Source organism: Crotalus tigris, unplaced genomic scaffold (assembly GCF_016545835.1).
Source record: "Crotalus tigris isolate CLP2741 ecotype Arizona unplaced genomic scaffold, ASM1654583v1 scf7180000017666.379230911805:20528666, whole genome shotgun sequence".
Taxonomy (NCBI): domain Eukaryota; kingdom Metazoa; phylum Chordata; class Lepidosauria; order Squamata; family Viperidae; genus Crotalus; species Crotalus tigris.
Window position 1 is genome coordinate 10,533,529 of NW_024096552.1, and position 144,179 is coordinate 10,677,707.

Consider the following 144,179-nt stretch of genomic DNA (forward strand, 5'->3'; position numbering starts at 1 on the left):
TGCCACCTGTGGCACATGTGCCATAGGTTCGCCACCACAGATATAGGTTCTCCTGCTTGAGCAGGGGGCTGGACTAGAAGACCTCCAAAGTCCTTCCAGCTCTATTCTATTCTGTTCTGTTCTAACTGAAAATTGTACAACTGCAGATTCTAATTTTACAGATTTAGTAGCTTCAGTTTAATTGTTGTTTCCTCAACAGAGAAATCTTATTTTACACTGAAAAAAATCTGGAGCCTGATCAATGGATCATGATCTGGTAAAGGGAAAAGGCTCAATATGTGATCATTTCTCCTCTTGATAACCTTAGGACTTAATTTTGCAAGATAATAGCTAAAGTTCCTATTAACTCAATTTATGCTAATGACTTTTCACAGTTTATGGTTGGCTACTTAGTGTTCTTAAACCAGTGAATTTCAGAAAGAATTTAACTGAAGTTTATTCTGCGGCAAAGCCACTCCATTTATAATAGTTGCTTTCTCAAATATTGAATAAAAATACAATAAAAATATTTTTTCAAGAACTGGGGCATCAATTATTTTTTCAGACTTCATGTCTTCTTTATAGTTCAGTAGTTGTTACTTTCCTACATTCAATATATATTTTCACTATAACTTGACAAATACTATTTCACCATGAATGAAAGTTCTGTAGGCTGAACAGTGTGCTTTCTGTTTTCAGATATCCTCAGTTGATATTACATTATATATGTTATTATATTTTCTTTGTTCCTGCCAAAGTTTCTAACTTAGCACAACAATTGCCCCTTGTAATTAAAACTAAAAGTAACATTCAGGGAATAATACATAAAACAGTTATTTCAGATTAAAGGCTAAAGTTGAGATGTATAATTTAAAAGTTGTTCAAAACTTTGACTACATCCGAAACTAAAGAATGAAATTGGCTCACCATTGCAGCCCAGTTTAAATACTCATGGGATGCTAATAAAGTAAACCTGAAATTCATGAAATGCAAATTATCTAGAATTTAATAATTTACTGCACTTGACTCAGAAGCAAGACACTGAAATTGTATAGCAATAATTTCTTTCTTACTATCTTTAAGGATTATAACCTCAGGGAAGTTTCATATATTACAGATGGCCAGGGAGAAAAAAACAATCCAGCAGTCTTGCTTCTTTAAAAAAAATTGCCCATATATGTTTGCATTAGAGCTGTGATGCAAATTCCTTTGCATACTGTACAGAAACATTTAAAATAGCTTAGGTATGTGTCTAAAATGTAAATGCACAGAATTTCTCACTTATTTCAAAATATATTCATTTGACCAATACACAATAAAATTTGACATAATTCATTCAAGGTACTAAATTAATTAAAAGCAAAGTCTCACTTGAATACTTTCTCCAAAGGTGTCCATGTGCTGAATGGAGGTGCCTCTCAGATACTACTTTAGGTTCTACAGATTGCCTAGAGATTTTCCATTATTTTTAAGACTGGGAACCCCAATGTTATGGATGAATTGATGGATACATATAGCATCATCTGGTTTTCCCTGCTGTACATCATTTATAGATTAAAGGGAAGAATTTATAATTTCCCAGTTTAACTGCAGCGATCTAGCTAAAAGAAAAACTGCCTAGATACATCCTAGTAATCTCTTAAGTTTCATTTATTTTTAGTGAGAACAGATCTAGGAGCTGAGCTCCTAAATATTTTTAATGCCAATAAAGATAAAGGTTTCCCATGCAGTCATGTCCGATTCTAGCCAAGGGAACAGGCATTGTCTGAAAACATTTTCTACGATCATGCGGCCAACAGGATTATATGCCAAAGCACTTGGAATACTGTTACATTCTCACCAAGGTGGTATCTTGCATTTACATGCTTTCAAACTGCTAGTTGGCCAGGAGTTGGGGCAAGTAATAGACGCTTACTCTGTTGTGCAGTGCTCAGGTCTTGAACCTGAGCTGTCAGCAGCCAAATGTAGGACATTTCTAATGAGTGAAATCTATGGAAACAGAGACTTATAGTTTTGATTGATGAGATTTATACCTGTGGAATTCTACATGATGCATTTATCACATCCTGGAGAACCTGCAATCATTTCTCAGTATCTGACAAATTTCAATTTCAATAAGATTTTCACTTTGAATAAACAACTCACCATGTAAAACCCCCCAGGAAAAAATCATGTGGAAATAAGTCTCCAATGTCAAAAAAAGAGAGTATACAACTGAAAACAAAATGGAAATACAAGTAGTCCCCGAGCTACAAGCGTTTACGTAATACTCATTTGAAGTTACATGGCAAGCACCCCTATTGTTTACGAGTAAATCCCAAAATTACAAATATTGCAGCACCATGGCAGTCCTTCACCTTTACGAATGACTGGAGATGCTCTGCAACATTCACCCTACTCCCCCCCCCATTCCTCACAACTGTTTTCCCCTCCCTTTCTGCCACCCCGGACTCACTTACCTTGCAAAATCTGTCTCCTTTCTGCCGCAGTTTCTTTCCCTTTGAGGGAGAGGAGAAAAGCTTTGAAATGCTTTTTGCGCTGGCAATGGAAGCTCTTGGGTGCTATAATATCGTGCAAGTTCAAACACCCATTCTCTGCAAAAGAGATCATGGCCCCCGGAAGCTTCCATTCTCTGTGGGGGAAAGTGTTTGCTTTGTTTGCATGCCTATGGGGCAAAGTGTGGAATCAGAGTTGTCAGGGCACAGGAACCAATGCTGTCTGTGGCCCAGGTGAGTGGCTCGCTTGCATGAGTAGGCATTAGTTTGAGGATAGGAACAATGGTGAGGCATCTTGGGGCTAGGTCCCTTGCACCCACATCCAAGCTGGCAGCAGTGGCAACCACTTGAGCGGCCATGATCCCCCCTCCCCAGCAAGCTATCCACCCCAACCGACCTATTCCTTCCCTGGCCAGCCAGCTGGCACAAATCCTTGCCGCTCTTCTCCTCCTTGCCCTTCCCACTCAAGCAGCAGCAGCTGCCTGGGTTTCTTGGCTTTGTCCAAGTGGAAGAAAGCAGAGGTGCAGCAGCAGAATTGCTCACAAACAATAAGACCCAGGTGTGCTGCTTGCTCTCATACGTTGGCCTTATTGAGAGCAATCCCGCTGCTGCACCTCCGCTTTCTTCTACTCAGATGGAGCCGAGAAACCCAAGCCACTGCCAATCATAAACTTTTTATCTGAAGGGAGACCTTGGGGAAACTGGATTCTCCATCTGTGAGCAAAAGGGGTAGTTCAAAATGAAGCAAGTTGCTTTGTTTTGAATTGCTCCATTTGCTCACAGACGGAGAATCCAGTTTCCCCAAGGTCTCCCTTCGGATAAAAAGTTTATGAGTGCCTATCTGGCATTTGAAAACGATTTGCACACAAGCAAGCAGTGCATCCGGGCCTTATTGTCTGAGAGCAATCCTACTGCTGCACCTCTGCTTTCTTCCACTTGGATGGAGCTAAGCAACCCAAGCTGCTGCCCCCACTTGAGTGGGAAGGATGAGGAGGAGAAGAGCAGTGAGAATTTGTGCCAGCCGGCCGACCAGGCAAGAAGTAAGTTGGGTATGATGAAGGGCTGGCTGGGGGGGGGGGGATCATGGCTGCTCAGGTAGTTGCCTCCACTGCCGGCTTGGACGCAGGTTCAAGGGACCTGGCCCGTGATGTCTCACCATTCAGTTGAAGGCTTCATTCCTGTCTTCAAACTAAGGCCTGCGCACACAAGCAAGCCACTCATCCGGGCAGTATTGGTTCCTGCGCCCAGCTAACTCCGATTCCACGCTTTGCTCCATAGGCATGCAAACGAAGCAAATACTTCCCTCTCAGAGAATGGAAGTTTCCAGAGGCCATGATCTCTTTTGCAGAGAATGGGTGTGTGGACATGTGATATCATGGCACCCAGGAGTTTCCACTGTCAGCGTGAAAAGCATTTCAAAGCTTTTCTCCTCTCCCTCAAGAAGAAACTGCAGCAAAGAGGAGACAGATTTTGCAAGATAAGTGAGTCCAGCGCATCAGGAAGAGAGGGGGAAGCATGAAGGATTTTAGTGGATCGGGGAGGCCTTGGGGGCCTTTTCCATCACTAGGCCCTCCATGGCCTTGCCTACCCTGAGATACCTCATGTGCACTTAACAAACTGCGCATTCGCCCACATATTTGATTAGCAAATGGATGGACGAAAGTAGGAAGTGAATCACTTTCAAAGATTCACTCCTACAAATTTTTGTGTTACAAATGTAATGGACAGGCTCCATTACATTTGTAACTCGAGGACTACTTGTTTAACAGTCAATTCTCATATTCTCATATATAAAAGCAAGTCCACGTTTGTAATCAGGCCACCAACCAGGACTCCTTATTGAGTTCTCCTATTTGAGATGCTTCTTTCACACCTAATTAATTAGGAATACCTATAAAAACAACATATGCCAAAACAGGGTTGTAAAAAGATCCCCAGAATCAATATTAAAACTTCAAAGCTTTTCTTTACATAAGCAGTATTTTCTAGACATATTTCTTTTTATTACTTTATTTTTGGCAAATTATTGTTGACCCTCAATAGCGTTTTCCTTTCCATTCCAAATCAGCAATTTGCTGATTTGCACTCCCAAAAGGAAAAATGCATGTTCTTATTTTTGGCAGCCCATCTTCCACAAACTGTTAACACAAGAGATTTTGTAATCTTCTTCCCTCCAATGTTGGTGCTAGTGAAACAAAGGGATTTTATTCTGACATGAAAGGTTTTCCACATATTGTACTACAGTTCCTCCAAAGTTTCCTTTATCAACTATTTGTCTAAGCTTTATTAATAAGTTCATTTGCTTCAATTAATTCAACTGTTTTCAGTCCATCGTTTTTTTTTCTTTTTTCATCTATAAAATGATAGAATATCTTCCTAGAGGTTTAAATTATTTTGTGCTTGCTACCATACTTTCCCTCAAACATGTGTTACGATATGCATCAAAATCACAAAGAGAATAAATTAAAAAGGTCAGCAAAGGGAATTTAAATATAGGTTTGGGAAGGGAAGCATACAAAAATCTCTTATTTTGAATACGTCAAAACTTAATTTGTCCTGTGCTGCAAGTCCATCATTATTGTCCAAATTATTCTATAGTTGGAACAATAGCAAAGGATAGTAGAGTTCTGAGAAATCTTTAGTTAGCTCACAATTGATCTTCTTTTTGACCAAGGTCCTGCTGGTTTCAATAAAGAGATTATGTGGAAGATTTCACAGCCTGCTCATATGATGGGGGTGGGGTGTTGCAGTAAGAAGGTGGAGGGGGATAAACTTGGTTCATTTGTGGAGACTTAGGTTGGACATGGTAACTCATGGCCATAGGATTCATCATAATTTCTTCTGAATCTGCATAATAGGCCATTCCTGGCTGCTGGGCTCCTGAAAAAGAGACATAATAGAAAATATCAGAAATTGATTAATGTGACCATGTCTAAACAAATAATTCTGGATGATTTTCAAGCTATTCACAAGACTTTTTATATTGTATATTTTAGAGAATGTTAAATATAAAAAAATACCCCATCAAGAAAATCAGATTTCGCAATCTGAAATAAGAGGATCCTTTTTCTTGATAACTTGGAAATGAGACAATATTTCTTTTCTTTTTGAACTACTAATTTCATATTCAGATTGCTGCACTTGCCATATTATATATACAAGCTTTGTTTCTATTCGTTCCTGTATCACCATTTTTTGAATCAGCCATCCAACTTAGTATTTAATGAATTATCATACATATGCTGTGACAAAGACTATGTAATAGGATGTGAAACCGAACCAAGTTCAGTTCACAGAATGTCTAAAGTAAATAAAACAGAAACTAGAATATTGTGCAGAAAGGCTGCCTTCATTTTGAAATTCAAATGGATTTCTCAGAAACTCTTCAGAACTCATTGGAAAATTATCTGGCACTTACATGGTAATATGGCTCTATCCAGAGAACATTGCTGCAATGATACCCCTCAGAAAAAGTGAGTGCTGACCAATGAAGTTTTTATTGTACAGTTTTATTGTTTTTCTTTGCTATGGTCTCAGATTTTATTGGGACAATATAATTCTCTAATAATTTCATACTCTTTATCCTATATATTTAAATTCTAATAAAGAAGTGAGTAATGTTACAAAAGATACCTTTTGACTGGTAGGGCTCAGAGTCTCCTCTCTGAAAGTACACACCATCCTATATGATGTGACATGATGACTCACTTCAAATCATTGATGGTATCAATTCACCACTCTCCTCTCATGATTTACAGATATTCATTTAATTCTGAATTATATTCCACAAATCTAAAATCTGTCATAGATAACATAACTGGGACCTGGTATTTCTGGTGGCTTATTCAACAGTAGAAAGATATATCTTCTATCAGAGTAATGCATGGACAAAATAACAGTCTATGTTTGAATTTGAAGCATATAGTATATATTACACTGTATATGCTTAAAGATCTCTTCTTGTTCAAGGTATGGCCTCTTCAATTATATTTAGTTTAGTACATGCTTACTTTTAAGCTATATTTAAATTTATTTTCCCTTTTCTTCTATTCAAATTGTTTTTACCCTGATTAAAAGAAAATTTATGTACAGGTAGTCCTCGAGTTATGAGTGTAATGGAGCCTGCCATTCCACTCGTAATTTGAAAACTCATAGAGTGAATCTCATATCTCGAACAAGATCACTCCCTTGCTCATTAAAATGCATGCAGGTGGAAAAGATGACTAAAATACAGATAGAATTTAAGCCAGAACTGTTTTTGTTAGGAATATTAGGATTTAATTATGGAAAAGAGAATGAATATTTAATATTACATGTATTGAAAGCTGTGAGAATAGCATTTGTCCAATTCTGGAAAAATGAAAATCTACCACCTGACCAGATTATAATCATGAAAATCTTAAAATGTGCAGAAATGGATAGACTAACTCTAGAGATTAAAGAGAAAGAAGACTCAGTTTATTTTAAAACATGGGAAAATTTTTTATCAATGGTTAGCAATACGATCTAGCAAGAAAGGATTGTGAAATTTAATAGGATGAATGATATTTACTGATTAACTATTACTTTCATGATTATTGTTATTCTTAGTGACTATAACTGTTTAGCATTATATTAATTAATCTTACTTAATATTTGTATCCGGACAACAGTCTGCTTGCTAAAGCGTAGAATTGTTTTGGGAGTAACCCCACTACTGTATCTACCCTCACTCTAACCCCATTCCTGAACCCTACCCAATACCTATATCGACCTTTTCCCTTCCCTATCCTTATAAAACCTAATAAAATATCTTTAAAACAAACACATGCAGCTCATTAAGCAAACATGAAATATCTTGGGGTGGGGAAGGCCATGGAGGGCCTAGTGATGAAACCCACTAAGATACTGTATGCTTCCCCATCTCTTCCTGCTGCGCTGGACTCACCTGGAAAAGATCTGTCTCCTCTCTGCCATGGTTCCTGCTGCTGCCTGGATCTGAGGCCAGGGGATGCTTCTGCGCTTGCCACCGCCGCGGCCCGATCTGGGCTCTGGAGGTCTTTTCCAGCTGTTGCCACCTGGATTTGAGGCCGGGGAATGCTTCTGTGGCCTCCCTGCGGCCTGGAAAAGGCCTCCGGAATCCAGATCCAGCCTCCAGAGGCATGAGGAAGTGTCATGCTTTAGTTCCATTCTTTGTTGCAGAGAACAGCTTTAGTTCCATTCTCTGTTGCAGAGAACAGAGGCCTAAAGTACCATGAGATCTCGCGAGGTCAGTAGAGAGAAATCTCGCCCAACTGATCTCACGTGATCTTGCATTACCTTTGGCCTCCGTTCTCTGCAAATGCACCAAAGGCCTGGAGCAGCCAAGAAAATGAAGGATATCAATCTTCGTAGGGTGGGTATTGAAGGACTGGTGCCTAGGGAGACCCAGGGCAGGAGCGGGGTGGAAGGGAATAACCAGGGTGAATGTTGCAGGACCACTGTGGTCGCTCGTAAGAGTGAACGACTGCCGTGGTGCTGCAATATTCATAATTTCGGGACTTGCTCGTAAGCACTAAAGGGTGCTCATCACATAACTTTAAAAAAGCATTAAGTGAGCGCTCGTAAGTCGGGGATTACCTGTATTCAACAATATGCAATGAAGCATTTTAATATGTGAATAACTACAAGGAGAAAAATAGATAATTTCCTGTGTGCCATTTTAATCCTATGTGTGAGTTTGTGTAAAATATAATAGAACAAGAATGTATTTACATTTTGAGGGGGCTGGCTTGATAACTATTTGATGTGTTTGGGTTTCTTAGACGTTAGTGTTATTTCTTTGATTACAAAAATAATAATAATTTTATTCCATGGGAAAAGTAATTTAAAACAGTTGTGCTTTTATCTTCTTTTTCATTAAACACCCACCCCAACTATGAAATTTCAATTTAAAAGTCTCAAAACAATTTAGCTTCTTCGTTTTTTATTATTTTGCCTATTTTGTGGCCCCAGCAGTTCTTGTTTGCAGGCAAATGCTTTTTCTTGCATATATTCCAATGCAGTATTGTTGCTACTTTGTCGTGCTGTTGTTTTTGTGATCTTGCAATAGCTAATTACATGGCCCACTGTTTCTTCAGTTTTATTACATTCTGGTGATATATTGGGAAAAAAAATTTAATAGCAAATTTTAAATAGCAAATCTGTTTGCTTTGGATGGACTCTGTTGGAGATATGTAAGTTGAACATCTATGGCTTTAACTTGCATTGAGATAGCCAGATGGCCTTCAATCTGTTTTTTAACTTATTACTTGTACGATCCTTTGTAGTCACACCATTCATTCATGGTACAAACTTTGCCTTGAAATTAAGGTGTCTGGCAGATTGCTTAAGGTAATGCATTATATTACCTTACGATCAAATCAGTGAGGACATGACAGTAATTATTGAGATAAATAATTACTATATTATTGAGCAATAGAGGTAAACCTGATAAGACAATTGTAATCTCTAACCTGGTGTACTGGAGTTAGGCGGTCGAGTGAATGACACATTGTAAGTTGTTTCATCAACCAGTGGTGGAGGATACATCCGTCTTCGGATAAAGAAACCAGCCCCACAGCAAAATAAAACTCCCATCATCAGAAGGAACCTGAGCAAAACAAAGAGAGAGAAAGAAAGAAACAGGTTAAAAAAAATTGGTTACTTACAAAATTTAATGCATAGTTAATTACTGACCCCAGTACAAGTAATTAATCCAATGGTCAATAAATCTAAATGGCTCAGAGGAAATGGAAAGATTTTTTTGAATATGCTTCAATACTGTTTAGGTAGAGTATATAAATTTCAACTTGCTTAGCATTAGTTTTTTGGTCCCTAGAGCTTCCCCCAGTTGGCCAAATATTTGAGCATTTTGGACATGAAAATACATTAAGAGTTTTTTCCACAACCTTTCCACATCTCAATGAAACTAATAGTTGTTGCATATTCACATAATAGCCATCTAGTCTAAACTTTGAGGATTGCTCAATCCCAGGTTGGTCAGAGGGAGAGAAAGATCTTCTGATCTTTAGGGAGTTAGAGACTGCATCCAGAAGGAAGAAGGGATGACCAGAGAGAGCCTTCATGATGTGAAAGAGATGCTTACCTTGATGCTATTCACTCCTTCTAAGCTTGTACATGCCCAAAGAGAACTATGACTCTTGTTCCAGATTTAATCTTCTATTCTTGTTATACCCATATACTTTATTGGATTCTATAGCCCATTGAAATGAATGAAGCTTACTTACATGAAGGTAGGTATCAGATTGTATTAATTACTTGAATCTATCTGTCATAGTTAGTAATACAGGAATTTTTCTTTAACTGATACAGAAAGCATCAGATGTGGAGTGCTGCCTTAGGCTCTTAAGTTCATTTTCATAGCAAATTAACTGCAAAAGAAGCTTCATGGATATCATATTAACCTTGCTAGTTGCTTACCAACTTACCAAAAATACCATAGTCGCTGGATCGACAAACTTCTCACGCAGCATCTTGAACCACAACAATCTTCATAGGATCGACATCTGTATAATGGGGATAAAAATTTTAAGATTTCTTAGATTTAAGAAATTTAAGATTTAAGAAAGTAGAATTTCAGAATGCTAGAGTTCTGTTTCCTTGCTTTAACTGTGAACATGATTGCTAGATAACAAATTCTGGAAGGTCCACAGTTCTGCTTTAAAGAAATTTACTTTCAGTGTTAATCTGGACTTGTCAAGAAGTCAGAGCTACTCATCATCAACTATCACAAATTCAAGGATAGAAAATTATTTAGCTGTTGATACAACTGATTTTTTTCTTCATTCATATTCATGGGGTTATACTTTGGATACACTAGGAAAGAAGAAAACAAAACTATCTGCAATTTCACATGAATATAAATAATATATTTTCAAAACTGGATATTTATATTGATGAAGCCAAGCCACAAAACATGGATTAAGAGATCATTTGTATCTAGGCATACCTATGAAAAAAAGCAAAACTGAAAGTTTTCCTAGAAAAATGTGAAAAAAAACCAAAATAAATTAAAATAATTCATTATTTCATTACTTAATTAACAGCATTATGCTTGGGCACTCAGTCATCCAGATATTTATACTGGATTTGGCACTTTTGTTCACCTATCAAGTCCTTACCAAAACCCAAGACAGACAGATGTTACTGTTTAATAACATAAGAAATAACATTGCAGTTCCAACTAAAGCTGCCTTTTGCAATTATTACTATTACGATTAGTCACACAATTTTTTTCTGTTCTCAAATTATTAGCATATTCCCAAACTGCATACATAAGTTGTTAGATGCTGGCTTAGCACTACAGAATTTCACTGTAAATATTCCCAGGTGGAATCTCTTCTTTTGGCCTTATGCCATCAGTGGAGAGATCTCAAAATCACCTTCCACTGGTCTTGTAACGGGAAGGGGCGTTGACTTACCTGAACGCCTTTTCTCAGCACGGAGATGGATAATCCACGCAGTGGGTTGAGACTGTATTCCTGGCCAATCAGATCAGTCAGCCAAAGTTGCCACGCCCCGTCTTGGACCATGATCCTTTAGTCTTGACTCGAGCGCAGCCATTGACTGACAGTAAGACGTTTTGGCTCCACTAAATATACCCTATTATTCTAGTCTATAAGGGTGGGTGTGGATTATCCATCTCCGTGCTGAGAAAAGGCGTTCAGGTAAGTCAACGCCCCTTCTCCAGCACTGGAGATGGATAATCCACGCAGTGGGACATACCAAAGCCTATTGTCCCTTGGGTTGGGGAATAGACTGGTCCCGTGTGCAACTTTGGTCTAGCACCTGCTGGAGAACCCTCCTACCGAAGGAGGCCTCTGCAGAGGAGTACCTGTCGATTTTGTAATGACGAATGAATGGAGAGGGCGAGGCCCAAGTGGCTGCCCTGCATACCTCTTCAATAGAAGCCTGCATGGCCCATGCTGCTGAGGTGGCAGCACTCCTTGTGGAATGGGCTGTGATATGCTTGGGGACTTGCAAGGACTCCGCCTGGTATGCCCCCGTGATGCATGCCCTAATCCACCTACCGATGGTAGAGGACGAGACCTTCCGGCCCCTAGTAGCAGGGTGGAAGGATATGAAAAGCGCTTCCGAGCGTCGGAATTCCGCTGTGCGTGAAATGTAATGTCTTAGTGCCCTGCGTACGTCCAAGGTGTGCCATTGTTGTTCCAGGGGATGAGCTGGGTTTGGACAGAAGTCTGGTAGGACTATTTCCTGTGATCTGTGAAAAAGGGAGTTGACCTTTGGAATGAATGAAGGGTCTATTCTTAGGACTACCTTGTCCCTGTGAAAATGGCACAGGTCCTTCCTCATTGAGAGAGAAGCTAACTCGGATATCCGCCGAGCTGACGTGATGGCTACCAAGAATGCTACCTTATGGGTCAGATAGCGAATGTCACATGTTTTGAGTGGTTCGAAGGGCGCTCTGGTAAGAGCTTGTAGTACTCGTGGTAGTTCCCACGATGGATACCTGTGCACGGTTGGCGGTCTGATGTTTGCAGCCCCCTTGAGGAAGGATCGTATTAAGGGATGCTTGCCCAAGGATTCACCGGGGCTGGCAGAAAGTATAGTTGAGAGGGCGGCGATTTGCCTGCGCAGTGTGTTTGGCGAGAGGTCCCTCTCTAGGCCATCTAGTAAAAATTCTAGGATCTTGGGAATTGTGATCCCTTCGAGTAACAATTCCTGTTTAGAGCACCATGATTGGAAGCTTCTCCACGTGGCCTCGTAGATACGGTTCGTGGAGGGGCGCCTTGATGCCTGTATGACCCTAATTACACCCTGTGAGCAAGCCCCCTTGGCTAAAATTGACCGTTCAAGAGCCAGACGGCTAGTTGTAGCCATTGTGGCTCTGGGTGGGAGATCTCCCCCTGCTTGAGGGAGATCCTCTCCGGAGGAATCCGCCATGGATTCGTGCGGGAGAGACTCCTCAAGTCTGCGAACCAAGGTCTCCTTGGCCAATAAGGGGCCACAAGGATTACCTCGGCCCTTTCCCGCAGAATCTTGCGTACTACCGCCGGAAGGAGAGGTAAGGGTGGAAACGCGTACAGGAGCCCCCTTGGCCATGGGCTCCGTAACGCGTCCGTCTGCTCTGCTCCCTTGGATGGGAATCGGGAGAAGAAGCGAGTTAGGTGGGCATTGGAAGGAGAGGCAAAAAGGTCCACCTGGGGAAGCCCGAAGCGGTGACAGACCTCCCTGAAGATCCTCGGGTGTAGTTGCCACTCCGAGTGATCTATTGTTGATCTGCTCAACAGATCTGCTTGGATGTTTGCCTCCCCCGATATGTGGTCGGCCTTTATGGAGGCCAGATTTTGTTCCGCCCAGGCCCCCAGTAGGAGGGCCTCGGCCGAGAGCGAGCGAGAGTGTGTGCCCCCCTGACGGTTTATGTGGGCCTTGGCTGTCACGTTGTCCGTCAGGACCAGTACGTGCCTGCCTTTTATGCTGCTGTGAAAATGCCTTAACGCTAGGTGAATAGCCCGCAGCTCGAGCCAGTTTATGTTGTGTCGGAGATCCACCGCTGACCAGCGGCCCTGTGTCCACTTGGTCCCCAAGTGGCCTCCCCAGCCGAATAAGCTCGCATCTGTTGTGACTACTACTCTGTCTGGTTCCCTGAAGGGGGACCCCCTGAGGAGAGCTGGAGATAGCCACCACCTGAGGGAGTGTCGTACTCTCAGAGGTATGCCTACCCTCTTCCGGGATGCACTGATTTGTTGTCTCTGAAACGGGAGCATGAACCATTGCAGTTCTCTTGAGTGCAGCCTTGCCCAAGGAACTATTGCTATGGTCGATATCATCTTCCCTAGCAGCTGGGAGAGGCAGACCAGCGTCACTGACTGACCGCGGCTTACCTGTTTTACGGCTTTCTTTATGCTGCTGAGGCGTTCCTGTGATAGGTACACCTTGCATTCCTTTGTGTCTATGACCGCTCCCAGGTGGAGTATTCTCGTAGTTGGGGTTAGATGGCTCTTTGGAAAGTTCACCGAGAAGCCGTGGTCCTGCAGCATTTTTATCACTAACTTTAGGTCCGCCCGAGACTGCTGGGCGGACGATGACTGGATTAGAATATCGTCCAGGTAGCACTGGACTCTGACTGGTACGTTTCTTAGTTGTGCTGCCAGAACCGCCAGAATCTTGGTGAACACCCTGGGCGCTGATGACAGGCCGAATGGAAGTGCCCTGTATTGAAAATGGTGCCCCCTGTAGGCAAACCGTAGAAAGCGGCGGTGAGCCAGAGAGATAGGGATGTGCAAGTATGCCTCCGTGAGGTCGATCGATGCCAGAAAATCCCCTTTCCTTACGCTTCCAAGGATGGAGCGTAGTGTCTGCATTTTGAATTTGCGGTATTTTATGTAGAAATTTAGCCTTTTCAAATCCAAAACGGCTCTCCAACCCCCCGAGGGTTTTGGGACCACGAAGAGGATAGAATAAAACCCCTGGTCTCTCTGGTTCATAGGCACCGGCTCTACGGCCCGTATGTTTAGAAGGTGCTGAACGGCCTCGTTCATGAGCCTTCTCTTTGTTGGGTTTGTGGGACAGGGGCACGGGCGGAAGCGGTTCGGGGGCTTTGAGAGAAATTCTAGAGATAGACCATGACGTATGGTGTTCCTGACCCATACGTCCGTGGTGGTCTCTTCCCACTGGGGAGCAAACCCTGCTAGTCTGCCCCCTATGGGAAGGTCTGGGCGGGAGTCATCTGGTACGGCGGAAGGGGCGGTTGTTCCCCCGAAAGGGCCGTCTTCCCTGTGTTTGCCTATGTCTTGTGTTCTGTCTGTCCCCCTGTCTTTCCCTATCCTGTCTAGCTTGGAAGGGTTGGGAATTTTGAAAGTAGTTGACCCTGGCTTCCGTACGAAAGGATTGTTTCCTTCCCCAGGAGCCGGGTCTCTTGTCCTGCCTTTTAAGCATGTGTTTAAGGACCTTGCGCTTGTCCTTGTTCTCTGTCAGGTATGGCGTTAGTGCCTCACCAAACAGCTTTGCCCCTTGGTACGGAGCCGAAGCCAATTTCCACTTGGATTTGGTATCCGCCTGCCAGTTCTTTAGCCAGAGGATGCGCCTGCTCGTGTTGTTTGCCGCCATTGCCTTGGCTGAAAACTTGGTCGCTAAAAGTGTTGCGTCCGACGCATATTCCGTGGCCGCTACCATTTTGCTGAGTTCCTGATGAGTGCGTATATCTTCCATGGGAACCCGGCCCTGTAGCTCACGGAGCCAACAAAGTGTGGCTCTGGTGAAAAAGGACGCGGAGGTAGACGCCCTGGTAGCCCAAGCTATTGCCTGGTGCGTTCTCCTGTAGTTGGACTCACTCTTTCGGTCCTCGGCTTTAAGAGCCTCAGCAAAATCTCCTGATATGGCCGTGTCCGATATCAGGGGACCTATGGGTTCGTCCACCACCGGCACCTCCAATGTTCCCTCTAGCTCCCTTGCTACGTTAAATAGCTTCCTCTCCGCATTGCTAGGAAGTGGTAGGGAGGTTGGCGCTGCCCACTGTTTCCTTATTGTGTTTAGGAACATGGTCGGGCATGGTATGCGGTGTTGAGTGGTTACCTTTTCGGCGAACGTCGGCTCAGCCTCCGTGTCAACTGTGACAGGCTCCGCTGGTGTCCCATGCCCCAGATGGGCTGTGGCCTCAGCCTTGCGCAGAATAGTAACAAAAAGAGAAGGGTTAAACAGGCCGCTGAAGGACGGCCCTTGAGGTGAGGTGTCCTCCTCCTCCTCAGACATTTGAATCCCTTGTGTCGTACCTGGCTGGTCCAGGTAAGCTTCCTCAGAGACCGACGAGTCTGAGATGGAGGAGAGGTCCTGATGGTCCTCCGTTTCCTCCCGATGCCTCGTTCTAAGTCCTAGAGACTTGGCTTTTGAAGTTTGAGCCCTGGCCTCAAATGCACGGTCCACTGCCTGTGCTATTAGGGTAGCTAGCAGATCCCCCGTCAATGCAGGAGGAGTGACCATTGCCTGCGACCCTGCAGGTGCTGTGGTTAGCATGGTCCTCGGGGTTTCCTGTAACCTCCGTGGGGAGGGGGATCGGGAGAGCGATGAGAATTCGCCTATCCCACCCTCTGTTTGGGACTGTGATGAGCTCCCTAATGACCAAATGGCCCGTGGGGATGAAGGGAGACCCAGCGGTAGATCAGGACCTATTCCCCCATTCTGCCTATTTTCAATTCTGGCCCTTTTCTGGGCTCTGTCAAACTCTTTTTCTAGGGCTTGGTGTCTTCTGATTGCCTGTTTGTCAGCCTTCTTTGATGACTTCCTTGCAGCCTTTCTAGGGGCTGCAGAGGATTCTGAATCCTCTGAAGCAGGTGCTCCAGAGGATGAAGGCGGGGCTCCAGTGGAGGGAATGATTGCTTCCTCCATTCTCCACTAACGCTGGGCCGCGATAGGGGGGACCCAGGTAGTAGGAGAGCTCCAACTTTGAGTAAGGACAGGCGCACTACTGGGGGCGTCTGGAACTCAGGAGCAGACTCTGCCAAATTGTCAGAGTTAGTCACTGTGCACGGATAAGAACAGGCACGCTAATGGGAATGCCTGGAACCCGGCTTGACTATGGTGGGTAAGGACAGGCACGCGACTGGGGATGCCTGGGACCCACCACTAAATCCAGAGGCGTACGGGCCACTAATGGGGGACCCGAAGTCTGGAAGGAGCCAAAGGCAACTAAACACAGTTAGTTATGAAAGGTTCTTATTTACTTTAGGTAGAAGACACCAAGTCCTGGAACCAGTAGCTATGTGTCTGATTTGAATGTCTCTGAATGAATAATAGATGCTTTAGTACCCCAGTACTGCTTGCCTATTAATTCACTCCAGCGGCTGAACCTAGCTTTCTTAAGGAACTTTAACTCCCCTGTTTGGACAAAAAATATGGCCGCCGCTGCCAGGAAACTACTGCGCATGTGTTAACAAGGCTGCCTATGCCACGTGCGGTTGTAACAAAGAGCTGCGCGTGCTTCCAGCTGTGCAGACAATGGCGCCTCGTTTAAAAAATCCTGAGCAGCCTGGAGTGAAAAGACTGCTCCTTCGCACGCCAGCTGTTTCCCTTAATCAATCTCCCTCCCAGCATGCGTCCCCTTTGTCCTCCGCTTCCCTCGCTAACTGCTTGCCTTTCTGTCTTTTTTTTTTGTTTAAAAACGCGAGGGGTTGCCCGAGCCTCCCCGTTTGTTTAAGGCGGCTGCCGGCTGCTGGAAGGTGGCTGGGGTTGGTTAGGGAGGGGAGTTAGGGATTTCCCCCTTTTAAGTGGGGGTGGTTTCCCCTGTAGGAATCTGACTTCCTGAGTTTTACAATTTAGCAAGGAAATTTTTGAGTGGTCAATTAAATTGAATTAAATTATCTCTAATTAACTTTTAAACTAAGCAATTTCAGCTACTAGAAAAAATCCCCCCTAATGGAAAGGAACTATACCTGCCCAGGAGCCAAAAGTTGTAGATGTCTCTGCATGGCCAGATCAGTCAAGACTAAAGGATCATGGTCCAAGACGGGGCATGGCAACTTTGGCTGACTGATCTGATTGGCCAGGAATACAGTCTCAACCCACTGCGTGAATTATCCATCTCCAGTGCTGGAGAATGTTTTTCTGTTCATGACATGGACAGTGAAGTCTCAGGGTGGATAGAAGAAGCACTGCATCCCAAAAGTATTTAATTACAACAAAAACTCTTCAACAAGAAATATAGATTTATTATGAAGCAACTATATTAAGAGCTGTAAGCTGTTTAATGTTAAGGGAGATGTTATGTTCCTGAGATATTTATATTTTCATCACCACTGCTCTGATTTTCCCAACTTGCAACTGAGAGGCTGCAACTTGCTACATAAGACCTGCGTGGGAGGAAAAGATCTTCTTTATCTTTACTCCTTGCAGGAAGCCCTCTCTCCCCCCAGAATAAAATAGTCTTTATTCTTAAGATTAAAAAAAAGGCAGAATAGAATATTTCCCCTCAAGGAGAAGAGGAAAAGCGGAAAGCAGCCCCAAACTTCCTGCTACAGAAAAACAGACTCAAGCAGAAACCTGAAGAGGCTAGTCTTTAGGAATGGAGATTTTGTAATCCTTTCAGAAAGACTGGGCCACTATTTGTAAACAAAGAGCAGCCAGAAACTCCAAATAAGCAATACAAAAGGCAATGAGCCCAAAGTGAAAAGATTGGCTCAAACAAAACACCAGGGTCTACATTTCCCCTCTTCCCTGTAGAGCCAGCCATGACCAATACATGACCCACAGGAATCTGGCAACAGACATTAAAATATTAAATGTTGTATTAAATATTAATAAATAAATATTAAAATATTAAAGCACACATTCTTACACAGGAACAGGTATCTCAATCGCAAAGCCCCAAAGAAGGTATAAAAACCTACCTACATCTTAACTCCCAGAAAAATGCTGCTGTCATTGAAGTTTCTGGCTATCAAATAAACAAAGACCTTCTTTCCTGCAGCCTGTCTCCATTTTATTTCCAGTCCATTAGGGCTGCATGTGCTGACTCTTGCACTCCGGTTTTGGCTTGGGCCCCACCGGGGCTTCACAAGAGGAGGTTTCCTCTGGTCTTACCATTCCATCTGTTCCTCTATCAATTGCTGACATCTCAAAACCGCCAACCTCCTGGTGGGGTCCAGGTAGGCTGTTACACTGGAGAGCTGTTTTATTGTCAACTCTCCAGCTGACATTTCCAGAAAAAGAAACTCCTGGGACATGATTTCACCAAGAGTATAATGCTTTCCTGAAAATGTACACTGGCACAGAAGAAGTGAAAACGGTTCTAATTTTCCCACTAGAAAGCTTAGTCAATTAAATAAATGAGGCTCTGCTGCCCTCTAGTGCTCATCTAGTGCTCAAAGAAGATGCGTGGATAGCAGTCAGTGTTGAATTCAGTGAAAAGAAATTCATACACACATTGGCATAAAATAAAAAATAAAATAAGAGAAAAATAAGAGGAAGGAGAGATGTTGGATATGTTTGTCACCATGAATTATTTGTAAAGATAACAAAGGGAGGATATAAACAACAAAACAAAGACAATTAGTTTTTCAATATTAAGTCACCTTTAAATAAGACCAAAAAGATGATTCCTGTTTTTGCCATTCCTAGCTAGAATATATTCATTTGCTTATTTAGTTGTTACCAATATTATATCCTGTCCCATTCAGAAGCTCTGTGAGACATACACATTATGAAATTATAATCTTCAATAATCCACTATCATAAAACTTTATCATATACACATAATCAATTATTGTCTTCCATAAGGTTTAGTTCTTTTCCTCCTTGTTATTTAACCTCTGTGAAGCAGCAAGCTTTTCCCATGGCACTCGTCTCCAAAGAACATTCTTCTACATTAGTTGCTTGTAGGAGTACATAGAACTGAAAGCACTACTTGGCTAGGCTATTGTTTTCATCTTTGCTTAAACTATAGTTTAATTTTTGTTTAATTTAAAGATTGTTAACAAAAATTAAACTAAGGTTTAAGTAAGGATGAAAATAGCCTAGCCTAGCCAAGTAGTGCTTTCAGTTCTATGCACTAGAGTAATCTGTACAGGCAAAGTGGTAGGGCTACAAAAGAGGGAGACATCAATGAATAGGAAAGATGGTATTCTAGGTATAATAATAATAGTAGTAGTAGTAGTAGTAATGATAATAATAATAATAATAATAATAATAATAATAATAATAATAATAATAATAATAATAATAAGAGAGAGACCAAACTGGCCTACAAGAAAGACCAAATGAAGAACAGAATAGAGGCATGGAAAGACAAAGCACTACATGGCGAATATGTTAAAAAAATAGCTGGGAAAGCAGATAATAACAAGACCTGGCAATGGCTAAGAGCAGGAAAATTGAAGAAAGAGACCGAGGGACTAATTGTGGCTGCACAAGACCAAGCCTTAAGGACAAATGCATATAAAGTCAAAATTGAGAAGACAGCAATTTTTTCAATTTCTCAATTTTTTGCTGCGATGATCCATAACAATAATAATAATAATAATAATAATAATAACAACAACAACAACAACAACAACAACAACAACAACAACAAGGTCCGCGCTAGATATCAGAGTTCCTGGATATCTGGTGAAAAATGGGTTACAGGACTCAGGACTGTTGGCTGAGCAACCAGGGCCAGCAGCTGCAGAACTACTGGAAGAAAAGATGTTTACCCGTCGCAGATACACAGTGACTGAAAACAAAGAAATAATGATCTGTTACTACAGATCAAGTCCAACAAGAAGAGGATATCGAAAACGAATGCACCAATTCTGGAAAGAACAACATCCAGAATCAGAAATAACAGAACAGAGACTAGCAGATCAACGCCGATTTATAACACGAAATAAAGTATTCACAGAAACAGAATTGGACGAACTGCAAAGGTTTACCCAGGGCAAAGAAATCAAAGCCTTACCAGAAGTAATTCAGAATGTAGAGGCCAACCAGGGGGAGTTGGCAGTGAAGGAATCAGCAAAGATATACAACTGTTCTCATTTGGAAACCAGGCACCTCTCTCAGGATGAACAAAACCCTCTAACTAAAGAAATAAAAGAATTGAAACAAAGAATAACTGAGCATCTAGAACAGCACAAAAACAACAGAATAAGGCTACCTGCATTGAAGCTTGTTCCAAAGAAACAGCTAGCACAAGCATTAAAAGATGCAAATACTGCAATATCAAGTATAAGCACCAATTCACTGCAAGAAACAAACCAACTAATGTACAGCACAGCTGCAGTTATAACAGAATACCTGGGATGCAAAATCAACAAAGAAGAAAAACAAACAAACAGTGCACCACAAAAAATGGAAGGTTAGACTAGAAAATAAGATCAGCAAGTTAAGATCACATGCAAGCAAGCTAGAACAGATGAAAGAAAAGAAGCTGAAGAACAAGAAGACCAAAGAATACCTAATCAAGAAATACCACTTAGAAACAAGGAAGATCAAGGAAGCACTGGAAATAATAAAGCAACAAATAACAGCTATAGCCAGGAAAATCAGTAGAGATGAAGCTCGAATTGCAAACTATAGGCAGAACCTCCAATTTCAATCCAATCAGAAACGTTTCTACCAATCCATCAATGGAGAAACTGCAAGGAATCAGTCAGTACCTGACAAGGAAGAAACAGTGCAATTCTGGAAGCAGATATGGATAACCCAAAGAAATACAACACGGATGCAGCTTGGTTAAAAGAGGTGGATGCAAATAAAACAGAAGTTGAAATGAAAGAACTAGTAATAACAACAAACATGGTAGAAAAAAGAGCAAAGAAAATCAAAAATTGGTCAGCACCAGGTGAAGATGAACTGCATGGGTTTTTGCCCTGAAAATCTAACTGTTATACACCAATCATTGCCAAACCACTTAAACAATATACTACAAGGAGGAGAAATTGAAAAGTGGCTAACAACGGGAAAAACTACCACAATAATGAAAAACCAGCAAAAGGGGCAACAACCAGGTAACTAAGGCCATTACTGCTTACCCACAACTTTCACCTTACTAATTGGGTGGGTAGCGATGTTAGTACAACAGCATCTAGTTGAAAACAATCTCTTTCCACCTGAGCAGAAAGGAAACCGCCCCAATAGCAGAGGAACAAAAGATCAACTCCTAATAGACAAAATGATCTTGGAAAACTGCAAGAGAAGGAAGACCAACCTGCATGTGGCATGGATTGACTACAAAAAGGCATTTGACTCTCTGCCACATGATTGGATAATCAAGTGCCTAGAAATAACAGGAGTAAGTAGAAACATCAGAAAATTTGTGCAAAGATCGATGGCACAATGGAAGACACAGTTGCAGATCAATGGTGAGAGACTGGGAGAGGTTAATATCAAGAGAGGAATATTTCAAGAAGATTCATTGTCACCATTACTATTTGTTATTGCACTGTTTCCTCTGTCAACAATACTGAATAACTCAGGACATGGCTATCAAAATCAAAAACATCTGCCAGACTATCCCACCTCCTTTATATGGATGATCTGAAGCTGTATGGAAAAACATCATCTGAAATAGAATCGCTGCTCAACACTGTCCGTATATATAGCCAAGATATTGTTATGGAGTTTGGCTTGGACAAATGTGCCACACTTACATCAAACAAGGAAAAATAATGAAAACTGAAGGAATCAAGATGCCCTACGAAAATAACATTAAGAATCTGGATGAGAAAGAGTACTACAAATACTTGGGTATCCTTCAAGCTGACAACATCAAGCACACTGAAGTCAAGAAAAAGATTGGAGGTGAATACATCAAGAGAGTGAAGAAGATCTTAAAATCCAAACTCAATGGAGGAAATACCATAAAGGCAATCAAACACCTGGGCAATCCCGTTATTAGGTACACAGTGGAAGAGTGGACTGGACTCAAGCAGAACTAAAAGCAATGGATAGGCAGACCAGAAAAATAATGCCAATGAATCATGCCCTTCATCCACGCAGTGACATTGATAGACTTTATCTACCAAGGCAAATAGGTGGGCGTGGAATGCTACAAGTACATCAGATTGTTGAAGAAGAAAAAGTGGCTTTGGAAGAATATCTGAAGAACAATGATGAAGATGCACTGAAATTAGTATATCAGGAAGGCTTACTAACTACTGGAGAGAACAAACTGGCCTACAAGAAAGACCAAATGAAGAACAGAATAGAGGCATGGGAAGACAAAGCACTACATGGCCAATACATTAAAAAATAGCTGGGAAAGCAGATAATAATAAAACCTGGCAATGGCTAAGAGCAGGAAAATTGAAGAAAGAGACCGAGGGACTAATTCTGGCTGCACAAGACCAAGCCTTAAGGACAAATGCATACAAAGTCAAAATTGAGAAGACAGCAACAGACAGTAAGTGCCGCCTATGCAAAGAAGCTGAAGAAACAGTGGATCACTTGGTAAGCTGTTGCAAGAAGATTGCACAAACTGATTACAAGCAGTGGCATGACAAAGTAGCAACAATGGTGCATTGGAAGATCTGCAAAAATATCATTTGCCTGTAAGCAAAAACTGGTGGGATCATAAAATAGAGAAAGTCATAGAAAATGATAAAATTAAACTGCTCTTGGACTTCAGAATTCAAACAGACAAGCACCTGCAACATAACACCCCAGACTTAACAATTGTCGATAAGAAGACAAAAAAGTCTGGATAGTGGATGTGGCAGTGCCTGGAGATAGCAAAATAGAAGAGAAAGAACTGGAGAAGATAACAAAATACAAAGACCTACAAATAGAAATAGAAAGACTGTGGCAAAAGCAAGCAAGGGTAGTACCAATAGTCATAGGCTCCTTGGTGCAATCCCAAAACAACTGGAGCACCACTTGAACACAATTGGCATTGACAAATTCGCTATTAGTCAATTGCAAAAGGCGGCCTTATTAGGAACTGATTCCATCCTGCGACGATATCTGTAATACCATCAAACATCCACATCTGCCTATCCCAGGTCCTGGGTAAGGACTCGATAGGTAGACAAAATGCCAAATCCAGTCTGAACATCTGGCTGACTGTGTGATGATCGATAATAAAATAATAATAATATAGAAATAGAAAGACTGTGGCAAAAGCAAGCAAGGGTAGTGCCAATAGTCTAGGTCCTTGGGTGCATCCCAAAACAACTGGAGCACCATGAACACCATGCATTGACAAAATTCAATATTAGTCATTGCAAAAGGCGGCCTTATTAGGAATGCGTCCATCCTGTGACGATATCTGTAATACCATCAAACACCCAACACTGCCATATCCCAGGGTCTGGGTAAGGACTCGATAGGTAGACAAAATGCCAAATCCAGTCTGAAACATACTGGCTGGACTGTGCGATGATCAACAACAAACAACATAATAATAATAATAGGCTCATCGCAACAGTCAGCCAGATGTTCAGACTGGATTTTGCATGGGACCGGGCTAGGCAGATGTGATGTTTGTGGTATTACAGATATCGTAGCAGCAGGATGGGAAGCAGTTCCTGAGTAAGGCCGCCTTTTGCAATTGACTAATAGCGAATTTGTCAATGCCAATGGTGTTCAAGTGGTGCTCCAGTTGTTTTGGGATTGCACCCAAGGAGTCTATTACTATTGGTACTACCCTTGCTTGCTTTTGCTGCAGTCTTTCTATTTCTATTTGTAGGTCTTTGTATTTTGTTATCTTCTCCAGTTCTTTCTTGTCTATTCTGCTGTCTCCAGGAACTGCCCTGTCCACTATCCAGACTTTTTTGTCTTTCTTATCGACAATTGTTAAGTCTGGGGTGTTATGTTGCAGGTGCTTGTCTGTTTGAATTTTGAAGTCTCAGAGCAGTTTAATTTTATCATTTTCTATGACTTTCTCTATTTTATGATCCCACCAGTTTTTGCTTACAGGCAAATGATATTTTTTAGATCTTCCAATGCACCATTGTTGCTACTTTGTCATGCCGCTGCTTGTAGTCAGTCTGTGCAATCTTCTTGCAACAGCTTACCAAGTGGTCCACTGTTTCTTCAGCTTCTTTGCATAGGCGGCACTTACTGTCTGTTGCTGTCTTCTCATTTTTGACTTTGTATGCATTTGTCCTTAAGGCTTGGTCTTGTGCAGCCAGAATTAGTCCCTCGGTCTCTTTCTTCATTTTTCCTGCTCTTAGCCATTGCCAGGTTTTATTATTATCTGCTTTCCCAGCTATTTTTTTCATGTATTGGCCATGTAGTGCTTTGTCTTCCCATGCCTCTATTCGTCTTCATTTGGTCTTTCTTGTAGGCCACTTTGGTCTCTCCAGTAGTTAGTAAACCTTCCTGATATACTAATTTAAGTGCATCTTCATCATTGTTCTTCAGATATTCTTCCAAAGCCATTTTTTCTTCTTCAACCATCTGATGTACTTGTAGCATTCCATGCCCACCTATTTGCATTGGTAGATAAAGTCTATCAATGTCACTGCGTGGATGAAGGGCATGATTCATTGTCATTATTTTTCTGGTCTGCCTATCCATTGCTTTTAGTTCTGCTTGAGTCCAGTCCACTATTCCAGCTGTGTACCTAATGACTGGGATTGCCCAGGTGTTGATTGCCTTTATGGTATTTCCTCCATTGAGTTTGGACTTTAAGATCTTCTTCACTCTCTTGATGTATTCACCTCTAATCTTTTTCTTGAATTCAGTGTGCTTGATGTTGTCAGCTTGAAGAATACCCAAGTATTTGTAGTACTCTTCCTCATCCAGACTCTTAATGTTATTTTTGTGGGGCATCTTGATTTCTTCAGTTTTCACTATTTTTCCTTGTTTGATAGTAAGTATGGCACATTTGTCCAAGCAAACTCCACAACAATATCGTGGCTATATATACGGACAGTGTTGAGCAGCGATTCTATTTCAGATGATGTTTTTCCATACAGCTTCAGATCATCCATGTAAAGGAGCTGGGATAGTCTGGTAGATGTTTTTGATGTTTGATAGCCATGTCCTGAGTTATTCAGTATTGTTGACAGAGGAAACAGTGCAATAACAAATAGTAATGGTGACAATGAATTTCCTTGAAATATTCCTCTCTTGATATTAACCTCTCCCAGTCTCTCACCATTGATCTGCAACTGTGTCTTCCACTGTGCCATCGATCTTTGCACAAATTTTCTGATGTTTCTACTGACTCCTGTTATTTCTAGGCACTTGATTATCCAGTCATGTGGCAGAGAGTCAAATGCCTTTTTGTAATCAATCCATGCCACATTCAGTTTGGTCTTCCTTTTCTTGCAGTTTTCCAAGATCATTTTGTCTATTAGGAGTTGATCTTTTGTTCCTCTGCTATTGGGGCGGTTTCCTTTCTACTCAGGTGGAAAGAGATTGTTTTCAACTAGATGCTGTTGTACTACATCAGCTACCACACCAATTAGTAATTTGAAAGTTGTTGGTCAGCAGGTAATTATTATTATTATTATTATTATTATTATTATTATTATTATTACTATTATTCAATTTTGTCTTCAGCTGTTCTTTGTCTCTGTCTTCTTTAATAATCAACAGAGAAATAAATCCTAAAGCAAGTGAGAGATCAAACAGATTCTTGATATGCCTAGCTGACATTTTTTTTTAAATAAATTATATTGTTTTTTAAGTTCTTAAAGCAACATATTTAGGACACACCATGGTATTGGGTAATCAAACATCTTAAAACAAGACATATATACATAATATAATCAATATGTCAAATATTCCCTCTCTTTTTCCCTCAAATAGCATAGTATATTTAGAATATCCAATTCTAGCTTATATTCAACCTGAACCTGTTTTTAAGCTTCATCAATTTCTACCATAATCAAATTAACTTTAAATAAAAACATTTTCAATTCAAATATCCCTTCCACATATGTTCTACTTTCTTAATTTTATCAAAATTTGTGTCTTCTTCCGTAACTCTCTTTTATTTAGAGTAAAATATTAATCTATCCTGTACCTATCAAATCTATCAATTGATCTATCTCTTCAAGCTATAAAAATATCATACCTTAAATCATGTCATTCTATTAAACAAAATTCAAATCTCCAATTAATTATCATGACTAGTAACATCCATATCATCAGAAAATCATATCATCTTATTAAATTTCAATTAACTATTAGTTCACTTCAAATCTGAAACATCTCCTCAATTTTCGTCATTCCATTACATCATAATTTTCATAGAAATAAACCTAACATTCTAAAAGGAATATTCCTAACATTCTAAATTGTCTTTAATCCCTTATACAGTATAGAAAGATATCTCATTTTTAAACAAAAATATTAATCTATCCTAGACACATCTAAATGTATGTATTTATCAAACTATTCTATAGATATCTAATCCTTCACTTAATCAATCTCTTTGAATTAACAAATTAATAACAAACCTTAAATCATTTCAATCCTTTAAGTAAAGTTTAAATTTCACGTTACAGCACAAACAAGTCATCTTATTTAATTAACATTCAATTAATTATTGATTCACTCCAACTCTAAGACATCTTTTTACTTCAAACTCAAAATCTCAGTCCTTACATCAGTCCATAGTTCTAGGTTGCCTTTAATCCAATTTAAGAAATTTTAAATTTCATTTTTCAATCTTATTCTAGCTTTCCTCTTTTGCCAAGTAGGTTTCCATAACAGGGCTTCCCTTCCAAATAATAGGTCTCTTTTTGTTGCTTGTAGTGTCACTTGATTCGATACCGACCATCTTGATCTCTGATTTAATCCTCTATTTCTCTTGTCCATAAAGCCCCGTTGCTTCAGAAGTCCAAAGTTCAGTCTTTGCTTTTCCTGGTCTTGCTTGTAAGGCAAAATAAGATTTTCCTTATCCTCAGTTAAAACCTCTTCTTGTATAATCTGTTTTGTAGAGTAGTCAAGTGTAGTCTGGGAGTCAGTCTTAAAGTAGAGATTCTGGCTCTTAGTTCTGTAGTAGCCTCTTTTATTGTAGTACATATTTCTTCTTTAGCCTCCTAGATCTTTTCCAGTATAAGTTTACAGTTTACGTGTGATTGGGGCTTCTCCATTTTAGCAATGAAGAAGAGTCCTTTTCCTTTTTAGTGAAGGTTACAGTTGAACATTATCCACCCCCACAGATCACACATCTAGCTGACAATTTTGTCATCCCTAAAGTGGGGGAGAGAACTAAAGGTCAGCTATACTTAAATCTTACTAATAGAGAAGAAATGGCTAAGGAAGTGAAAGTTGTAGGAACTTTGTGGAAGAGTGACCATATCATACTAGAACTCATCATAGTAACAACAACAACAACAACAATAATAATAATAATAATAATAATAATAATAAAAGTTGGAAGGGACCTTGGAGGTCATCTAGTCCAACCCTCTGCTCAGGCAGGAAACCCTATACCATTTCAGACAAATGGCTGTCCAGTCTCTTCTTAAAAACTTCCAGTGTTGGAGCATTCACCGCTTCTGGGGGCAGGTAGTTCCACTGATTAATTGTTCTAACTGTCAGGAAATTTCTCCTTAGTTCTAGGTTAGTTCTCTAGTTTATTAGTTTTCATCCATTGCTTCTTGTCTTGCCTTCATGGGCTTTGAGGAATAGCTTGATTCCTTCTTCTTTGTGGCAACTCCTGAGATACTGGAACACTGCTATCATGTCATCCCTTGCCCTTCTCATCACTAAACTAGATATACCCAATTCCAGCAACTGTTCCTTATATGTTTTAGCCTCCAGTCCCCCAAAAAAGAGTCTCAACATCTTTTTTACATCATGGTGACCAAAACTGGATGCTGTATTCCAAGTGTGGCCTTACCAAGGCATTATAAAGTGGTATTAACACTTCACGTGATCTTGATTCTGTCTCTCTATTAACGCAGCCTAGCACTCTGTTGGCTTTTTTGGCAGCTGAAACACACTGCTGGCTAATATTTAAGTGATTGTCCACTAGGACTGCGAGATCCCTGTCACAATTACTATTACTGAGCAAGGTACCACCTACACTATACCTGTGCATTTGGTTTTTCTTGCCTAAATGTAGAACCTTACTTTTTTCACCACTGAATTTCATTTTGTTAGATAGTGCCCAAATGTTCAAGTCTGTCAAGATCCTTCTGTATCTTAAGCCTATCTTCTGCAGTGTTGGCTATTCCTGCCAGCTTGATGTCGTCTGCAAATTTCATGAGTTCCCCATCTATCCCCTCCTCCAAATCACTGATGAAGATGTTGAAGAGCACTGAGCCCAGAACAGTCTCCTGGGGCACCCAACTACACACTTCCCTCCATGTAGATGCAATTCCATTGAGGACCATATGCTGAGTATGGCTGGTCAGCCAGCTACGAATCCATGTGGTGGTGATGCAGTCTAACCCACATTTTTCTATCTTATCAAGTAGTAGGTTGTGGTCTACTTTATCAAATGCCTTACTGAAGTCCAAGTAAATTATATCCACAGCATTTGTCTGATCCACTAATTTTGTCACCTGATCAAAGAATGCAATAAGATTTGCCTGACATGATCTGTTTTTGACAAACCCATGTTGGCTTTTGGTAATGACTTTGCTTGTCTCTAGGTGTTCGCTGATTCGTTGCTTGATTATCTTTTCCAGAATCTTCCCAGGTATTGAGGTCAGGCTAATAGGTCTGTAGTTTTCTGGATCCATTTTGTTTTTGAAGATGGGAACTACATCAGCTTTTTTCCAGTCCTCTGGTAGTTCCCCAGGTGCTCCAGGATCTTTGAAAAATATAGTTCAGTGGTTCTGTGATCACATCTGCCAGTTCCTTCAGAACCTTGGGGTGTAGTCCATCTGGTCTGGTGATTTGAACTCGTCTAGGGTGGACAGGTGCTAACTTACCATTTTCTCGCCTGTATTAACTTGTGTTTCTGTTTTATGTTTTTGATAGTTTGGACTGTTTTTTCCTTTGTGTAAAGACGGATGCAATGTATAGTATATATTAATTTCTAATAATTGGCTTTTGTTTATTACATAATTTTAGTTTCCTTTCCATTGATGTACCATTGATACATTTATCCATTGCAGTCATTGCCACTAGGAAAAAGACTTCAAATTTTTATCCCACATTGGCACATTCATACAGACAAATGAACAGAAAGAATAAGGGAGAATCACTTACATATAATGTGTAGGAAACACCCCTTCAAAATACCAGCATTGCTTTTTGGCTTCTGAATCCTGAAAAGAAAGAAAAAATATAGCATTGTTCATCAGATGCCAGCATGAATCATTATAAACATAAAATATATTACAATTTCAATTATATTCTAGGCAGATTTTTCCAATGTGACACCATCTAAATGTGAGCGAAGTATAATTTCCAGAAATTCTTACATTTTGCATGTGGAGTAGAATAAAAATAATTTTAAATAAATCCTAGGATAATAAAAATTACTAGTTTGAAAAAGAATTAAGTGTTCCCTCTGAACCACTGATTTTCTTCGACAATTTTCTTCAGGGCTCTTGCCATTAAAAAGGAAAGAAAGAATTGGCAAGAATCTTTTGTCACTACATCTGCTTTGCCCCCAGGAATCCTAGACAAATTATAACCTTTTCTCTTATCACAAACTGTAAGCATCTGCAAACATTTGCAATGAAATTCTCCACCTTTATTTGAAGGAAAGCTTCCTACTGTGCCAAGTTAGGTTTACCTGCTAGTACGTTGTTTCTGATCAAAACATTAATCTTGAAGTAAATCTGACTGAACCAACTACAGAATTTCTGAAAGTCAAATTTCATCAGACCTCCATCACCTACATAGTTGGCCAACTTAGTTGCAGGCATTAGGGAAAGAATTAGTCCAGTAGAAAGGAGTATGACTCTTCTCTTACTTGAGTACCTTTTTTATTTTTTTGGACATCATTTCTTCCAGTTTTACATAAAAAACTTTTCCAGGAATACTAGACAAGAACTCCCAGCCAGCAAGACCTTTGTAAATTGTTATCTACCGTAAATGCCAGCGTATAAGACGACTTCCGCGAGCGCTGAAATCGGCGCCAAAGACGGGGATTGTCTTATACGCCGAGTCGTCTTATACCCCGGAAATACTGGTAGTTTCCGGCGTATAAGACGACATTCTAGGAATGCGGCCCGGCTATAAAGATGGGGGTCGTCTTATACGCCGGGTCGCCTAATACGGCGGCATATACGGTAACATATCTGAAGGGCCTTAGATTGAGGAAGGGCTAGATTTAAAACAGATGGAATGCTTCCCTTATTCACTGCTGCTTTGAACAGATTCAGAACTTTTTCTATCCTGAATTACTCTACCCAGTATTTCTATGGCAACATCTTCAACTGTATGGTACTGGGATGTCATGTTCTTGTTCAAAATAAGACTTTTTTTTAGTTTGCTCGTTCTGTTGATGTTTGTCTCCTTTCCACACTATGTAAATAGAAACATGCTACATGTTGCACTGTAAAATGGAAGCTATCATTGCAAGTTTGAACAGATTTAATTCTCAACTGGATATCACACTGAACAGTTATTCTAGAACAGGGCTTTTCAACCTTTCCACAGACTGTACCACCTTTAGGACATGACAATATTCAAGTACGACCAGTGGCCTAGCAAGATGTCAAAAACTTAATGACCCCCCAAAAAAATCCACAGGAAAAAAGTGTACCCACTTACCACACTTTTTTATTTTTTTATTTTTTAAAACAAAACATAACACACATATACACACAGTGTATACTCCTCCTTTTTTTTTAAACAGCAATTTTGTAACGGTAATCTTCTATTATTTACATTTTCCCCTCTTATTCTTCTTTAGATATATTTGTTCTTGTTGTCCTGTTGTTTCTTGTTTACATTTTTCTTCTTTCATATTATATCTCATACTAAAAATAATACATATTATTATTATACATTATTATACACACATTTTCCACTTTTGACCTTTCCACATTTATTCTCCTTTATTATTTCTAGTCTCCAACCAATCATACCACTTATTCCATATTAGATAGTACTCTGTATCTTCCTTTTCTTTTATCTCTTTCGTTAATTTGTCCATCTCAGCACAGTCCAGAATTTTTCTTATCACTTCTTCTTCTAATGGTATATTATCATTTTTCCAGAACTGTGCGTATACTATTCTTACTGCCGTTATTATACAGTATGTAGAATTAAGAACCGTATTTCTTTACTATATTTTCTGTTTAAAATACCCAGCAGCAAGATCTCTGGTTTCCAGTCTACAGGTTGGTCTATTATTTCTTTCATCCATCTTCTTATTTTTTCGCAATTGGGCATGTCCACCATAAATGATAATATGTTCCATGTACTTTTTTACATTTCCAACATGTTGGTGAATTGTTCTGGAACATCTCAGCAAGCTTTGCTGGTGGAAGATGCCATCTGTAAAACATCTTCAATTGGTTTTCCTTGAATGCCGCTGACATAGTCAATTTTATGTTTATTTCCCATATTTTTTCCCATTTCTCCAATTCTATATTATATCCGAAATTTTTTGCCCATCTAATCATTGTGTCTCTGACAATCTCGTCTTCTATTTTATATCTCAATAGGTATTTGTATAAACTGCTAATTAATTTTATTTCTGTTCCATGTATAATTTTATCCAATTTTTGCGGCTCTTTTTGTATTTCATATAATTTTTTGTCCTCTGTATATTTAGACTGAATTTGTATAAATGTCCAGCAGTCAATCTCTCTGCCTATATCTTGTTCCAATTCTTGTTTTGTTTTCAGATTTCCCTGTTCATTTACTAATTCCTTGTATCTAATTATCTTATTTATATCCAGTAAGTTTGGGTGTTTCAGAGCTTCTGTTGGGGATAACCACATTGGAATTGTTATATAATGTTTTTGTTTTATTTTTTCCCCAAGTCTGTAGCAATGCATTCCTAACTATGTGTCTTTGAAAGTATCTGTGTATTTTATAGTTTTCGTCCCATAGGAATGCATGCCACCCCATTTGCAAATCATGTCCTTCTATTGTTAAAACTCTGGTATTTTTCAGTTCCATCCATTCTTTTAGCCAAATTAGGCTCGATGCTTGGTAATATATTTCCCACTCTGGTAACGCCAGTCCCCCTTTATCTTTCATACCTTGCAAGAGTTTTAATTTAATCCTGGGTTTTTTTCCTTTGCCATATAAATTTAGTGACCAATTTATTTAATTCTTGAAAAAATGTTTTCCCTAGTTTTATTGGAATAACTTGGAACAGAAATAATATTTTTGGCAATATATTCATTTTGACTGTAGCGGTCCTCCCTAAAAATGAAATTTGTAGATTTGTCCAATTTTCTAATTCTTTTTTAATCTGGTGTAATATTTTATCATAATTATCCTCCTTAATCAAGGAACACTTCACTGTAAGCCAGATCCCTAAATATTTTATTTTCTTAGTTACACTTATCTTTGTTTTATCTTCCAGTTCACTTTCCTGTGCCCTTGTAAGATTTTTGGTTATTAATTTGGATTTATTCTTATTGATCTTAAGTCTGGTTACCTCACCGAATTCTTCTATTTTTTTAATCAATTTAAGGCCGGTTTCTAATGGATCTTCCAAAATGAATACCAAATCATCAGCGAAGGCTTGGACCTTATATTCTTCCTTCTTAATTTTTAAATCCTTTATTTCTTGGTCCTCTCTGATTTTTGTCAGAAGTATTTCTAATGATAAAATAAACAGAAGAGGGGGATAGTGGACATCCTTGTCTTACTCCTTTGGTTATATCATTTTTTTTATGTCATTTCATCATTTATAATTACCCTAGCTGTTTGTTTAGTATATATTTTCTCAACCATCTTTCCAAATTTTGTCCCAAAATCCGTATAGTGCAATTGTGTTATAATAAACTTCCAATTCAGATTATCAAATGCCTTCTGGGCATCAAGAAAAACCAGTGTAGCATGTCTTTCAGGATGGACTTCATAAAATTCTAAAGCAGTGATGGCGAACCTTTTAGAGACTGAGTGCCCAAACTGCAATCCAAAACCCACTTATGCATCGTCAAGTGCCAGGTGGGTGTGGTCCATTGGGTAGGCGTGGCCCATTGGGTGGGCATGGCTATGATAGTAACGGCAGACTGGGTGGGACTAAAAAGTTCAACCAATAAATTCCAGCTTTGCAAGATTTTTTTTCCCCACAAAAAGTTGAAATTGACTGATTGAACCTTTTTTTTTTTTTTGCACATGGTGGTGGAGACCTAAAACAAAAAGGTTTTGTAAAACCCAGCTGAAGGCCTAGGACTGGGGCGATAGCGCGCGTGCCCACAGAGAGGGCTCTGAGTGCCGCCTCTGGCACCCATGCCATAGGTTCGCCACCACTGTTCTAAAGTGTTCATTATTATCCTAATATTATTTTTTATCTGTCATCCTGGTAGAAATCCATTTTGATCTGGGTAGATGTAGTTATTCAAAAATGTTTTAATCCTTTCTGCTATTATTGTTGCAAATGTCTTGTAATCTGTATTCAGTAAAGAAATCAGCCTATAATTTTGAATTTGTTGCAGGTCTGAGTCTTCCTTAGGGATGAGGGTGATGAGTGCTTCAGTCCAAGTTGTCAGTATCTTCGCCTCCTCCAGCACATCTTTATAAATCTCCAACATTATCCATTGTAGTGACTCTTGTGTATTTTTATAAAACTCAACTGGAATTCCTGGGCCTGGTGATTTATTGTTTTTTTGTTTTTTCAATTCTGTTTCTAGTTCTATTGCGGTTATTGGTCTATTCAACATTTCCTTGTGTTCTTCAGTGATTTTGCTCATTTTTGCTGCCTTTATATATTGTTTGACTTTATCATCTGCTATATCTTCCTGGTGGTATAGCTTTGAAAAGAAATGTTGTATTGTATTTTTTTCTTCCCGTCTATATTGTACTGTTCCACTTTCATCTTGTAGTTGATGTATTGTTCTTTTGCCTTTTTCTTTTTTTAATTTATAGGCCAACTATCGACCAGTTTTATTCACATTTTCAAAGTAATTTTGTTTCGCCATCCTAATTTTCTGTGCCATTTATTTTTGTGTTGTCAGGTTAATCTTATGTTTTTTAATAGTTCATTTTTCTTTTATCTTTTTATTTTGTGGATCCTTCTGTAGGTCACCTTCTATTTTTTAAGTTCTTCTTGTAATTTTCCTTGTTGAAGTCTCCTATCTTTATTTTTCTTAAAATTGTATGCAATTGTCAATCCCCGAATGTAAGCTTTTGTAGTATCTCACAAATTTTGTGTTGATGTCTCTTCCTTATTTACCTGAAAAAATAATGTCAACTCCTTTTCTAGCATCTGTAGATATTGTTTATCTTTACACAGTCTTTGATTCATTGACCATCTTTTTCTCTGTACTATCACTCTTATTTGAATAATCACCTTTCTCTATATTTCTTTACTATGCTATAATTACTTTCTCGCTTCTATTTAATTCAATTACTCAATTATGCTTATTTCTATTCATTAATACAATTCATTTGCTTTATTCCTTTTAATACATTGCCTGACGCCCCTTTTCTACTTGTCACTTAGTCACTGCTTGTATTCAGGTGCTACAAGATTGCATCAGACTTTTTTCTCTCTGTCTCAATTTAAAGTATCCACAGATCCACCAAATGTCACCTCTTATTTCTTCTTCTATATATCCAATATTTTCAAAACATCCATTCATCACTTTACCCAGATATATGTCAGTTAAAGTCCAAATTTCAATGCTATTTGCTCTTCAAAAATAAGTTCCAGTAATTAGTATTAAATTTCTCCGTTGTCTCACTTCAACTTTTAATCCTTATGTTAATTTTTTCAAAGTCTCTTAATCACCCTTTGTTACCTCCAGCGGTTCTTTCTCCAGTCCTTTCTTGCAGCTCTTAAATTCCGGTCTTTCACATTTTATAAACTTTACTGTGGGCTCTCTGCTTCTTCTCACTGCTCTCGTTCTGCTCTATTGCTCCCTTCTCCGCTCTATTCCTTTTCAGTTGCCGCTGTGTCTCTCTCCTTATTGCTTTGCTTTTTCCACGCCATCTCTCCGCCAAATATTCCTCACCTCCTTCAGGGGTTTTCCTCGTCTCCCATACGAAACTGTCAGTTCTACTTTTTGCTTCCCTCTCAGACTGCCGCCATCGCTCCAGGCCAGCCTTAGAGACCGGCTTCTTCTCCGCCAATTTTAAAAGTGCTGCTCCTGTCTGCTCGGGTGCTTTCCACCCACCTTCTCTGAAGCTTCCTTTTTAATTTACCAATCTCTCTGCAATCAGTAAAGCCCTTGCCGGGGTCTTAGCGAAGATTTTTCAGGATTTAGGAACAGAGGTCTGTTCCTTCACCTGCTCCACGATGACGTCACAGCCGTAAGTCAACTTACCACACTTTTAATGGGAAACTTGTGCCTGCCTCCCTGCCATTAACCTTCCACTCTTCCCCCCACAAAGGGCCACCAAAAGCCACATTAAATGGAACCCCTCTGTCTCCCAAACAAAAAAAGATTTTCCTATCCCTCCTCAGCCTGATATCTAGGAACAAGGAAGCCCTCCTATTTGAAGCTTTCTAAACTTCTTTCATCCAGATTTGGAAAATAAACTGTGGCTGCCTTAATATTTACCCCAAACTAACCTGAATACCAGAAATGTGGTTTTACAGCTGATCAGAGTGGAGCGGGAAGGGGGGAGGAAAAGGAGGAAAAGGAGGAGATGAGGGAGAAGAAGAAAAAGAGGAAGGAGAGGAGAAAAAAAGAGGAAGAGGAGGAAGAAAAAAAGGAGAAACAAGAGAGGAGGGGGGAGGGGAGGAGGAGAAAGAAGAAGAGGAGAAGAAAGAGGAAAAGGAGAAAAAAGGAAGGAGGAAGAAACAGAGGAGAAATAGGAGAAGGAGTAGGGAAGGAGGAGGAGGAGAAGTAAAGTTTCTTTGAAATTACTGATCTGAATACTTGGCATTTCAATTAACCCATCTTGGCTTTTTTTAGCAAGCTAATCAGGGTCAGTGTTGGTCAATGGTTGGATAGGGAACCACTTGGAGATCTCCAACCTGTAGGCTGGATCAGGAAGTAGAAAAAAAAAGGGAAGGAAAGGAAAGTTGCATTTAACACTTACTTGATTGTGGGGTCATAAGAAGGTGACAGATCTATCCTGCATTTTTTCCCTGGATATGATTATGAATGTGCACAAGAAAATTCAGAGGATATTGAAGCACTAACATTGCCATTACTGAGTGGCTCTCAAGTAAAGTAAGATATTCCTTGGATAGCATTGGTATATAGTTCTAAAAAGCAATGAAGTTTAAATACAATCAAGTGTTAGAGATGACTATTGGTTGTTTTTATAATTAATAGAATAGGATGGAATGTACTACCATGTAATATAATGACAGAGTTAATTTGTGGGGCCTATCTCCTCAATAAATGTAAATAGAGAATAATTATTAACTATACTGAATATTAATTAAAGATAAAAATAGTTAAATGTCATATTTTTTATCTATTTTGGGTTTCACTGTAGCAGAACATTGAGTGACAAAATATATCTTAGTCAGAATCACCTTTCAGGCTCTATAGACAGCAATTACATATTCATCAATCACATTTTAAAAAAAAACTTTGAGACTGGGATGTTGAATTCTGCTTGACACTGCAATAATGGTTAAAAGTTTCTGGGAGGCTGAGCACTCTAATCCTGGGCGGCTGTCCAGCTCACTTGCTTGCACTTCGCCAGAAAACATGCTGCTTGCTAATTTAGCAGAAGCGCCAGGATCAGCACTGGGCTAAGATGATCCGCATTTCTGGGAGGCTCTGTAGAAGCACAGATCAGCTGTAGCTGCTCTCCTGGGCCCCTGCCCAGCTCATTCACTCGCTAACTCAACCTTTGCCTGAAAACACGTACTTGATAAACACGCCACTCGCTTGCTTGCTCTTCCCCCAAAAACACGCTGTTTGCTCACTCACCCTTCCTCCGAAAACAGGCCGCTTGCTCTGTCTCTCCTCACTGCTTCAGTAAGAAAAGCCTCTTCTCAGTCTGCCTCTTTTATACCTTCTCTTCTCTCCGCCCTCCTCCTCCTTTTCTCTTCCAGGTGAACCGGAAGCTCCAATTGCCATGTCACCACATGCGCAGATCCTGGGGATTCTGCCAAGCTCTGCAGCTTCTGATCTTCTCCAGGTCTGTGCAGCTCCAGTTTAACTGGTTCCCTCCCCCACTACAATTAGCTAGGGCTCACGTACCACCAGCCAGGTGTTAAAGTACCACTGGTAGTACACGTACCACTGATTGAAAAGCCCTGCTCTAGAACAGGGGTCGGCAACCTTAAACACTCAAAGAGCCACTCTGACCAGCTCTGACCAGTGAATGGCACAGTCAGCCCCCTTGGATGACTCCCAAAGCTGCTCAGCTGGGCTCCCTTCAGAGCAAAGACCCAGAGCTGAGCAGAATCAGGAAGAGACACCCTGGGGTCTTACAGAAGACCCAATTCCATGCCCAGCTGATCTGGGGACCCCACCGCAGCCCCCTGCAAGATACTTGGGGGAGCCCAGCAACGGGCTATAGGGGTAGTCAGGCTCCCAGGACCCTGTGCCCCATGGAGAGGACCCCCAAACATGCGTCAATCCTTCCAAGCAGCCCTTCTTCCCTCCGGCTCTGGGGCTCCTACAGCACCTGGCTTCCTCCCTCCTCAGCCCCAAGCCAGTCCCCCCAGGAAGCCGTGGGACCCCAGCAGGTATGGGGCTGGGCTGGGGAGGGGTCATCGTGCTCCAATTGGGTCCCCCCTCTTTTCAGAAATAGTGCCCAAAAGGAAAGAAAGGATGAAGCAAGCTTCCCCCGCAGGGAATCCAGTGCTCGTTGCCTTCCTCCCTTTCCAGGGCAGGAGTCTCCCAGCGGATCCACCGGGCTGACAAGAGGTCCCTTGAAAGAGCAGCTGCTGCCTCCTCCCCTCCCATCTTCTGGTAGGCTTCAGAGAAAGTGCGGGACTTTGGGGGCAACTCCGAAGAGAGCCCGACCCTAAATGGGGCAGACTCTTTTCCTGGGGCCGCAGCTTGCGGAAAGGCTGTCCTGATCAGCAGAGGCTTTAGCGGACCACTCCCAGGGGAGATCCTGGGACTGCCCCGTGCAGCTCCCCAGCCATGTGCGCCTCAGACGGGACCAGCATGGGTAAGGGACTTCCTGGCTAAGCTTCTCCCAGGGGGCAGGGCACCCGGGCGCAGGGCCAATCAGGAGCCCCGCAAGGGGGCAAGTCTGCATGAGAGACAGAGAGAGAGAGAGAGGGGGTGGGAGGGAGGGAGGGAGGGAGAGAGAGAGAGGGGGGAGAAGGGAAGCGCAAGTGCCTCTCTCTGTCTCTGCAAATGGCAGAGGAGGACTGGGAGCCACAGGAGCCAACTCGTGCAAATGCAGAGTTACATATACAGTATGAGCATTTTTAATTATAATTATTATGATTTTATTCACTTATAGCATCAAATACAAAAATACAAAAGCAAATAATAGGGAACAAAGGTAGAGGAAAGGGAAAAAGAGAGGTGTAGAAAGGGGGGGGGAGGTGTTGACTTCCAACTCCCTCTATTGCAGTAAAATAAGGCATTAACATTGAATCTCAACTTTTTACATTTCTATAATAGTATGAACTAGCCATCTCTATATCAACAAATCAATCTAATCAGTAAAATCATAGTATCATTTTTCTCCACCTCAAGCCCAAAGTTCAGAAGCAGTCTCCAAGTAGAAACAAAAGTACTTATATTCTTTTATCAAAACAGTCAATTTAGCCATCTCTGCTAATTCCATCAACTTTAGTAGCTATTTGTCCATGGTGGGAATCGAAACCCTAACCCTTCCATTTTTGTCTTGCTGCCATCATACATTTATAAAATTAGAGTTCCGATTTTTTTTCGGAAGTCTTTTTCCATTAGACCCAGAAGGAAAGTTTCTGGTTTAATCTTTATATTCACTTTAAGAATTTTCTGCATTAAGATATGAATCCTACTCCAATATTTCTTTGCTTTATCACATATCTACCATAAATGATAAAAAGTCCCTTCTTTATATTTACATTTCCAACATTTATTTGAGATTCCTCTATACATTCTAGATAACTTATCTGGTGTTAAATAGCAACAATACATTATCTTATTAAAGTTTTCTTTTAAATTGTGAATTTTAAGCCTTTCGTCCCTATATTCTCCCATTATTCAAGCATCACATTATACCCAAAGTTCCTTGCCCACTGAATCATACAGTGTTTTACATCTTCACATTCCAAATTCAATTTTAATAATATTTTATAGACCTTGGCAATAATATGGTCCTCACTACCACACAGTAAAATTTCCAATTCATTTTTAACAAAATGAGACCCATGAATTTTTTAATATAGTTTATATCTTTCTTTCAGTTGTAAGTATGTAAACCAATGGCAGACATGCCCTTCTGATTCTAGCTCTTCCTTAGATTTGAGGGTCACCAAAATTAAAAGATATTATTTTACCATACATCCACCAGTCCAGCTTCACCACCATTTCTTTTCTAAAAAAGGCTTCCTGGGGAGACACCCAAAGAGGCATTTTTGTAGAAAACCTTCTTTTATATTTATTCTAAACTCTTAATATGGCACATCTAATAAAATGATTGTTAAAGTCAACATTTACTTTAACTTTATCATTCCATAAATAACCGTGCCATCCAAACCTTAATTCATGACCTTCCAGATCAAGTAGCCTCTTGTTCTGGAGGTTCACCCACTCTTTTAGCCAGACCAAACAACATGCATCAAAATATAATTTCAAATCTGTTAAACCCAAACTCCCTCTTTCCTTGGCACTTTGCAATAACTTGTATTTAATTATTGATTCTTTCTTTGCCATATAGACTTGGAAATATCTCTCTGCCATTGTTTAAATGGAGTATCCGTTGCAAGTACTGGTATTGTCTGAAACAGAAACAGCATATTTGGTAAAACATTGATCTTAATTATAGAAATTCAACCCAGTAGTGATAAATGTAATTTATTCCATCTTTATAGATCCTTTTTAATGTCATTCCAAAGAGGTACATAATAATTTTGAAACATTTTTTGTGTTTATGTTTGTCAACATAACCCCCAAATTTTTCACCTTTTTCTCAACCTTAAAACCAGACTTTTCAATCAATATATCACAATCCTGAGAAGACATATTCTTAATGAATATGTTGTTTTCTGTTTGTTTATTTTAAAACCAGCTAGAGCCCCAAACTCATTTAATTTTATTTTTTGGGTCTTGCAGGAATATAACCAAATCATCAGCAAATGCCTTGTATTTATAAACTTCTTTCTTGATACTTATACCCATTATTCTCTAAATGATTTCAATGTTCTAAAACAGACATGTCAATCACAAGGCCCGGGGGCCGGATGCAGCCCGCGAAGTGGTTTCATGTGGCCTGCGAAGCCATCCTGGAAACAGTGAGGGAACGGCCCCCTCTGTCTTGGCTCTGCCCAGGCTGACTGAGAGCCAATGTACAATTTTGTGGTGGCCATCTATGCTGAAAAGCATTCAGTCTTAGCTCCACAAGGCTGTCTGGAACCAGCAAGGAATCAGCCCTGCTGCGTGGGCCCCGCTCCCTGGGTGCATGCTGGGGAGGTGTCACCCTTTGTGAGGAATGAAGAAATGCACCATCGCCTGGAAGTGGCCAGCAAATGGCCCTCGCCTACTTCACATATCCGGCTTGATGGGCTCCAGGGAAGGGGTTTAGGCAGGCAACGGGGCACTCTCCTCACAGCGCCAAGAGGCTGAACTGGGTGGCATGAATCTGATGAGAAGTGCAATGCTGCCTAGCCCACAGCCTGCCCAATTTCTCACCGCCCGGCTCAACCTCTCAGCACTGTGAGGAGAGCACCTCACTGCCTGCCGAAACCGAGCAGGCTGGAAGCTGGGCGGCATTGTGCAAGTAATGTTGACTCTCACACTGCTCATGGCATCCCCTCTCCCAGAGCCCAGGCAGGCAGCCCAAGCCAGATATGTGAAGTAGGTGAGGGCCATGTGCTGGCCACTTCCAGGCGATGGTGCATTTCTTCATTCCTCACGAAGGGATTTTTTCTCCCTCCCTCATTTCAAATATTTTCCCACCACTTAGGAAGGAAGGAAAGAAGGAAAGAAGGAGAGGGAGGGTCTGAGGGAAATCCTCCTTAGTCCTGCCCTGCTGCCCTTTCACCATCCCCTTGCCTCCTTCTCCTGGCCTATCCTGGGGGTCTCCATCCTATTGCTAAGGAAGCTTTGGATACAAAGCCGGGTCTCCCCCCCCCCATGGAGAGGGAGTGGGCCTCCCTCTGACTTTGCTCTCATACCCATCATGAGCAACCTGGCTAAGAAGAGAAAGCACAGCAGCAGCAGCTTTGAGGAGGAGGTAACTGCAGCTGGGCGCCCCCTTGGGGAAGTGCAGCTGGGCTTGGTGCTGCAGGTGCTCAAGGGCCAGGCTGGGCATTTGACCTCTGTTGCCCAGGGCTCTGGGCAGCCCGTACCACCATCCAGCCCCCCCCCCGCATGGTCTGAGAGGAACAGTGAGGCTCCTACAGTGGATCATGCCTTGGCACTTGCCCTGGTCCCACCTCCTTTTGCCAGAGACCCTCAGATCTGTCCTACTCTTGCCCAGGCCCCCACAGGCCCCCTTGATGCGAAAGATATAGAACTGGCCATGTCCATCCAGTTGGGCACAACCACTTCATCCATGCCCACCCAGTAGGCCACACCCACCCTGACCACCACCCCCACACCCCACCCCCAGGGCAACTGCAGTTCTGATGCGGCCCTCAATGAAATTGAGTTTGACACCCCTGTTCTAAAACATGCTCTTGCAATACACTTAGAAACTGAATCCAAGTTTGGGTTTAGAACAATAAAATGTTTCGTTGAGTAATATCAAATATCACTGTTAATATTGCTATTATAATTGTTCAGATATTTTACTTTTTAAATCATACTGAATACTCACTTGCAGTAGAAAGATAGTGTACGGTTTGTGTAAGTTAACAAAACTGGTCACCTCACTTAATTAAGTATGTAACCTTAACTATATCTTAGAAATTCTGTTTAAGCACAGAACCATAAGGCTTTCTACATTTAACAAATACATCAAACTAATCAATTACTTTAGCAAGTAATGATAGCCTACTTTAATTTAATGAATAAAAATCTGTATTCTCTTTTCTAAAACTTTCAAATTTATTTGGAATGATCCTTATGCACACTTTTTGTGAAATGAGAAAAAATTATTATTTTCTTCTCAAACAAATTAGAAAACCCAGAGATTGTGGAAAGAAGACAAAATTATCTGTGAAATTAATGTTCAGAGAAATCAATCATTCATGTGGCATTGTAATATAAATAGATAGTGTGTGTGGTGACAACAGAATTCTAACAAATTCAATCAGTATTTCTTAGTCTCCTTCACTGTTCAGATGGCTAATATCAATTATTGTGTTTTAGTAGGAATTAATGTAGATTAATAGGAATTAATGTTGGATAAGATTTTAATAGAATATATTGCAAAGTTTGGGTCTATTAACTTTTTCAGAAAGGAGCACTATCAATTTGAGTTGCAAAAGATGAACACTGACATTAATTGATAGATGGCAAATATATTTCTGTCATAGAGCAACTGTATTATAACTAGCACAATGCCTTTTCACTCTTCCAGAATAAAGAAGAATTTGTATTTACCAGATAAACTAAAAGGTAATGCCTTCTGAATAGGCAATAATTTAAAAAAAGGCAGATATTTCAAAATGAAGGGAAGGGGACGGTGCTCATCTCTGTTTTTTAGTCGAGGGAGCCAGTGTTGTCCGAAGATATTTTCTATGGTTATGTAGCCAGCATGACTATATGCTAAAGTGCATGGAACGCTGTTATCTTCCCACCAAAGTGCTATCTATTTATCTACTTGCATTAGCATGCTTTTAAATTGCTAGATGGGCAGGAGCTGGGGCAAGTAATGGGAGCTCACCCCCTTGTGTGACACTTGCATCTCAAATCCAGCATCTTTAAGCACTGAGCCATTGCACCTCCCTAAAATTATTGTATTTTGTTTTTAATAAGCCATGGTGGTGCAGTGGTTAGAATGCAGTACTGCAGGCTACTTTTGCTGCCTGCAGTCGATTCTTACCAGCTCAAGGTTGGCTCAGCCTTCCATCTTTCTGAGGTTGGTAAAATGAGGAACCAAATTGTTGGGGACAATATGCTCACTCTGCAAACCACTTAGAGAGGGCTGTAAAGCACTGTGAAGTGGTATGTAAGTGCTATTGCTATTTGTCACAATAAGACATCACATTGCCTATTTTCTTAGTCTGCCATATTTAATCTGCCAATCTCTCATTCAATTTGGTGACTGATCTATATGCAAACATTAAACACAATCTCTCCCTACCAAGGATAGATTTGAGTTAAAATAATCCTAATTGATTCTCACATGAAATAATTCTAAATAACTGATTTTTTTTTACATTTGGTAGAATGGTGCTATGTACAGATGGTGTTATATAGAAAATTCTCCAACTTATTTATCAGAGCCATCTCAAAATTGATGATGAGAATGACGATGACGATGATGATGAGGAGGATGGATATTCAAAATAGTTCACCTAATACAGGTGTATCAAATTGCCAACCCAAGGGCCGGATGCCTCATGGCAAAACCACAACACATCACGTGACCTTGCGAGTTTGACACCCCTGACCTAGTACAATGCCTAAATAATTTAAGTATAGATGTGGGGACTCCAAAAGGTATAAAAATGTATGCATGTGCAGACATATATACCAATATTCCTAACAATGTTCTATAACCACAGCTTGAAATCTAACCTTTAGAGTTTGTAATCTATTTTAATAAAGAATGTAAATAATTGTTCTTTTAGGTTCAAGAATATATCCACTGATTTTAATTAAGCTTTAACCAATCTAAGGCCCTCACTAGGGGGATTATGTCATTAATAATTGTGGGACCCAAATCTATTAGTTAACTGCTTTGTCTGCAAATAATGATTGACATACATTTACCTTCTTTAATACTAAAATAACAAGCATAGTTTATCAGTAGTAATTAAACCTTCACGTATCACTCTTTTTTTCTAGAAAATGTATATGGGGAAAATGAAGGAAACTGATTTGGAATGCACTGGCACATTTCCTCATATTTTCCCAATCTACCTGTTCAATGAAAAGCAAATGAGGAGCCTACATTAATGTGGGGAGAGAGGAGAGCAGAACATGGCTATCTACACTGTAATGTTATTTCTTTAATTTTCCTTAGGAATTACATAAGAAAATTACATATGTTTTATTTAGTTCAGTTCAGGATCTCTTTCATCAAGCCCACAGATCTTGCTCCTATCTACTCTAATAATTTCTCTTCTCATCTTTGTTCGACTGAGACAGCAAAAAGAAAGAAGGTATCGTGCTACATAATATTGTCCTATCTTCTTGCTCTTAGCACTGCATATCCTGCTTACATAAAGGGAATTCCTTTAATCCAATAACTAATAGTTAAAGGTGTTTTGAAGTTTCATTGATCTGTTATCACGGAATACAATAGAAGGCACGAATAGCAAGCAAGCAAGCATTTTATCAAGTTGCTTATAGATGCTATTATATTATATCAGCTTCCTGTGCACTTAGGAACAAACACTAATTAATTTAAGGTAAGAGCAACCTTGCCTTGACTACACATAATTATCTCTAACTTGCTTCTTTCTCTGGGAGTTGTGCAAAGACAGCAAATGCCCCAAGACAGCTTGTTTCTACTTCTCATATGGCGTGTGCTCAGCACTTAAGATCTTCTCTGCCAGAATTTTGTGGTCTGCACGTTATCTATTTCATAATGGCTTCTAGCAAGCTTTCTTCCTGGAAGATCCTCTAACTTCTCACTTGTTCAAGATAAACTAAATAGCTTTCAGTATTCTGTTGTTTGCTGATTTGGATTCTGCATATAATTAGTCTTACCCTACCCTTTACTTCTTTCAGACTCAGAAGGGGAATTCTTTCTTTTTGACTCAGAAAAGGAATTCTTTTTTCAAATAAATATCTTCTTATTCTGTTTTTCTGAAAGATTTATTTCAAAACTCAATGAAATCAAAAGTCCTTTTGCCACTTCACAATTCTATTAACAGCTTACAAGTGAAAAATAAAAATCTCATAGATGAAAGAAAGGATGATAGAAAAATAGATTATGATATCCTAATGTCAAGACTATAGATAAGAATCATGTTATTAAAAAAGGAGGAACCAAAATGATAAACCACATACAGTAGTCTTCAACTTAAAACCATTCATTTACTGACTGTTTGAAGTTACAATGGCACTGAAAAAAGTGACTTACAATTGTTTCTCACACTTATGTCTGTCACAGCATCCCCACAGTCACATGATCCAAATTGGGTGCTTGGCAACTGGCATATATTTATGATAGCTGTGGTCATTTGATCACCATTTGCAACCTTCCCAGCCACCTTCTAATAAGCAAAGTCAAGGCAGATTCACTTAACAACTGTATGGTTCATTTAACAACTATGACAAAAAGATCATAAAATTGAGTATGATTCACTTAACCTTGCTTAACAACAGAAATTCTGGTCTTAATTGTGGTCATAAGTTAAGGACTACCTGAATATCCAAATTTGATTTTAATTCTGGTAACCCTTCCAGATTTGATTTCTGCAAATTTAGTTCTGAAACTGCTTCAGAAGCCTACTCTTGCATCAATATGTACTAATACATGTTTTAGTACATATAGGGATTTGCATAAAAAAATACTACTGTACAGATACTGTACTGTACAATTTTTTAAATTTCTGGATTAGAGTGCAGAGAAGAGCAGCAAAGATGATCAGAGGGCTGGAGGCTAAAACATATGAAGAACAATTGCAGAAACTGGGTATGTCTAGTCCAGGGGTAGGCAACTTTGGCTCTTTTATGACTCGTGGACATCAACTCCCAGAATTCCTGAGCCAGCATGGCTCAGCTTGGAAACCTCTCCCTTTCCCCCTCATTCCTGGCTGGCTCAGGAATTCTGGGAGTTGAAGTCCACAAGTCATGAAAGAGGCAAGGTTGCCTACCCCTGGTCTAGTCTAATGAAAAGAAGGACTGGGGTGACTTGACAACAGTGTTACAATACCTAAGGGGCTGCCACAAAGAAGAGGGGGTCAAGCTATTCTTCAAAGCACCAGTGCTCTACTCCAAAGCTCAAAAAGCAATGAATGGAAACTAAGCAAGGAGAAAACCAATCTACAACTAAGGAGAAATTTCCTGACAGTGAGAACAATAAACCAGTAGAATCGCTTGCCTTTAGAAGTTGTAGATACTCCATCATTGGAGGCTTTTAAGAAGGGATTGGATAGATATTTGTCTAAAATGGTACAGGATCTCCTGCTGGGGTGGGCTAGAAGAGTTCCAAGTTCCCTTTCCAACTCTGTTCTGTTCTGGATTTGCCCAAAATCATTAAACAAAACGCAAAGTATCCCAGAGGTATCAGATGAAGTTACTGTAAATACTTCCGCAGTGCAACTAGTCAACCTAAAGGGCCATCAACAGCTAAACACAGTTCTCCATAGTAGAGTCTATGGTTTTGGTTTGGTTAAATTCATCTTCTCCACTGAAAATTATATTATTTTCCTAGGAGCTAGAAATAAAGGTTGGGGAAGCAACACAGCTACATTATTCTCAAATTTGAAGATGGAGGGAATAACCACCATTTTTCATTGTGGGCTCTCTTTCGATTTGTAAACATCTCCTAGTGTTTACTTAGAGTAAGAAATCCATCCAAGAAAGGAGTTTAGACATCAGATATCAAAATGAGACTACCATAATCTCAAACCCATCAAAGAATGAACAGAATACCTTAGGTGGAAACTAGATGGCTGCATTGCGAATGTGATGACCCAGGGCCCCGAACGGAGGCAAAGCAGTCAGCTGGCAAGAGAACAGTCCTTTAATCACTGTCAATGTTCCCCAAAAGTTCCCACATATGCTGGCAAGAATTCAAACAAAGTACATAGACACGTTCCTTTCAGCTGCCTCTGGATAAAGGCAATTGCAATACAGCTGGGGAAGTTTACAATGTTCTCCAGGAAAGACAGATAACACAAAAACAACAAAAACATAAAGAGTCCTTTTAACTCTCAACTTGCCTGCAGTCTCCAAGGAGAGACTCAGAAATGCAGGCTATGGTTGTGAAGCAGGAAATTAACCAGTCCGTCCGGAATTCAAAGAGTGCAGGTTATACAAAGACAAGAGCACAATTCACTATCTCAAGATACCACATTTGTTCCCGGCAAATGCCCCACCCCACAGCGTCTCCTTAAATCTTAATCCCCAGGTGTGCCTTGTGGAGTGGGGCGGGACAGTCTCCTCTTGAACAATTGAGACTGCCTCCGTTGTTCTCTCCTCCTCTCTGCTCTCCTTGCTCTAGGATCAGGTGGGGGGGGGCTTGCTCCTCGCCTGAACTCTGCCTTCTCTGTTCCAAACCGGAAGGCCCTTGCCTGCCTCAGCCTGCTCCTCCCTACAGTCCTCCGAAGCCACAGACACCCCCTCCTGGGCCTCAACAGGGAACTCCATGTCTTCCTCAGAGTCAGGCTCAGACAGAGGCATGACAGCGAGATTTATTTCTTTATTTCAATACAAATTCTTCTTTAGACTCGTTATCAATTCTATACAGGGAATTTAATAAACTCCTTATATTCTGTTGATCCTCAGTTTAGCCATCTGTTTCATATTTCATCTTTTAGATATTGCATTTTTTATAATGACCTTTATCTATTTCTTATCATTGCATGTCTCCATTTGGTCTAAACAACTTCTGTTAGCTATCTAGGTAAAGGAGGGAACTAGAAGTAAAGCTATACTGGACCTAATTCTTATTAATAGAGAAGAAGTGATAGACGGAGTTGAAATTGCCAGAACCTTGGGAAAAAGTTACCTCATCATACAAGAATTCAATATAACGCAAAGCAATAGAAAATAATCCATCTAGTGTCTTAAAGTCCAAAAGAGCTGACTTTAACAAACTCAGAGAGAATCTAGAAAAAATTCTATTGATGAAAATCCTAAATGAGAAAACAACTCAAGAAGCATGGAAAACTCTGAAAAATGCTATCAAAAGCCCACTCTACCACAATACCACTGAAAAAGAAAAACAAGAAAGTCAAGATGAAACCAGCATGGCTGCACAAAGATCTCTCTGACAAATTGAAAGACAAAAAGGACAAGTACAAAAAATGGTAAGAGAGACATATATAGTAAGTAAGGCTGATTATCAGCAGATAGCCATAACATGAAAAGATGAAGTCAGGAAAGCAAAGGCTCAGAATGAACAAAGACTTGCAACAGAAATCAAGGATAATAAAAGAAAGTGTTTTTTTCAATTTCGTCTTCAGCTGATCTTTGTCTCTTTGTCTTCTTTAACAATCAACAGAGAAATAAATCCTAAAGCAAGTGGGAGATCAAACAGGTTCTTGATATGCCTAGCTGACAACTTTGTCATCCCTAAAGTGGGGGAGAGAACTAAAGGATCAGCTATACTTAAATCTTACTAATAGAGAAGGAACGGCTAAGGAAGTGAAAGTTGTAGGAACTTTGCGGGAGAGTGACCATATCATACTAGAACTCACCATAGTAATAATAACAACAACAATAATAATAAAGTTGGAAGGGACCTTGGAGGTCATCTAGTCCAACCCCCTGCTCAGGCAGGAAACCCTATACCATTTCAGACAAATGGATGCCCAGTCTCTTCTTAAAAACTTCCAGTGTTGGAGCATTCACCGCTTCTGGAGGCAAATTGTTCCACTGGTTAATTGTTCTAACGGTCAGGAAGTTTCTCCTTAGTTCCAGGTTGCTTCTCTCCTTGATTAGTTTCCATCCGTTCCTTCTTGTCCTGCCTTCAGGCGCTTTGGAAAATAGCTTGACTCCCTCTTCTTTGTGGCAGCCCCTGAGATATTGAAACACTGCTATCATGTTCCCCCCCTCGTCCTTCTCTTCATTAAACAAGATATACCCAATTCCAGCAACTGTTCCTTATATGGCTTAGCCCCCCCGTCCCCTAATCATTTTTGTTGTTCTTCTCTGTACTCTTTCTAGACTCTCAACATCTTTTTTACATCATGGTGACCAAAACTGGATGCACTATTCCAAGTGTGACCTTACCAAGGCATTGTAAAGTGGTATTAATACTTCACATGATCTTGATTCTATCCCTGTTAATGCAGCCCAGCACTATGTTGGCTTTTTTGGCAGCTGCAGCACACTGCTGGCTCATATTTAAGTGATTGCCCACTAGGACTCCGAGGTCCCTCCCACAGTTACTATTATTGAGCAAGGTATCCCCATACTATACCTGTATATTTGGTTTTTCTTGCCTAAATGTAGAACCTTACTTTTTTCGCCACTGAATTTCATTTTGTTAGATAGCACCCAGTGTTCAAGTCTGTCCACATCCTCCTGTATCCTAAGCCTGTCTTCTGGAGTATTGGCTATTCCTGCCAGCTTGGTGTCGTCTGCAAATTTTATGAGTTTCCCATCTATCCCCTTGTCCAAATTGTTCATGAAGATGTTGAAGAGCACTGGACCGGGAACAGAGCCCTGGGGCACCCCACTACACACTTCCCTCCATGTAGATGCAGTTCCATTGAGGACCACAGGCTGAGTACGGCCGGTCAGCTAGCTACGAATTCATCTGGTGGTGATGCTGTCTAACCCACATTCTTCTATCTTATTGAGTAGTAGGTTGTGATCTACTTTATCAAATGCCTTACTGAAGTCCAAGTAAATTATATCCACCGCATTCCTCTGATCCACTAATTTTGTCACTTGGTCAAAGAATGCAATAAGATTTGTATGCCATGATTTTTTTTTTGATAAACCCATGTTGGCTTTTAGTAATGACTTTGTTTGCCTCTAGGTGTTTGCTGATTCATTGTTTGATTATCTTTTCCAGAATCTTCCCAGGTATTGAGGTCAGGCTGATAGGTCTGTAATTTCCTGGATCCTTTTTTCCCCCTTTTTTGAAGATGGGAACTACATCAGCTCTTTTCCAGTCCTCTGGTAGTTCCCCAGTGCTCTTTGAAAAATATAGTTCAGTGGTTCTGAGATATCATCTGCCAGTTCCTTGAGAACCTTGGGGTGTAATCCATCTGATCCTGGTGATTTGAACTCATCTAAGCGGACAGGTGCTCACTTACTGTTTTCTTGCCTATCTTAACTTGTGTTTCTACTCTGCTTTTTATGGCACTATTTTTGGTAGGTTGGTCTGTTTTTTTCCCTTTGTGTAAAAACAGAAGCAAAAAACAAGTTAAATAGTTCTGCTTTCTCCCTATTGTTTGTCACCTTCTTGTCACTTTCACCTACTAATGGACAAATCATTTCCTTCACTTTTATCTTGTTTTTTACACATTGAAAGAAGCTTTTTTTGTTATTTTTCACTTTGGTCGCAAGGCTTAGTTCATTATGAGCCTTAGCTTTCCTGACTTCATCTTTGCAGGCTCGGACTATTTGCTGATTTCTAACTTAGTTATGTGCTCCTCTTTCCACTTTCTATACTTCTCCTTTTTATGTTTCAATTTATCAGAGAGTTCTTTATGCAGCCATGCTGGTTTGTTTTGAGAGCTGTTATTTTTCCTCTTTGCTGGTATTGTGCTAAACTGGGCTTTTATTATCTCACTTTTCAAACTTTCTCAAGCTTCTTCAGTTGTTTTCCCCTTGAGGATTCTCATCCATGAAATCATTCTCAAGCCCTCTCTAAGTTTATTGAAATTAGCTCTCTTGAAATCGAAGACTCTAGGTTGACTGTGTTCTATTGCTTGTGCTTCCATAATGTTGAATTCCAATATTGCATGATCACTTCCTCCCAAGGTTCCTGTGGCTTCAACACCTTTTATCATTTCATCTCTGTTAGTGAGAATTGGATCCAAAATGGCTAATTCCCTAGTTCCCTTCTCTACTTTTTGGGAGACAAAGTTGTCTGCTAGGTTTGTCAGGAAGCTGTTTGATCTTCCACTTGGTGCAGAGTTTGTCTCCCAGTTGATGTCAGAATAGTTAAAGTCCCCCATTACTATTGTGATGTGCTTCCTATATACCGTAGTTAGCTAACTAGCAAAAAAAATGCATCTATTTCCTCTGTTTGGTTAGGTAGCCTATAGTATACACCTATGGCAATGTCATTTCTCCCCTCCCCTTTTATATTGACCCAAACTGCATTCAACACATTGTTGTGTTCTATTTCTGTAGAGATGTAGTTATTTCTTATATAGAGAGCAATTCCACCTCCTTTTTTATTTGGTCTGTTTCTTTTAAATAAAGCAAGCACAAGCAACTGAACAAATTCCGGCTAGTGTTTTAGACTTTAAGAGAGTTGACTTCAACAGACTAAGAAAGAGAATAGTGTTAAAGGAAAAGTCTTCATCATGGTTCAGTCCAAGCCGGGAATAAACAACATGGTGATTACTTTAGAAAGAAAGTTGGAGTTTACTGAAGAGGAGAACGAGACAAAAAGATGACTCTGGAAGAAAAGAGAGAGCAAGCACATGTAGGGAGTGGATTTTTATACACTCTGGAGCCTTTTGTTTGGAATTGTTCCTGTGGAATGAACCTGAGTCTGAGTGTGCCCTTTGGTATTTGTGGTATCCTATTATGTCCTTTCTTAGAGTTTGAGTGGGATATGTAGATTTTAAGTGTCTTTGTCTTCTCAATCTTCTAGCTGGGGATCTCCAACTTCCTGGATTATTTACATCTGCATTTTTACAGAGCTGGTTTCTGCTTGCGGGAGGGAGACTTGGGGCTATTAAAAAAAGTGGGCATGCTTTTCTGCCTCTTTAATATTTCCTTCTCTGGTGAGGGGGGTGACTTCTCACAATAGGAAGGAGTCCATGGATAAAAAGGGGTGTTGTCTTACCTGAACGCCTTTTCTCAGCAAGGATGGATAATCCACCAATGGGTTTAGACCAGTGGTTCTCAACCTTTCTAATGCCGTGACCCCATAATACAGTTCCCCATGTTGTGGTGACCCCCAAGTGCGGGTGGCCACCAATAAGAGAGAGTAGGACAGCTAGGGAAAAGGGAAAAAAATGGCAGACAGCGTGGTTTGGTGACCCCCGTGAAATGGTCGTTCGACCCCAAATGGGGTCCCGACCCACAGGTTGAGAACCACTGGTTTAGACTGTGTTCCTGCCCAATCAGATCAGTCAGTCAAAGCTGCAACGCCTGTCCTGGGCTAGCGTCTCCCAGTCTCGATGCAGGCGAAGCCCTGACTGACAGCAAGACGTGTTGGCTCATAAATCTAGCTCTAGGCCTAAGCAACATAAAAGGGCGGGAGTGGATTATCCATCCCCGTGCTGAGAAAAGGCGTTCAGGTAAGACAACGCCCCCTTCTCCAGCACTGGAGATGGATAATCCACCAATGGGACATACCAAAGCCTACTGTCCCTGAGGGAGGGGAGCAGGCCAGTCTAGCGTGGCACTTTGAGTTACGACCTGCTGGAGCACCCTCCTACCAAAGGAGGCTTCCGCAGAGGCAAACCTGTCAATCCTGTAATGCCTTATAAAGGGGGATGGTGAAGACCATGTGGCTGCTCTGCAAGCGTCCTCAATGGACGCCTGAGTGGTCCAGGCCACGGAAGTAGCCACCCTACGGGTCGAGTGTGCTGTCATCTGCCGTGGAACCGGCAATGATTCAGCCTGGTGCCCTAATCCACCTACCAATCGTGGAGGAGGACACCTTCCAACCCTTAGAAGAAGGATGGAAGGAAACAAAGAGGGCCTCAGAGTTGCGGAAGGTAGCTGTCCATGAGATGTAATAATGCTCTGCAGACATCCAGAAGGTGCCATTGCTGTTCCAGGGCATGAGATGGGTGAGGACAGAAGTCCGGCAGTACAATTTCTTGAGCCCTGTGGATGAGAGAATTGACTTTCGGGAGGAAGGTAGGATCCAGACGAAGGACCACTCAGTCCTGATGAAAGAGGCATAAGATATCCCTGACTGAGAGCACCGCCAGTTCCAATATTCGTCATGCAGAGGTAATTGCCACTAGGAATGTGACCTTGTGTGATACATACCGTATATCACATGTCTTGAGGGGCTCAAAGGACGGTCTGGTTAGAGCCCGGAGGACTCGCAGTAGGTCCCAAGACAGAAACTTGTGCACTACAGGGGGCTTGGTGTTAGTAGCCCCCTTGATAAAAGATAGGATCAAGGGATGATGACCTAGGGAAACCGCAGAGTCATGGGTAAGTACAGTGGAGAGAGTGGAAACCTGTCTGCGTAATGTGTTTGGGGCCAAGCCCCTCTCAAGGCCCTGTAGAAGGTAATCCAATTATGTGTGGAATTGTCAAGTCTGGAATGGTCAAGTGGTGGGTCGAGCACCACGAACAGAAGTTCCTCCAAGTGGCCTCATAAATCCAGTTGGTAGAGGACCAGCAGGAGGCCTGGATTACAGTAATGACCCCAGGTGAGCAGGACTCCTATGACAGGATCAAGCGTTCAAGTGCCAAACGGCTAACTGGGGGTCTGGATGAAGAAGGGTCCCCTGGCTGAGTGAGACTTGCTCCGGGGGAATCCTCCATGGGGCCCTAGAGAGAGACTTACTGCGTCGGTGAACTATGGTCTCTGTGGCCAATACAGGGCCACTAGAAGAACCTCTGCCTGCTCCTGAAGAAGCTTGCAGACAACCGCCAGAAGAAGAGGAAGAGGCGGGAATGCATAAAGCAGTCCCTTCGGCCATGGGCTCTGAAGAGCATCCGCTCGTTTCACCCCTGGAGACGGAAAGCGGGAAAAGAATCGCCGTAGATGAGCGTTTGTCGGGGAGGCAAAGAGATCTAGAACTGGCAATCTGAAGCGGTAGCAGATCTCAACTGAATATTCTTGGGTGTAGGCGCCATTCCAAATGATCCACCATCGCCTGGCTCAGGAAGTTGGCCTGAGTGTTTGCCTCCCCTGAAATGTGATCTGCCTTGATGGAGGCCAGGTTGGCCTCTGCCCAGGAGCCCAGCAGGAGAGTCTCGGGCAAGAGTGCACAAGATCAGGTGCCCCCTTGCCGGTTCACATGTACCTTGGAGCCACATTGTCCATGAGGACCAATACATGACGCTTTGCTACTGTGCTGCGAAAGTGGCGCAGGGCGAGGTGTACTGCCCTGAGCTCCAGCCAGTTGATATTGTGCCAAAGGTCGGAGTGGGACCAACGGCCCTGGGCCCACTGTGAGCAAAGGTGTGCTCCCCAGCTGAACAGGCTGGCATCGGTCGTAAGGGTGAATTGATTGGGCTCCTTGAAGTAAGACCCCTTGAGCATGGCCGATGAGAGCCACCATGTGAGGGATCATGAGACCTGAAGTGGAAGTCTCACCCTTCGATTGGAGGAACCGATGTTCAGTCTCTGGAAGGGGAGTAGGAACCACTGGAGATTCCTGGAATGGAATTATACAATGTACAATCGCAATGGCCGAGATCATCTTCCCCAATAATTGGGAGGGGCTGACCAATATTACTGTTTGACCCTGTGGAATTGAAGAATCGACTCCCTGATGCTGTCCTGGCATTTCTGGGATAAGTAGACCCGGCATTCCACCGTGTCTATGATGGCCCCTAGGTGCAACACCCTTGTTGTGGGGATCAAATGGCTCTTGGAGAAGTTCACCGAGAACCCGTGATTCTGGAGCAGCATTATCACTAGTTTGAGATCTGCCTGAGCGGCCTGGATCAACAATGACGGGATTAAAATGTCGTCCAGGTAGCACTGGACTCTGACTGCCACCAGTCTCAGGTGAGCTGCTAGAACTGCCAGGATATTGCTAAAGATCATCGGAGTCGAGGATAGGCTGAACGGGAGTGCCCTGTACTAATAATGGTGTCCCCTGTGGGCGAATCTTAGAAACCGGCGGTGGGTGAGAGAGATGGGGATGTGAAGGTATGCCTCTGTGAGGTCGATAGACGTCAGGAAGTCCCCCCTTCTTATGCTTCCCAAGATGGACTGGAGCGTTTGCATCTTGAATTTGCGGTATGCAAGATGATAGTTTAATCCTTTTAGATCCAGGATGGCTCTCCATCCTCCAGATGCCTTGGGGACAACGAAGAGGACCTCTCTGATCCAATGGCACTGGTTCTATGGCCTGTATGTTTAAGAGGTGAACATACAGGCCAGTAGTTTTTTCTTTGCTGGATTTCATAGTTGGGGACAAGAAATGAAGAGATTTGGAGGTTTGGAGATGAACTCCAGGGAAAGTCCATGACGCACAGTGTTTCATCCTTGTGCAGGGGCCATGCTAATCTTCTCTGTATCGTTCCAATTTTAGTATATATGCTGCCAAAGCGAGCACTCTGTCCTGTCTGATAGAGAAAGAATGGTTGGGCTGGGAGTAGTTGGACCTGGCTCCAGTGCAAAAGGGCTGTCTCCATGAATAGGTATTGGGATGTTTGTCTGACCGTTTAAGGAGGTGGTTAAGTACCTTACGTTTATCCTTATTTTCAGTGAGGTAAGGATTCAGAGCTTCACCAAACAATTTCCCTCCCTGATAAGGAGCTTCTGACAAGCGCCATTTGGACTTGGCATCAGCATGCCAGTGTTTCAACCAGAGCATATGGCGGCCGATGATGTTGGCTACCATGGCTCTGGAGGAAAATCTGGCGGCTTGGAGGGTGGTGTCAGACACATATTCCGTAGCCACCATCATCTTACTTAGATCTTGATGTGTGCGGATGTCATCTGCCAGTATCCTGGCCTGAAGCTGTCTAAGCCAGGTGAGAGCAGACCTGTTAAAAAAGGATGCAGAGGTAGCTGCTCTGATAGCTTACGCTGCGGCTTGATGCATTCTACGGATAGTTCATATTTACGGTCCTCAGCCTTGAGGGCCTCCGACACGTTGCCAATAATGACAGTTGGAGACACAAGGGTCTTAAAGGTTCATCTACCGCGGGTACCTCCAGAGCCACCTCCAGGTCCTGGGCCACGTTATAAAGTTTTTTCTCATTACTACTTGGAAGGGGAAGAGAGGCCGGGGATACCCATTGCTTTCGGACTGTGTTGAGAAACATGGGGGGACAGAGAATCCGGTGTTGTGTCGTTACCGGTTCAGTGAAATTCAGATCCGCCTCCGAGTCTGGAGCAATTGAAGTTGTCATTGTGGAAGGTTGAAGATGTGCCGTGGAAGTGGCCTTGCGAAGCCGGGGAACAAAAAAGGCAGGGTTAAAGAGACCACTAAATGATGGTGTCTTGGGGGGGGGTCCTCCTCCTCGGACATCGGAATCTCCAGGTCAGCCTCGTATTCACGAGATGACGAATTCTCTGAGTAAATGGACTGCGACGGGGAAGAAGGCGCATGATAGGACTCAGTAGCCAGCTGGTGAGTGGGTTGAAAGGTGACCGCGGCTGATCTAGTCACTTGCGACCTCAAGAGCGCGCTCTACCGCCTGTGCAATCATCCGAGCCAGGCAGTCCTTCGTGGGGAGGGGAACCGGTTCACTTGGCCTAAGCCCGGCTGCCGTGGGGGTGAAAGTAGCTTTGGGGGCCATACATTCAGCCCATGAAGCAGGGGGGCTGAATGATGGGATAAACCCTGTCTGTATCCCCTGGTGCGGGAGATGGAATGGGTTCCTCTGTTGACCATATCCCCAGTGGAGAAGCAGAGGGCCCCAGGGGCAGATCAAAAGAAGATGCTTTGGCTTGTGAGGTCTCCAGCCTGGCTAGCTTCTGTGCTTTAGAGAATTCCTTCTTTAGGGCTTTGTGTCTCCTGGTGGTCTGTTTTTCGGCTCCCTTGGAGACCTTTGGGGTAGACCGTGCCTGGGCCTTTGCCAAATTCCTACCTGCAGTCTCTTGATTAGCAGATTTATGGCGTCTGGCAGTCGAGGAGGAGGACGGGGTGCCATCCTTTTCAGGGAGCCTAGTATCCTCCATCCTTGGGTAACGCAGGAGCACGATGGGGGCCCCTGATATCCGGAGACTGCTATTGGTTGGATAAGAACAGGCGCACTATAGGGGACGCCTGGTATCCAGACCGAGTTATTTGTTAGATAAGAACAGACGCACGATAGGGAGCACCTGGAATCCAGACAGAGCTGTTTGTGTGGATAAGAACAGGCGCACAATAGGGGACGCCTGGAATCCAGATAGGATTGCCGTGCGGATAAGAACAGGCGCATGACAGGGGATGCCTGGAATCCAATTAGAGCTATTAATATGAGTAGGCCTAGGATCCCAATGGGGAATCCTGGCTTTCAGGAAGACCTGGAGACACCAAAACACCCAGAAATTGAATCCAAGGAAGTTAAGCGCACTTGAAAGAATGAACAAACCATATAGAGACAGACTAGCCAAGGAGGCTGAGAAATGGGTATAGCACAGACCAGAGTAACTGTGGAGGTGAATATTAACTGAGGCCTGGGAGGCCTGAAATGGAGTTTAAGGTAAGAATCTGAAATGTGGTCCTACATAGGGAATAGAAGCCTATCAGCTGTGTGAGTCACAAAATGGCCACCCCTGAGGAAAAAAGGGGAATATAAAATGGCAGCCGCTATAAAAATGGTGACCATACACTCCCTGAAAATCTCTCCTAAATTTCAGCCCCCTGAGTGCTTTAATCTGGAATCTCTTGGGATGCTAGAGAAACGAACTAGAATACTTGGGGAAATGGAGGAAGGAGCCCCTTCCTCCATTGAGTTCGTCTGCAAGCTGTTCAAAATGGCGGCCATGTGAGGGAAATGAGGTAAGGCCCAAGCGCAGGAGTAATTCTGAAACCCTGTGGCCCAGAATGCAGCCGGCAGCGAGCTTGGGGCAATTAGGTGCTAACGATCTCTCCGCGCCGTTCCTTGGCAAAGGAGATTGCAAACCCATTTTTCGGCGTGCCTCTTCAAACAGCCGCCGCACAGCTGATTTGCGGCCGCCTGAGGGAAGCTGCGATCTCGCTTAGGAGACTGTAGCTAGTAACTCCTACCAGTGAGGCAGCAAACAAATGAGCCGTCCCGATCCCCAGAGTTGCAGCCGCAGCTTTGGAAAGCTGAAAAAGAGGAAAAATTTGAAAACGGAGCTTCCGGACGATGCCGGCTCCAAAGGGCTTCCCTCGCCTGTGCGCACGTGTGGGGACCAGAGCTGCAGCCACAGACTCCGGTAGGATTAAGGGAAGCAGAGAGACGAGTAACAAAAGAAAAAAATCTTTTGGGGACCTGGGGCAGCCCTGATCCCAGAGCTGTTCAGGAATGAGCAGGGAATGGGGGGATGGGGGGGGGGAATATCTTTCCTCCATTTCCAAATGGCATAAGAGGGAGGAGAGAGGTTTTCCCTCAACCAGGGTAAATAATAATAATAATGAAATGGGAAAAGAAACGGAAAACTGAATACCAGCACTGATTTCAGCGCTGCTCAGAAAACTGTGTCTATAATGGAAAAATCCACCAATGGAGACTATACCTGCCTAAGAGCAGAGGATATTGTACCTATTTCTGTAAGTGCTATCTCTAGAGATGAAGAGGCAGAACCTGGGGTAGAATCAAGAGAGAAGTCTGGCTAGAATCAATACATGTCCACAAATGTTCCTCCAAGTCCACCCTTGAATTCTGTTAACCTTTATCTAGTGCTGATCGTTATTTAACTAGATTCTTGTGTATAAGATTGAGCAATAAATCTTAACATATGGTTCTGATTCTTCATTCCTGACATTTTCCAAGCAAAGCTGGAACCCAAGAAGCACATACTTTACATGTAACTTTGAAAGAAGATCTAATCTTTGGCATGTTTAGGTAGGTCTAGGAAAAAAATTGTTACAGAAATTTGCTGCCGATCAGAATATATAATGATGAATAATATAAATTTGACTTACCTATGTATTTAACATGTTTGTTGTTATAATAGAAAATAACATACTTTTACTAAAGAGATTCTCCAATTTTACATTATAAACTGTCACTATTATATATTCTAATGAGAAGATTCACAAAACTCTATTATAATCAAGATGTATATAGAGCAGTAGAAATTTTATAGATTCAATATTCCATTGAATGTGCGAATTAATGAAGCTAGTAGATGTGTGCAAATCTTGTCACAAGGATGACTTTATTCTCAGGCATAGACTCTTACATTAAAGAGTTTGGCTATACAAGTAATGAAAAAGGCTGAGTGGTTAGGATCACTCGGGAAGGGATCCATTCTTATATGTGCCCTTTAGTTGGTCTCATACCAGTGTAAGATCATCATTATATAAAACTACAAACCCTACTTTCCATCTTTGAATCTGAATGTTCAAATAAGAGCAGCATCTTCTTCATATTCCTGCCTCCCTACTCTGGTTAACATTTTGCTATTACTATGCTGGATCAATGTAACCCTGACTAGAGCATATAGATCTATATGTTAGAATGTTTGGCATTTATTGGGTTAAGTGCTGTCTCCTTAAGAGATGGCTTATGGATAATGTAGTGTAGCTATTCAGTTAATCCCATGTTAACAGGTCAGTAGGAGGAGCTACTAAGTTTATCACAGGATATCCTGGCTACGTGCCAGTTTGGAATGCTTTTGTCTGAGATAAGCATGGGACCACAGCAGGACACACATGGTTCCATTCCATGCTAGAAGTTGATATGAAGGAATTATTAACTTTTTATCTATAAGGATGAACAGATGTGCAATATCCAGATGAAACTACCAAGAAACATGAGTTCAGCAGTATTCCTGAATAAATGTATGTTTTGAAATTATCTTTATTGAGTCATCTGTCTGACCTTGGATTAAAAAGCATCTTGATTCAGGTTTCAGAACAATTACATAAAACATACTCAGGGAACAACTTAGTCAACAATAAACATGAGAAGTCCAAACATCCATTCTGAGTAAGCACTAGAATTTGCCTGGGAACTAGATCCTTGGCTTTAAAATGGTGACTCCTTAATGATGCCAGATGTGCAGAAAGCTTTGATGACAAGAAATTGTGACAAAAGAAATTAAAAAAGCAACACACATTGATGAAACCTCAGCAACTGGTGCTCAAAACATGTATTTGTAAAATCCCACAAAACTTACTGAAATATTTCAGGGCCTCTCTGAGTTGGATTGTACAATGCAATCTTAATGTTTTATTCTTCAATCAAGTAGTTTGCTCTATAATCCATGGTTGTGTTTTCTGATGGTCTCAGTTTAAAGGCATAGGGAGGAAACGCAATAGTTACCAAGCTCAGAAAAAACAGTAATGTTTCTAGAAGGAGAATTTTTATTGAATTCTGTATTTTATAAATCAGGAGACTTTAACTCACATTACTAGCAAGGTCAGTAGTGAATATATAATGAGAATGAAGAAGATCCTAATGTCCAAACTCAGTGAAGGCAATATCAAGGCAATTAACACCTGGACAACTCCAGTCATATACACACTGGAGTAGTGGACTGGACCCAAGCAGAAGTAGAAACCTTGGATAAAAAGACCAAAAAAATAAAGTCAATGAAATCATGCCCTTCATTCATGCAGTGACACTGACAGACTACTGAGGAGTATAAGAAGATGTGGAATGTTGCAAGTTGAGGAAGAAAAAAGGGCACCAGAAAACTATCTGAAGGATAGTGAAGAAGATACATTGAAGCTACTTTACCATGAAGGCTTAATGAATACCAAAGAGACCAAATTAACTAAAAGACTAAATGAAAAACAGAAAAGACAAGGCAAGATATTAAATAGCCAAATAAACAAAAACTAGCAGGCAAAGCAGATAACAACAAGACCTGGTAATGGCTAAGAGCAGCAAAGTTGAAGAAAGAAACAGAGGGACCAATTCCGGCTATACAAGATGAAGCTTAACAATAAATTCATACAAAGCCAAAACTGCGAAGCAGCAACAGACATCAAATCCCATCTTTGCAAAGAAACAGTGAACTGCCCAACTAATTACTGCAAGAAGAATTCACAGACCAACTGCAAACAATGGCATAACCCAGAAGCAACAATGGTGCTTTGGAATATCTGTAAGAAATACTGTTTGCCTATAAGCAAGAACCAGTGGGACCATACAACAAAGTAATAGAAAATGAAGAAGCTAAAGTACTCTGGGGCTTTAGAATTCAAACAGTCAGGCAATTGCCACATAATACCTCAGACTTAACTATTTATTTTTAAAAAGACATATAGCAGCTCCTGGAGACAGAAGAAGAGAAGAGAAAGAACTGGAGAAAATCACGAAATAGAAAAACCTGCAAACAGAAGTAGAATGACTGTGGCAAAGGACAACAAATATATAGTAATACCAATAATAATAGGTGCCTTGGGTGCAATCCCAAAACACCTCCTAGAGCACCACTTCAATACCATCAGCTTTGACAAAAATCACCATCAGTCAGTTGCAAAAGGCAGTTTTATTTGAAACAGCTTACATCCTGTGTCAATACCTTTAATACAATCAGACAACAATATATCCCTATTCCAGGTTCCTAGGGAAGAATTTAATAGGTGGATAAAAATACCAAAAACAATCTAAATCTTGACCAACTATAATAATATATTAAAAGTATGTGCTGTCCATTTTCCAGTGAAACAGTGATTTCCCAAAGAAGAAAACAGAATTTGGGTTTCTGTATTTGATTCAAATATCCTACTGTGGCATGATCCTTTTGCAGAATGGAAATGCCTTTCAATGCAACTGAAAGGCATTGCGTTAAATCATCATTTGCCATACAATGTAACGTTTCATGTACAAAATAAACATTATGTTTTCCTTCAGTTCATTACAAAGCAACTCTGGGATGTTAATGAAACTAATAGACTATTGTTCAGTCAGGTCTTCTTCCCAACAGGGAGAGGACCTTGCTACAACTAAATTAAACACCCCATGCAGGAATTCAGTGCTAGAGTTTTCTAAAAGAGATGTTTGTAATTCCCTGCTAATGCCTAAATATCAGGAAAGTATTTGAGAATTTATTCAAAACCAAACTGTCATCTCAATTGGAAAGTGGAAGAGGTGGGATTCTCTTACGCAATTATTTTAAATATTTTCCTTTCAAATTAAGTATTAATAATAATTAACAAATGTTTAAGAAAAAGCTAATCTTTGCAAAGATGGCAAAAAATAAAAATAAAGATAGTTACTATTACCCAAAAACTGTCCAATTAAAAAAAATCTAAAGCCAAAATAGAATCATAGTATCACATGGGTTTGTGCACAGGAAATCTTCTCTAATGTTGTATCATTAAAGACAGTGAAATATCATTTTCCTCTCTTTTTTTGCATAATTTTCTCATTTCCTCTAAAAAGTAAAACACATTTACTCTCTAGGGATGAATGACAGTGAAATATCAGATCCATATCTCAATAGCTGGGGGGCCAGAAGCATCCAAAAAAGTCAAAATGCTGATTCCACCTGCAAGATCAAAAGCCCATCTAAGTAGTTTTTTTTATATCATTCTCCACTATATATTTAAAGAGAAATCACTATTTTGTACTCATTTTGTATTCAGAACCTCAACTTAATGAATGTGGCAAGAAAAAATTACTTCCAGGTAACCATACAAATGTGTATGTCAATATGTCAATTTCATGTGTCTATTTAAGTATTTCCTTTTTCACTCTTCCTAAAACATAAAAACAGAGAGGACCATTTAGACAAAAAGTGGTTAAGAAAAACTAGCTGAATCTTCTTCCATTAATTTCTGGAAAGAACAATTTCACAGTAGCATCTAAGTCCAAACCATGCATTTCATTTGCCCCAAAAGTACTAGCTGTGATCTGACTTGACCTATGAATAGTCCTGGTTGTTCAGCTCCATCAGGCCTGAGGGTAGGCCAGATTAACTCAAGAACTTGGCCTTTTGTCATGGCTTCCTGCAACCTAAATATGGTGCCGAGCATAAGCTTATTTGCATAATTTCCACCCATCCTTACTTTTCTGAAATTGCAAATAGAGCTTTTCAGCACATAGAATGTCCAAAATCTAAGGATAATCTGATGAATTTAATTTACATAATTGAGCTTTTGGGAGAAATGTACAAGAATTAAGTACATACCAAAACAAGTACAGCAATCCTGACCATATGTTGCAACTCACAGAAGGGCAGGCATGAGAACAACTCAGTTAACCTCATGCTTAATAAACACAATGGCCACACCCTCACAGCTATGTTTATGGGGGAAAGACACTTCCCTGCCAAATGTGCCTTTCCAGCAGCAGGCTCTTCAGCCACATGGATTATATATACACAGCTTTTAACACAAGGAGGCCTTTGGCCCATTTAGGACTCAACCTCTTTAGTGAGTTTAAAACATACCAATGAGATTGTGACCTTCCCCATAAAAAGTACTTGTTAATAGAGATTCTTTCATAATCAGCACAGCCAATAGAGATTCAAAAGCTTATGTGATATGCCTCCTCAACACCCAGTTACCTTGTGCTCTTTATAAACCAAAGTGTATAATAAGAAAAAGAGGAATAATTGGAGGGGATAAGTTTCTCTATAATTTCATACTGAAATTTAATTTAGTTACAGACAAACCACATAATTAAACTCATTGTTTAAGGTAAAGATGTGCATTTCAGGCAACTTGGAAAAAATAGCAAATCAATCATGCAAGGGAGCCTGGACTCTTAACCAAAGCCTTATTATTCATTTTATGAGAATTTGGTGGAGAAAAATTGCCTCAAAACATTAAATAACGCTTTCTATGCTTCATTAAATTTCCCAAGACTACTTGTCTGGGAGAAAAAGAATTATTCAATGGAAAATAACATACAAATCTGGCCTAAGATGGCAAACCATATGTGAGCTGAATAACTTCAGACTCTACCAAGCATCCCCACTTTCACAACAGAAAACAATGTTGGCACAAAGAACCCTTCTCTTTCGAATCCTGGGTAAAGGTTTGAAAAATGTTTTGATGTCTCCCCTCAACTTGGCTGCCTTATCTTGATTCCAATCTCTGCAAGCTTCAGAGCTCACTCCCACAATGCTTCTATGTAGAACATTTTCAAATGATTAAGAATTGCATTTACAGAGGTCATTTTTGGCCATTTCAACTTACCTCCAGGAATAGGAAAAGCAACACTAATATTCCCTGCTGAAAAGGGCTCATTTCTCCTTTTTTTCTCAGTCGAGATTCCTTCTTTCTGCCTGGTTTTCTCAGAGACACTTGGAAGCTGTTAGTAGGAGCGCCATTCCCTCCAGCATTCCGCCTTCAAAAGGTGCAAAAAAGGAAGAGATGGCTCAAGGACGGGATAGGGAAGAGATGTGGTGATGGCAAAAGACCCCAAGTGATCCGGTGAGCGCGAGAAAGGAGAAGTAAAGATCAAAGAGACAAAGGATCCTCGTTCCTTTGCTTGGCTTTGAACTGGAAAGGATCGCTCACTTTCCAGGAGAGACGAACCTGGTTAGAGTTCCGGATTTCTACAATCGCTGGAAAACGCCTCTTATTTAGTTACCAATTACGGCATGTCCCCAATAATTGATGCCCCCGGACGTTGATCCTGCTACGGGAGCAATCCCCAGTGACCAGCAAGGACGGGAGGACTATGCCTAGAAGCAGCACAAAGAGAGGCCGCAACGCAGTTGGCGGAAATAGAATGAATCGCAGGGCAGGGTTTGTAGGATGGAAAGTGCCCGCCCCGAGACCGCCTCGCAGACTTCGCTAAGCAGTAGCTGCTTCACTCGCCCATCGGGCTGCTTCCCCCTACTTCGGTAGAAAAAGCGGGCGGCAAACAGGGCTCGGGGAGGAGGCGCGCGACCTACCGCCCAGGACGCTGGATTAAAGAGCAGCAAGACGAGGCAGCGGGCGGGTGGATAAGGGGAACTTGTGCAACAGATTAATTCATCCCTACCATTTCTCCTGCGCGGTTATTTACAAAGTGACCGGGAGCGGGAAAATTTCCAGTTACATAGATGTTAATTCTTAACATATATTACAATAATAAAACAAACTCGGATACTTCTTGCTAGCTAGGTAACGGGGTTGCCCTCTCCTTGAGGAAACATGAAGGGACCTTATTGTACTTGTGATTTTATTATGCTTATTGTTTTATTATGTTTAAGTTTGACATTAGTAGTATTAGTTTGTAGCCATACAGGAGATTATTCAGGAGATTGCTTACATGAAAAGAGCAAGGTAAGGTTCAATGGTCCAAGAAATAAGGAGGAGGGAAATGAGTTATGGATGGAACCTGGATTGATGTATATGAGTCATCATTTTGGAATTTGTTTTTGTTTTTTGTGTGTGCTTCTTTGCTCCTGGTACAGGAGACCTGGATCTCTTTGTTCTGAAAAAGTATAAAAGGTAGAAGAAACCTCTTCTGGGTGTGCCTTCGTCCCTCTAAGCAGCCACGAAGAAGGAGAAGGTTACTCAACTCTATCTTGGCCAAAATAAAGTTGTTTTCTTCGCTGGAATCTTGGCTCAGGAGTTTCTTTTGGCTCTTTAAAATTTCTAAGTAGTGCAGAGAAGTTTGTGAGGTTAAGTGGAAAACCTTACAACCATATTCTGAATTTAGAGATCCCCCTGGATTCTGAACTTCTGGTGAAATAAGTAGCAGTCAAGATAGGAACCTTTGCCCAGCTCAGAATGTTCTGCCAATTGTGGCCCCACCTGGATCATGAAATCTGGCTAATATTAACTCCCATTCTCATAACCACACAATAGAATTCCTGTCATATGCTCTATGGAGAGCCACTTTGATATAGTGGTTAAGGCATCAGGCTAGAAATCAGGAGACTATCAGTTTTAGTTCTTCCTTAAGCACAGAATCAGCTGGATGATTTTGGGCCAGTTACTCACTCTACGCCCTAGGAAGCAGACAATGGCAAGCCACTTTTGAAATCAAGTCAAGAAAACTGCAGGGACTTGTCCAGGCAGTTATCAGGTATCAGTGCTAACTTGAAGGCCCCTCCCCCCCCTATTTTTTTCTATATATGCAGCAGTTTTTGAAAATGGCCAAGAAACTGCAGTAAGATAACATGTACCAGCCCAGAAGCAACCTCACATTGCTCACTGCCGCTACAATATAAAACTTACCTCTAATTGCCATGTTCATTATTCCTAGATTTCTACGTCCAATTAAAAGTGCTATTTTGGGGCCCAAAGACCATAATAACATCCATGCTTTGAATCTACTAACTTAGGAGTGATGCCTTGCCTTTTCCCTGCTGGTATTTGAAGATCAGATTATTTAATCATGCTTTGATGGATGATAGTTATAGTTTTTGTTGGTTGATATAGATGGCTGACTTTCATATAAGTTCTTCTGAGACACTATAAATAATGTCAATATTTTATGAGTTTTAGTCTGCAAGAGCCAATTTTGTGTAATAGTTAAAGGCACAAAACTAGAAACCATTCTTTTAAATTTCATGCCTGGCATGAAACCCAGCTAAGTCACTTTGGGACAGTCACTTTTCTGATTCTTAGGTAAGCCATCAAAGGCAAGCCACTTCCAAAAATATTTTACCAAGAAAAGTGCATGTTGCCAGCAATTGAGGTTGACTCTGAGGCACACACAAACACAAGTATACTTAGCATCCCTGAGGTTTCCCATTCAAATGCTAACCAGATACAACCCTGTTGAGCTTTTGGTCTCATCAACATAAGGTAAATGCATCCATTATCTGAAACTGTAAAAGTAGCTATTGATTGTGCAGACACCTTAAGGGCTTGTTTAAATCCACATTTCTAAACATTACATCATACTCACTTCCCTGGATTTCATAAACTAGTTTGCACAGGCAGCAGATGACACATGTAACTTCCCTGTCTGATTCCCTTTGAACAGAGAAACTGGATAAACCAACGATCAATAATATTAAATATTGAATAGTAATCAAATATCAGCAAAATATAAGCAGTATAAGTATCAACAAGAAGTCAATGAGAAAATACTATGTTAAAAGTATTATTTTAACAAGGGTGCATTTTTAAAAAATTAACTTTGCACCTGCAGTCAAAGAGGATTTGGTGCAGGCATATTATACATAGACCAAACCAAACTCAGCAGATCAGTATGGAGGTTCCTAACATCCTGCAGTAGTATTCAGGATTAAATCTACACATGAAAAATTGATAATGGCTTGCATTAAATATGAATAATTTTCCTATTAATTTCAATGGATCTCATGCTCATGACAAATTCTGAATGTGACAAATATAATTTTGAGCATGGATACTCAGCATTGATCCACTAATAAGAAATTAAGCCACTTTGTACTTCAAAATAGTGCTTTTTTTCAGGAGAAAGCAGAGTGGACTGAGCAACTCTGAGTGGCCAAATACTAGAAAATAAAAAAATATTATTTTTCTTTATCTCAGCTCTTACACTACTGTATATTAATAATAATAATAATAATAATAATAATAATACTGCAAGAAACAAACCAATTAATGTACAGCACAGCTGCAGTTATAACAGAATACCTGGGATGTAAAATCAACAAAAAAGAAAAACAAACAAACAGTGCACCACAAAAATGGAAGGTTAGACTAGAAAATAAGATCAGCAAGTTAAGATCACATGCAAGCAAGCTAGAACAGATGAAAGAAAAGAAGCTGAAGAACAAGAAGACCAAAGAATACCTAATCAAGAAATACCACTTAGAAACAAGGAAGATCAAGGAAGCACTGGAAATAATAAAGCAACAAATAACAGCTATAGCCAGGAAAATCAGTAGATATGAAGCTCGAATTGCAAACTATAGGCAGAACCTCCAATTTCAATCCAATCAGAAACGTTTCTACCAATCCATCAATGGAGAAACTGCAAGGAATCAGTCAGTACCTGACAAGGAAGAAACAGTGCAGTTCTGGAAGCAGATATGGGATAACCCAAAGAAATACAACAAGGATGCGGCTTGGTTAAAAGAGGTGGATGCAAATAAAACAGAAGTTGAAATGAAAGAACTAGTAATAACAACAAAAATGGTAGAAAAAAGAGCAAAGAAAATCAAAAATTGGTCAGCACCAGGTGAAGATGAACTGCATGGGTTTTGGTTGAAACATCTAACTGTTATACACCCACTCATTGCCAAGCAGTTCAACAATATACTACAAGGAGGAGAAATTGAAAAGTGGCTAACAACTGGGAAAACCTACCTAATAATGAAAAATCCAGCAAAAGGGGCAACACCAGGTAACTACAGGCCAATTACCTGCTTACCAACAACTTTCAAATTACTAACTGGTGTGGTAGCTGATGCAGTACAACAGCATCTAGTTGAAAACAATCTCTTTCCACCTGAGCAGAAAGGAAACCGCCCCAATAGCAGAGGAACAAAAGATCAACTCCTAATAGACAAAATGATCTTGGAAAACTGCAAGAGAAGGAAGACCAACCTGAATGTGGCATGGATTGACTACAAAAAGGCATTTGACTCTCTGCCACATGATTGGATAATCAAGTGCCTAGAAATAACAGGAGTCAGTAGAAACATCAGAAAATTTGTGCAAAAATCGATGGCACAATGGAAGACACAGTTGCAGATCAATGGTGAGAAGCTGGGAGAGGTTAATATCAAGAGAGGAATATTTCAAGGAGATTCATTATCACCATTACTATTTGTTATTGCACTGTTTCCTCTGTCAACAATACTGAATAACTCAGGACATGGTTATCAAACATCAAAAACATCTGCTAGACTATCCCATCTCCTTTACATGGATGATCTGAAGCTGTATGGAAAAACATCATCTGAAATAGAATCGCTGCTCAACACTGTCCGTATATATAGCCAAGATATTGTAATGGAGTTTGGCTTGGACAAATGTGCCACACTTACTATCAAACAAGGAAAAATAGTGAAAACTGAAGGAATCAAGATGCCCCACGAAAATAACATTAAGAGTCTGGATGAGGAAGAGTACTACAAATACTTGGGTATCCTTCAAGCTGACAACATCAAGCACACTGAAGTCAAGAAAAAGATTAGAGGTGAATACATCAAGAGAGTGAAGAAGATCTTAAAGTCCAAACTCAATGGAGGAAATACCATAAAGGCAATCAACACCTGGGCAATCCCAGTCATTAGGTACACAGCTGGAATAGTGGACTGGACTCAAGCAGAACTAAAAGCAATGGATAGGCAGACCAGAAAAATAATGACAATGAATCATGCCCTTCATCCACGCAGTGACATTGATAGACTTTATCTACCAAGGCAAATAGGTGGGCGTGGAATGCTACAAGTACATCAGATGGTTGAAGAAGAAAAAATGGCTTTGGAAGAATATCTGAAGAACAATGATGAAGATGCACTGAAATTAGTATATCAGGAAGGCTTACTAACTACTGGAGAGACCAAACTGGCCTACAAGAAAGACCAAATGAAGAACAGAATAGAGGCATGGGAAGACAAAGCACTACATGGCCAATACATTAAAAAAATAGCTGGGAAAGCAGATAATAATAAAACCTGGCAATGGCTAAGAGCAGGAAAATTGAAGAAAGAGACCGAGGGACTAATTCTGGCTGCACAAGACCAAGCCTTAAGGACAAATGCATACAAAGTCAAAATTGAGAAGACAGCAACAGACAGTAAGTGCCGCCTATGCAAAGAAGCTGAAGAAACAGTGGACCACTTGGTAAGCTGTTGCAAGAAGATTGCACAGACTGATTACAAGCAGCGGCATGACAAAGTAGCAACAATGGTGCATTGGAAGATCTGCAAAAAATATCATTTGCCTGTAAGCAAAAACTGGTGGGATCATAAAATAGAGAAAGTCATAGAAAATGATAAAATTAAACTGCTCTGGGACTTCAGAATTCAAACAGACAAGCACCTGCAACATAACACCCCAGACTTAACAATTGTCGATAAGAAAGACAAAAAAGTCTGGATAGTGGACGTGGCAGTGCCTGGAGATAGCAGAATAGAAGAGAAAGAACTGGAGAAGATAACAAAATACAAAGACCTACAAATAGAAATAGAAAGACTGTGGCAAAAGCAAGCAAGGGTAGTACCAATAGTCATAGGCTCCTTGGGCGCAATCCCAAAACAACTGGAGCACCACTTGAACACCATTGGCATTGACAAATTCGCTATTAGTCAATTGCAAAAGGCGGCCTTATTAGGAACTGCTTCCATCCTGCGACGATACCTGTAATACCATCAAACATCCACATCTGCCTATCCCAGGTCCTGGGTAAGGACTCGATAGGTAGACAAAATGCCAAATCCAGTCTGAACATCTGGCTGACTGTGCGATGATTGATAATAATAATAACATCCAGAATCAGAAATAACAGAACAGAGACTAGCAGATCAACGCAGATTTATAATACGAAATAAAGTATTCACAGAAACAGAATTGGACGAACTGCAAAGGTTTACCCAGGGCAAAGAAATCAAAGGCTTCCCAGAAATAATTAGGAATGTAGAGGCAAACCAAGGGGGGTTGGCAGTGAAGGAATCTAGCAGAGATATACAACTGCTCTTATTTGGAAACCAGGCATCTCTTCCTCAGGAAGAACAAAACCCTCTAACTAAAGAAATAAAAGAATTGAAACAAAGAATAACTGAGCATCTAGAATAGCACAAAAACAACAGAATAAGGCTGCCTGCATTGAAGCTTGTTCCAAAGAAACAGCTAGCACAAGCATTAAAAGATGCAAATGCTGCAATATCAAGTATAAGCACCAATTCACTGCAAGAAACAAACCAACTAATGTACAGCGCAGCTGCAGTTATAACTGAATATCTGGGATGCAAAATCAACAAAGAAGAAAAACAAACAAACAGTGCACCATAAAAATGGAAGGTTAGACTAGAAAATAAGATCAGCAAGTTAAGATCACATGCAAGCAAGCTAGAACAGATGAAAGAAAAGAAGCTGAAGAACAAGAAGACCAAAGAATACCTAATCAAGAAATACCACTTAGAAACAAGGAAGATCAAGGAAGCACTGGAAATAATAAAGCAACAAATAACAGCTATAGCCAGGAAAATCAGTAGATATGAAGCTCGAATTGCAAACTATAGGCAGAACCTCCAATTTCAATCCAATCAGAAACGTTTCTACCAATCCATCAATGGAGAAACTGCAAGGAATCAGTCAGTACCTGACAAGGAAGAAACAGTGCAGTTCTGGAAGCAGATATGGGATAACCCAAAGAAATACAACAAGGATGCGGCTTGGTTAAAAGAGGTGGATGCAAATAAAACAGAAGTTGAAATGAAAGAACTAGTAATAACAACAAAAATGGTAGAAAAAAGAGCAAGGAAAATCAAAAAATTGGTCAGCACCAGGTGAAGATGAACTGCATGGGTTTTGGTTGAAACATCTAACTGTTATACACCCACTCATTGCCAAGCAGTTCAACAATATACTACAAGGAGGAGAAATTGAAAAGTGGCTAACAACTGGGAAAACCTACCTAATAATGAAAAATCCAGCAAAAGGGGCAATACCAGGCAACTACAGGCCAATTACCTGCTTACCAACAACTTTCAAATTACTAACTGGTGTGGTAGCTGATGCAGTACAACAGCATCTAGTTGAAAACAATCTCTTTCCACCTGAGCAGAAAGGAAACCGCCCCAATAGCAGAGGAACAAAAGATCAACTGGAGCTGGAGAAGATAACAAAATACAAAGACCTACACATAGAAATAGAAAGACTGTGGCAAAAGCAAGCAAGGGTAGTACCAATAGTGATAGGCTCCTTGGGTGCAATCCCAAAACAACTGGAGCACCATTTGAACACCATTGGCATTGACAAATTCGCTATTAGTCAATTGCAAAAGGTGGCCTTGCTAGGAACTCCTTCCATCCTGCGACGATACCTGTAATACCATCAAACATCCACATCTGCCTATCCCAGGTCCTGGGTAAGGACTCGATAGGTAGACAAAATGCCAAATCCAGTCTGAACATCCGGCTGACTGTGCGATGATCCATAATAATAATAATAATAAAGTTGGAAGGGACCTTGGAGGTCATCTAGTCCAACCCCCTGCTCAAACAGAAAACCCTATACCATTTCAGACAAATGGCTGTCCAGTCTCCTTAAAAACTTCCAGTGTTGGAGCATTCACCGCTTCTGGAGGCAAGTTGTTCCACTGGTTAATTGTTCTAACGGTCAGGAAGTTTCTCCTTAGTTCCAGGTTGCTTCTCTCTTTGGTTAGTTTCCATCCATTGCTTCTTGTCCTGCCTTCAGGCGCTTTGGAAAATAGTTTCACTCCCTCTTCTTTGTGGCAGCCCCTGGGATATTGGAACACTGCTATCATGTCCTCCCTCGTCCTTCTCTTCATTAAACTAGACATACCCAATTCCAGCAGCTGTTCCTTATATGTTTTAGCCTCCAATCCCCTAAGCATCTCTGTTGCTCTTCTCTGTACTCTTTTTAGAGTCTCAACATCTTTTTTACATCGTGGTGACCAAAACTGGATGGAGTATTCCAAGAGTGACCTTACCAAGGCATTGTAAAGTGGTATTAATACTTCATGTGATCAAATGTTGGAGATGTGGATGTTTGGATGCTACTTATTATCATATCTGGTGGTTATGTAAAAATATAAAAGCTTTTTGGATTAAGATATGGTGGAATATTCAAAGAATTTTTAGAAGAAGGATAAAATTTACTCCACAATTGTTTTTGTTAGGTATTGTTTCTAATTGTGATAGTAAAGAGACTATATTAATGTTAAATTTAATTACAGCGGCCAGGTTGTTAGTAGGGCAATGTTGGAAGAAGGAATCTTTGCCTACTTTGCAAGAGTGGTTTCTTAAAGTTTCTTATTTGGCGGAAATGGCAAAGATTTCGGCTTTCTTGAAAGATCAATCGCAAGAGAAGTATTTTTTGGTATGGAAAAAATGGATAGATTTCATACAATATAAGTTGGATGTAAAAAAATATTATTTAGTTTTTGAATAATTTATATTTAAAATTTAAGATATTTTATAGATATTTTTTTAATTTTCTTTTTATCTTTTTTATTTGATTTCTTCTTTTTCTGTTTCTTTTTTCCTTCCTTCTTGTACTTTTTTTTATATATTTATATTGTTGTTAACTATTTTATAACTTGTTTAATTAATGTATTTAGATTTGCTTATGGTTTATATGTGTCTTAAGATTTTTTTTAAAATTTTTTAATTAAGCCTGTATTCAGCTCTGGGAAGGTCGGGGGAGGGTAGGGGAGGGTTGGGAGGGTTTGGGGAAGGGAATTGTTTTGTAAAACTTAAAAATTTTCAATAAAAAAATACACTTCATGTGATCTTTATTCTATCCCTCTGTTAATGCAGCCTAGCACTGTGTTGGCCTTTTTGGCAGCTGCAGCACACTGCTGGCTCATATTTAAGTGATTGTCCACTAGGACTCTGAGGTCCCTCTCACAGTTACTACTATTGAGCAAGGTACCCCCTATACTATACCTGTACATTTGGTTTTTCTTGCCTAAATGTAGAACCTTTCTTTTTTCACCATTGAATTTCATTTTATTAGATAGTGCCCAGTGTCCAAATCCTTCTGTATCTTAAGCCTATCTTCTGGAGTGTTGGCTATTCCTGCCAGCTTGGTGTCGTCTGCAAATTTTATGAGTTTCCCATCTATCCCCTCATCCAAATCATTGATAAAGATGTTGAAGAGCACTGAGCCCAGAATATAGTCCTGGGGCACCCCACTACACACTTCCCTCCATGTAATGCAGTTCCATTGAGGACCACACCCTGAGTACGGCCGGTCAGCCACCTACAAGTCCATCTGGTGGTGATGCTGTCTAACTCACATTTTTCTATCTTATTAAGTAGTAGGTTGTGATCTACTTTATCAATTGCCTTACTGAAGTCCAAGTAAATTATATCTACAGCATTCCTCTGGTCCACTAATTTTGTCACTTGATCAAAGAATGCAATAAGATTTGTCTGGCATGATCTTTTTTTGATAAACCCATGTTGGCTTTTGGCAATGACTTTGTTTGCCTCTAGGTGTTTGCGGATTTATTTATTTATTCAATTTCTGTTTGTAATGGAGAGTTTTGTGGTAGTTTCAGAGGGCAGTTATATACTTTTTTACTTGGAAAAGATCAACTATGGAAAATTATAATTAGGAATGGAGGAATATCACTAACAGAGATGAAATGATAGAAGGTGTTGATGCCATAGGAACCTTGGGAGGAAGTGATCATGCAATATTGGAATTCAACATTAGAGAAGCACAAGCAATAGAACACAGTCAAACTAGAGTCTAGGAATTTAAGAGAGCTAATTTCAATAAACTTAGAGAGGGCTTGGGAAGGATTCCATGGATGAGAATCCTCAAGGGAAAACAACTCAAGAAGCTTGGGAAATTTTGAAAAGTGAGATAATAAAAGCCCAGTTTAGCACAATACCAACAAAGAGAAAAAATAACAGCTCTCAAAAGAAACCAGCATGGCTGCACAAAGAACTCTCTGATAAATTGAAAGATAAAATGGATAAATATAAAAAGAGAAAAGAGGGGCACATAACTAAGGCAGAATATCTGCAAATAGCCCGAGCCTGCAAAGATGAAGTGAGGAAAGCTAAGGCTAAAAATGAACTAAGGCTTGCGACCAAAGTCAAAAATAACAAAAAAAGCTTCTTTCAACATCTAAAAAACAAGAAAAAAGTGAAGAAAATGATTGTTCCATTAGCGGGTGAAAGTGGCAAGAAGGTGACAAGCAACAGGGAGAAAGCAGAACTATTTAACTCGTTTTTTGCATCTGTCCTTACACAAAGGGAAAAAAACAGACCAACCTACCAAAATAGTGCCATAAAAAACAGAATAGAAACACAAGATAGGCAAGAAAATGGTAAGTGAGCACCTGTCCACTTAGATGAGTTCAAATCACCAGGATCAGATGGATTACACCCCAAGGTTCTCAAGCAACTAGCAAATGTGATCTCACAACCATTGAACTATATTTTTCAAAGATCCTGGAGCACTAGGGAACTACCGGAGGACTGGAAAAGAGCTGGTGTAATTCCCATCTTCAAAAAGGGAAAAAAATGGACCCAGGAAATTACAGACCTATCAGCTTGACCTCAATACCTTGGAAGATTCTGGAAAAGATAATCAAACAACGAATCAGCGAATACCTAGAGGCAAACAAAGTCATTACTAAAAGCCAACATGGGTTTGTCAAAAACAGATCATGCCAGGCAAATCTTATTGCATTCTTTGACCAAGTGACAAAATTAGTGGATCAGAGGAATGCTGTGGATATAATTTACTTGGACTTCAGTAAGGCATTTGATAAAGTAGATTACAACCTACTACTCAATAAAATAGAAAAATGTGGGTTAGACTGCATCACCACCAGATGGATTCATAGCTAGCTGACCAGCCATACTGTATGGTCCTCAATGGAATTGCATCTACATGGAGGTGTTCTGGGTCGTGTAACCCTGATTAGAGCATGTAGATCTGTATGTTAGAATGTTTGACATTTATTGAGTTAAGTGCTGTCTCCTTAAGAGATGATTTATGGGTAATATAGTTTTAGCTAGTCAGCAATCCCATGTTATCAGATCTGTGGGAGGAGCCGCTAAAGTTCTTCACAGGATATCCTGGCCATGTGCCAGTTTGGAATGCCTTTGTCTGAGTTAAGCATGGAACCACCGGAGGACTCAGATGGCCTCATTCCACGTTAGAAGTTGGTGTGGAGGAAGTATTAATTTCTTACCTATAAGAATGAACAGGTGTGTATTATCCAGAAGCAATAACCATAACTGCAAGTATTTCTGAATTAAATATCTGTTTTAAAATCATTCTTATTGAGTTAATCTGTCTGATCTGGGTTTACAAAGCAACTTAACACTGGATCAGTGTTACTTTACAGCCTAGATGTTGGAGATGTGGTAGTTCTGACGCAACTTATTTTCATGTTTGGTGGACTTGTAAAAATATTAAGGCTTTTTGGATTATGATTTGGTGGAACATTCAAAAGATTTTTAAAAGGAAGATAAAGTTTACTCCTCAACTTTACTAGGGATTTTTGTGGATTTTGATGTTAAAGAAACTATTTTAATGTTGAATTTAGTAACAGCAGCAAGGTTATTGACAGGTCAATATTGGAAGAAAGATTCATTGCCTACAATAGAAGAATGGACACTTAAGGTTTCTAATTTAGCAGAAATGGCTAAAATTTCTGCTTATTTGAAGGATCATACACAAGAAAGATAAATTATGGTATGGAGAAGATGGATAGATTATATTCAGATTAAATATGGAACTAAAAAGTTCCATTTATTTTATGATTAAATTTTAAATAATAATTATTATTAATAGCATTTTATAATGGAAATTTTTAGTTTATTTATTGTTTTTATGGTAATTTATAATAATTGTTTTAAAATGGATTTGTTTATAATATGATATTAAGGTTTAAAGGGAGTTAAGGGTTAAGTATGAATTTGGTTACTGTATAATTTGTTAAATTTAATTAGATTTTGTTTAATATGTTTGTAATAACCCTGTACTCGGCTCTGGGAAGCGAAGGGAGGTAGGGGGTGGGGGTGGATGGGTTTGGGAGTTAAAAATTTTTTTTGTTAATTGTTAATAAAACTTTTTCAATAAAAAAAAGATACAGAAGGATCTTGACAAACTTGAACATTGGGCACTATCTAACAAAATGAAATTCAGTGGTAAAAAAAAATAAGGTTCTTTTGGACCTTGGCTTTTGATTACGACTTTTTTTGCCTCTGATTCCTTGCTTGATTATCTTTTCCAGAATCTTCCCAAGTATTGAGGTTTTTCAATTCTGGGAAAATCTTTAGAGAAAATACAATTATCCATTAATAAGAGAGGATTCAGGTTTTCAGATCAGAAGCTGTATCATTATACTTATTTATTGTCTTAATTACTGAAAGCCAACAATTGGCATTAATTTTCAAGCTTGGGCAACTTCAAAATATAGGATATGATATACTTTATATTTTTAATAGAATTTTACTGAGTTTTATAGGGTTGGGAATAAGGACCTTAAGGGTAAGGATAAGGTTTAGGGTGGGGTTGGAATCAGGATTGGTATTGGGGGGGAGGGGTTGAGGTCAACATTCATTATCCCTGAATAGCATTTTCAATCTTTAGCAAACAGACTATTGTCTGGGTACATATGTTCAGTTAACAATAGTTGATATTGTAATAAGTAACTGTAATAAATGTAATAAACGATAATCATAAACAGATCAATTAATTAATGGATATCATTCTTCTTAATATATATTCAAAATAACATATCACATTAATTTCTCACTAGTTCATTTTCCTAACCATTGGTAAAAATTATCCCATGTTCTAAAGTAAACTGAATCTTCTTTCTCTTTAATCTCTAAGGTCAATCTATCCATTTCTGGACATTCTAAGATTTCCTTAATTAAAACCTCTTCAGTTGGTAAGTTTTCATTTTTCCAATATTGGACAAATACTATTCTCACTACTGTCAGTATATGCAATATTAAATATTCATTCTCCTTCTCATAGTTAGGTCCTAATATTCCTAACAAAAACAGTTCTGGTTTAAATTCTTCCTTTCTTTTAATCATTTTTTCCAACCATATACGTATCTTGCCCCAAAACATTTTTGCTTTAGGGCATGTCCACCAGATATGATAATAAGTACCTGGCCTTTGTCTACATTTCCAGCAATTATTCGAAGTATTTTTAAACATTTTCGCTAATCTTACTAGTATCATATGCCATCTGTGAAACATTTTATACAAATTTTCTTTATATGAGATTGCTTTAGTTAATTTGATATTTCTACCCCTTAGTTTTTGCCAGTCTTCCAAATCTATAGAATATCCCCAAAAAAATGCCCATGCTATCATTGTTTCTTTTACTTGTTCTTCTTCCATCTTTAAATTTAGCAGAAATTTATAGTTTCTTAATCAAGTTTTCATCTGTTTTTAACAATATTTGATCAAATTCTGTCTGTTCTTTATAAAATCCCATTATCTTTACATCTTTTTTATATCTTGTTTGAATTTGTAAATATGGCCACCATGGTAAATCAATACCTTGTCATTGTAAATCTTGTCTACCTTTCAATTTTCCTTCATTGTCCAAGATATCTTTATAAGTCACGACTTTGTCATAGTTAATTAAATTTGGGTAAGCAAAAGCTTCCATTGTTGAAAGCCATTCAGGTAGCTTAATATAAATTTTCTCTTTTATTCTTTCCCATTCTAAAAGAAGAGCATTCCTTATGAAATGGTTTTGGAAATATCTGTGTGTTTTGTTCTTCCCGTACATAGGAAGGCATGCCAACCAATTTGTAGGTCATGCCCCTCTAGGTACAATAGTCTTTTGTTTCTCAGTGTTATCCATTCTTTAAGCCATGGTAAAATAGCTGCTTGATAATATAGTCTCCAGTCCGGGAGTCCAAATCCTCCACCATCTTTAGCTTCTTGTAGCATTTTCACTTTAATTTGTGCTTTTTTTCCTTGCAAAATGAATCTCAATGTTGATGCATTTAGGTCATCAAAAAAGCCCTTTCTCAGTTTTATAGGAATCGTTTGAAGTAAGAAGAGTATTTTTGGTAAAATCTTCATTTTCACTGTAGCTATTTTTCCTAGTAATGACAGTTGAAGATTTTTCCACTTTTCCAAGTCCAGATTTATTTGTTTTAACAATCTTTCATAGTTGTCTTCTTTTAAGGTTGCACATCTTGTTGTTAGGTAGATTCCTAAGTATTTAACTTTTTTAACTATTTGCAGATTTGTCTTTTTTGTAAGTTGACTTTTCTGTTTATCTGTTAAGTTCTTTGTTAATACTTTAGTCTTTTCTTTATTTTCAAATCCACCACTTCTCCAAACTTTTCTATTCTCTCCAACAATTTAGTAGTTGTTTCAAGTGGCTCCCCCAAGATAAAAAAACAAATCATCCGCAAAGGCTTGTAATTTATATTTTTGATCTTTTATCTCCAATCCTTTAATTTCTATATCTTGTCTAATCTTTCTAGTCAATACTTCCAATGTTAGTATAAATAACAATGGGGATAATGGACATCCCTGTCTTGTACCTTTTTTGATATCAAATTTTCCATATAGTATCCATTTAAGATTATTCTAGCTGTTTGTTTATGGTAGATTGTTTGAATTGCATTTATAAGGTTTTTCCCAAAGTCCATTTCCACCAACTGCTGGAACATAAATTGCCAGTTCAAATTATCAAATGCTTTTTGCAGATCAAGAAATATTAATGCCATCTGTTTCCCTGGATGGTTTTTATAATACTCTAAAACATCCAAAATCATTCTTAGGTTATTTTTTATCTGTCTTTTAGTTAGGAAGCCATTTTGGTCTGTGTGTATAAATTCAGTCAAGATTTTTTTTTTTTAATAAACAAGTTTTATTAGTTTTTTTAATTTTTACATCAGAGCGCTCAAGAAACACCGTGGTGTTGGGGTAATCAATCATCCAAAGACAAAGTCATATATACATATACATATACATATACATATACATACATACATACATACATACATACATACATACATACATACATACACTCAAATTAATTCATTAAATGTTCCCTCTCTATTTCCCTCAAATAGTATAACATATTTAGGTTAATCCATTTCTACATTACATCTCTGTAAATCCAAATCCTGTTTTTAAGCTTTACTAATTTACAATTACCATAATCCAATTTAATCTTGAATAAACATATTATTAGCACTTCGGGTATCCCTTCTATAATACACATAATATTCTGACAGTAACGTTCTTATATTTCCAGATATATTCTAACTCTTAGTGTAATAAATCATTGATTAGTACCAATTCTTCTCTTATTACAAATCTCTCTTATTTCTTCTTCACTACAAAATAGTTATCCTACTTAAAATAAAAATATTACTCCACTCTCTTTTAAATATATAATCTATCAGCCAATCTATTTCTATTAAAAAAATCATTTCAGCCCATTAGGTAAGATTTAAATCTCATCCAAATAATTATCATATCTAAAACAAGCATATTATTACACAAAATATCATCTTGCTAACTTCACATACTCAGTTAATAGTTAAATCAGTCCAGATCTCTAAAGCCTTTTTAACCCATTAAGTAAAATTTTAAATCACATTTTTAAATCTAACTCTAGCTTTCTTTCTGTGCCACACCGATTTCCATAATACCGCATCTGTATCATCAAATCTCAGTATTTGAGTATGGGTATTTATCGACACATCAGTCTGGTCTAAGTTCTCTTCCCTTTCTTCTAGTATCATCTGGATAGTATAGTCAATTTTGTTCCATGTTGTAGTTACTAGTTGATAATCCAGATTATCACAGCTTTCAATAGATTGCATTTGAAAGTCAGTTCCTGTTGCTTTTAAGACTGCAAGTATTTCAGTTGAAGTCATTCTTTGACCATCAGAGTTCTCCATAATTTGTACATAGGCTTGTGAAATATCCTCTTCTGTAGTGGTTAGTTGACTTGTGGAATGATCAATTAGAGTCTCAGTTTGAGATTTTAGGTCAAGTGTTTTTCTAGCGCTCAATTGATCAGTAGCTTCTTCCTCCATCTCTTTAAATTGTGTGTACTGTTGCATATAGGCCTCTTTAAAGCTAGTCTGTTCCTCCTTTATTGTTCCTTGTCCTATAGGTTGATCCATTAAAATTTGAAATTCAGTTTGTGATTCTGCAAAATGATCTTTAATTTTTCTCCAAGATTTCATGTACTCTGTAGCTTCCAGGATTTTTTCCAATAGAAGCTCACAATCAAGCTGTGGGTAAGATTTCTCCATTTCCATGATAAAATAGTCTTTTAGTCTTTTTGTAGAAGCTATATTTATTAAAAGTGAACAAATATCCACCTCCACAATTTCTAGTAAGCAAATTCAGCCCACAGCTGCTTCAAGGCCTTTATCTTCCTGACAGTTTAAAACAATAAACCAATGGAACAACTGCCTCCAGAAGCGGTGAGTGCTTCAACACTGGAAGTTTTTAAGAAGAGACTGGACAGCCATTTGTCCGAAATGGTATAGGGTTTCCTGCCTGAGCAGGAGGTTGAACTCGATGACCTCCAAGGTCCCTTTCAACTATTATTATTATTATCGATCATCGCACAGTAGTGCTTTGTCTTCCCATGCTTCTATTCTGTTCTTCATTTGGTCTTTCTTGTAGGCCAGTTTGGTCTCTCCATTATTATTATTATTATTATTATTATTATTATTATTATTATTATTATTATTATTGATCATCGCACAGTCAGCCAGATGTTCAGACAGGATTTGGCATTTTGTCTACCTATCGAGTCCTTACCCAGGACCTGGGATAGGCAGATGTGGATGTTTGATGGTATTACAGATATCGTCGCAGGATGGAAGCAGTTCCTAGTAAGGCCGCCTTTTGCAATTGACTAATAACAAATTTGTCAATGCCAATGGTGTTCAAGTAGTGCTCCAGTTGTTTTGGGATTGCACCCAAGGAGCCTATTACTATTGATACTACCCTTGCTTGCTTTTGCCACAGTCTTTCTATTTCTATTTGTAGGTCTTTGTATTTTGTGATCTTCTCTAGTTCTTTCTCATCTATTCTGGTGTCTCCAGGCGAAATTCCTTATAGCCATGATTATGTCACAGTAGCAAGTAGTCGAAGGCTGCCAGATTCTCAGAGGTTGCTTCTCTAACTTGCCTCAGCTCACGATTCAGGGTGTCTAGTGCTTGAGAGGTCGAGTTAAGACTTTTGACCAAATCACATGCCAGACTTTTGAGGTTTCTGGAATTACTGATCGCAGGTCCTGGAACCCAATCAGTGAGACTGCCAGTGCTATATACTTAGTTTTACTGACCAGTACTGTGTGAGAATCACAGTCAGCTGTTAGGAGCTGGAGGTCCCTTTTCTGCCACCTCTTGAGGGAGGGCATGAGGATGGTTAGTCGCCCCAAGGTGCATGAGACACCCGTGAGTTGGGTGGGAGGTAGGAGTAGGCTATGGTGCCACCATTTCTACTAGTTATGGTTTTTATGTGTAAATTGAACATAGCAATCGTATTGGTATTAGGCCCCAGTTAAAGATGCTGGAATATGTGATTGGGAAGGGGACGTTTCTGAACATCATGTGGTTCTGAATGGTACAGCAGGTAGTGAGTGTCAATGTAGCAGTCCTCCTTTGTTTCAGAGGCTAACAGAAGATGATCTATATATTGAATGAGGGTGGATTTGCAGGGCAAAAGAATGGAGGATAGATCTTTTTTTAGGATTTGCAAGAAATTCCGTATACCACTAAGGGAGATGGGTTCAAGTATATTTCTCAAGTAAATGTGAATAGACGCTGGGAAGCCTGGTTTATTGGAATACTGAAAAAAGTGGTGCACAGATCAATTACAGTAAAGTACTCAGCTGTGGCTGGAATTTCAGTAATTATTATGGCAGGGTTAGGTACTACCAAAGCCCTTGGTATTACGTAATTGTTAATGACTCATAAATCATGCACAAAGTGATAAATGGGGTTCCCTTCTGCCTCAACCCAGGGTTTCCTTACTGGGAAAATTGGAGTGTCACATGGGGATATTCAATTCTGGAGGACCCCTTGCATTATATATGCCCTGATTAGTTTCCTAATCAACTGAACTGCCTCTACCTGGTTCTTATATTGGGGTACGTGAGAGGTTGGCTCTACTTTCATCTGTATCTTTACTAGCGTGACACTCTTTAGGAGGCCCACCTAAGTGGAGTCCCATCCCCAGAGGGAAGAGGATAGGTCTTGTAGATCTGGGTGCACACAGCTGTTGTGTGGATAGATAGTGTAGTTTTCTGGCTGGGATATTTAGGATGAGTCCAATCGAAGAGCACTTAATGGTAGCTCCTAAATTTACATAACAGGTCCCTCCCTAGTAAAGAGAGGGGAGTTTGGAGACAGACTGTGAAGGAGTGGTTGAGGGAGAAGGGATCTATTTCTACCCTCAAGTCATTGGTAAATTCTACAGGTATTATTTACCCTTCTATTCCTATAAAATTGTCAAATGTCCCTGGCACCATCAATCCTTTAAATGGTGGCTGTGTAATCAAGGATGATGTTACCCCAGTGTTGACCAAACACTTGTATTCCCTCCCACCCATGGTGAGTGTTAAAAAGGGCTCACCCTCGAGACCTCTCCTTAAAGGTATTGCAAGGCTGGTGAAGGTGGCATGGTATTCTGATAGTTCTTTGTGTAGTCATAACATGTTATAATTGTCTTGGAATTGCATGTGTTGAGGCTGTCTGAGAATCTCCTGACCCTGGTGGGGATTGGGGGGGTCCTCTAGAGAATGGGGCTTTTGGCAGGGATTGGGTTTTTGGGGATCTATGGAGTTCCCTTTACATTCCCTCTAGAGGTGTCCTTCCCGTCCACACTTAAAACAGTGCCTGCACCATGCCCCAGGTATCCCCCCCCTCCTCACACCATGGGCATCTTGGCTGATCATTTCGCATTGCTGCAAACATTTCCCTTCTCCTGGCTCTCCTTTCTCTTTCTATCCTCTTCCCTTAATTTTTCCCTTTGGTCATATCCAAAGTTGGCAATTCTGTGCAACTCTGATATGGCTATGGATATCAATTTGTTACAATCTGGTAGAAGTGGTTTCTGATATCATTGGCTGATTGGTCAATGAAAGCGGAAGCCAGGATCCATTGGTCTTTGGGTTCTGCATATCTAGGTGGGCATAGACTACTCCAGATTCTAGCAGATGCTAGAAAGATACCAGAAAGCATTGGATATCTCTCCCTTCTACTGCACTGTATGTTGGAACTTTGACCAGTACAGCGGCTTTTGCCCTATTTCCTTTAATGCTTCTAATAAATTCTCCTTTGCCTGGCCATAGTCATCCCAGTGAGTATGTATTGTAATTCCAGTGGCCAGGCAACTCTTTTTTAAAAAATATGTTTTATTAATTTTTAACATACATCTTAATATTTGATAAACATTGTGTTGTCTGGGTTAGTGTTTAAAAATAAATCAATAACAATTAATTTCTATAATTCTATAGTCCATATAATAGCTTTACTTGATTTCCTCTTCTTCCAATAATATTCTCTTTTGCCAACTTGAAATTAATACAGTTCTTATTTAAATAAATGACAATTAAATATAAACATTTTTCTCATGTTCTTTTGTGACCCCTGTTATGAATTCATGAGTGACAATCTTGAACAAGATCCAAGAGAGCTGGGATTAAAACAAAAACATATCTCTTGGTAGAGGAAAGCTACATGTCAAAGAGACTTTTACTTTGAAACTTGACAAACTGTTTGACATCCTCATTTGCAAGTGTCAAATTGTTCTGTGTGCCAAATTCGGCTGCCTTGCTGGCTGCAAAAAAGAAACTCAAAATAACTGTGCCTAAGGAGATGAAGATACCATTGAAGGACCTTGCTTTTGTTAAAAATCAGAGAGACAAGATTACTTGTTTTAGATCGCACCAGATTGGTTTGCCAGATATGCCCAAAGAGAAATGACTAGGCAAAAGGCAAAAGCAGCAAGACGATGAGAGACAAAGCCTCACTAAATATAAGCAGGAAAGTATTCTAGACATTTTGATACTGACAAATGAAATAATTATCTCTTATAATGAAAATGAAGGAGAGACTGATGAAGATGAAGAGGAATGTGATGGAAGTTATGAAGAGGCCTTAGACCAGCGGTTTTCAACCTGTGGATCGCGACCCTTTTGGGGGTTGAACAACCCTTTCACAGAGGTTGCCAAGTCCCCTCCCCATTGTCCGGACTACACTGGGGGGGAGCTTCTCGCCGGCGGCTGGAAGGCAGGTGGGGCAACTCTGCCTGAAGCGCTCCCAGTCGCGCCAATCCAAAGGCAGGATATTGGTGGGGGGCTCCTGTCCCATCGCAGCCCTCGAGTCTCTCTGCCTGAGCGGCCCTTGGTAGTTCACCGCTCCCGCAGGCTTCCGGGAGCGACCGTGACACCCTCCAGCTGATCTGTGGCCCCGTCGGCGCCTGCCTCCTCCAGCTCCTTCCCCCGTGGCAGCAACGCCCGCTACTTTGCCTTGCCGCTTCCCCTCACTCTGGGCCAAGAGGGCGGCAGGGCTGTGCGGAGCAAGCGAGGGAGCCTCCTTCCCTCCAAGTGTCAACGCTGCAAATATTGTATATTCTTGCTTTTGACAATATGCAGAATTGTCTGGTAAATATGGAGTTAATAAAGAGCAGAAGGGGCATTGGGGATAAAACCCGGGAAAGAAAAAGGAAGAAAACATTTGATCTTCACAATAATTGGATAGTGTGAGATATGGCAACTAATTTAGGGAGGGAACATGCTGATAATTTAACTGCTCAGAGGAAGAGAACTTAGATCCTAGCATCCCTCCGTTGTGCCTGTGCTGACATTTTGTAACAATAAAAGACTTTTAGGAAAATAAATGCCTGGAAGTTCTTTGGAATGTTTCATTAGCCAGAACCACAACACCGAGCTTGACAAGCCAGCCTTGCCCTTTTTGCTCCTTCAGCGATGATTCTGCCTTTTAATGCCACTGGGGGAGAGGGACCAACCCCCGCCCCCACCTTTACTGCCGCCGACTGAAGAAAGTGGCAGGTGAGAGCTGTCGCTTGCCTGGGGAAGCCGGCGCACTTAAGAGACGGGCGGGTCGCCTGCTCACTCGCTTGCACCAGCCAGCCAGCCGGCCAACCTGCTCGCCCTTGCTTTACTTGGCAGATAGATAGGCTCGGGGCTTTCGTGGACTTCCATCCCAGGTTCTCCTCTAACCTTTGTAGGCTGGCTGGGCTGCCCAAGCCTCCCAGACTGCTTGTACCCAGTCAATAACCTCCACAACAGAGGGTTGGAACTGGTCAAAAGTTCTGCACCTCCAAATCGATCCCCAATCGGACAGAGAGGGAGGGAGGGAGGGAGGGAGGAAGAGAGGGAGAGAAAGAGAAAGATAGGGAGAAAGAAAGAGGGAGAAAGAGAAAGAGGGAGAGAGAGAGAGAGAGAGAGAAAGAGAGAGAGGGAGAGAAAGGGAAAGAGAGAAAGAGAACTAGAGGGAGAGAGAAAGAGGGAGAGAGAGAGAAAGGGAGAGAGAGAAGAGAGAGAGAGAGAGAGAGAGAGAGAGAGAGAGAGAGCGGGTAAGAGAAAGAAAGAGGGAGAGAGAGATTAAATTAGTAACATGGTTCTTAAATGAATCTGGTTTCCCCACTAACTTTGCTAGTCTCAAGGTTGCAAAAGGCGATCACATGATCCTGGAAAATGTGTTTGTGTATGTGTGTGTGTTGTAGGGGAGAAGAGAAAAGGTCAGGTCTCCCTTCAGAGCCATAGATGGAGCAGCTGAAGGTGTGATTTGGCACCCATGCTTCAAGACAAAATTTCATTTATTTGTAATTAGAAATAAATTTTTCACAATATATAATTGCATATTGTTTTTGTGATTATGCTTTAATTATATTTAATTTGTAACAATGAAAATATATCCTGCATATCAGATATTTACATTATGATTCATAACAGTAGCAAAATTATAGTTATGAAGTAGCAATGAAAATAATTTTATGGTTGGGGGTCCCCAAAACATGAGGAACTGTATTAAAGGGTCGCGGCATTAGGAAGGTTGAGAACCACTGCTTAGATCAAACACACATGTTCTCCACTTCCAAAGAAAGACAGAATACAATAGATTAGAAATAACAAATGTCGCTATGCAAAGCGTAAGATACGGTGTTGGTCTATGTGCCACTGTTGCCATTACAACAGCCACCTTTATAGATGCTGGCTTGATCAACAAAGAAGACAAGAGACTTGTTGATCACAGTAAAGTGAAGACAGCCCAGGAAAAAAAAATGAAGTCCTTAGATCAAGAATTTGATGAGTTCTGTAAGAAGGACAAAATAGAATGCATCTTCTTCAACGACCATATAGATGCAATTAAAGTTATGCTGAAAGCAAACAATTCAGACCAGCAATTCTCCAATACCATCAAAGAAGAATATTATTCTGTGTACAGTGAGCTGGGTGGAAGATATCTTTTCATTTCACTCCAGAGAAAAGCTCAAAAACAGGAAAACCTGCTCAAGTGAATGCAGATAATCTGGTGTATTTCATGAAGAAAAAAGGTATTGACAAAAGGCTTAAGGCCATTGGAGGAGATTCTACGAATGTTAATACTGTCTGTGAAGATGGTGCCATACTCTAGGTAGAGGTCAAGTTTGAACAGAAGTTGATCTGGTTGGTGTGTGCATTCCACACAAATGAATTACCCCTAAGAGACTTAATCACAAAATTAGATGGGAAGACCTTGTCTAACAACAAATGGGCAGGTAAAATTGGCAACACACTAGACACTGCAACAGAACTTGACATTGATCTTTCATTCATCAGAGTTTCATTTGATGAGCCTCTCATTTCACTGAGTGACAGGGTGGTAAAGGATCTACTGATCAAGCATATGGATATAGGTTCACACAAACAATAAGGACAGATCTAGCTCTTCTGGAAATTGGCCCCATAAGCGATTCACATTGGTTGACAACTGCAAATAGGCTTTGTCGAATATGAGTTTCAAAACATAGCTTTAAAGGCAAAACTCTCCAAACTTTAAGAATGATTGTGGAATATATCATTGGTATGTACTGCTCTTGTTGGTTCAACATCAAAGTAAAACATTCCTGGATTAAAGACCCACCTCATGTATTGTTCCAGCTGCAGCAAGTCAGACTGTAAAAGAAAGCTGTATTAGATCGTGTTTTGCCAACCATTCAGCGCTCAGCATGGTACGCTTTCAATGAAATGGTAATCCAGATACTCTTGTGTTCAGATGAAATTCAAGAGAGGAGAGCTGGTGTGCAAAAGATCATTGACTTGAGAGATGCAGATGATGATGATGCACTGGGAGATTTTACTGTATATGCAAGAAAAACGCCTTTAATCAACGCCAGAGCATCCACTCTTCTGCAGTTGGTTGACTGGTCTGAAGGTGTGTATGAGCCACCTTTGTCATGCAGATGACTACAGAGGAAATAAAGAAGTTCATTGATGAACCAATGCAAGTACCACAGTGGCCCTGTCATGGCCAGTCAATAGAGAGAGGTGTGAAACAGCTCACAGAGGCAGCAAGTAGAGTATATACAAATGAGAAACATGAGAGTTATATCAGAGGCTAAGAGGCAAGTCAACGGATGATGTCAGAGAATGAATCAAAACAAGATGAAACTCACTTAAAACATTTTTGTAACTCAGATAATTGCTTTCTGATGTTAGTTTATGATTGCATGGATGATTTTTTTTGCTTAGCTAGATAAGATTCATGCAGGAAAAAACCTTTAATTTTTGTAGTACAAGGTGTCATTTTGAGAAGATAATGTTAACAGTATTTGGGTTGCAAGAGACTTTTGTGAAATATATGATCAGACATGGATTTACCAAGCTAAAAGTTGTGCAATTGCAAAAATAATAGCAGATTTGAATTCTTGGTGTAAAAACACATATTTTAGAACCCCTCACTGAAAGAAATTGTGAATATTAATTTTCACCCATTAAATGACATGCTCTAGTGCATGTACACAGACACACACAGAGACACACACACACACACACACACACATTGTTGATTCAAAAATTTTATATCCTAAGTATTAATAATGCAGGTCCCCAACCTCCAGGCTGCAGCTTATTACCGGGCCATGGCCTATTTGGAACCAGGCTGTGCGAGAGGTGGGCTGGCATGCATGTGCACATACAGCTTGATCCACACGAGTGGCGGGCCAATGTGCAGTGCTTGCATGACCTGGTTTTCCTCCTCCCCCCAGCCACAAAGGCTGGGTACTCCGTCTAAAATTATTTATTAAAATGAATATTCTTGTCATAGAAAATATAAGTCTTTTTGTGGAAATACATTTTCTCAATTAGCCTTCTTCAAACATGCACCTTCCATATATGATAGTGATGGCAAATCTTTTAGAGACCAAAAACTGGCCCAGCCCCTGCTCCACCCCCCTGCCCCACCCCCACTCCCCATCTCCCACCTCGCCTGCCTGCAGGGCCACTCACTGCCTCCAGGGCCCGCCGCAGATCACTCAGGCAGCCCAGCAGCACTATGATGGTCATGCCCTCTGCCCGCACCCTGCAGCATCAACTGTGCACAATGGGGTGTGAGGGCAGAGTCTTGCCTACACTGCCTGGTTGCCATGTCCTTGGCTGCGCTGCTCCGTGTTGGCCACGCTCAGGGGTGTTTCTCCTTCAGGGGAGCTGCTGGAGAGGAGGCGAGGGGGGAGACGGGGCTAGGGCAACGGCATGTGTGCCCACAGAGAGGGCTCTGAGTACCGCCTCTGGCACCCGTGCCATAGGTTCGCCACCACTGATATATGATATGAACTTTTCTCTATGTTGGTTGGGAATTTTGGGAATTACAGACCTAACTAATTTGTAGAGTATCAGATTGAGAAATATATTGAGAAGATATCATAAAGACACAAACAATTATTGTTGAACTACTAGGTGGAACAAGAAATGATGATCTTTTCCAGATACATGAAATCAAGAGGAAATGGTACTTCTTTGTCAAAGACATTCTGATTGGAGACAATGAAAATTCAATGTTCAGTTTGCTATTTAATTACTTACTCCTGCTCTAGTTAAACCTGTGGTAATCTGAAGTAATTACAAACTATGACTTTTAATAAGGTCTATCTGGAGGAGAAGGAGGAGGAGGAGCAGGACCAGGAGGAGGAGGAAGTCATTACTACTGACAATGCAATTTCCAGCCAGACATAAAAATCCAGTGTATATAGAAATTTACTGATTCCATATTCTTCAGTTAGTAATTCTTCAGGTCAAGTCTGATGGCAAGATAGCAAGAGGAAATTGCAGCATAGCTTTGTCTGTAACAAGAGATTGACTAGGATACAGGATGAATCTAATGAGGCGAAAACTGCTAGTACGGTATCAGCTTTAGAGATTCACACTTAAAAATGATTATATTGATGTGGATTAAACATAGAATGGCATTTATTATATGCATACTTGATTTTTTAAAATAAAAATGAATTATTGATCAAAATGGGAAAAAGCAAAGATTAAAAAAGGACTATTAAACATTGTGCCTAATAGAAATTCAGTTACAGCTTTTTTGTTTTTGCTGAATTCAGTTTGGTAGCTATAGGCATAGCAAGCTGTAAATAGTGACATAACTATTAATTCCTCTATTTCCTATAAAAATATGATCTGTCTCAAAGGCAGAATTAGTTGCAGGAATAAAGGTAGCTACGTCAACATGTGGGAATCTCAGCTGTTACTTCAGTATACGGCATACTTAGTGTAACATCTAAGTTTTTTGCAACAATGTCAAGCCTGAAGCATAACCATCATTTCATAAATAAACGCAGTCTGAAAAAAATGGAAGGGTAATTATGATTCTACATTTATAGGGATTTAGGATTCTCAAGGTAAAGCACAATGGATTGGTCATGTATTATACTAGGACAATTTTTTAAATAATATTTATTGACTAATTCATAATTCACACAACATTATATTTGAACCAAGTCAGTATGATATATAAAGAGTCGCCAAATTTAAAAAAAAAACCTTTCCCATTCAGAAATTTTCCTTCACTCATTACTCTTTCAGTATAGTTTCTTATCTTGTAAAAGCTAAGTTGTAGTCCTGAGCTAAACATTAGAGATGAATATAACAAAGGGCACCATTTTCAATATTTCATGCAACTAGGATTAAAGAGCAACTTAGATTGAACAGAGGCTAAAAATAAACTTAAAGCTGTTCAGCACTTTAATGTCTGTTTAAACATTTAACTAATATAGATGGGCTTAAATACAGAATTTAAAGTGTTTCAGAGAAATATTTTGCTGCTGAAAAAGATTTTTTTTTCCTCAACAATAAATACTGTGAAAAAATGACACTCTTTTGCTATTGCGTCTCTAGAAGAAATGCAGGCAGTTTGTTTACTAGCTTTTGATTAGAAAGTTGCTTTGCAGTAAGGCAAGACAGAATCTATATATTTTCTGTGCTGCCAGATTAAATTCATCCTGACTTTGTTAGAAAAATATTGCTTAATAGAATAGAGAAGCTGGCACATAAGAAAAAGAACATTTTAAAAAGGGAGTACAAGAAAGAGTTTAAAATGGTGAACCCTGTACTTTCACATACAGTACTTTCAAGAGTAGAATTTTGATGGCTATTCACAGCACATTTGAATCTCTTCAGCAAGACTGAGACACAGCAGAATCCGCCTTTTCTCAGCTATCAGTTCCTCTTTGGGGATCTGTCCCAAAAGTTTTTTGGCAAAGATGATCAGATCTTGCATGAAAAGGCCAACTGGTGAACGTGGAGCCTCAGGGAGACATTCTAAGCATCCACTTTTGAAACAGAAGTTGATCTTCTTATCCCGTTTCATCCCGGGAGCCCTTTCTTCAATCCAAGTCAGAGGCCTTAGTTAAAGCAAAAAGACTTTTTTTAAATAAGAAAGAAACCAAACTTTTCAAAGAATTGTGTAAAAGAAAACCATTTGTCTTGCTGTCACAAAGATGGCAAAACTGTTAACATTAATTCCTCCAAGCTTTTGAACTTTATGTAAAGAATTGCCATCTGTACTATTTGTACTATTTGAATATATAGAACTGCTATGGTTTATTGCCTTTATGTTTAGTTGTGTGTTTGCTTGTGTGCTTTCAATAGCAGGGGAGAAAAAAGACTCAGATTCTATAGCCTTGGATGGATAGGAGTATATCATGCATTTGCCAAGTAATGTATACTGAAGATGTTCTATGAATTACTGGTTTTAAAACAAAGATATTGCCAAATTAGTACAGTTATGCCTTTGTCAGTGGGAGTCATGAACTGGTCACTGTAGATCAAGCTGAAACAAAATCATAAAGTCATGTCACAGTGATTAGTGAGCCTGAATTGTAGTTGGAACCCAGGGACCAGAAAGCAGATAAAAAGAAATGATCTAGAATCTACTAGTGCAGCTTTAAAAATATTATAAAACAGTCACATTCCTATTTTTTTTTTTTATATTGGAATCAAGATATGTTGGGATTGCAATCTATTTTTGTTAACTGGCTTGAAAGACCATAAATTGTGAATATTTTATTAGGAAATAGAGAAAAGAATGCACAATGATAACATACATTTTGAAAAAAGGGCATCTCATCACAGCAGGCTTATCACAAAGTACAGCAAAATACTCTATGATGAAATTTCATGGGTATTTCATGGGCCACTTCTGATTCCTTATGTTTGTGGGAATATTAATTTAGATGTGATGCCTCCTTTAAAACACACTGCAAAGTTTACCTTTCTCCAAAGACATTTTCTTATATATATAATTTTTATTAAATAAATGTTTCAAAATAATAAAAAACATACAAATTTTGAAAGAGAAAAAATAAGGAAACGAAAGTAAGTGAAGAAAAATGGAAATGAACAAGGAAGAAAGGAAATGAAATAAAGAATAATATATAAATAAATATTACTAACTGATTTTTAATAGTCAGTAATAAATATAGTTATTGTCTTTTCTCTAATTAAACAAGACAATTTTGTCATCTCTGCTAATCCTGTCATTCTCATCAGCCATTCTCCATGTTGATTTAGTCTTTCTGTTTTTGTGCATTTTGCAGTGCCCTCACCAAAAGAATACTTTTATGTTCATCAGTCACTCATGTTAGATGTTGAAATCTAGGCTTCTGTCATAGTTACACATCCATAAATAAGAGCTACCAAATATTCAGTAACTGCAAATAGATGACATCACTGAAATAGTGCCAGTAGGAAACTGCCATGGAATAGAATAGATTTGGAGATATATATGTGTGTGTGTGTGTTTGTGTGTGTGTGTATACACACACACACACACACACACACACATATGTGTGTGTGTGTGTGTCAGCCAAAAGCTAAGAGGGTAATATGACATTTGGAAACTGTTTACATGGATCTTTATAGGCTGTACAAAGACAACATAGATATTGTTGTCCTAGATAAGCTGGCCACAGATCCTGCAATATTCAAAACACTGCTTTGTGTATATGTTAATAAGCAATTCATCATTTTTTTAGTGTTGGATACTTTTGCCCGTCTCTTAGCACCTCATGCTAGTATTGCTTATGTTTCATGGAAAGTGACTAAATAGCTAATTTTTATTATTTGAGTTTTCTGTTTGAACTAGAAGCCCAAACCTTCAAAATCGATACTGTCTTTTTTTCACTCTTTAGGTTTGCAGAATTATTACAGAATTAAGTCAAGTCACAACTGGCAGAGTTCCAGTGCTAGGTTTTCAAGTCTAGATCTAACAGCTCTTGGGTTTTTATAATGAACTTCACTTTTACCTTACATTTTTTCTTTTCCCTTAACCTGCCCTACTTTCCAATTATTTTCATTTTTCTCTCTATTTTATATTTTAACAAACTAATAAAATTATATCTATAAAAATGAACTTCAAATTAAACCCTGCTTAAAAAGGTTAGCCACAATGAGCTCAATGGGAGTGACCTCAGAATAGATGTATAGAATGTTGAAGATCAGATATTAGGTGTCAGTCTGCTAATTCTTTCTCTGTAATGAATGGTTTGCACAGCTCACTAGAGCAGGCTGAAATAAGATTCTATATTTTTTTGTTCAGGAACTTGTGTGATCCCAACCATTGTTCTATCAAATTGAATGAATCAGGGAATCACTTTAAACCATAACATAGTTGCTTTCCTTAGACACAGCATTCCATTTGAATATAGCAACTGTGTTCTGTTAATCAGGGTTTAGAGTTACTATGTTGTATGAACCCAATCAATAAATAGTAAAGGCAAAAAATGTAGGGCAAAAAATGCATCAGGAAGAGGCTCTTTCATACAGTTTATCAGACAAAATTCAGGGAAAATAGGGTGGGAGATTTTGGAAAACCAGGCATTCTTAGTCACCAGACAATATTGCCTGGAAACTGGAAAAGAAGAAAGCCAGCAGGAGGTTGTGAGATATCCAGTGTGATCAAAATAGCTGTCAGGCTTTAATGACAGTCAAACCCAGAATTTTGGAATGTATTATAATATGGTTATGGCATTAATAAAATTTTGGAAGCCTGTCAGAACCTTACACAGATTTCTAATATAATGAAGGCAGATTTGCTTTGCATTTCTTTCTCAAACCTTTTCTTCTGAGGACTTAAAAAATATTTTTCTCTGTCTCGCCTTTCTATCTATTCTCTTCCCCTTCCAAGAGTCAAACTAAGCATATGGTTGGATCTAACTGTGATAAATGCCACCTTATGGGAGCGTGTAGTTCAGCCAGTTTTGAAAAAGGCAGTGGTTCATCCCCTCAAGACACATTCTTGGTGTGACTTCCAGGAAAAAAATAGTGAACTGAAGACTATGATGGAATGAACAGTCAGCAAGTAGAGCGGTTTTTCTCTGAACAAGGAGAGGACTTGAGATCATCGACATGTGCTCCAGGCTGTTGCACCTTGTGAGAAGACTGAAAGATAATGGTTTTTAGCAGATTCAGAGCTCTGGGAGTTGCGGGAATAGCCATTTAGAGCCTTCAAAAGGACATTCAACTTCCATACTTCCTTTTCTGATTCTTTTAAAAATTGGTTAACTACTTTGCAGCTATTAGGAAATACTTGATAAACAAATTTGAAAATACTAGGTGAGTTTTCTTGAATCCTTAGTGAAAGACGTTTTAAATATGACTTAAATAAACAACAAAAGGGTAATTAAAACTTTGAAAAATTACAAATATAATATTTTATTTTATTTTTTATTTTATTATTTTATTTATTTTATTATTATTTTATTTTATTTATTTGCAACCCATCTCACTGCAAGGCTGAACTAAGGGTCTAGATAGATTTGAAATAAGATTTTACAATTAATTATAGGATAACATATTCATTTTTATGCATCTTTCAGCTGGGGTGGAATTTTTTTTATATTTAATATTTTATTTTATGTTTAATGTTAAATGTAGTTGTAGTTGATTTGGGAGGTTTTTTGTACACAAGGTTTTTTTTCTTAAACATCTTAAAAATTACAAGGATTACAAAATTACAAATAACAAACTAAGAATTTTGTTTGGTCTGGATTGTTTCCTATATTAGAGTTACAAAAAACAACTTGTTAAAGATTTGAAGACTTTTGTGAGATGGACAAAGAAAAATGAAAAGAAAACAAATTCTAAGGCATTATTTGAAGGAACTAACGATTAAGATTGTTAAAAGTAAAAGCAAGCAGTGTAACATTTGTTTATCTGATCAAGACTAAAAGAGATATTTATCTCTGATAACTCTTGACAGAACTTTGCTGATCAGAACTTAACAACAAGGTTTTAAAGATTTGTTTATAGAAAAAAGATGGGACATGGGAAAAAGTAATCATTTGCTGTATTTTAAGAGAAGATGATAAGTTAATAAATTGTATATACTTGTGATAAAGGGAGAAATAATTTCTTTATAAAGTTGTTTTCTTTTTCTTTACTATATTTTTATTTTTATTTCTTTTCTGTTTTTTTTTCTTTTTTTTCTTTTTGCAGATCAATAATGATTGACATTAAGGGTACCCTTTCAGGAACTCGGCTACAGATGCTGCTCCTCGGGTTCAGTTAAACTTACTGCTAAAGTGGCAATTTGGCCCGAGTCTATGAACATTTTATGAACTAGAAGTCCTGAAGTACAAATGAAAGAGCATGGAATAAATCAAGTAGAACAAAAGTGGAAAGTTTAAGAAACAGATCATATACTGCCAGGGAAAACATCAAGAACTAATAATCTGACTAGTGGAAAAAATACAATAATAATTACAATAATGAAAGATCAACTTTATTCAAAAATTATTTACTAATGACTAGCAAAATGATCTGGTCTTAATTTGAGAGTGTATTAGAGTTGGGCTGCTAATAAAGTCAAATGAGTGGATGGATGGATGGATGGATGGATGAATGAATGAAATTCTATACATCGTAAGGTTTTTGCCAAGATAAAAATATTGTTTATCTAATGATGTATCATTATTAGCCAGAATAAAATTATTTTGATTAATTAACATTTCTAGTGCTTAACAAAACCAACCTTTTGTTTGCTGTCTGAAAATGTACTGTCATTCTGAAGTAGTTTTTTTCTTTCTGTTGTTCTCTTGTGGCAGAAGTGACAGTGAGATCTCCAAAAAGATCCACCAACCAGGTGAGGCGAGCAATGCCACTAAAAGATGGAAATCCTGAATATCTTTCATCCAATGGACCCCCTTTAGGAATAATAAAGAAAACTTAAATCAAAAGCTGGAAAAGAGAAGATTTTAAAATATCTTCAGACAGAATTTATATTATAAATGACTAGAAAATATGAGGCGTGATCTACATATATAAGTAATAGATTGAACTGTAGTATTTTAAGTTATAATTGAGGAATACAGAATATCATATTATTCTTTATTATAAATATTTATTTTTCATAGCAAACAAAGAGTATAGTTGTCCTCAAAGGGCTGATCTGCAATTTTATGTTCACAATAAATACTATTCAAAATATCTTCCAACTAACCCTTTCTCTACCTTTAATATGAAATGACTCAATCCATTCATGACACAAACCTAGATATACAAATGTTTTTCAAATCAGGGTGATTCATCAAAGACATATGAAGTCAAAGGACTAACCTGTGAAATGTAATGTTCCCTTCACAAGCTCCTTTCCTGACACCTCTTTCTTCAGTTGTTTGTATTCCTCTGTTAGTAATTCAATATGTTCCACATGGAGGATCTTGCCTGACGTTGAGCCAATTTATATTTGGACAGGTTACTTGTTATGGTCACAAAGCAATTAATATTTAAGAATAGCAGAACATTTCCCAAAAAGAGTTGTCACTACATTGATTGTATTGGGAAGTTATGAAAGAAATTGTATGTTTGTAATTTCTTGTCTCCTGGTTGTGAAAGCCATAACTCTTTAGATAAGGGACTAGTAATTTTTAGGAAAGAGGCAGGAACTAGCTGTATATTCTGTTGTCCTGCATCAAGATGCTATATTGAGAGAAAGAAAAGCAACATTTCTCATATTCTCATTTTATTCAACTATTGATAAAGAACCAAACAGATTTATGATTGTATTGTCCCAGAATGTACACTCAATTTCCTTTTCTTCCATTCAGTCATGCCCAGTTCTCAGAGACTGTGTCAACAAATCCCTGCAGTTTACTAGGCAACATTTTTCAGATGTGGTTTGCCATTGTTTTCTTCCTAGAGTTATGAAAAACTGATTGGTTCAAGATCATCAAGCTAGCTTTGTTCCTAAGGCAGGACTACAGTTCATGGTCTCTCAGTTTCTAACCTAGTGTCTTAACCACTACACAAAATTGGCTTTCTTACAATCTACATTACGAAGTCCTAAATTCCAAAATGAAAAGTTTGATTAGAATCTTCAGATTCACTCAGTAATACAATATCCCTATTTAGTATATGAATAGAACTGAATCCATTAAGGTTAAAGATGCTTAGGTTCCAAATGGATAACAGTACTTAGGATGCTACCTATTATTTAAAGTTCTATCTTAAACAATTCTGACTTTGGGGGAGAGAGGAAAGAGGAGATTAAAAAAAATAATGTGAGTATCAACATTTAAACAACAGATGTAGATTTGTATTATATATTACCTTAAATTAAACAACAGATGTAGATTTGTATTATATATTACCTTTCAACTCTGCCAACTCCCAAAGTTCATGAGCTCCCTTTGCAGACAATGCCAAAGGGTACTCAACAAGGACATGCTTGCCAGCCTCTAGGAACTTTCTTATAGAAAAGAAAAAATATATATTTTATACTTCCCTTAGGAAGATGAAAGCAGTGTATAGATATCCCCCAATTATTATCAGCAGTTTTGGAAAATTATCATATCTAAAGCCCAATTTGGCCTTTAAACACATTTAAAGCCATAACTGTAGATACTAGACAGCATGGACCAATATTCATTTATTATACACATGTAAATAATGAAAGCAGTTCCCAATAAGATGCATGCATATTTATTCTGCTGCTTTTCTCACTACCATAATTTTGAAAGCTGGGAAAGTGTACAATTTAAATATTTTGATATTTGATTTGCATCTGAATGTAAAGCTTAATATTTTTTTCAGAATTTGGTTCTAAAATGTAACTGATGGATGCCTAGTTATCAACTTAAATTATCACCAGTTTGATAATGCAGAAAATGTTAGTGGCTTCTATTCTGTTTTCCACTAGATAAAAAATCTGTATACCTTGCCAATAATGAAAATAAGGTAAAAAAAACATGCACGCGTGCACACACACGCACTCACATCTATACACAAATAATACAACAACCTCATCCAAGTATTTTTCATTTTAACTCTATTTTAAATCTTTTAATGGATACTATCAATTGTATTAATAGACTGTAACTATAGGAAAGCTATAGAATGTCCAGATTCTCTAGAACATTGTAAAACTTTTTTGCAAATAAATAATAGTTTGCTGCCTTCTAAAATTTTGGCTTGGTTATGATATTATTTGTGTCATTTTTTAAAATTTTGATCTCCCCCTTGGCTATCTTGCTGTTTAGAGTGGTAATTAATTAATGAACATTCTAATGGCATTTTGATATCAAGAATTCAAAAGGCAATACCTTACACTCTCAATATGGTTTTGGTTATCTGTACTGATGATGGCAGCATGGACCTCTGGGTTGTCTAGAGCTTCTTGCAGACTAATTTGCTTGACTTGATAAACATCATCTAGAGATCTTCTAGTTTTAGCAGAAAAAGAAAGGAACTCTGAGAAAGACTTCCATGAGAATTCCCAGATTATAAAACAGCACCAGGAGAAGAAGTATTAACATCTTAATGCTTACATCTAGGAAGTCCTAACTGAAATTGTCTTTCAAGTATTGTTTCAATGTGTTTGTTAATTTTGATAATATGATCAATTGATGCCTCTCTTCTTTAACCTACTGTCCTCAGTTTCAAGATCTTGTTCTGAGTGATCCATATGTTGTATGAGGTTAAAATATTAACGAGGAATAAGGTTTCTAACAATAAACTTCTCAGGTTATGGAATTATTTCTGGGAGGACTTCACAAATAAACTTGAGAAAAACACTCTCTTGTGCTATATAGTATAGCTATTGTTTAGTATTAAAATTGAAAGCCAGCTTGGTTACTATAGCAAAAGAGTGGCAACTTAAATTCAAAACAGTTGCTTCAAGTTTGAAAAAACATTGTTCTGGATATGAAATTGATTATTTCAACATTTTGAAAATGATCTTATAAGGATGTTACAACATTGAAAAAGGTATAGACTTCCACTTCTGGATCAGGCAGCTTCAGCCACACAAAGGGCTTCGCTCTTCGATGGCTGCCTTTCTCTCTACCGGTAGACTCTTATGAGGGTCTTAAATCGCCTTGGAGGGGCAACCACTGTCGAGAAGGCTTTTGCTCGGCTGCGGTGGAGCGGTGGCTTCCCCTACAGTCTGAGCTCACTCCGTAGAGCCAATGGAGAAGAAGATCGGTCAGTAAAATGGCCGATCACTTCGCTATGCCAGCTGAAGTCAGAAAATCATCTAAGCATAAAGAACCACCGTGGTGAATCCGGGTGAGACCTTTCCTCCCTCTCTTCATTCTGAATTATTTTTCCTGCAAAGAGCTTGCTTTTTAGATGACTTCCCTGTTCTAAGAGAGCAGCTTCTGTCTGTTTGGGGAAAAAATACTTTAAACAATACTTCAGAATAGCACTTATTATATTTTGAACCTTTTGGATATTGGGCATCCCTGGAGAGATTTCTAATTTACAGCATTATTTTACTTACTATACTGAAGATATTTGCTTTTTTTCTGTCTCTTTCGTTGTCATTTTTAATGAGATAAAGGCTTTTAAAGTTCAAAGAAAAGCTTTTTATAACTTACTGAGGACATCTTGTGGCAAAAAGTACTTCAGGAATTAACAAGAAGAAAAGATAAAGGCTTGGAAACAGCTGTGGGTTGTGTTTGTGATTTAAAAATTGTGGATTCTTAATAAATATAGTTTCCACAAAAAGATTAAAAGACTTTTTTACTATGGAAATAGAAGTTTTTTACCCACAGCTTGACTATGAGCTGATATTGGAAAAAATATTGGAAATGACAGAGAGATGAAGTTATGGAGAAAAACTAAAGATCATTTTGCAGAACCACAAGCTGAGCCTCAAACTTTAAAAGATCAATCTATAGGCCAAGAAGAAGCCTATATGCAACAGTATACACAATCTGAGATGGAAGAAGTTACTGATCAATTGAATTCTGGATTGGATTATGAGCTGATACTGGAAAAAATATTGGAAATGACAGAGGAGATGAAGTCATGGAGAAAAAATAAAGACCATCTTCTAGAATCACAAGCTGAGTTCCAAATTTTAAAAGACCAATCTACAGGCCAAGAAGAAGCTTATATGCAATAGTGTACACAATTTGAGATGGAAGAACTTACTGACCAATTGAACTTTAGAAAAATTCTGGACCCAAAACCCCAGATTGAGACTTTAAATAATTATTCTATAAATCAACTGACTACTACAGAGGAGGATATTTCACAAGCCTATGTACAAATGGAGAACTTTGAAGATCAAAAAATGACTATAAATGAAGTTCTCCCATTGCCAAAATTAATTGACAGCCAGATGTGATCGACTGAAAGTTATGACAACCTGGATAACCGAGCTGAAATTATAATATGGAATAAAATGGACTATATTGTTTATATGATACTGGAAGAAGGGGAAGAGAATTTTGATCAGATTGATTTGTTGATAAACATTAGTACTCAAATACTGAGATTTGATGACATAAAAAAAGCCAGAGTTAGATTCAAAAATGTGATTTAAAATCTTAATTATTGGGTCAAAAAGGCTTTAGAAATTTGGACTGATTGGACAATCTAATTGAGTAAATGAAAGTAGTAAGATAATAACTGGTGAAATAATATGTTTGTTTTAGATATGATAGTTAATTTGGTTGAGAGTTAAATTTTACTTAACAGGCCGAAATGATTTTTTTTGTGTGTGTGTGTGTTTTCTATTCTGTTTATATAGAAAACTATTTTGTAATAGCAGAAGAATTAGAGAGATCTATGACAAAAGAAGAAAGGGTATTAATTAATGATGTATTAAATTAAGAGATGGAATATATGTGAAAATATTAGAATGTTATTCTTGGAATATTATGTATGTTGTAGAAGGGATACCCAAAATTTTATTAATATGTTTGTTTAAGATTAATTGGAATATTTTAATTGAAATTAGTGGAGCTTAAAAGCAGAAGTGATTTATGTAGATGTAATAGTAGGGATGCTTCCGTGGATTGATTGAATTTTAAGAAGAAATAGATTAAACTAAATTTGTTATATCATGTGAGGAAATAGAGGGGGGAATTTTTTTTCTTTTTTTTAAGGTATTAATATTAGTTATGTATATATATATGACTTGTTTTGCTATGATTGATCACCCTTTCACCACGGTGTTTTCCTGAGCACTTTGATGTTAAAATTAAAAAACCAATAAAATGTGTATTAAAAAAAGAAAAAGAAAAAGTATAGAACCATTCAAACAGCCTATCTGAAAGCCAGAGCAATTTTTATAAATTTAAAATAGGTTGTGAATTTGAAATTGTTTGCATGCTATCAGTCTTCAATATTTGAAGTATATTAGCAATAATAACTGAAAAATACAATTGTCATTCAATGAAAGATACATTACAAATATTAGTATGGAAAAACAGGATTTGTGACTTCTAGCACAAATTTTCTCAATGGTGATATAAATATAGAAGACAGTACACGAGTTTAAGAATCCAGGCATTACTTTGCATTAAATGAATCATATTACTTAACAACTATTTCTATGTTTTGCCATTTAACTCATTCAGCTCTACCATTACATTCTGATTATGAAATGGATGTTAATATTTCAACTAGGTAATGAGAATAAAGCTACAGAGTTCTAAAAACCATGGGACTCCATAGTCAATTCAAGACATACATTTGTCTGACTACAATGCATCTAGTTAACTTAAATAAAGAGGCCCCTCTCACCTAGAAACAAATCCCAATAATTTAAGATGCTCAGCAGGGCTGGAAGACAAAGGATTCAGTAAATCTCTGATTCGTACAGATCCAGCCATTCCAATTCCAATCACTACTGTTCCAAACATTGCCAATTCTAGATGAAAAAGGAGAAAGGAAGGAACAGTAAAAAAAATATATGAAAAAGTATATGGCTTTTGAGCTACTGCTAAGGCAAGCATAAAAAAACCAAGAGACATAATTCAAGAAAATGCAATCATTTGCTTTTAACGGTGAAATTGTACAACTGTAATTATCACATTCTTCTAAACTTTGAATATCTTTTTCATCTTTTCAGAAGTTTGTTTTTCCTTTTCTCTCTTTGCTATTTTTATCTATAAATTAACTTTTTCTTTTTTATTTACTACCCCCTTTCCTGTCAATTTACACGTGGAGTAAATGAATAAGAACAGTTTCTATTTATTTTTCTGGACAGCCTTTACAAGCAGGCATATAAAAGATTCTCTGGAACTTTTTAAATTTACTCAACTTGCCTAAGTGGTACCCATTATCCTTCTAAAAGATTGAGAATATTTTTATTAAATTCCTCATATGTGTCAGGAAAATTGGGCTAAATGGCCAGCAGCATCCACAGTTAAGTAAAAAACATCAATCCACAAATAATTATCGATTCTTCTCCTTTTCATTATTCCATCCATTCCTCCACTCTGTCAGCAATTTCCTGGATGAGGTGAGGCAACAGTAAAAAAAAAAAAAAAAAAGCAGGTAGTCCAAGAAGTATCATGAAACACGGACAGAAGTATATGCCTGGGACAAATAGGGTAAGACCTTCTCTTGAATTGATGTAAGCAGGTCACAAAAGGTGCCTTTCCTACATACAGAAGAATATCAGAGTTAGTAATGAAAGTAATATTATTCAGAGCTGAGCCTCAACTTTAATCTACTTTTTCTGTGTCCTAGAGATAAGTCCTACATACTTTAATCTGCTTCAGTTAAATACAACTGACTTGTTATCACTCAGAAACAGTACATGAGTGTCAAACAGAAATCCATTTTTTTTTGTTAAAACAGGACACAGCTCCAATGAAAGTGTAATTTTATTTTACTTTTTAAAAAACTAGGTTTTCTTCTTTAAAAATCATGAGTTCTGTTCTCTATAATGCTATAATACTATTATTTTATTATACTGTAATTAAAAAAACAGGCTGGTTTCAGAAAACTTCATTTTTCCCAGCTGAAATCCCACTCGCTTCTTCATTGAAAATTTTCATAATAAAATTTTCAGAAATTTTGGTTAATTGTAAAAAAACCCACATAATTTCCACTTGTTGGTCAGTTTAAAAAATCATAGAGAATTATGCTATTATTTTTATAAAAGTCATCTATACCACCACCTACCAATAGCCTAAGACATTGTTTAAATCAACATTTTATTGTCTCTTTTATCAATGGGAATTTTCCTATTAGTTTTTATAGTCACAGATATCTGTGACTAAGAGGACTAACTCTATGTTCAAAAGGCAACAGTTATGTACTTTGAAGTGGAAAGGGGGTGAGGCCACCACGTATTAGCTGGGGTTGTGGCTCTGGAACTTTTTCCTAACTAGCTATGCAGAGTCCTCAGCTAAAAGTGAACAAAATTGCAAGTGAGGACACCAGTCAAGAATCAATATGGAAATATCTTAAATAACAATTTTATTGTTTTTGTCAGGTATTATTTAATATTTTTTTCATTAATATTTTAAAACTCTTTCTTATAATCTAGTTTTGTGTATCTCTTTTATTGTTCTTATTTAAGTATTAAATGCATGAACTAATAAACTATCTTTCAGTATATCGGTTTTTTTATACTTAAAATGGTCATTAGGACAGAGAACCGATCATTAAATTATTTGAATCCCACTACTGGGTGAGAAGCAGGCTGAAAACCTGTCAGCCCCCAGTGGGAGAAGGAAAGCAGATCCAAGGCTTGCAGGGGATATGAGGGGTATGGAGTGGAGAACAGGATGCTTCAGGTTGTGGGATAATAATTGTTCCCATAACAGATAGTATAAACGCTCCATTATGGTCATAAGTGGAGGACTGTGTGTAGCTGTTTAAGAATTCTTTCCACAATGTCTAGAATGTTCAAAAGGTTCAAAACTCTTTCCAGTTCTTCTTTAGCTGTCAAGAAATTTGCCAGGCATTTCTTTCCACCCATCTCTATTTTATTTTTTGCATTGTTTTGCCTTTATTTTTACCTGTTTTTTGCTCCTTTTATCTTCTATACTTTTTCTAGTTCTCCCAGAATTATTTTAAAAACTTCTCTTATTCACATAATGTCTTTTGCTATGATTTTTCCTGGTTTTCTAATAATCACTACAAAATGTTTTAATCTTCATTAGCTTCTTCTTGATAACTTCTAAGCTTTTCATCCAATTCTTGCTCCAACAAATTCTTGAAACCTTTGATCATGATTTCAGCTATTGTTCTGACTTCAAAACTCAGTGTGCCAAATTGTGGCAAATTGACCATAAGGTGTCAAAAATCAAATGCTGCTTGTGACATGAATATACAAAAGGGCAATTTTTGCTCAGTAGCCATAAACTACTTGATTTTCACACATAAACTGGCTGGAAATGAAGCTGGTTTAAGAAATATGTTTCTGAATTTCAATCCATTCTTCTATTTTGGCCACTCTGATAGCCTGAAGTTTGGTCTAGACCAGCTTTTCTTTGTTTTTTTTTTACCCTGGAGAAACCCTCAAAATAATTTGAGTGGGTATAGAGGTAACTAAGAATGACAGGTTTAAATTATAGGATGCCACCCCATTATAATAAAGCAGAAAATATAAAATACTGACTATGTAAAATCTGACCCAAACTTTCGTTTCCATATAACAGTGGATAAAAGGAGAATCTTATACACAGCAATATATGCTTCTTTCAACAAACATTATTTCTTTGCAACAGATTTTTTTAACAGATAGCTGAATTTTATATTAACTAATACTCCAGAGGTTAAAAGCAAACCACTTCTATATTATTACCAAGAAAAGTTAGATGTCCAAATAATAACCTAAAGTAAATTTAAAATCAAAGGAATTATATTATAATGGGGTGGCATCGTATACTATATAATAACAAGAACAACAACAACAACAACAATAATAATAGACAAATGTGCTACACTTATTCTCAAACAAAGAAAAATAGTGAAAACTGAAGGAATCAAGATGCCCCACGAACATTAAGAGTCTGGATGAGGAAGATTGCTACAAATACTTGGGTATCCTTCAAGCTGACAACATCAAGCACACTGAAGTCAAAAAAAGATTAGAGGTGAATACATCAAGAGAGTGAAGAAGATCTTAAAATCCAAACTCAATGGAGGAAATACCATAAAGGCAATCAACACCTGGGCAATCCCAGTCATTAGGTACACAGCTGGAATATTACTGGACTCAAGCAGAACTAAAAGCAATGGATAGGAAGACCAGAAAAATAATGACAATGAATCATGCCCTTCATCCATGCAGTGACATTGACAGACTTTATCTACCAAGGCAAATAGGTGGACGTGGAATGCTGCAAATACATCAGATGGTTGAAGAAGGAAAAATGGCTTTGGAAGAATATCTGAAGGACAATGATGAAGATACACTGAAATTAGTATATCAGGAAGGCTTACTGACTACTGGAGAGACCATACTGGCCTACAAGAAAGACCAAATGAAGAACAGAATAGAGGCATGGGAAGACAAAGCACTATATGGCCAATATATTAAAAAAATAGCTGGGAAAGCAGATATTAACAAGACCTGGCAATGGCTAAGAGCAGGAAGATTGAAGAAAGAGACTGAGGGACTAATTCTGGCTGCACAAGACCAAGCCTTTAAGGACAAATGCATACAAAAGTCAAAACTGAGAAGACAGGAAAAGACAGTAAGTGCCGCCTATGCAAAGAAGCTGAAGAAACAGTGGACCACCTGGTAAGCTGTTGCAAGAAGATCGCACAGACTGACTACAAGCAGGGCATGAAAAAGTAGCAACAATGGTGCATTTTTCTGAGTGCCTATACTCCCAAAAAAAAAAAAAAAAAAACCAAGGCATTCCAGTAAAATTCATCAGGCAAACAAAGCTGAACAAGTAACATGATCACTTTATAACCCTCCTAATATTCATATCTCAGATAATATTTTTCACAACTGGACTTTAAAGAACAGACTAGCATTCTGACAGTTGGTTCTCATACCTTAAAAGTTTCCAAGTTTAGTCTAGGAATAAGTACTGGTATGGCATAGCAATTACCATACTGCATTGAACTAGCTTGCAAAGACCTGAGAGAAAACTAAGATTGCTGCGAATGTCTTGGAGTTAGAGCAGATAGAAGAGGCAATATCTTTAAAGAAATAAGCATGGGTCAAGGAACAGAATTTTCCTAATTATTTTGTATAATTGTTTCAGGTATGTGCATAATTATTCCATGTACTTCTATTCACTTTCAGTCTTGCTCAAACACAATACTCTGTGTAAGTACATACATTCAATTAATCTAGAGAGGTAATGAAGGAGACTTGCCTGATCATTTGTAGGAGTGGCACATCAGACTGCATAATTTTATTTTGCTGGGAATTACTATCAAGGCCAGTGCGATTAAGATGAACAATGATGACTATCTAGATTAGTATTTTTCAAACTTGGCAACTTTAAGATGTTTGGATTTCAACTTTCAGAATTCCCCCGCCAGCATACTGGCAGTTGGTTCTTAAAGTTGCCAAGTTTGAAAAACACTGATCTAGATGAATCTGCTAATGTATGGCCTCTGCTAAATTCTGGGAGGAGAGCCAAGCCCATAAGAGAATAGCATAAGCTCCACAGCTCTTTCACAGGCAGCAACTACCTGCATAGCAGTATGTTCCACCAACTCCAAGAGCAGATCCAGCTTAAGCCCTGGAGGGATAACACCCTTGATTTCACACAGATATCAGCCAGCTCTATGAAAGATGATAAAGAACTAGCTCAGTTATTTGGCACCCTTTCTACAGAAGATCAAACAAATATGCAAACTTGAGGCAGTTAAATCAATGCGTTTGTCAGTGTTTTCTTAGCATCTTACCACTGCCCTCCTGTTCATTTTCTGAATGCCAAAAACCACACCAAAAAAGGCACTTCCGCCCAAAATTCATCCAGAGAAATGAAGGGAACATCAGGCTGAACAAATAACACAATCTCTTCATAATCTCTAATCCCTCAAGTGATATTTCCTCACAGCTGGACTTTAAAGAACAGACTGTCAAACTGCAGTCCCACTTCCACTGGCTTCCCCTTGCATTGATCCTGAGACTATTCATCTAATGGCTACCCCATCTACAACCTGCCTTTTATTCTTGCAAGTGTATTCTTTTCTTTTTCTTTTTATAAATATTTTGTTGGTTTTTAAGTGTAACAAAATCCACTGCCTGGTGTATAGCGTGTTGTCTTGGTTTATATTTTAACAAGAAAAAATACAATAATTAATTAACAATCAATAACGATTAAGTTTGATAATTCCATAATTAGTATATTAATTAATGATATATGTCTTTGATCGTCCCTTCTCCCATTAATATTTTTCAATCTTAAACAAAATATAATTCTTAATATTTTCAATATGTAAATGATTAGAATAGGCATTTTTTATATTTACACAGATAATAATCTCTATGTATAATATTTTTTCAGCTTATATTATTCTTATAACCATCATCTCATTAGTTCACCATCCTATTTTCCTAATTTTTGTTTACACTTAATTTCCCTTATATTCAATCCAATTCTTATCGATCAAAATTTTTTCATATTTTAGTCATCTAACTATCCAAATTTTCCCATTTAAGTATATCATCCCAATATTTTATGCTTTATAAAAATACTTTTTATGTCTTATAATATTTAGGTATAACATCCTTTTTAATCAGTTTATATTTCACTTATATTAATAAAAATTACATCAACCCGCTATTTTAACATTTCATATTATGGGACATACTATATTACTTAAATCTCTTATCCCTCTTGTTATATGGCCCCCTTATGTTCAAAATTTCTCTATTCTTTTAACCATATTCAAACAAGTGTTTGTTCACATAGTACATCTGGTAGGGCGAGTCAAATCTCTTGAATCTGTCTCTGGTCTTCTTTTGCCGAGTATTTTTCTAAGTTGATGTCATCCGCTTATTCGGAGGTTCCTATGTTTTTGCAAATGTTGTTGGGAATACAAAAGATCAAGTAATTAAGATAAATACTTTCTGTCTCCCAAACTGATGATTCCCCTGGAAGTTCTATAATCCATTCCGTTTTTCTTGTTGCATCAGAATCTTGTGTAATTTCTCCTGTTTGTGTTAAATTGTAATTCTTTTCATTTGTTATTTCATCAATTTGGTCATATTCTTCTAATTTGTAGTCTGTTATCTGATTTATTTGTTCATTCGTTGTTATTTCCTGGGTATTTTTTAATTGGAGATTAAAGAGATTGTTCCTGTTTCCTCCACTACTACTGCCAGGACCATCCAGGTGTTGAAAGGAATTTTTGCATCACATGGTCTTCCAGATGTTCTGGTTTCAGATAATGGCCCTCAATTTACCTCTTCTGAGTTCCAGGCTTTTCTTCAGGCCAACCTGATCCACCATGCAACTTCGGCTCCCTTCCATCCATCCTCCAATGGATTGGCAGAGAGAATGGTGCGCACCACCAAAGATGCCCTCAAGAAACTGACTTAGGGTAACTGGCATCACAGGTTAGCAGATTTCCTTCTTGCACACCGCACCACACCATGCACAGCTGAACTCCGCTGGGGTTGCCGTCTTATCACTAAACTGGATAGGTTGCACCCAGACCGGGTGGCTGCACAGATGTCACAACCGTGGGCACCTAGGAGACTCCAAGTGGGTAATCTGGTCTGGGCACGGAACTATGGACCTGGTCATCTCTGGATCACAGCTGTGGTCTGCAAGGTCTCTGGACCGCTTTCATACGAAGTCGCCTTGGGAGATGGCCGCGTTCTTCGCAGACACATTGACACAATGAGACTGGACTCTCACCCTTCCACTTCTGGCTCTGCTCTGGGGGGGGGAGGAGGACCATAATATGCATTCTGAGGTTCAGTTTCACAGGCTATTGGAGAGTCATCTCAAGGTTCCATAAGTGCTCCCAACAGGAAGTCACAGGATAGGGGGTCATCCCAAACATTCATAAGTACTCCAGACAGGGAGTCACACCGGGGATATCCACATTATTCACACATGTCACAGAGTGCTCCAGACATGGAGACTGACCAGGGATATCCACATAATTCACAAACAACAAGAGAACAAGAATTACAGCAGGGGCGCTGGCCCAATTCTGCAATTGCTCCCAGAAGGAGGTCAACAGGGAAGGGGGTAGCCAGGGAGACGACTCCTGATTCTGGCACTTCCGGCACATGCTTGGGGGCCACAGAATACTGGGCCACTTCAGCTACCCAGCACTCTCCATCTGCTGACGGGTTTGAGGGACAGTGTTCCCAAGAAGGGTCCATTGTGGATCTGGGGACTACCACCCCTCCAAGGTATGCTGGCTTGGACTTAGAGGGTCCAGCCAGCCAGCAGATGGGCAGGTCAACCAGGTATTTGGGGCAGCAAAGTCCTGGCCTGCCGAGCCTTGTAGGCGAGCAGGTAGGCCAGGCAACAGCACCAAGGTCACCTGGGAATTTAGGGCAGCAATGCCTTGGCCTTCCTAGCCTGGTAGGTGAGCAGGTGGGCCAAGCAATCTCTCCTGGTCCGAGGAGGTCGCAGCGGGCCAAGTGCCCACCCAAATATCTTAGAGAATTTGTGAAGTTGCTGTCAAGTTCAAAGGGGACTACTCATAAGGGCCCTGAATAAAAGGGCATGGTTATTTTGTATTATTTCTTGATTTCGGATATCTTCATTCCCAAAATGAAGTGAAGGGGGTTTTGCCTGAGGGTAGCCTCGAATATTCCACATTCCGTGCATTTGATTTATGGAACTATATAATACTCTCCCAATGTAGGCATACGTGTATGTGCACAGAGATGTTCCATCTAGTGGGGAGGAGTGTTGTGTCCTGAGCCTGCAAAAGCAGGCTCGGGACGTTGCATTGGTCCCGGGCATTTTAAAAGCTGCCTAGGACCAGACTGAGCGGTGCCAGCCTTGCGCACATGCGCAAGGCTCTGTTTTTTGTTGCCATTGTGTCCGGGTCTCTAGACAGATAAAGAGAGGCCTGCATGCCATTTGTGTTTGTTGGGGTGTTGCTGTTAAATGAATAAAGAGCTGTTAACTGCACAATGAGACTTCGTCATTCGCCTACGATCAAAGGACTTAACACTGAGGATACTTACAGAGTAATTCCATGAAAATTCACAGCATTATCAAATTTCATAGAATTGTTCTGTAAGCATCTTCAGAACTTAATCTTCTTGTTAATATTAATTAATATACTGTACATCTTTATTTTGTCAAGCAGTAGTGAAGATAGAAGTTGTCTCTAAGATGGAAAATTTAAACTGACTACTTAAGAGAATTTTTATTATGGTCATTAACTAGAATTGCAAACAGAAACATATTAAAAATAAAAATATAAAAAGGTAATATTACAATTAATGATGGATTCATCAGTGGACAACAAGGTATGCATAATTTTATTATATTTTACAAGCAATATAACAAAGTTTAGCTATATTCAATAAGACTGATATTGATCTGATAACAACAACTGTACATAAAAAGTTCAGAATTTCCCAAGTGTTTTACCAGATAATAAATGTATAAGATGGTTCTTTGAGTCCTTATAGAAAAAATACTACAACTGCAGTTTTGATAGCGTCTTGTCAATAGTCTCAGGGAAAGGGAAAGTGTTGAAGCATGGTGGCATTAGTTGTCTTTGGAATTTAATGTAAGTATCTCCCTGTTTTCTAAAAAGTGGCTTGGGTATTGCAGACAGATTCTTTTGGGCTTCTAAGTCTTTAATATGTTGCTTAAATGCAGTGAGTGCACACTCATAACCCACCACTGCCTACCTTAAAAACCAAGATGTTGATATTTTTGTGAGTTTGTCCTGAACCATATTGTCTTCAACAAAGACAGAACTCAAACCTGTGTGACACTAACTTCAGTCAATATGCTATGATGCAAGTCACCTGTTTTGATTTTAGACAACCTGTCCTTCTTAATATTATGTTTGGAATGCAAAGTGCTACCTGGAATATAGTCCATATGAATTTAGAAAGGACCTTTCAAGAGATGTAAAGATGTTATAAAGTCCTCCTCTAATAGGATTACAAAGTCATTATATGTGAGCCTTAACTAAATATAGAATTGTAGAGATCTTATAAAGATTATACATAAGCAACAGTAATCATCTATCAATGGTAGTATTCATAGGTTTAGTCTATGGACTTGCTCTGGAAACTAGATGGAATGCAGGCCTAAAATAAATGAATGCAGTATATATAGGTCTGCTTTAGATGCATGGGGAATGTGTTGAAATATAAGGGCATGACCTAGATAGAATGTCCGGTCCTGAAGCCTACTTGCTCATCTGCAAATATAAGCTCTAGATCAATCCAATCAAATAATCTGTTGTACAAGTGTTGGCATGGAACTTACTTATTAAAAGGTTGGTCTGAGTGCCCTTTTTACAAATGGGCAATATGAGGGCGAGGCCCAGACCTTTTGAATTTGTGCAGTACAATTGGTGTAAGTAAACAAGGAAACTGTCAGATCCACCATGCTGGTATCCTGTCATCCGATTGAAGGGAGGGAAGGAAGGTTGCTGGCATTCTTTGCATGCTTTTGCTTTTGCTGTAACCGCTTGGGAATTAGGAAGGGAGATTGTCTTTGGAGATGAAGCAAACTCCTTCCCAGCTAGTTCCAGCCTGGTTCCAAGGCCATCATGCCCTGAAAGTGACCTGTTATCTACCCAGCACCTCAGTGTTCTCATAACAATTCTGCGGCATCACACTGGCTGCCAGTGGACTGGTTTGGGGAGGAATGGAAAGAATTGCTTTGTGCTTTGCACGGGATTTTCAGATTCCACCTGACTTTTCTACAATCAATTACTCTGAGTAAAAGTTCTTTTGATTAACATCAATAGGCACCAGCTGGGGCAGAACCTGGAGAGGGATCCAGCTCTACTGTGGTGTCAGCTCAAGGAAGCAACCAGAAGGGAGCTGAATGCTGGGGGGAACCCTCCTTCAGTGCTCCCTCCGGGTTCGACTTCTCTAAGTGGACAGAGGTCACCAACCTGGAAGACTCATTGAGATCCAGGTGGTCCATCAGCATCGGCAAGAAAGATGACTGGGAAGGGAGAGCCAAAGGGGTGACCCTCACCTGTGGCAGTCGCAGTAGCCGATGACATGAATGGCAACCGGAGCTGGAAGATGATGAAGCAAGTCATGCATTTCCAGATCCTCAAGGCACATGAATCCCATGACAAAGCGACTTGCTAGTGAGATTTTCCAAGCCCAAAAGGAGAGTGGAAGAGCATCACCATTAGATACTACGGTGGAAGCTTCGGCAACCCCAGTTGGTGGCACCGCACTGCAGGCAATGCACAGAGGGGACTCATTGAGCTAATGCCCCAGGGGGCTGTCAAAACTGAAGAGGTGCAAGACTCCACCTGTTGGTGTGAAGTTTGATGAAGACCCCAACAGTTTGGGTTCTTCCCGGTCCATGTGTTAATTTACATGCAAGAATATGGACCGGAGATCCCTACTGAGGATACCAAGGTGAAGAACGACGCCTTGCACTGGAAGGGGCTTGTTGGATGGTGATGCTCCACAAAACAAACGTGCCCAAGTCCAAACTTTGACCACTTCATGACAGTACTCCGCCACTGGTTTGAGGATACCTTAGTTGACTACAAAGTGAGGGACCACATCAAGATTGTAAGACAAGGGCGCCAAGCAGTGGCAGAGTACATGGAGGAGTTTCATGACCTGTCATGCTGACTCAATGACTGGCTGGAGGACATTGTCATCAGCTGCTTCAAGGATGGATTGAATGACTGTACAATGCCTGCAATTTGAGGGGGACCCTGCAACCCTCAATGACCAGTACATCCTAGCTGAGGAGATGGAAATTGACCAGGAACACAATGAGTATTGTGCAGCATGGCCATGTAAGAAATCACCCTCGGAGAAAAGGAAGCCAACAGACTTGTTCTCCTGCCAGTTTCAAGAGTGGCCAAGAAGGGCATAGGGTAGCCGAGTACAAAGCCAATCACCCAACCAAGAAAGTGAACCCCAGCCCTGTGGGGAAGGCAACCAAAGTACAGGCCAGAGAAACTATGCTAATGGAAGTGGAGGTCATCAACACAGGCCAAGCAAACTCTGACTCCACCGACTGATGGCCAAGGGTTGACCAACACCAACTCTGATGACCTGGCACTGGTTGAAAAACTGGGATTCCGACTGAGGCAGCTAAATTGCTTTTTGCCAACTAGATGGTTCAGTAGCAGGGGGCATCCCAGTAACCTTCATCACAGAGCCCATAGAAATGTGAATGGGGGCCCAGTCAGAAACTTAGAGCTTTACAATGGCACCCAGTATGGAATGATCCCTGGTACTAGGGCAAGCTGGGCTAAAGAAATGGAACCCTTAATGAATTGGAGGAGGAGGCTGCTAGAAATCCTAACAGGCTGCCCCTCCCAGAAGCAAGGGAATATTCAGAATGCAATGACCCTACAGCGAGAATTGGGGGCAGCTGTACAGGCAAAGGACCTTCCTGCCTGTTCTGTCCCAGCCTATTTGAATCCCTTTTAATTCACAAGGACAAACCCCTCTTTTAACAAGTAGGCTGGAAATGCAGGGGAAAAAAACCCTTTTATTAAGTACAGACCTGCAAAATGTCCCAAAAACAAACAAAATACGTTGCAAACGGAGTTGCCCCATTGCCTCCCTCTGTCCTGCTCTTGTTGCTTGTCTGCGTTTGTGAGCGTCTATGATGTCTTCCAGCTGTGAGTCCTCAGAGTCTGACTCAGCTGAGTCTCAGCCTGAGCACGATTGGAGGGGCCACGCTCTTCATCAGATTGTAAGTCCTGGAGCTCATCAGAGCCTTCCTCCTCCTCTGAGGGCTCTCCAGGCCCCTCCTCCTCCTCCTCTGATTCCCTGGACTCAGCTGCTGGGTCCACTGACTGGCATGGACTCACAATACCTCCATACCCAAGGAATATTGGGACCTCAGAGATGTGTTTAGTGAAAAAGGGTCAGATGAACTCCCTCCCCACTGGCCTATGGACTGTGTTATAGAAATCATACAAGGGCTAAGCTACCAAAACCAAAACTGTATTCTATGATCCCATGGGAGCTGGAGGAATTGTGGCTGTTTATATTTTTTTTATTAAAAGTTTTTTAAAATTTTACAATAAAAACCCTTTCCCCAATCCCTCCCAACCCTCCCCAAAACCCTCCCCCATTCTTCCCAGAGCTGAATACAGGCTTAATAGAACTTAAAAGAAAAAAAAAATTAAACCCAAATGAACCTTAAACTAATATCATTACACTCAATAAACAAATTATAACATACTTTAACTCCATTATATATAAAAAACAGAAAGGAAGATAAAATAAAAAAAAGATAAAAAAATTAAAAAATAATAATGATTATACTTCTAGATAAATATCTTAAACTTTAAATATAAATTATTCAAAAGCTAGATGGTATTTTCTTGTATCATACTTATATTGTATAAAATTTATCCATCTTTTCCACACCAAGAGGTACTTCTCTTGCGATTGATCTTTCAAGAAAGCCGAATTTTTTGCCATTTCCGCTAGATAAGATACTTTAAAAAACCATTCTTGCAAAGTAGGCAAAAATTCCTTCTTCTAATATTGCCCTATTAACAGCCTAGCCGCAGTAATTAAATTTAACATTAAAATAATCTCTTTATCATCACAATCCGAAATAATACCCAACAAAAACAGTTGTGGAGTAAATTTTATCCTTCTTTTAAAAATTCTTTGAATATTCCACCATATCTTAATCCAAAAAGCTTTTATACTTTTACATGACCACCAAATATGATAATAAGTGGCATCCAAACAACCACATCTCCAGCATTTAGGCTGCAGGTTTGAATACATACGAGACATTTTTTGTGGATCAAGGTGCCATCTATAAAACATTTTATAAAAATTTTCCCGTAGATTTTGGGCTTGTGTAAATTTGACATTCCTCACCCAGATGATCTCCCATGTGTCTAATAAAATCAGTTCATCAAAATTTTGTGCCCACTTAACCATACAGTCTTTAACTAACTCTACTTCTGAATCCAATTCCACTAACACACCATAAATTCTTTTAATGTGAGTTCGACTTTGATCTCTGATTTGTTTTAACAAATTCTCATCCTCTCCAAACAGGCCCATCTTATAATCTATCTTCCACCTTTCCGATAATTGTCTATACTGAAACCAAGAATAAATAATATTTTCTTGTACTAATTCATCCATAGATTTTAATTGCCAATTTTTACCATCCCACTTAAGTAATTTTGTATAAGAAATAGTATCCATCTTAACTCCTCTCCTTATTCCTTCTATTGTATGCCATGGAATAGCCCATAATGGAATTCTTGAGTCACTTCTATAATATTTCTTCCAACCCGAAGTAAAGAAATTCTTAAAATATGAGATTTAAAAACCCTATCGACCTTTTTATTATAAATTAAATAGGCATGCCATCCAAACAGTAAATCCCATCCCTCCAGAAGGAGTATATCTACATTTGTTAAGTTAACCCAATCACTAATTAATGTCAAGACCACAGCGTCATAATACAATTTCAGATTCGGTACCTTGAGTCCACATCTCTCTCGTATATCTTGTATAATTTTAAGTTTTACTCTTGGTTTTTTCCCTGCCCAGATAAATTTATTGATGCCTTTCTGCCACTCATCTAAATTTGCTTCTTTCTTTAAAATAGGTATCATTTGAAATAAAAAAAGAAATTTTGGCAAAACATTCATTTTAATCGCTGCTATTCTCCCCAAAAGGGATAATTGCAGCTTTTTCCAATTATCCAAATCCTTTTGTATTTTAACCCACAACATTTCATAATTATTTTTGTACAGTTTTACATTAGAAGCTGATAAAGTAACCCCCAAATATTTTACCTTATTAACAACTTCAAAACCTGTCAATTTAACCAAGGTCTCCTTATCTAAAATAGTCATATTCTTAGGCAATATTTTAGTCTTATTATTATTAATTTTAAAACCTGAAACTTGTCCATATTGATTTATCAATTGTAACAACTCCATTACAGAATAAGTTGGTTGAGATAATGTAACAACTAGATCATCTGCAAAAGCCCTTAATTTATATTCTTTTTTATTAATTTCTATTACTTTTATCTTCGATGATTCCCGTATTTTGATCAATAAAATTTCCAAGGTTAAAACAAACAGCAATGGAGACAATGGACAGCCCTGTCTAGTCCCCTTTTCAATTGGAAATACCTCTGATAAACCTCCATTAACTATAAGTTGTGCCATTTGTTTTTGATAAATAGCTCGAAAGGCCTGTAAAATTTTATCTCCAAAATTCATCTCCTCGACCAATCTTAACATAAATTGCCAATTTAATTGATCAAAAGCTTTTTCAGCATCTAAAAATATCAATCCTGCAGAGATTTGATTATTCTTATCCAGATATTCTATTAAATTAATGATTTGTCTAACATTATTTTTCATATATCTTCCAGTTATAAAACCAGTTTGATCCATATGTATTAATTGATTCATCACAATCATAAGTCTATTAGCTAAAATTTTTGAAAAAATCTTATAATCTACATTCAAAAGAGATATAGGTCTATAATTCTTTGGTAGTGTAAGATCTTGGTCTTCCTTTGGGATCAAAGATATAAAAGCTCTGCCCCAAAACAAGGGGGTCTCTAAACCCTGTAATATATTATTAAAAAGTTCCCTTAGAGGTTCTATCAACTCATCTATCAAAGTCTTATAATAAATTGATGTCAGTCCATCAGTGCCAGGTGCTTTACCTAACTTTAATTCTTTAATTGCTTTCACAATTTCCTCTATATTTAATCAATCCATTAATTTCTTGTTTCTGATCTTCTGTTAGTTTAGGAAAATGTAAATATTTATCTATATCTAAAGCCTGTACTTTCCTACCCATATATAATTTTTTATAATAATCTAAAAAAGATTTCTTAATTAATTCCTTCTGAAATACCAATTTACCTTTATAATTTATTTTGTCTATAATTCTCAACTTCTGTTTCTTTCACAATTGATAAGCCAGCCATCTCCCTGGCTTATTAGCATTACAAAATGTATTCTGTTTCATATACAATAAGTTAGTTGCAGTCTGATCTGCCATTAACATATTAAATTGCGATTTAAGCAGTTTTATAGATTCCTTAATCTTCTCATCTGTAGGATTCGAAATTAAAACTTTTTCTTTTAACTTAATCTCTTCTTCCAACTCATTACGTTTCTGCACCTGTTTCTGTCTATGAATCTTATTCATTTGCATCAATACCCCACGCATATAAGCTTTATCTGCATCCCATACCATTGACATTGAAGTACCCTTATGCATATTTAAAACAAAATATTCCTTTAAATGCTCTTTAAGTTTCTGAACATTCATTTCTTGCCTAAACAAATTTTCATTCAACCTCCAAGATCTTCTCTCCTCTTTTTCAGTAACCAGTTCCATCCATACTGGACTATGATCTGTCAGTGTCCTTGGAAATATCTTTACATTCTTTACCCTAAAATATAAATCCGTTGTAATAAAAAAAAGTCAATTCTTGAAAAAGATTGATGTCTATCTGAAAAAAAAGTGAAGTCTCTCTCTTCCAAATTATGTTCTCGCCAATAATCTCGCAACTCCCAGTCCTCTTTCAAATCAAAAAAGGCCTTAGGTAATTTAGCCTGTTTAAAGGAAGTAGAAAGTCCTTTTTTATCTCTACATGTATCTAAAACTCCATTCCAATCTCCCATTAATATAACAGATCTATAATCCAGTAAAATCAATTTTTGATGTAACAACCTATAAAATTGTTCCTGTTGTTGATTTGGTGCATACAAACCTACTATAAGTATTTTCTTACCATACAATCCCACTTCAATCATAACATATCTCCCTTGAGGGTCAGAATCTACTAAACGAGCTGATAAATTTTGCTTAACATAAATAACTACACCCCCTTTCTTCCCAAGAGCAGAAGATACAAAATGAGATTCCAATCGAGCATTAACTAAATATTTTTGATCCTTAGAGATAATATGCGTTTCCTGCAAACAAATAATGTCATTATTATGTTGCTTCAAATAGTGAAATATTTTCTTTTTCTTTTGAGGGGAATTAAGGCCATTAGCATTCCATGTCAGGAGCTTTACCATCTCCCTCATCCAAAAGCCTAGAGAAGACTGCTTGAAGATCTGCCATTGAAGATTGTACCGAAGATCTCTTAGGTCTTGCTCCTCCCACAGGCTCAGAAACAAATTCTTGTGAAACTTCTTTGACATCTTTCTTCTGTTGTTCCTTTTCCTTACGTCTATGCGCTGCCTGAGTCATTCTTTGCTCTTTCATCTCAGCTTGTTGAAACCACTCAGCCTGTGATTTTCCAGCTTTCATCAATACAACTTCTTCAGACTGCTGCTCAACCTCCTTCCCATCCAAGACTTTAAACATTATAGGTGGTGATGAGCGTGCTCCCAGGACCGAAGTATAGAACTCCTTTGCTTTAAAAACAGTATTAAGTCTATAACGTATCCCCGCATGGCTCACCACTATTCCAGTCGGAATATCCCATCTGAATGGCATTTGCCTTTTTTTAAGTTCATCTGCTAAGAAAGCAAACTCTTTTCTTCTTCTTAAAATTTTAGATGGGATCTCTTTTAAAATTATAACATCTTGTGCAGCAATCTGGAACCTCTTATTATAAAAAGCTTGTATGATTTCATTGCGTAGAGATCTTTTCCCAAAATAGATTACCACATCTCTTGGCAGGTTTCTTTGCTTTGCAACCCAGGAGTTAACTCTAAATATTTTTTCAATTTCTCTAGATATTTCGTCTTTTTCTCTGTCCAAAATCACAGCAAAATCATTTACTACCATCTCTCTCAGGTCTTGTTGCATATCCTCTCTCAGGCCCCTGATTCTTAAAGCAAATTCCATCTCTCTATATTGAGACATAACAATTTCATCTTGTGAAATTTCCACCTTTTTTCCATTCCTTCAAACTTTTCCTCCAAAACCTCCACCTTGTCTGCAACTTCTTCAACTCGAGAATCCAATTTTTCAACCACAGAGGCAAGTCCTTTTAAAGCCAAAACTATATCTTGCCTCAAAATACTATTGTTCTCCACTAAAAGCTCTTTCATTTCACCTCTAATTTGAGATATAGCATTTCCCATTATATCTTGCATATCTTTTACCATTATTGGTTGCAGAGGAGGAGAAGATGGTGGTGTAGGTTTAGGTTGTTGTGCTGGTAATAACGCAGGAGAAAAAGCCACCTTGGGTACTGTAGAAATTGCTTGATGCTTTGAAGCCATCTTCAAAAAATTTTTTCCTCTTTCCTCCTTCTTAAAAAAAAAAAATACAAAAGATACAAAAAAAATCCCTTAAAAAAAAAAAGGTTAAGCAGAGAGGGAAAATAATCCTCCTAAAACCCAAGTCCACCTTCAAAACATCATTATAAGTAATCAAATCCGTTCCGTTCCATTCCGATCACTTAAAAAAAAAAGCCTGCCGATCGCCATTTTACTTTCCCTTTCAGCAAAAAAAGGGAATAAAAATAAACCTTTAAACTAAAAGTCCAAATAAAATCAAAGAAAAATAAAATCCTCTATTCAGCTCTGTCCGCTTTTAAGATAACTCACCAGATCACTTTATTCACGGAGGTGGGAGCTGCGTCTTGCTTCGTCCCTAGAGACAAAGACAGCTGAGAAGACAATCTGAACTCCACGGGAACACTCTTTTCACCCCCCAAAAAAATTTCTTAGGGGGATTTAAGAGGCTCTACCACTATTCAGATGACACTCCCCTCCCTCCCTTTGCCCGGGAAGGAGGTTTGAACCGCAGAACAGCTGATGCCTGCTGTTCTTAGCGATTCTAACACTTTCTCAGGAGGATGGCTGCAAAGTAGCCGCCATCACCAGCGCTAATCCACCGGAAGTCGGAATTGTGGCTGTTTATTGACAAGAATCTTGCCTGAGGTTTCATCCAACCAGCGCAACCCCAGGTGGCAGCCCCTGTTCTGTTCCAAGAAAAGAAAGATGGGACCCTGTCTATGCATGGACTATAGAGGGCTTAATACGGTGTGTGTGGAGAACGTCTACTCCTTACTTTTGATGAAGGACATATTAGCCAACTTGGCTAAGGGCAAAATATTTACTAAGCTGGACTTGCAAGAGGATTACTACCATGTCAGGATCAGGGAAGGGGATGAATGGAAGACCACTTTCAATTGCCTGCTGGGTTGTTTCCAGTTTAAAGTACTCCCTTTTGGGGTATAGGGTGCCCCTGCTGTGTTCATGCAATTAATCAATGAAGTTCTGCACAAGTACTTATACAAGTGGGTGCTAGTGTACTTGGTGAGATTTTGATTTACACTGAAACAAAAGTGGAGCATGTGAAGCTAGTGAGGGCAGTCCTTCAAAAACTACAAGCTACCAAGCTGTATGCCAAACTCCCTAAACGCAGATTCCACCAAAGAAAAATAGACTACCTGGTCTATTGCATTTCACATCAAGGAATTGAAATGGACCCTCTGAAGGTCAAAGCGAGTGGGCTCCACCCCAGACCAGGAAATAATTGCAAAGTTTCTTGGGCTTCACTAACTTTTACTGGCAGTTCATCCTGTCATTCACCCAGATAGCCCTCCCCATCACGAACCTGTTAAAGATCAGAGGGTGGGACAAACCTAAGCCAAATCAATTCCTGAAATGGACAATGGAATGCCAAGCAACATTTGAGAAGCTCAAACAATTGTTTGCAGCTGAACCAGTTCTAAAGCATTCTGACCTGAGGGCTTCATTTGTCATTCAAGCAGATGCTAGCAATGTAGCTGTGGGGGCTGTGCTGTTATAGAAAAATGAGAGTGGCCAGCTGCAACCATATATTTACTCCTCTAGGAAACTATCAGAGACTGAACAAAAGTGGGCCATGTGGGAGAAGGAGGTGTATGCAGTGTGCTGGGTACTCTTGTTTTGGAGACATTTCTTGGAAAGGAGAAAAATACCTTTTGAAGTATGGACTAATCATAAAAATCTGGAGATGAAGAGAGTATTGGTTTGAATATTTCTGCTTTTGGCCAGAAACTATCACCAATGCAAGTGCAATATTTTAACTGCTTTGACTTCACATTGCGCTACCTCCCAGAGGGGAAAACTTTTTAGCTGATGTGCTATTGCGTATGCCTCAGTACAATTGCCCCAAAGTGGAAATAGTCAAACCAGTACTCTCATCCCACCAGTTAGCCAAGTGAAGGAGAAGTGTCCAATAGATAATGGAGTGACTGCAGCCCTTAAGGCTGCACTAAAAGAAGACATGTGGTTTCAAAGCCATGCAAATGTCTGCTCAATCGAGGATGGGCTGGCTGGGATAGGAAACCCAAAGATTGATTGATGGGCTGGCTTGGGTAGGAAACCCAAAGTTTTGGAGAAAAGCCATGATTCCAAAGTGGTGGATACTTTGGTTTTGTAAAGACTTTACACATGATAAAAAGACAATTTTGATGGCTGTCCTCAAAAAGGACATTGAGAGCTATGTAGCAAGCTGCCCTTTCTGTGCCTCAGCCAAATGATGTCAGAGAAAAGCTCCAGGACTCCTTCAAATAGTAGCCAAACCATCAGAACTCTAGAGAGAGATCTCCATTGATTTTTTTGTGGAACTTCCTGAACGCTATGAAACACTGTTATATGGGTTGTAACTGATTTGTTTTCTAAACAAGTACATTTTGTCCCATGCCCAAAAATTCCATTGGCACAAGTGCTAGCCAAATTATTTTTACATCATATTTACCAGTTACATGGGGCACCTCAACTCTTCATTTCGGATAGAGGGGTGCAATTCACTTCTACGTTTTGGCTGGCCTTCCTAAACTTACTTGAGATTGATCGAAGGCTCATTCCCAGTCACCACTTCCAAATGATTGGAGGGTGTGAACGAGCAAACTCAGTATTGGAACAGTACCTCGGATGCTTTATTATCAGCAGGATGATTGGATTGGCTTGTTCCCTTTTACAGAAACACCATATAACAATTAGGTACACAGTAGCATAGAATTCACTCTTTCAGGGTGACTACTGGTCAGGAATTCAAACCTATGATTGAAATACCTCTAAATGACCCTCTTGTGCCATTGTTAAAGGAATTTCCCAATTAGGAAATACATGGCTGTTCATGGGAAAAGCCTATGCAGACACCCAGGAGGCTTACAAAACTCAAGCTGACAAGAAATGCAAGGAACATAAACCATTCAACACTGGTGATCATGTTTACCTCTCCACCTGCTACCTTCAGTCTCCACAGCCTTCAAAAAAACAAGGACCCAAGTTTGTGGAGCCCTTTCCCATCACACCTATTATAAACCCTGTGACTATAGAATTGGATTTGCCAAAATCCCTTCATTGTGTCCATCTTGTGTTCCATTGTAGTTTATGAAAACCTGAGATTATTTCCCCCTGTAGACCAAGCTTTCCACCACCTTCCAAGTGAATAATGGTCCAGGGGAAAAGGAACATTTTAAAGTTCATGAGAGTTTGGATTCCTGCAGAAATAGGGGAGAACTCCAATATTTAGTAGCATGGAATGATTTCCCCAAAGCTCAAAATGAGTGGGTGCATCACCATCACATTAGGGCTTCTAGACTTGTAAAATATTTTCATAATCAATATCCTGAGAAACCTGAATAATGTTTCTCTTAATGTCATATTTTTCTTTCTCTCCCTATTTATTATGTTTTCTTCTGCAGGACTAACATTCTTTGGGAGGGAGCAGCATGTCAGGTCCACTATGTTGGTGTCCTGCCATTCAATCAGAGAAGGGGGAGGAAGGTTGCTGGCATTCTTTGCATGCTTTCGTTTTTGCTGTAACCACTTGGGAATTAGGGAGTCTGAGACAAAAGCAGACTCCTTCCCAGCCAGTTCCAGTCTTGTTCCAAGGCCGTCATGTCCTAAGGGTGACCTTTTATCTACCCAGCACCTCCACATTCTCATAACCCTGCAGCATAACATAGACTGCTGGTGGACTGGTTACGGGGTTGGGTTTGGGAGAAATGAAAGAATAGCTTTGTGCTTTGCGCGGGACCTTCAGATTCTACCTGACTTTCCTACAACCACTTTCTCTCAGTAAAAGTTATTTTGATTAACATCAATGGAGTCAAGAGTTTTACTTTCCTGAGGAACCAGCTGGGGCAGGTCCTTACAAAAACAAGAACTGGGATCCACTATTTCAAATTACTTTATAATATTCCAGGAATAATAAATTCATCGCCTAAAGTTTATCAGGCTTTAGCTGATACATAAGCATCTTTATTTCAAAACTTGAGATTGGAGCCCAATTAGGAAACAGGTTAACTTTAAGATTTAAGTCTTCTTTCTTGTGCAAATAATGTTCCAAAGTGGTCCTCCCTCGATTTGTCATTCTTATTGCATGTATAGTTTTTTTATCTGACAACCTATAAGATTCCTTTTAATCATTCAGAGAGCATGCAATGTTTTATAAAGAACCTATAAAATCTAAACAGAAATAAGCTCTGAGAGAGGATTAGAGGAGATTAATTACAGCAGCTAAGCTAAGAACCCTGCTTAGTTCTGGCGCCTAGTTAACTGCTCTCTTATGGATAATGATGTAAGTCCCATCAGCCAAATACCTCCAAATATTTGGGAGAGTTATTTTCACAATATTTTTAATCCAGAAACTATTAAATTATTCATTAGCGATTCCCCATCCAATGGTGACATGTCCTGAATAGCCTCCTGTGCCTATAGTTGAGACTAAGGATCTCATTGCACCACTAAAATCTGGGAAAGCTCATGGTGATTTCATCACTTCAGAATTAACAGAATAGAATAACAGAATAACAGAGTCTCCTGGCCCAACCCAACCCTCTGCTCAAGCAGGAGACCCTATACCATTTCAGAGAAATGGCTATTCAATCTCTTTTAAAAAGCCTCTAATGATCAAGCACTGAAACGGCTTGCCTTCAGAAGTTGTTAAATTGCTAAAAGGAAATAAAAATGGATAGTCCTCATATTGGCTGATCTTTTAACTTACATTAATAGCACAGCATTCAATTTGAATGGAATGAAGCCATACATGTAGTTCTCACTTAATGACTGGTTACTTAGCAATGATTCAAAGTTACAACAAACAAAGTTCCTGACTATATTCTGAAGTTACAGCTGCTGCAGTGTCGCTCAAATCATTCACCCTTATGACTAACAGCAAGATTTTGCAGCACGCCTGCCTCTTCCTCCCCCCCATGCTGCGCTGTTGGGTTCCTGTAGGCCAGGGGTGTCAAACTGTCAGCCCACGGGCTGGATGCATCATGCTAAACTGTGCTCACCCCATTGCTGGCAATGGGAAAAAAGTCAAGATGTCACATGACATTGTGAGTTTGACACCCGTGCTGTAGGCCATGGATCTGCTCCCCATCCTTTGTCACCCATCACAATCTTACTTTTTAAAATCTCTAGACTTCATGGTGGAAAAGGAAGGCAAGTTACTTGTTTCTGGGCTGTGTGACTGCCTCCTAGAACAGCTACCATTTTCAGCATGCCAACAATTCTTTCTGGTCACACCAAAATGGTGGCCACTTCTGGGAGACCACCATATGGTCCAAGGATGAACCATTCTATTCTGCTTCTCTACCACACTGTATGCAGTATTGAGAAAAGTTTGGAGCTCTGGAGATTTTCAGAAGGTAAGTGCATGATGGGTGACAGGAGTTGGGCAGAAGGTCCAAGTCCTGTGAGGACCCAGTGGGAGGAAGAAGGGCCTGCAGGGATCTGGTGGTGGGGAAAGCCTGTGGGGCCTGGTGGGAGGACAAAAGCAGATCTACAGGCTGTAGGGACCCTGAGGAGCAGCAAACAGAGCTTGGGGTGTCTCAAAGGCATTAGTGGCTTTGGGAAGCCCAGAGAAGGTGAGCCTTAGCCTGCACTAGGCTTCACAGGTTCTCCCCATCCCTGAGGCACACCATGCTCCATTTAATGACCCGCATGGTCATTTAACAATCACATCAGGGAGAACAGAGTGTGAGATCATTAAACGAGGCCATCTCGCTTCACAACCATCATCACGTGAAACTGTAATGGACAGTCATAAAGTTATCCCTCTCTATGAGAATATAAGAAATTGACTTAATCCTGCCAACTATAGACCAATTAGTTTGTTTAATACAGGTAGTCCTCAACTTATGACCATAATTGAGCCCAAAATTTCTATTGCTAAGTGAGACAGTTGTGAGTTTTGCCCCATTTTATGATCTTCTTGCCATAGTTGTTAAACAAATCACTGCAGTTGTTACATGAACATGGTTAAGTGAATCTGGCTTTCCCATTGACTTTGCTTTATAGAAGGTTGCTAAAGGTGATCATGTGACTCCAGGACACTGCAACCATCATAATTATGAGTCAATTGCCAAGCATCCAAATTTTGATCATGGGACCATGGGGATGCTGCACTTACATTGGAATTGTAAGTGTGGGAAATGGTCATAATTCACTTTTTTAGTGCCACTGTAACTGTATCTTTATTTAAAACTGTTGGACTGGGTGTAAAGTGAAAATGTTCTCGATGAGAAATAGATGGGACTTAAAAGGGATTGTTCAAACTTAGATCAACTCACTGGTCTTGCACCATTTAGTTGAAAATATACTTCACTGCTTAAAGACATCTTTTTTGCAGTCTTTGTGGATTTCAAATATCTTTTGATCTGATTCCAAAGGAGCAGCTATGACAAAAACTTGAGGAATCCTGAATTAATAAAAGATTGCTCCTTCTTATTCAGACTTTTTATTCTAACACTTTACTGAGAGACAGAAATTTTCCTTATGAGCATATTTTTTGAGTTATTTTCATCAAAAGAGGGGTAAGACAAGAGTATATTTTAGTCCCCTTACTTTTTAATTTATACATTAGTTCAGACTTTCTCATTTTCTAATCATCACTTCCTAATGTTAGCAAGTTATGCAACTCCAGCCTTATGAATTAGGGTTTTTTATCCCACCTTTATTATTTTTATAAATAACTCAAGATGGTGAACATACTTAATACTCCTTTCTCCTCCTATTTTCCCCATCCCTGTGATGTGAATTGAGCTGAGAAAGAATGAATGGCCCAGTGTCACCCAGCCAGATTTCATGCCTAAAGTGGGAATAGAATTCAGAATCTTCTGCTTTATTTACAAATCTAAAATGCTAGTGTTTGTACAACAGTAGGTTACATAAATGGCAAATTGCTCAATGAATAGGTACATACTAATTAATATGTTGGGTGAAATCCCAGGCTTCCTTATCTTGGAACACACATTTCTCTTATCTGTGTGGCTTAACATAGCCCCACAGCTGTCTTAAAATTCTTCTAATCAAGGGAGCACATTTTATTCCTAAAGATTGTAAGGTTTGTCTTGCTAAGGTCATATTTCAGCTGATGAAATTCCAATATGCATCAAGAATGATGTTTTACAGTTAGAAAATCTGGTGCCAGAGCCTAGTTCTAATTCCTTAATTTTTCATTGAAACTTATTTTTTAATCTGTGGGTCTGGCTCAACTGGTTCTCAGACACTATTTTAAATCAACCTGGCTAACCAGTCCTTAGGTGTTTCTTTGGAAAGTTTCTGTCCATTAGGGCTTGAAAATGCCAGGAGTTACCTTGAACAATATTTTTGAGATATTTTTCAAATTAGAGTAACTTGGTGTTCAATTCTACAATTTATCAGTTTTTCTGAAATAGGCATATGCCAACATTTTATCCCTGACATATCTTTTTAGATTACCTGATTTTATACTATCATTTCTTGTTTCTGTCCTATCCACAGTTGACGTTTAGTACAAATTTTGGTGATTGCCAGTTAGTATAATGATATATTTCATGTAATTTTATTGCAATGTATTTAAAAGTTTAATTAATAATTACAGGTCTGTATATTTTATTGTTGTGCTTTCTGACCAATTGATTGTAATAAAAGTTTGGTAATTTGACTTGATTTGAAGTTGGAATGTGAAAATATTTTTCTAAACAGTAAATGAGAAACTTTTCCAACATTATACATACAAGGAGAATTGTGTATTACTTTATGCTTTCTTTACCATCTTGTAGACCAAGATGTATTGACATCTGTTGCGTTTCAAAGAACAGTGCTAAGTGTAGCCATCTGTGACAGAATGAGACAACTCGCCATGCCAAATTGCCAGAGGGAAATTAAAAAAAACAAAAACCCTAAATTAATTTCAATGGGAACCATGGCCAGTAACAATAAAGTCAATCCACAAATACAAGAGTTACAATAATTTTGAAGAAAACATGGTCACCAATAATAAAAGTAATTGAATGAAACCAGTCCTTTTTTTGTAAGAAAAAAGGTGCCGGAACTCACATTTTGTTAATCTTTTATTATGTCTGTTAATATTCTGGCCTTTTTATTAGCAGGACCAGTGGTAGAGAAGTAATTAGTAATTTTTTTCATTTTTAAATTTGGGTCACACTATTACACCAAAAATTAAAAAAAGATTTTCAATTCACCAACAATTTTTTAAAATAAAGGAATTATTTACCTTTCGCACTTAGTCAATCACTGTATACATACCCACAAAAGTCCATTGTGTAACAAAACATAACGGTCGCCGCCTGCAGTAAGCACTCAGCCTGTGACCACACAACCAATCACAAGCCGAGCAGTGCCATCACAACCAGTACAATGAAGTAAGCATGTATCAGACTCGACACATAAGCAGCCCACATGCACCACTTTAATGATTTTGCCACCGACCTGCTACGCTTCAAAGGGCGATTCAAGTTCACATGGACCAAACATCAAATTTTCAAAAGTTACTTTTAAAACTTGGAAAATCCATCGAAAAAAGGTGCCGGAACACTGTTCCGGTACGTTCTATGACAAAAAAAGCACTGAATGAAACAATTAATACAATGTTGAATTATCCTGTGGTGAGGTGTCCTGCAATGAGTTGGCCACAGCAAGTTGTCCTAGGCCCACCTGTGACAAGTGAATGATAGTCATTTGCAATGGCAAGGGTGACAGGGAACTGTGGTGCTGCAAAATTTTAAAAGCTTCAGGTTCCTCTTTTCTGCCAACCAATGCTGAGTCAACCAGTATCAAGCACAGATGGCAGGTTTTGCCCTCAACACAACTGTATCAAACCAGGTAGGATCCACAATATTATTTATTTTAATTTTCTGCTGCAGTGTTTCCTAAACAAAACTGCAGCACATGTTAATTAATATAATACAATATCCATAGAACTTTTACTGTGAACAAGTGCCACCTACTAACTTATAGTGTAATTGCAGGGTGAAGAAGAATTTCAAAATCCACATGCATTTTATAATCTATTTTTATAGCATGAGTACTGCCATAAGTTACGATATAGCTCTGAAATAAAGAGAGGTCACATAGCTATCCTAGGTTCCTTACAGGGAAGATCTAGCAACTATATGCAGAGTTATGCAATGGTGTGTGTGCTGGACCAGTTATGTAATCATCTGGCCAGCGTATATACTTGAGAATTGTGTTATTGTGTTTAGCATTTACCGGGTTAATGTTGTATCATTGAGAGAACTGTATGTTAGAAAGTTTAGCATCTAAAGAGTTAAACGCTGTTTCCTTAAGAGATGGCTTATGGGTAATGTAGTCTTAGCAGTCAGTTACTCCTATAGTTTGTCAAGTCAGTAGGAGGTTTCAAAGTTTATTGCAATACTTCCTGGCTTCCTATATGTAGAAGCCATTGTGAAGATAAACACGAGGTGATATGTCCCATAATAGCCATGGGGTGAGTCTATCATTAATTCTTCACTGTTGGACCAGAACAGTGTGTGAATGGAAACTTTAAAGATTGTTTAGGAATGCAAACAGTACAAAAATTCATTAGCATTAATATCTGATTAAAGTTAAAATGCTGTAGCATGTGAAATATAAAAACAGTAAAGCAGTAGTATAGCCAAACAATAATATGAAAATGCATGATAAAAGTAGTATAAGAGAAAATAGAATACTGACAGTGCCAAGGAAAAATTATATTTGAAAAAATATTTGGTGACTTCAACCACTGAGAACATACAGTAGACTGCTTTTACCCTATGGATACAATCAGGATGCAATTTCTTGGTCATGACAAGATACTGGGACCTAGATTCCTGCAAAGAAACTAGAACCTACACCAAAATATTGCAGCAGAGAATGTTGCTGATCGGGATTTTAGCGATGTCATTCCTTTTTCACTTTCTTAACAGCCACGAATTCTATCTCAAAGCATGCTCAGTCTTCATTCATTTGTATGAGATTTGCTTTTCAAACTTTAGAAGGATTTTAAAGGGTTGGATTTGGGGGGGATTATGTCTCTTTGTGTAGGTTTGCAAAGCTTTCTAAATAACTACAGTTTTTGCTGTAGAAACAGCAACATAGGTGATCCACATATTGGAAATAAAATGAATGACCTGGTCCAGCATTATTGATACTTACATTACATCTAAATAGATAATCTATTGTATTAAAAACATTGCTGTCTTTTACTTTTATGGACTACTCCAGCAAAAGATGTCAATTGCAGGTTTAGCTGCATTTACTGACATCTCTTCAAACATTTAAAATAATTTCCCCCTCATTATACAAAATAACAGAGTTGGAAGGGGCCTTGGAGGTCTTCTAATCTAGTCCAATCCTCTGTTGAGTAGGAGACTTTGAACCATACTGGGCAAACGGCTGTCAAATCTCTTCTTAAATCCTCCAGTGATGCAGCATCCACAACTTCTGGAGGCAAGCTGTTCCACTGATTAATTTTTGTTACTGAAGGAAATTTCTCCTTAATTCTAGATTGGATCAATATTTGATAAGCTTCCATCTGTTACTTCTCATCTTGCCCTCAGGTACTTTGGGGAAACAATTGACCCCCCTCTTCTCTGTGACCATCCCTCAGATATTGAAAGACTGTTTTTATGTCACTCCTAGTCCTTCTCTGTCAGACTAGATCATGGGTAGGCAACCTCGGCTCTTTTATGACTCATGGACTTCCTGAGCTGACTCAGGAATTCTGGGAGTTGAAGTCCATGAGTCATAAAAGAGCCAGGTTGCCTACCCCTGGACTACACATACCAAGTTCCTGCAATCATTCTTAATATGCTTTAGCCTCTAGTCCCTTGTACATTGAGTACATTGAGGTGAACTAACGTGCACTTTTGTACTCATCTCTGGAACAATTGGTTTTGATTACTCTTTTCCCATCATGTCCTAGATCCCAGATCTTCAGAAACCAAGTTCTGCACAAGATTCATCCAGTTTTCTACTGTAGTTGCTTTGTGTATTTATCTTGGTCTTAAAAAATTCTTGTATGATAGATGCATTCCTTAAATATGCAAGAAATCAGGAACATTGGCAATTGCTTTTAAAAGTTTATTATTCCACTTTTTAAAAAATGCTTTCATCTCCTTTAATTTGGAGTTCAAATTAAAATATTAAAAATATTCAATAGTGCCTCTTGGCACTAGTGTAATAACAAAAGTATCAGGCTACAAAGAAGTATCTAAAATTTTTCTTTATATACAAAGCCAGTGACTTCGAGCCAGTTCCTTTCCCTTGAAATGCAACTTTCAAAAGTACCAACAAGAAAAGTGCAAGAGTCAAGATTGACTTGAAGGAACAACTGTCCTTTTCTAGTTGGAACAAAAGGCACTGGATCGAATCCTGGCAACATCTCTCTTGTGTCACTCCACCGAAAAGGAAAACCCCCACACCAGTATGTCATTTAGTAATGACGAACACACCGGCCAAAGCACATTCTCTACTGGATGTCATTCCGCATCGTCGTTTGATAAAGTACCACACAAGGCTACATAATTTTGTTTAACAGAGAAAAGGATATTTCGCTTACTCTTCGCTTCAGCTCCTGGCAAATTTTCGTTCACACAATCAACCCCGTTAGAAGCACAGCTGCTTTGCTTGTCGTCCTTTGCACAAATCGCGAATGGCCAAGTCTCTATGGCTGCTAACGAAGCACTCCCTTTCTCGGCTCTCTTGAGTGGTAATTAAGAAGGAAAACCCCAGATCCGGGAGTCAACGTAGCAATATCTCAAGACTACAGCAGGTGAAACCCCGGCCGGGTAAAAGCAAGAGTCGCCGATAATAAATGGGCGGAGCTAAGGGGTACCACCAGTAGTTGATTGGTGCTCTAAGAAACAGAGTGGGCCTTCTCTTAGTCACTAGAATCGGATTAGTTCCCGAAGGAATCCAAAGGGGGATGATTTCCTTATATTCGCGCGGCGCGGACAGCATTTTCCATTTCTTAAATCGGGCTGATTCGGATCAGACTTTCCTGGAGAAAATATTGGAAAAACTAGGGTGTCGATCTACGATGTTCCTGTCCATAGTTACATTTAATAGCCGCCTCTATACATCAGTAATCGGCTCTACAGTCACGGAGTCATCGAGCTGCCGTTGAACCGAAAATTATTAGAATTAACATCGAATTGCGCTCGATCCCTGGCGAATTACGTGGACAAGCGGAAAAAGATTTCCGTGGCTTTGTGTCTATGGAGATTCTCAATCATTCAGGTCATAGTTGTTCCAAAGGTGCTTTTTTGACTGGACTTTGTTTTTCTTTGAAGACGTTTTGCTTCTCATCTAAGAAGCTTCTTCAGTTCCACTCTGGGATTTCCGTGGCTTTCTTTTAGCCTCCACTTGGAATTTGGAGGTTCAGTAGTATTTCTCAGTCTCAACAATTTCCTGCTCCACGGCTGGGAAATTCTAGGAGTTGAAGTACATATATTTTAAAGTTGCTGAGATTGAAAAACACTGGGCTAGGTGTTGTCTCCTAGCTGTCAGTTGGTTTAACTCCTCTGACAACTCGCCCTGGGGTGGATTTTAAGTCCGGGCAAAAACATAATTTGAAGAAGGAACAGCTTTCCTTAAGTCATTTTGATTAAACACGCTCTTTATTTAATCTAATCCACTGGTTAAATTAATTGGTAGATAAATCTCATGGCCTTCTCGAGTCCGCCCTGTTAGGTGGCATCAGGTCATTCGGGGGAAAGGGCAAGCCCAAATGAACGCAGAGACTTTAAGGCTGAGCAACTAGTAATTTAATTTTTTTTCTATTCGAACCTGGTTAGTAATACTTGATACTTACTGTAAGCATCGCAAATTCAATAGGCACCAGGGGTTGATCAGGAATGGGAAGCACCTATGCCGCCCAGCCCAGCTACATAAAAAGCTTAGAAATGGCTTAGCAACAGCCTGTCTTTCACCAGTGTTTCTCAAACTCAACAATTCTAAGATGCGTGGACTTCAACTTCCAGAATTCCCTAGCCGGTTAGGGAATTCTGGAAGTTTAAGTCCACGCATCTTAAAGTTGTCAATTTGAAAAACATTGAGGAACTATAAAGCTACAAGATCTGATAGCGCCAAAGACTCATACTGTAAATCTACCAACGTATATTGCCCTTCATCCAGAGGGCTGCAGTGATTTAAAATGATAATAATAAAGATCGAATTCCCTGAAAAGCCGCAAATTGAGCAATCTGATTTGCTGCAATTAGCTGGGAAACATGAATGAAACCGTTCCTCTTTAAACTGTAAAGAAATCTCTCCTTCCGCCTCTTGGGCGGATTATTCAGGGTCCGTTCTAGGAATTCGTCCAATAAACTCGTTGCTAAAACTGATCAAGTGTTTCAAGATGGCTGCTCTCAGGGAGGAAGTGTGACTTTAGTTTCCATGCGGTATATGTTAAAATTCGGTGAGTTTTACAATACATTTAGATACATACAGGAATTATTTTCAGCTTTTTAAAAGACAGAATAAAGTAAACGTGGTGAGCTTTTTTTAGTAAAACGTTTAAATTCAAATTTCTTATTACATCATTGCGGTACCATAAGAATATTTGTAATCTGTTTTGATGTTTTATTTAAAAAGTTTTGCGTTTAGGCATAAAGCTATTTGCAGGTTCAGAAAAAGGCTCAGCAGTCTTACTTCCATGTAAATAAACACAATTGAGATTAAAAGTTTAGTCTTCAATTCACAGCCGGGGAATTAGAGATCAGCCATGCTAGGATTTCTAAAATAAATTGAAGTGCACTTCAAGAAACAAAACAAATGTAATAAATGTGATTTAACATAAAATTTCTAATTATTACTGTGCTCACTTAAGTTCTAGTTTTTTCTCCATCCTTCCTTTGTTCCTTCAGGCTTGGTTTTTTTATAAAGTTTTATTGATTTTTTTAAACAAAATTCAATAGTAATCATTCAGCAAAAACGTGTTGTCTGAGTATCTTATTCATTAATACAAATTAAATTCCTAATCCCTAAATCTTTTCTCTAACCATTGATAAAATAGGTCCCAAGTTTGAAAATATTCTGTTTCTTCTTTTTCTTTCAACCTTAAAGTAAGTGTCCATTTCCACAGTCTAGTATTTTTTTTAATAATTTCTTCTTGTGGTATTTCTTCGTTCTTCCAGTATTGTGCAAATATAATTCTTGCTGCTGTTATCACATGTAAAATCAGTTATGTACTTTGTTTATCAATTTTTTTCTGGCATTATACCTAGAAAAAAAAATCAGGTTTAAAGTTTATGTGTTTCTCTAACATTTTTTCTAACAAAGTATGAATTTTTGTCCAATATCTCCTTGCTTTAGACATGTCCACCACACATGATAATAAGTACCTGGTTTATGTTTACATTTCCAACATTTCTCTGACATATTTTTAAACATTTTTGCTAATCTTGTTGGTGGCAAGTGCCATCGATAGAACATTTTGTATAAGTTTTTTTATATGAAGCTGACATTGTCAATTTATACTTTCTTTCCCGCAAACTTTGCCACTTCTCTAAGTCTATATTACAGTGGTGGCGAACCTATGGCACGCATGCCAGAGGTGGCACTCGGAGCCCTCTCTGTGGGCACGCGAGATGGAGATGGCAACCATCCCTCTTCAACCAGTTGCCCACTAACTCGCCGAGGTCCCATGTGGCCGGATGCATCCCAGCACGGCTGGTTTCCCTCTCCCTGTCCCATTCCTCCTGGCCTTGCATGCTCTCCTTTTCCCGGGCACAACCCACTACATCACCTCCTCAGCTGTTGGCCGTCTGTCCAGCTCAGAGGCGGCTTCTCTGAACTTCTGGTGGCGGGCTGCGGAGCCCCAGAGTGTGCTAGTTGAGGGGCCAGTAGGCTGTGGATGCTGACAGACACTGTTGGTCCCCATGCGCTCGCTGACCTCTGTGTGCGGGGGGGGGGGCGATTGTATCAGCCAGCAGCCGCCCCGGCCCCTGCCTCGCCTTGCCCTGCGACAATGGCACCCCAGCCCTGCCTCACCTTACCTCGCCTCATCCCGCAGGACAAGATTCCTGCTCATTGCCCCACATGCCAGAGACCCCCAGTATCTCCCCCAACCCTGCCCGGCCCCCACAGGCGTCCCTCCCCACAAGCAACATCGAGGTGACTATGCCTACCTTGGCCACACCCACACAGTCTGCCATGACCACCACAGCGACACCCACCCAGTGGGCCATGCCCACTTGGCACCCGGTGATAAATAAGAGGGTTTTGGGTTACAGTTTGGGCACTCGGTCTCTAAAAGGTTCGCCATCACTGCTATATTATATCCAAAATTCTTTGCCCACACTATCATTGTCTCTTTTACTTGTTCATCTTCTATTTTCAGATTTAATAAGAAATTGTACATTTTTTAAATTAACTTTTCATCGGAAGTTAGTAATGTCTGGTCAAACATAGTCTGCTCTTTATAAAATCCATACTGTTTAATATCTTTGCCATGTCTCACTTGCATTTTAAATGTGACACCCATATTAAATCAATGCCCTGATTTTCCATCTCTTGCCTGGATTTTAAGTTCCCTTCAGAATTTAGAATATCTTTATATGCCCATATTTTATCGAGACTGACTAGATTTGAATGTACAAATGCTTCCATTGTTGAGAGCCAACCTGGAATTTTCAAATAGATTTTACATTTTATTTTTTCCCATGTTAATAGTGCATTTTTAATATGGTGGTTTTGGAAGTATTTATGTATTTTATTTTTTCCATACCATAAAAAAGCATGCCAACCAAGTTGTAGGTCATGCCCCTCCAAGAACAGCAATCTTTTATTTCTAAGAGTTATCCATTCTTTTACCCATGTTAGCACTGACGCTTGATAATATAAAACCCATTCTGGCAAGCCAAAATGTCCATTTCCCTTAGCTCAGTGGTTCTCAACCTGTGGGTCGGGACCCCATTTGGGGTCGAACGACCATTTCACGGGGGTCGCCAAACAATGCAGTCCGCCATTTTTTTCCCCTTTTCCTTAGCTGTGCTACTCCCTTTTATTCTATTGGCTTTTGAAAGCCAATAGAATAGACTCTCTTGAATAGAGTCTAATTCTATTGGCTTTCAAAAGCCAATAAGAATTGTCCAGGCTGTCTCTGCCCTGCTGAGCCTGCCAAAAGTCCCAGTTCTGCAAACGATGCTGCACCAGTTGAGTAGTCCTTGACTTACGACCGGTTGAGTAGTTCTCGACTTACGACCAATTGGGGGTCACGGCATTAAAAAGGTTGAGAACCACTGTTCTAGAGGAACCTTTAGAGACAATTCCTAAACTGTTGGAAAAGATAGAACAATCTGGAGAGGTAGCAGGATTAAAGATAAATAGAGAAAAAACTAAAGTGATAGTTAAAAATCTTACAGATAAACAAAAAAAATTTTTTCTATCAGAAAAAATAGAAATGCAAACAGTCAAAAAGATCAAATACTTGAAAATATATCTGACAGCAAGATGTTCAACAATAAAAGAAGGTAACTATATTAAATTGTTAAATCAAATAAAGCTTGATTTGGAAAAATGGAAGAATCTGCAACTGTTGATGTTAGAAAGAATTGCTACTGTGAAAATGAATATATTATCAAAAATTCTATTTTTGTTTCAAACAATACCTATAAAACTGGAGAAAAAAATTCTTTGAAGATTTAAGCTAATTCAAAAATTTATCTGGCAAGGAAAGAAAGCTAGAATTAAACTGAAAATGTTACAAGAAGCTAAGGCAGTGGTTCTCAACCTTCCTATTGCCGTGACCCTTTAATACAGTTCCTCATGTTGTGATGACCCCCAACCATAAAATTATTTTTGTTGCTATTTCATAACTATAATTTTGCTACTGTTATGAATTGTAATGTAAATATCTGATATGCAGGATGTATTTTCATTGTTACAAATTGAACATAATTAAAGCATTATATGTAATTAAATATTGTGAAATATTTATTTCTAACTACAAATAAATGAAATTTTGTCTTGAAGCATGGTGTAGCATGGGTAACAGTCTTAATATAACAACAGTAAACTACATTGCTACATTTTGCGACAGTATGCATAAAAAGCCAACGTCAGTGTGAAGGTTGAGATTGCTTCTTTCTCAGCGGATCAGAAATTCTCCGGGCACAATGAAGATCATCTTCCACAACAAGTCTACTTCTGTATTTAGACTTGATAACCAACAAGCTGGAAAACCCTGTTTCACAAAGATATGTTGTTGGAAATGGAATGTTCCTTGTTTTGGAAAATAAATTGACCCTCTCTTCTGTGGCAGCCCATCAAATACTGGAATACTACTATCATGTCTCCCACAAGTCCTTCTTTTCTCTAGACTAGCCAACTGCAACTAAGTCTCAACATCTTTTTTGTAGTGTGATGACCAAAATTGGATGCAGTATTTCAGGTGTGGTCCCGACTCAGAAAAGTCAGACACCAGTCTTGCCAGCCTTCTCTCGCAGCCCTGGTGGGGAATAGTGGGGCGGCTACCACTTTCCACCTCGTGCTGAACGAAGGATTCGGGGATGGATTTTAAGGAAAGGACGGGTCAAAGGAACGGAAAAAGAGGAGGGGGAGTTTGATGCTGTTACCTTGGTATCCACAGTGGGCCCCTCCCGATAGCCGATTCGCTTTTTGAAATGACTCAGGAAAGCGGGTTTGGCCGGCTTCACATATGAAACCTGATTCTTTTTGCTCGTGATTGAGGATTGAAGAGACAGCAGCTCCAATCACTCGTCCATTTTGCTTCCGCACATGTCACGTGGGAGGAGCTGTTCTCAGCGACTTCATTTCCCTACTTGCCAATGGTTGCGTCCATCTTGGCTTCAGGGCAGGAGCTGCAGCTGCCTGGGTGCCTAATTTAAAGAGGGTGCCACTTCAGCACTAAACGGAGACGGAACTGAAGGGGTGGGAAGAAGAGAATGGTGTCCGAGAGCACCAAATCAGGTGGCTAAGAGAGGACGACTAGTGGGAGGCTAAAATGGGTCTACACTGCTTTCTACATAGTAGTTGCTCTCTACTCATGTGTGATTGGTCCGCATAAGTACATCCGCCTGGAGACGGATAGAGGAACAATGTCTCAGTTCATAAGACCATCGGAAATATGTGTTTTCCAATGGTCTTAGGCGACCCCTGTGAAAGGGTCGTTCGACCCCCAAAGGGGTCGCAACCCACAAGTTGAGAACCGCTGGACTATCATTAATAGCTTCGCCTTCATCATGTCTGGGAAGCACAGGGCCCAGCAGGAGGCGTGGCTACTTTGTCAGACTTAGTCTAATTGGGCAGTCTAAACCCATTCGTGGATTCTCCATCATCATGCTGAGAAAAGGCGTTCAGGTAAGACAACACCCCTTTTCTGAGTGCCTATACTCCCAAAAACAAAAAAAGGCATTCCAGTAAATTCATCAGGCAAACAAAAAGAACAACAAGCTGAACAAGTAACATGATTACTTTATAACCCTCCTAATATTCATATCTCAGGTAATATTTTTCACAACTGGACTTTAAAGAACAGACTAGCATTCTGACAGTTGGTTCTCATACCTTAAAAGTTTCCAAGTTTAGTCTAGGAATAAGTACTGGCATGGCATAGCAATTACCATACTGCATTGAACTAGCTTGCAAAGACCTGAGAGAAAACTAAGATTGCTGTGAATGTCTTGGAGTTAAAGCAGATAGAAGAGGCAATATCTTTAAAGAAATAAGCATGGGTCAAGGAACAGAATTTTCCTAATTATTTTGTATAATTGTTTCAGGTATGTGCATAATTATTCCATGTACTTCTATTCACTTTCAGTCTTGCTCAAACACAATACTCTGTGTAAGTACATACATTCAATTAATCTAGAGAGGTAATGAAGGAGACTTGCCTGATCATTTGTAGGAGTGGCACATCAGACTGCATAATTTTATTTTGCTGGGAATTACTATCAAGGCCAGTGCGATTAAGATGAACAATGATGACTATCTAGATTAGTATTTTTCAAACTTGGCAACTTTAAGATGTTTGGATTTCAACTTTCAGAATTCCCCCGCCAGCATACTGGCAGTTGGTTCTTAAAGTTGCCAAGTTTGAAAAACACTGATCTAGATGAATCTGCTAATGTATGGCCTCTGCTAAATTCTGGGAGGAGAGCCAAGCCCATAAGAGAATAGCATAAGCTCCACAGCTCTTTCACAGGCAGCAACTACCTGCATAGCAGTATGTTCCACCAACTCCAAGAGCAGATCCAGCTTAAGCCCTGGAGGGATAACACCCTTGATTTCACACAGATATCAGCCAGCTCTATGAAAGATGATAAAGAACTAGCTCAGTTATTTGGCACCCTTTCTACAGAAGATCAAACAAATATGCAAACTTGAGGCAGTTAAATCAATGCGTTTGTCAGTGTTTTCTTAGCATCTTACCACTGCCCTCCTGTTCATTTTCTGAATGCCAAAAACCACACCAAAAAAGGCACTTCCGCCCAAAATTCACCCAGAGAAATGAAGGGAACATCAGGCTGAACAAATAACACAATCTCTTCATAATCTCTAATCCCTCAAGTGATATTTCCTCACAGCTGGACTTTAAAGAACAGACTGTCAAACTGCAGTCCCACTTCCACTGGCTTCCCCTTGCATTGGTCCTGAGACTATTCATCTAATGGCTACCCCATCTACAACTTGCCTTCTATTCTTGCAAGTGTATTCTTTTCTTTTTCTTTTTATAAATATTTTGTTGGTTTTTAAATGTAACACTGCCTGGTGTATAGCCTAAGTACTTCAGGAGAAAATATTAAATGTGGTGTCCTCTGTCATTTTTTGATATGTATGTGATATCCATGTTGTCTCCCTCCCTTCGAATGATCTTTCATCAACGTTTTTATTCAAGAGTCAATTTATCAGTCAATCAAAATTACAGTTCAGTGTATTAAGCTACTTTAAATCCTTCTTGTAGATTCTCCTCTAAAAAATTAGCCAAAGGCCAAGGTTTTTCTTTTCCATAAACAGTTCTTAAACATCAGTCCAGGTGCTGTTTTCCTTTCAGACACTTTTTAATCTTATCGCTGGCTCTTCCTTTGTTCCCAGCTGTCTTCAAGGTGATTTGCAATTCAAAGGAACAGCTTTTTCTTTATTTCTGGGCATTCTGCCAATTTCTGAGTCCTTATTGTTAGTATTCTATACTCTGATTTTCCACTAGATGTCAGCAATTATTTTTTTTTCAATCAAAAATTTATTTTTGTTATATATTTTTAGAATTCCATCAAAACTCTTTAGGGTATAATCTTGACAGTTTTTTAGTTCCTAAATTTGTCCAGACTGTAGTATTTTAAATTGAATTTTAATATATCTCTTTCCTCACTAATATTAATTTGCCGCTTCCATCTATAAAGGAATGGGGGTATGGTCCCCTACCTTCACTTCCGGAAGTTTTCTTGCTTTGGGGATCTTTCTCAAGGATTCAATTAGTAGATAGAAGAAAGAAGATCAATACTCTCATCAGTTCCAAGTACGCTGTTCGCTGATGTTCAGGTTTGTGCTCTCGGACTTCGGCTGCATGTAGGTTGGGCTAGATGCTGATCTCATGCTAGCCTTTCTCCTGTCGGGTCGGAGGGCTTCTCCCAGATCAAACAAAGTTTGATTGCTTCTTCACGGTCACCTCTTCGTGGTGACTTTGGACTCATCTAGGGTCCCCCTGGCAGGACGAAACTAGCCGTGGGGAACAGAGGTCTGGTCTCACATGGCCATGTGCTACGGACGTAAAACCGGAAGTCCCGCAAATGCATTCTTTTCAAAGAAGCCCTGAACATGGCTAACATATTCCTCTGACCCCCAATTTGGGCCTACTTTTCTTTCAGTGAAACTTCTCCTATGGAATTGCCACAGACTCAGGAGATTAGTCACCCTAACTGGCAGCAGGCAGTTTGGTCTCCATCTTCTTCCTCAGTCTATAATCTGCTCATTTCAAGTGTTCATTTTTCTGTTCATTTATCTAGAGTCAGCACTCCAAGGGAGAACCAGCCAACTGACAACTACATCCTGCAGTGTTCTTCCTGTCCTCTCTTGGAACATAGCCAGGTAGGTCCCAAAACAAGAAGACCAAGACTTTATAGGATTCTTGACTAAATTTGATATAATCTTTTTGCAGGAGACATGGATTTGGGGGGAATTCTCAATCCCAGCTATTTTTCTCTGCTAGACTTTTTACAACCTAACTTTGGAAGTGGCAGACCTAAGGAGGCTTGGTCTGTTTATACTTACAAAATATGTGTCCAAAATGTAAAACAATTACCTCAGTTTGAAAATGCTGAATCAGTTTTGTTAGTCTTTGACTAATTTTCTTGATTGTGTATTAATTTCTATCTTCCTCCTCAACATCTCCAGTTACAGGTAACACAAATGAAGCTGTGCACACACGCACCTGCCCCTTGCAAAACACCGCTCCTCAGGCCGCCAACCAAGAAAGGTTGGGGAATGCTGCTCTTACCTGTCCTGAAAAGCTATTGTGTCACCATTTATGTCTAGATCCTACAAAGATACAAAAAATAAAGTTAGCTGGCTTTAGGCTGCTACATCTCATAAATAGGAATAAGCTACAAATGTTAAATGCTCTGTCCAATATGATTAGCCTGGGCAATTTACTTTTTGGTCAGATCACAAGTTATCTACCATAGATTATTTAATAATTTCCAGAAAACTAGGCCTTGCCTTAAGGTTTTGGCAGTCTCCAGGACTGAAAGTGATTATCTCCCTTTAATTTGCAAAATTAGGCAAGGTCTCATTAGAAACCAAGTTAAGACCTCTTTTAAAATGCCTGACGAGAGGCAACTATTACATGGTCAGATGGAATTATCCCCTTGAAGATCAGATAACCCAATGGTTTCACTTAGAGGAAGGAACTACATATTTTTCAACGTTCTGTAATTTAGGGGCATACTCGGACTCAACCATCTCACAAGAAAGTAGAATACTTGACATATGTCATGATCTCTTAGTTAAGCTGTTACGTCTGCCTCATTCAAATCCTAAGAAAGAAAACTCCTAACTCCATGGATTTAGAGAAGAATGAACTGATAGTAATAAAAGCAAGGCAAGATCTGAATAAAATCTGTGCTAAAGTTATACATTGAAAGTGTCTCCAAATCCCTCCACCCAGAGTCCAGCTCAGGCAGACCAATCAACTTCCAATGTGATATGAGAAACCCTCTTGAGCAGATGGTGTATGCCTCCAGAGGCCCAAGACAGTTGGCATTGGTAATGTCTATAAACAACTCCACTTCATTGATGGGTAGCGATCCTCCCTTCCATGGGAGTGTCCATGGGAACACTTCACATGAGCTCACTTCCCCACCCCAAATGCCAACCCCCCATTACTATGGCAGCCAAAGGCAAGCCAACCACAAACTGCAAGCTGGAAATCTGGCTGACATTCGCTCTCCCCCTTTCGATAGAGGCATTAGCCCTAAAAAAAGAGTAAAAGACATAAGAGAAAACAATACAGAAAGTCAGTTAAAGAACACTGCTTAGCCCAGATTTATCAGAATATTTCTTGTGAAATGCCTGAAAGAGTCTAGGGGCCCGAAAATTGCGGGCATCCACCAATTCCAATTGTGAAGGTGCTTCCATGCCACTTTCCTTTTATACTTTCCAGAGTCTTAAAAATTTCTTGATTTCAAAATGCTGTTCCTCCTCTGTCAGAATGGGCACAGGAAGTGTGGGATGAGTGGGGCAAAAAGGAGACACCTTTTCAGGACTGAGCAGATTACAATGAAATAGGGTGGATCTGTCGAAGATTCTTTGGTAGCTCCAATTGCACAGTAACTGGGTTTATAATTTTCACAATTGGGATTGATCCTACATATTTAGATCCCAATTTCTTTGATGTTGGGGTAGTCTGTAAGTACTTTGTGGATAAATAGACTTTAGCGCCCACTTGGAACACTTTTAGCTTCACCTTTATCAGCCTGCTTCTTATGGGCTTGATGTGCATCTTCCAAGGCCTTACATGTTACTGGCTAGATTTGTTGAAGCTATTTAATCCATTCCACCAGCAAGGGGGTCAGAGGCGGCTCTTGGGGCAGTTCTGGTATGGGAAATCCTGGCCAGAAGCTGCCTTGAAAGGGTGAAACCAGTCTACTATGTACTGAATTATTATAAGCAACCTCTGCCAATGGCAGTAGGTCAGCCCAGTTATCCCACTGATAATTCACATAGCACCTAAGGTACTGTTCCAAAACTGAGTTAGCATGTTCACACATCTCATTGGTTTGTGGGTGATGGGCAGAACCTAACCCCTGGGCGGAGCCTAATGAGGAATTCCTGCCCAAACTGGGAAGTGAAATCTATCTGAGATGATGTGGTCAGGAACCCTGAGTAACCTATACATGTGTTGAATAAAAAGTCTAGCAAGCGTTTTAGCTGATGGGATCTTAGAGCAAGGAGCAAAATGTACTTGTTTGGGAAAAAAATCCATAATGACCCAAATAACCGTGTTCCCCCCACTTTAGAACAGCTCTGCTATAAAGTCAATGGAGATTTCCTTCCATGGGGTCACAGGGCTAGCCACACTCTGTAAGAGTCTGCTGGGCTTTCCCAGAGGCCACTTAGTAGCTGCACAGATGAGATAGCAACATAGGTCTCAATGTCTTTTTTCAACAAAGATTACCAAAACTGCTGCTTGATCAAGTGCAAAACGAAAGTGACCAGCAGTTTTGGAATCATGGGCCCACTGTAGGTTAGGACCCTTAGATTGGTGGGTACGTACAGTGTGGCTCCAATCCATGCCAAGGTCTCTCTAATGGAGCAGTCATTGGAATGGGACAAAAACCACTCATCACTTTTTAATGCTCCTTTCAACTCTATGCACAACTCACTGGGAAGCTCAGGCTCCATTTTTTTTTTTTTTTTTTTTTTGGAGCCCTAGAAGTCACTAGAGCAGCCAAATGCTTAGAAGAGATAACTGGCCGGATTACTTCAGGTCTAGCAGTGTAATACTGAGACAATCTGGATAAAGCATCAGTCATGGAGTTTATCCCCCCAGGGATATAACTCAGCACAAAATTGAAATAATTAAAGTATTGTGTCCATCAGACTTGCTTAGGGACAATTTCCTTCAGATTTTCAAGGCTTCCAGGTTTTTGTGATAAGTCCACACCTCAAAGGGTTGCTTAGCTGCTTTCAGGAAATGCCTCCAAGTTATCAATGCCCATCGCATAGCAAATGCTTCCTTCTCCTAGATTGCCACCTCTTTTCAGTTTCAGTTAACCTTTTGGAGGTGTAACCACAAGATTGTAAAAATCCCTCGGCATTCGCCTGCAATAACATCAGCTTGGATCTTAAACGAAGCATCAGTTGCAGGGTGTTTTAGCACCGACTTGGCAGCAAACAGTCACTTGAGTTTTCCAAACACTGCCAGGTGTTCTATCGACCACTCGAGAGGCTGGCAGGGCTTAGGCTTACTCTCCCCCTTCATTTTTAAGAGGTTGGTAATGGGCAGTGCAATCTTGGCAAAGAAAGAGATGAATTGCTGGTAAAAATTCGCAAACCCAAGGAAGCTCTGTAATTTGGGAGGGCACTCAGTCCAAAACCACCTGCACCTTTTCAGGTCCATTTCTATTCCCTCATGAGATATGCGAGAGCCCAAGTAATCAATTTTGTCTTGATGGAATTCACACTAGGACAATTTAGCATAAAGTATGGCGGACCTGAGTTTCTTCAGAACCACACGCATTAACTTCATGTGCTCCTCCATAGTTTCCGTGTACATTAGAATATCATCTAAGTACACCAGGACCCCTTTGTAAAGATATTCATGCTGCACCTCAATGATCAATTGCATGAAAACAGAGAGTGCCTCTTTAACCCAAACAGGAGCACACGGAACTGGAAACAACGCAATGGGCAGTTGAAGGCCATTTTTC

General features: G+C 39.3%; 3 protein-coding genes and 1 non-coding gene across 10 annotated transcripts in view; 1 reads left to right on the forward strand and 3 right to left on the reverse strand.

Annotated features, from left to right (window-relative positions):
• Window positions 1-4,440: 4,440 nt before the first annotated feature.
• VOPP1 (VOPP1 WW domain binding protein) lies at window positions 4,441-64,580 on the reverse strand. 2 transcript variants are annotated; one of them, XM_039336681.1, is made up of 6 exons: window positions 64,192-64,580; window positions 63,850-64,000; window positions 29,052-29,110; window positions 9,923-10,000; window positions 8,948-9,084; window positions 5,173-5,354 (listed from the first exon to the last, which is right to left on the reverse strand). In XM_039336681.1, the coding sequence occupies exons 2-6, from the start codon at window positions 63,898-63,900 to the stop codon at window positions 5,173-5,175; spliced, it is 507 nt and encodes a 168-aa protein (XP_039192615.1). In that variant the 5' UTR covers window positions 63,901-64,000; window positions 64,192-64,580. The 2 variants fall into 2 exon arrangements, with proteins under 2 accessions (XP_039192616.1, XP_039192615.1); XM_039336682.1 differs by having other exon boundaries at window positions 4,441-5,354; window positions 63,850-64,575.
• LOC120305307 lies at window positions 55,075-55,182 on the reverse strand. The gene has a single exon (XR_005556009.1). It is a non-coding gene; the product is annotated as a U6 spliceosomal RNA (small nuclear RNA).
• A 25,492-nt stretch (window positions 64,581-90,072) lies between the features above and the next one.
• On the reverse strand, window positions 90,073-131,098 carry BLVRA (biliverdin reductase A). Of its 5 annotated transcripts, XM_039336684.1 has the most exons (8): window positions 130,850-131,098; window positions 106,624-106,717; window positions 101,752-101,878; window positions 98,319-98,438; window positions 97,368-97,465; window positions 96,334-96,441; window positions 95,750-95,921; window positions 90,073-91,121 (listed from the first exon to the last, which is right to left on the reverse strand). In XM_039336684.1, exons 3-8 carry the CDS (start codon window positions 101,868-101,870, stop codon window positions 90,869-90,871), a joined length of 870 nt encoding a protein of 289 aa, XP_039192618.1. In that variant the 5' UTR covers window positions 101,871-101,878; window positions 106,624-106,717; window positions 130,850-131,098; the 3' UTR covers window positions 90,073-90,868. The 5 variants fall into 5 exon arrangements, with proteins under 5 accessions (XP_039192618.1, XP_039192620.1, XP_039192617.1 ...); XM_039336686.1 differs by lacking the exon at window positions 106,624-106,717 and having other exon boundaries at window positions 97,368-97,461; window positions 98,324-98,438; XM_039336683.1 differs by lacking the exon at window positions 106,624-106,717 and having other exon boundaries at window positions 130,850-131,096.
• A 1,484-nt stretch (window positions 131,099-132,582) lies between these two features.
• FIGNL1 (fidgetin like 1) overlaps window positions 132,583-144,179 on the forward strand; it is a 20,668-nt gene continuing 9,071 nt past the window's right edge. The window contains exons 1-2 of one of the 2 annotated variants that reach the window (XM_039336688.1): window positions 132,583-132,709; window positions 140,256-140,337. The gene's annotated coding sequence lies outside the window, so the exon portion shown is untranslated. The remainder of the gene's footprint in view (window positions 132,710-140,255; window positions 140,338-144,179) is intronic. The other variant, XM_039336689.1, reaches the window with a different exon arrangement.

Coding starts and splice junctions, on each gene's coding strand:
- BLVRA (XM_039336684.1), bottom strand. CDS start 101,870: ATGTTTGGAACAGTAGTGATTGGAATTGGAATGGCTGGATCTGTACGA. Junction 96,442..97,367: donor GGAGTTGGCAGAGTTGAAAG/GTAATATATAAT, acceptor GCTCAACGTCAG/GCAAGATCCTCCATGTGGAA. Junction 91,122..95,749: donor TTTCAGACAGCAAACAAAAG/GTTGGTTTTGTT, acceptor GCTTTAACTAAG/GCCTCTGACTTGGATTGAAG.
- VOPP1 (XM_039336682.1), bottom strand. CDS start 63,900: ATGAGCCCTTTTCAGCAGGGAATATTAGTGTTGCTTTTCCTATTCCTG. Junction 29,111..63,849: donor TGCTTTTCCTATTCCTGGAG/GTAAGTTGAAAT, acceptor CTTTCTTTTCAG/GATTCAGAAGCCAAAAAGCA. Junction 10,001..29,051: donor GTGTTTCCTACACATTATAT/GTAAGTGATTCT, acceptor CCCATTATACAG/ATGTCGATCCTATGAAGATT.